The 144,179-nt window shown below is 38.6% G+C and overlaps 3 protein-coding genes across 7 annotated transcripts in view; 2 read left to right on the forward strand and 1 right to left on the reverse strand.

Annotated features, from left to right (window-relative positions):
* The first annotated feature begins 11,891 nt into the window (after positions 1–11,891).
* On the forward strand, positions 11,892–68,525 carry fam83hb (family with sequence similarity 83 member Hb). Its single transcript, XM_041248181.1, has 5 exons — positions 11,892–12,172; positions 36,028–36,531; positions 45,780–45,944; positions 60,332–60,456; positions 63,957–68,525. The coding sequence occupies exons 2-5, from the start codon at positions 36,079–36,081 to the stop codon at positions 66,808–66,810; spliced, it is 3,597 nt and encodes a 1,198-aa protein (XP_041104115.1). The 5' UTR covers positions 11,892–12,172; positions 36,028–36,078; the 3' UTR covers positions 66,811–68,525.
* A 10,248-nt stretch (positions 68,526–78,773) lies between these two features.
* Positions 78,774–117,751, reverse strand: LOC121314681. Of its 2 annotated transcripts, XM_041248182.1 has the most exons (15): positions 117,700–117,751; positions 114,705–114,753; positions 113,681–113,749; positions 105,666–105,684; positions 104,266–104,355; positions 102,671–102,733; positions 93,078–93,217; positions 90,848–90,967; positions 86,436–86,487; positions 84,801–85,077; positions 82,643–82,697; positions 81,770–81,835; positions 81,203–81,322; positions 79,898–79,973; positions 78,775–79,168 (listed from the first exon to the last, which is right to left on the reverse strand). In XM_041248182.1, the coding sequence occupies exons 2-15, from the start codon at positions 114,744–114,746 to the stop codon at positions 79,146–79,148; spliced, it is 1,212 nt and encodes a 403-aa protein (XP_041104116.1). In that variant the 5' UTR covers positions 114,747–114,753; positions 117,700–117,751; the 3' UTR covers positions 78,775–79,145. The 2 variants fall into 2 exon arrangements, with proteins under 2 accessions (XP_041104117.1, XP_041104116.1); XM_041248183.1 differs by lacking the exon at positions 117,700–117,751 and having other exon boundaries at positions 78,774–79,168.
* Positions 117,752–126,756: 9,005 nt separating this feature from the next.
* The window catches only part of LOC121314682, a 20,661-nt gene continuing 3,238 nt past the window's right edge, over positions 126,757–144,179 (forward strand). For 2 of the 4 annotated variants that reach the window (XM_041248184.1, XM_041248187.1), the window contains exons 1-12: positions 126,758–126,881; positions 128,693–128,731; positions 129,272–129,340; positions 130,914–130,938; positions 132,624–132,686; positions 134,128–134,267; positions 139,533–139,655; positions 140,053–140,110; positions 140,681–140,737; positions 141,125–141,518; positions 143,876–143,933; positions 144,144–144,179. The exon at positions 144,144–144,179 is cut by the window's right edge and continues 30 nt beyond it. In XM_041248184.1, coding sequence (XP_041104118.1) covers positions 128,717–128,731; positions 129,272–129,340; positions 130,914–130,938; positions 132,624–132,686; positions 134,128–134,267; positions 139,533–139,655; positions 140,053–140,110; positions 140,681–140,737; positions 141,125–141,518; positions 143,876–143,933; positions 144,144–144,179 — 1,038 coding nt within the window. In that variant the 5' untranslated portion in view covers positions 126,758–126,881; positions 128,693–128,716. Of the gene's footprint in view, positions 126,882–128,692; positions 128,732–129,271; positions 129,341–130,913; positions 130,939–132,623; positions 132,687–134,127; positions 134,268–139,532; positions 139,656–140,052; positions 140,111–140,680; positions 140,738–141,124; positions 141,519–143,875; positions 143,934–144,143 lie in introns of all 4 variants that reach the window. The other 2 variants (XM_041248188.1, XM_041248186.1) reach the window with 2 other exon arrangements.

Below are 144,179 nucleotides of genomic sequence, written 5' to 3' on the forward strand. Positions count from 1 at the left end.
CTTACTAGTGCATTGTACAGTTGTAACATTACTTCCCTTGATTTAAATTCAACACTTTTCACAATGAGTCCTAGCATCTTGTTGGCCTTTTTTATAGCTTCCCCACATTATCTAGATGAAGACATTTCTGAGTCAACAAAAACTCCTAGGTCTTTTTGATAGAGACCTTCTTTAATTTCAGTATCTCCCATGTGATATTTTACTTTCTATTACTTTCCATTCAAATCATGTGATAATACGACCTTACAACTCTGCACCCTCATCTACTCTATTTTATATAGACAGAGTGGGTGGGGCTGGCAGAGTTGAAAGATAAGATTGCCACACCATTTAAATGTGGCTGTTAGACCTAGCTCTTACAATTGTCCAGACAAGCAGCTCAAAACAGTCGTCATGGCTGCTGAAATTTGCGAAATAAATTTTGTTATAAGAGACACCCTACACTCAACATATTAACTTATTAAATCACACCTTCACAATGGTTTTTCAGATGGAATCGAGTCTGGAATTTTTTTCAAGACTCATAAAACCTTCAATATCTGGACACTCCCTGTGATCACAGTCCAGAAACACGTTCTGTTCACAGGGTCAGGCCACCTTTTGTAAATGTGATCATGAACACAATGGGATTATCCTAGTAAAACAGGTTCAACTTGATTTGAGAAGTTTGTGATTTGTGCACGAGTCGTAAAAGAAAGAAAGAAAACAGTTACACTGCAAACGCAAATAAACTTGAACTGAGCTGTAACGTACGGTACAGTAGTGATCCCCTTTCACAAAGCTATGGTAAAGACTTGTTTTTCACCCATATCTTAACACTGAGGGTGTTATTGTCAAAACACAGGAAGTAATTTATGAGTAAATATACTCACTTCTGGTATTGTAAACAAATGTTTTTTTTTTTTTACCTGTTTAGTTCTGTACGAAACATGTTTCTTTATTAACAGAGATTTACAAACTTTGGAAATAACCCCTGTGAACAGGTTAGTGTCACTGCCCAGATGTTACCATTTTAACCCATTTATATAATATGTTTACATCATATGCCTAATAATTCTAGGAGGGTTGTTACATTTTGAGACCTGTAGTCTTTATTATTATTATTATTATTAGTTTTTATGGCTTCTCAGCCCTGGTGTAATAATAATATAGAACACAGTGCAATAAAATATATTTCAGTAAGGAAATATATATATATATATATATATATATACACACACACACACACACACACACACATACATATATACATACACACACGCAGTACTGTGAAAAATATTTGACCCGTCAGATTTGCTGCATTTTTGCATATTTTTGACACTGAATGTTATCAGATCTTCAACCAAAATCTAATATTAAATAAAAGGGACCCTGAGTGAACCAATAACACAAAATTTTGATACTTATTTCATTTATTTATTAAAGAAAGTTATGGCTCCAAGGCTCTGGAGGCAGAGCATGGCCAGTCCTACTATGTGGCATTGTATGGGGATTATGTAGAGAATTGGACGAGGCTGTTGGCCCTTGAAAAAGTTTGCTGGTTTATTTAAATCAGACCTGTACACATAACTGAACAAGAACAGTCACCATTTTATTTACTCCTGCTCTCTCCCCAGTCTTGGCTAAACAATCCCTGCGTCAATCACACAGGCATGGCAAGTCAAACATTGCTAAACCAATATCCCCAAAATTTCGCATAACAATTCTTACATGTACTACCCCCCCCCCCCCCCCCCCCCCCCCGTTTTTATAAATGTCCTTGTTTCTTGTATACAAATAACTGAAACCCTGCAGGGTACCTTTACATACTAATTGTAGTACAATGCAACCTTCAAAACATTAGTGTAGCTTACACTTAGGGTATACTTTGCAGGTTTGAGCATCTGCTTCTATAGTACAACTGGCGATGCTTTATCTGGATGCCTGGGAGAAGTATTAATATCCCGAATAAGCAGCTGGCCCAATTAAACGAGAGGCAGTTGAGACGACATTAGTCACACTTTTTTGTTTCAAAATGAAAAAGAAAAAGAATAAAATCACATTATGATTTAAATATTAAATATATAATACATTTTTTTATTTTTATTCCTAAACAAAAATCATCGCTGTTTTATTTTTATTCCTACATGAAATGAAAAAATAATGTAATCACTTCTTATCACAAGACGAGGCACCTGTGATGTTGACACACCAATTTTCTTTGCAACAGCAGCCTGAGAAACCACAGGAGACTCCAGCTCAACGTGGTTTATGCAATTTACGGAAGTCACAGTGTAATCATGTACTCACGTACTCGCTGCTAATCGAAACTGTCTTGCTCTGATGCATCGGTGAAAAGTAAAAATTCATGGTTGAGTCTGGAAAGGTGCGAATTGGAGTCTGTGTCAGAGCTTACACAGGGTGTCAAAAGCAATTTGGCAGGGTGATGTCCAGTCAAAAGGCTTCCCCTTCTGAGTGAGGTGGTGGAGAGGCTCAGAGATTTTGGCAAATAAACCATCTGTAATATGAGCACAGGCCCACGAAAGCCCGTACTCGGTGGCATTTCATGGGATGGGCCAGTCTGTGACCTTTTGTATGTTACGTGAATTAAGTTGTAGTCCTTCTTTTGAGACAATATGTCCAAGAAAGGCGAGATATTGTTTAGCGAACTGACACCTAGATGTCTTGAGTTTGAGATGAGATGACCTTAGACCATCAAAGACTTCCCTGAGATGCTCCAGGTGTTCTGCAAAGTTCTTACAGTAGACAATAATATCATCTATGCAAACCAGGCATACCTTCTATGGCAAATCTTGCAAACCTCAGATGTTGAAATGTGGGAGGGGCAGTCACCATACCCATTGGCATTATTTGGTAAAAGCTGTTTTAGCCTTGTCTTGCTTATCTAGCTGTACTTGCCAATAGCCTGATGATAGGTCCATGGTGCTAAAAATTGATGAGCCCCCCCCCCCCCAGTGCATCTAAAGTGTTGCCTGTTCTCGGAAGAGGGTGTGCATCTTTAACTGTTAGAGTTTAAACCTCTGTAACCGACATAAAAACGCCATGTGCCATCCTTTTTCTTCACCATGACAACCAGGGCCACCCATTCATGTGACTTTCTTCTACATTTCCCTTTGCGAGCATGTTTTCAACTTGTTACTGGATTTGGTGCAGCATCACCAGTTGGTATCTTGTGCTTTACAATGTCCGTCCTGTGTTGGAAATCAAATGCCAATGGTGTTTGTTGTGTAGTAGAGTCAGCAACATTACAAACAGTTGGTGAACCAGGATCTCCTGTGCTGCTACTGGGTAAAACTGACCAATCTGTAGTTCAGTTGTGTAGCTTGTAGGATTCATTAAATATATAGTTGTGAGCCCAATTTCAGGTGCCATGAGAGTTTGTGCAACAGCTATTCCTTCTTCTTCTAGTTGATATGGTTCCATGAACCCCATGCAGGAATCTGGAACAACAGTACTATCAGTAGGTGGTACTAAGGTGGCAATACAATTCATTTCACTTTGAGGAGCAACTGTGGTCTTTACAAATACATGGGCAGCACAACATACTGGGATGAGCTGGCTTGAATGCAATAGCAGCAAGTCCTGGTTGTATAGTTGACAAAGTCCATTTGCTTTGTCTATTACAGCATGATGCTGACAAAGGAAATCCCAGCCAAATAAACCAGCATGGCTAATGTTACCCCCCCCCTGTACCCCCCCTGCTGCAGCAAGCCCCCCCCCCCCCCCCCCCCCCCCCCCCCCCCCCGTGAATGGTAAGATTGATTTTACCAAGCGTGTCCAGTAACCTGTAGCCGATTTAGCCAGTATAAAATTCTTCTTAAGAGGTTGCCTGTATAATGCAAGAATTGACATGTGCAGCGATTCACTGATAATAGAAATACTGGAGCCAATGTCTAATAATCTAATAATTTCATGTCCCTCAACAATAGTAGTAATATAAGGAGTGACAGTCTCTTTATTCACTAGACTGGAAGGCGAACTGTCAGAGCATGATGGAGAACATGTAACCATATCTATGCTGGTTGCCACTGGAAGGTTTTCTGTTCCAGCTGAGGCAGTCACTACCCTGTCCAATCCTGAAGAGTTGTTACGTAGGGCTGGTTGACTAATATCTGTTTGCCCTGCTTGTAGTAATCTCCTGGTGCTTGCTGGCATTTGTTGAAAGGCAGGTGTTAGGACAGGGACTAGGGCTCTTACCCCATGGCCATAGAGAATTATGTCATGGATACTTGATGTAAGGTGTCACCCCACTATAGCAGGCTGGTGGCTGGAACGCTGGTCTGGAGATCTGCTGAATCGATCACGATGTGATGAAGGCGGCTCATAATAATTGGGGCAGTCCTTAAATGAATGATGTCTGTGTAGTTGCAGCACTGGTCACAGTGGCGATATGGAGATCCTCATTCACAGCTTCGGCTTTGGGAAAACCAGTCATACTGGCCTGGTGAGTAATCGTGTAAATATCCACGTCTGTCAGGGGAGTGTGGACAGTTTTAGCAGCAGAAGCTGTGTGCGTAATACACCACACGTAATTCATCACGTGATTAAAGGTGCATTCAGTTGATTAGGCAGTAGAGTTGATCAAAGATCAAACGGTCAAAATATTAACAAACAATAGCTTGTGAATTCAGCTATATTGAATTGTATTAATGGATTGGATTTACATTAGCTGCAACAACTGATTAGGGTTTAACATAAATCCATGATTATATTCATCTACAATTATAATTAATCAACAAAATGTGTTTATAAACTAGCAAAGCTTAACTTCGGTAAAATGAAGAGCCTTGTGAACACGAAATATTATTCTTTTACAATGCATTGGTACCCGTTTAGTCTACTAATTGTCCACGTACCTTTTTTATTTGCTGAACAAACATTTCATTGATAACTGTAAAAAACTGCACTGCGGCATGTTTGCTATCACTTTCCCACACGACACAAACCTCCTCTCCTGTGTATGTGGATGAGTGTAGGTGGGTCATGTGAGTAGTCCAGACCCAGAAACTATTGTCATCTGTGGTTGCTAAACAATAAAAATAAACGATTAAACATGTCAACTGGGGCCAGAATTTAATGTTGCTGATGCTATATAAGGAACCCTATCTCTAGAATCTAGCACTGTAGCGCCAAATTTGCACACTTGAGCATTTTGCGTGCATGTAAACAACACATTCAATCTCATGGAAGCCTGGTTGAGTGCGGGGGCCCTAGGCGGCCGCCTCGTTCACCTTGCCTTAAGGCTGGCCCTGGCTGCTACTACTGAACTGTTGAACCCTGGGTTACAATATGTACATCTAGTAATAGGGATGAATTGCCGAGTGGACGAATTGTCAGAGGAGCACTGTAATTCAGTCAGAGTTAAAAGCACTTTATATCATCAATTTTTTTTAATACTTAATTTCTTATCATACATTTACTATCCTATTATGTGAGTGTTGCATTATTAATTGCCATTGTTCACCCCACTTACTAACTATCCCAGCTGTCTCTGTTGAACCACTTGGCATGCTTTTGAAAAGACTCCTTAAAGATAAATGTCTGAAGTGAAGTGGTTTGAGACAGGACTACCAGGCAGTGCTGGTGCTAGGATGTACTGGGCCCTGGTGAAAACTGTAAAGTCAAGTAAAATAGTATGAAAACGTATTTATAAAAAAAAACACAAAAAAAACACATGCATCTCAAAACCTAGCGCTCAGTACAAATGCACTGGCTACAATTCATAAGCAGAAACATCATTCTCTGAACACAAACACTTAAATTAATACCCCCAAAACATGTATTTATTAATTTTTTTTAAATACTGAATTTTGACCATCCATTAGTTAAGGCAGAATTTCTTGAGCTTGACAGACTCTGACAAGTACAGCTTGTTCGATGTGGAAAAGGAACAGGTTTTAGCCTTTTTGCAAAATCATTTAGTTGCATTTCTGTTCTAGCATCACGGCTGACAAGTGATTTGGGGATGCTGTTCGTGCACTGTAATGATTTTTTTTAGACAGAAAGCGGTAGTTACATCATATGTAATAAACTATAACATTAACATTACATGTCAAATATATATTTCAGAAATGTCGTTATATTACAGTACAGATTCTTGTAAATCGAGGTTATTGTATTTTGCCAGTATTGCATGTGAGAAAATGCATCCCTTGGTGATATGAGTCTGTGCAATAGCACTGTCGGTCATATGGGCAATACCTGTTTCAGTAATCCCAGCCTCACTCTTTTATCCCACCTATTTATTTTTTGCATCCCAGCCTCTATCAAATCATTTAAACCAGCAAGATTCAGTTGAAATAGTTGTATTACCACAAATAACTACTGGATTTTTCATTTTTTTAAATTGCCCAAATAATTGTACAGGATTTCTCTTTTTTTAATTGCCAAAATAATTGTCATGAATTACATTCTGCCTTCCTGCTGTGCTAAGAAAGCCAGGTTTATAGATGTTGGGAAATAAAACAACATTTCAAATGGATAAAACAAAATAATTCTTACCCAAATAAAACGTTAAATTAGAAGAAAAAATAATAAAAAAGGTTTTCACAGGGCTCCTTCATCGCTCCAAAAACATTTTTCGATTGAGATTTTTCCTTTTTTTTTTGTAAATAAACTGTTACATTTTCTGCCTGTCTTGTGATCTCAAATTATTGTATGTATTTGTTGTGGTCGCACCGCTGCTTTAGTGTTAGGAGAGCTCCAGCACAAAACAATCACAGGTCGAATGTATCCATAGTTCTATGAAAAAAAAAAATCACTGTCTGTACCACTTTTCCCACAATAAATATGTGAAGTATCTGTCTTACTCATATCTGTTGTTTCTACGGCCTTACCACTGGCAATAGATATCACAGAAATTAGCATAGATTCTTCTGGGAACATGTTTAACATTCCTCATTTAAGATATATTAATACTTACACATGCATGTTATTTTTACATTTTAGTGTTAGTGTAAAGACATCTACAAAACTGTAATGTTATTTTTAATATAACTTTGGCATTAAGTCATGTAATAGAAAACTGCCTGTATATATGTGTGTGTGTCCTGTGTGTGTGAGAAAGGCTGGTACTCCCAGTTGTTCGTTTGCCCCTTTAAAAATAGACCAGGACACAGATAATTGATTTTTAAGTGCTTACGTGCTATTTTTATTTTAATAGACGATAACAAAAATGTAACAAATGAAAATAAACACCTTCAGAGCTCTTACTAACATTTTATGCAGTTCCCTGACTAGCTCGCAGGACGGCTAAGCCGTTTACATGGCATAAAGACAAAACACTTACTGTTGTATTGACTGCTTGGAAGCAGAGCACACTTTCTGCCTCTGTCTACTCAGGAGAAATAAATATATATATCTTTTTTTTTTTACTGGGTTAATTAGTGGAGTTGTAGGGGCATTCAGAGTGACACTTCTTTGCAAACTGAAGCTAAGGTATTGATGGTGCCAAGCTACTGAATCCTGGAGGTGAGCCTGACAGCTCTCTCCATGGCCTTGATTAGACCCTGACCATGAGGTGAACCAGCTTCAACCAATCTTCAGTGAAAAAACAATCACGTTTGCTTACAATGCATTTTAACCAACATGTAAATCAACTGAAGCGCCAACAATGTTTGGACAAGATGAACAGAGTACACACACTTTGAACATATGAACACATACACACACATACATACATACATACACACACACACACACAGAGCTCTGGAGAAAATTAAGAGACCACTGCAAAATTATCAGTTTCTCTGGTTTTACTATTTATAGGTATGTGTTTGGGTAAAATGAACATTTTTGTTTTATTCTATAAACTACTGACATTTCTCCCAAATTCCAAATAAAAATATTGTCATTTAGAGCATTTATTTGCAGAAAATGACAACTGGTCAAAATAAAAAAAAAAGATGCAGTTTTGTCAGACCTCGAATAATGCAAAGAAAATAAGTTCAGATTCATTTTTAAACAACACAATACTAATGTTTTAACTTAGGAAGAGTTCAGAAATCAATATTTGGTGGAATAACCCTGGTTTTCAAGTACAGCTTTCATGCATCTTGGCATGCTCTCCACCAGTCTTTCACATTGATGTTGGGTGACTATGCCACTCCTGGAGCAAAAATTCAAGCAGCTCGGCTTTGTTTGATGGATTGTGACCACCCATCTTCCTCTTGATCACATTCCAGAGGTTTTCAATGGGGTTCAGGTCTGGAGATTGGGCTGGCCATGACAGGGTCTTGATCTGGTGGTCCTCCATCCACACCTTGATTGACCTGGCTGTGTGGCATGGAGCATTGTCCTGCTGGAAAAACCAATCCTCAGAGTTGGGGAACATTGTCAGAGCAGAAGGAAGCAAGTTTTCTTCCAGGACAACCTTGTACTTGGCTTGATTCATGGGTCCTTCACAAAGACAAATCTGCCCGATTCCAGCCTTGCTGAAGCATCCCCAGATGAGTCCAGTTTTCAGGATGCATTTTTAAATGTAAATCCCGCACAATAGTATGGGATGCGTTTTCTGACAGGGGTGCAAAACTTGATATACAGCAGTGTCAGAAAACGCTACCGCCCTGCTACTGGGGGACTGCAGCTATAATTCCGGATTAGAGTGCACAAAGGAGGGCTTGGCAAGGTCAACATCGCTCCCAGGTTGGAGGATTTTGCAGTTCTAGGCTGGATTTCACCAACTATGCGTGAATTCATTGAATTAGAATGTAAAGTCTCTACTAAGTCTTTAGTTGTCACTAGTTAGTTTATAACTAAGCGCTCTCCTATTTCAGTTGCACCACATGTACTTATGACAATACCGTACTTTGTTAGTTTATCACTACAGCAGTTCATACTAAACCGGTGATATCGAAGCTGCTCGGTAGCCAATTACAAGTGAGGATATTTCAGAGGGCTTGATCAGCGACACAGATCGAAACTCCCACTGAAGAAACACTCCGAAAATAAACATATCACTTCAATGTTAAGTGTTTAATTTTAGAGATTAATTGTTTGTTACAATTAAATTGGCACCTTTTTGTGAATCGGGATGTTGAGAGGGCAAACCTTTTTTTTCGTACTTCATATCTTAAACCTCAACACTTCTCTGTGCTATTTATTAATATAAAGATTAGTTTTATATATGTGTGTGTGTGTCTCTGTGTAAACAGTAAACACAGGCAGGCGCATCACATAGGGCAAGGCAATCCACACACCGGCAGAGGGCGAGCGCGAACCTGGGTCCTCTCACACTAAAGCATAGCGCCGATACCGCTGTACAAAAGAGCCGTGTGTTAACATCACCTACCAGCCCTGCTGCTGCCTTCCCCCGTGCACGCTACAATATATAATGTTACAATTAAGGTTATGGTTTTAAAAAAAATAGTGTTGTCTGTCAGAACTTTTTTTTTTTTTTTTTTACCTTAATCGTAACACACACACACACACACATATATATATATATTATATATATATATATATGAAATAACCCACGACAGGGTGTGCAGTAAGACAATTCTTATCGCACCCTGAATGCGTTGCCTTCAACCACCCAGGCAGTGCGGTAAGAATTGTCTTACTGCACACCCTGGAGTGGATTATTTCGCTTAGAATATGGTGAGACAGGCTGGCGTTGGGGTGACGTCAGGCCACAATGCAGGAAGCAACACAAATATGCAGTACTGCAGTTCAAAGACGCGCTGTGCACAGTTTATTTAAAGACAAAAAAAAATATTTAAACACAAAAAACACTGCTCACAGAGCACAAAAATAAAAGGTTTAAACAAAACAAATCACGAACACAATACACCAAAGGTCCAGGTGGGCAGTAGTCTTCACGGTGACCATCTCCTGACTTATTAGGTAATTAATTTGTTGCTAATAGGGAGATGGTCACCTGCATAAAAGCCTCTCTGCCCTCAGGGTGGGTGTGTTCAGAGGAGGAACGAGAGCAAGCGAGAAATTTTAAAGTTATTGGAGCCGTGAAGACTACTGCCCACCTTCTGCATGAGGTTTTTAATTATTCCTGGCAGAGGTAAAGTCTGCAACTCGTCGACTTTACCTCTGCCAGAACACACACAAAACAATAACAAAACAACGTGGCTGCGCCATCATAAATACAATGAATAAAACAAACTGCACAGGGGCGGAGAGGGAAACCCTGTTCTAAAAATAAATACTGTACAGGGTTGCTTGCCCTGTTACATATGACTACACTTTTTTCTTGAAAATAATTACACAAACTAACTTTATTCAGGAAAAAAGAAATTTATTATGTATCCTTCCACTGAGAAAAAATAGCCCCGAGGGCTGTTTCGTTGTAACATATCTTTTTTCCTTTTTTTATTTGCCATAAACATTAATTTGAACATTGCCATTCATACAAAAATTTCCGAGATTAAATGGCATTTGGGAATTGAAAGACTGATTTCCCACATCTGAGGGAGGATTCTCGGAACAGCCAGAAGCCACTGCCTTCGCCTCGGGACGCATAACTCCAGTCGCGGTCATCTACCACAGGGTAGAGCCTGCATCGAGAGGGCTCTATGGCAATTCAAAAACTATTTATTTCTTTATTTTCTCTTAACAAAAGAACCTTTAAAACCTATATTTACCTTGAATTTCACCAGATAACATTCTGCTGATGAAAACAGTCCCTAACATAATTAGAATAGAAAAAAGACACACACATGTAGATAAATTATTATTATTATTATTATTATTTATTATTATTATTATTATTGCTAACATTTATTTATTGGGGTCTTGCTCTTTCTTACTATAATTTATCTGGACAAGTTCAATTGTTTACTAGTCTGTGGAGTATTGAGTATGACTCGAAACTTGTTGTTGGAGGCGGGGCTTCATTCAAGCAGGCAGGGAGTGGATTGGCTGGTGCGGAAAGAATTGAAAAAGCGTTGGGAGTTTGACTGGCTGTTTTTGATGCTGGGTGTTGTTTGGACAATTACATTTTACACTACAATGTGAATACATTTTTTTCCCCACTGGACGTGCCGCATTGGATCTCATCAGATGAGAAACATCAGTGATTGCACTCAAATTGTGAGAAATGGTTTTGAAAAACAAAAATACAAAAAAGATGCGAACCTACTGAAGCGTATCATACAAACCAGATAAATAAATAAATAAATAAATAAATAAACGAATGTTTAACATTACTTACACATGTTTACAGCTGTAAGAAAATCATGATTTTGTTATCAAGAAGTTGCGGTCATTGTGCAGTTGCGTCAGAAATATAAACAGCTTGCATATACCAGAACATAAGTTCTTAAGACTCCCTCTTAACATCACCATTTGAAATAAAACGTCGTACGCTGTGTTTCATTACAAGTGAAGAGTTGGAGCTAACAATAATAACGCATAACATACAGTACTTGCATACACTCAAAAAATTGCACAGCCACGACAGCATTTGCAAAACGGCAATAAACTTCCATGCATAAAATTTTACAGTAAGTTAATACTTGCATCACAACCCACAGTCTTCTTTCCCATTGCTAACCGTAACCTCGGGAAAGAAGACCACTGATTGGCTAGAGAGGATGACAAAACACACAATCCCCCACTAACAAAAGACAATGTTAAAGTGACGTTTCCTTTTATTCTTCAGCATTATTCTGCAACGAAATTACATATAAATAATATAAACATTTTAGTCACGTTAAAAGTTCACTTCCCGCGGTTCTCTTACAGCCTTGCGTATGCTATTTTTTATTTTAAATACCGCATTCCTATATGCATTTAAGTACAGTTTTTTTTTTCTGGTTTAAAAACACATTTTGGCTGGTTACTTCCAAAATGTGTGTGGGCTTTGCAAAAACAATCTGGCAGCACTGGAGGTCAGTACTTAGACTGTCAGTTCAGGAAGCTGAGAGAATAAAATTGTGAGGCGAGTAGGCTCGTTCGTTTTCGGTGCGTTTCTTTCATTATCACCGCTCGGGGCGGGCAGAGACACACACACACAAACAAACAGGTTTCTCCGGAGTTTATTTCCAACCACAGCCCAAACCCTGGGTGGAGTCTCCTCTGCGAGTCTCAATCAGGAATGCAACTCCAACTTGACACCGGAGATAGATAGATAGATAGATAGAAAGAAAGAAAGAAAGGCGGCGGAAAAACTACTTATAAATGATATAAGAGAGACCAGGTACGCTCACATTCCCAAAAGGTAAGACACATGCTTATTCGTTACATTCTTTAATTGCATATACAGTTTTAGTACAAGTTTGAATTGTTGTTTTAACAACGCTGAATTACCGAGTGCGCAAGGGCTGATTCGAGTCTAACCTTGTTTTTGGGATAAAAGTCAAACTGACAGAACCTAGCTTTGGGAGGACGGAGCTTAGTTTGAAGTTTCACAGTGCGTCTGCAAAATGGAATGCATACTGGCTGGCCGGCTGAAAACGCAATTTTTCCTTCCTAAAATTGGAAATTCCACAACTGAACATTTAAAATGTTCTGCACTTACCAACTGTAGTTTGTCAGTGGGCTAAAGCTGAGCTGGACCCGCAGTATGTTTAATTTATTCTGTACCAGAAGCGGTTCTGTCGACTGCTTGTGTCACGGGAAGTAAATTTATATCAGTCTTTTATAGATTCATTTTATTCTGGTATTTTACGAACATTATATTTGCTTTAATTTAAATTGGACAGGTTATGTTTGTATGAGTCAGACGTCTACCGCCTCACCTGCACTGTTGTCCTAGTCTGTAATTGAACTTCTGTGCCGTACCAGTTTCCTATATCTCACAGCGGGACGTGCGCGGCCTGCCAGGAATTTGGACCTTGCAGTGTGCACTGTACTTATAACTAGCAATGTGAATCTGCTAGGATTTGTTCTTTTTTTTTAACTTGATTAGAAACAAGGCAGTAGTTGTAATAGTAACAACGAAATGTGATTTTTTTTTTTTTACACTATTGCTTATTTCTGCATACATACTGCATTACATAATAATGGAGATTAATCACCTAGTGTTTCATATACAACAAACTGGCTGCTGAGTATTTGAAAATACCCTTAACTGCTGTCAGCCTCAACCACACCAGCCACCACGAGATATTTAACAACAAATATTTTACAGTACACTTAAATTAGTGAATAACCTTGCTTAATGTACAGGATGTCAATACTTATGCCTGCTACTGTCCATACATGTGATTATATATATATATATATATATATATATATATATATATATATATATATATATATATATATATATATCCACACAATACGCCACCTGTGGGTGGATTATCTCACCCGGTGTGATGTCCCTGCCTGCAGGAACTAAGGTTCGCTATCTTCATGAAAACTTGACCCTGAAAGACTGGTAAGATACGTATCATTCTAAGTGTAAAAGACCAGACTGTGCTAGTGTAATACATAGTTAAGTGTGAAAGGGGATTTTCACTCTTATGCACATTAAAATGTAGTTAACATGACAATGCGTAAGCAAATATGATGTAATAAAAATGGCTGTGATTAAACTCCAGAAAGCCTTTGTAGAAGGCCAAGTATTATAGTCCACATTTAGAGGATGCCACAATGATAAATAATTTGCTTTATTTATGTATTCATTTAACATTTGGAGTAATTTGTTTTGGTATATAACTATTCACACACCACCATTTGGAACATCCTAAGTATTTGGAGGTAGAACTACAACTATGGTACTAAATTAGAAAAAAAAAAAAAAACACACCAGGTGTCAGGCGGGTCTCTCATACAAAGACTGCAACAGAATACACTCTTACCTTGATTAGAGGTAGCCACTGAAAGCTTAAAAACTTAAGTCATTAAATCTAAATATAAAACAGACGAAAAGCTAATGTCAGCGTATTTAATCGGTTTATGTAGAACCTGTTGTGGTTTAAACATGTTGTCATGGACATTCTGAGTGTAAAGATATTTTGTTAGTTTTGTATAGTTTTAACTGTATGATTAAAATACTAATATATTTTTATATATTATATATCTCTGTCACATCTCACTTCATGTGTAGTAGGTTTTGAATATGTCTACTGACAGTTCTGGAGCATTATAGGAGAAAGATACAAGACTGTCAGACTTCTATTTATGGGAAATGACAACACAGACCGTTTATCAACCTTAAGGTTCAAACTGGGAAAACAGAGGGTGGTAACTTTAGAAGAGTTTTAGAAGAAGTCAGTAATACCATCTATATCAGTCCTTTTTATATCGGTTTGAAGAACCATTGGATGCTTGCAGTTTCATGACAGCTGATTTTCTAGGGCTGTGTTTGAAGGTTTGTCCGGTTCATTCACATTCTTTTTTCTTCCTCGTTTGACAAGGTGTGAATGCTATAAATCACACATGTCAGTCACATGCAAAAATTGCATCTTTGGATTTGTATAATGCATATTCCGTAAACAAAAGTCCACTACAAATCATTATACGGAGCAACTCTATATGCTGCAGCTGCCGTGTATGGAGCAGGGTATAGTATCCAAAGCAGTGGGCTCATACCTTTTGTGGTTGTATTGCTTCAGTAAAATATGTACTGAATATCTAGTGTACAAGACAGTGTACGAGAAGTGCTATGGTAGAATATGTTTGAAATATACAAAATATGCCAACACTAATAATTAGAATTTTGAAAACCGAGCACAAGTGGCAATACTGTACATACATGCATGCAGTTTTGAAAGAAACCCGTTTTGCAAACGTATCTTCATTATACAAACAGTATGTGGTACCATATTATATATTAGAAATGTCTGCTCACATTTCTTTTCGCACTTCCTAGTTGTCATTGTCCCCATCCCTTCAGGGCCGCCTTTCCTGTCATTAACCAGTGAGCCACTTCACCTCTGTGACACTGACATGACACTGCTAAGGTGCAATGATCTTGGAAGTACAAGAGCAAAAAACCTTACAAAAGAATGTATGCATGCAGAGGACTTTCTTTTAGCCTAGTCTGGTACTTGGTAATCTTTTAAAAAAAAAAAACACAACTTTCTATAATATGTATGTCTTTCAAAACTACACGAGACCTACCCAGTGAAAAGAAGTGCATGACAAACACATATGCAATGTAGTGACTTTGGTATACAATTTATTTATATATAAATTTTTCTCTAGGCGCATTGTTTAAGAACGTCCAAATGTTGATAACTGATGCATACCATAATAGTTCGGTGATATCATGTAGAACTCTGATTCCCTTGACAACAATTGACATCCACACAACGTGTCAGAAATATAAAACAATCGTTTATTTAAGGGAAAAAGGGGTGCACAACTAATCTAATATTACAGATGGGAAAGGCTATTGGTTAGAGATATTCGTGAATAGTAATATGCAGTTCATTGATTCCATAGTCAAACAATTACAACAACCATAACATCATTAGCATACATGGTTAATATACTAATACTGAATATGTCTCATCACGCAAAGTGTCTACTTTGCGTTAGTATTTTCAATACCCGTTTCTCGTTGTAATCGATCATGTCAATATGCACAAGAGTTAATTCAACTTCCCATTCAAAACAGAATCCAACATTCCAGTACCTAATTTAGCAAATTAGTTTTACCGTGTTAATTTAGTTTAGCCGTGATGTACTAAACTAATAATATGTTATCAACCTCAGTTGATTATATATTCAAATTAACTCAAATGGGGCAATGATGTAATTCTCTGCATTTACGAGGCAACTCCTTTTGAGTTGCACATTTCAAACAAACATAATACACTTCTTACACACTCTAAAACAGGAAGTTATATTCTGTTTCTAGAAGAGTTTCCGCTTAACTTGGTAGCATTTGCTTCAGTATCTTTCAAGTCATAAAGTATTTAATATTAGACATGTTGAATACTTATCGATTTCCATATACAGACGTCAATCTGTGTCGATGAATACTGCAGCTTTCCAGATCCGCAGTTCAAATGTAGACTGTATTTTGCTGTACGCATTATATTGCATAGGCTCACAATAACAAATAGTTCCTTTTCAAATGAACATCAGCTTGTTGATCTCCAAAACTTGCAACATTATCTTTGTTGTTGGCAGTTTTCCCACTGGGAATAGTTCCGTTGATCAGACGTAACTCAGTTCAGTTAATGCATTGCAATTGAAAAGTTCTGTAGTTTGTAAAATTGTTCTTGTGGCAATTCTTCTTATGGCATTGCTTCAGTTCGTTTCATGCAGATACGTGGAAACAAAGACCAGCTTTCCGATTAATGCAGTATCCCGTCACTGATCCAGTCTCTTGTAGGACAGACGGCAGGGCCCTTCCTCAGAAGATGATTCTAGCCATTATTCAGAACATTGGTTCTTCCTTGCCTTCTCTGAATTCGAGCATGTATGCAACTTTGTTCAGAGCAGTGTAGCATCCATTTTGTCCCTCCGAACTTCAAGACAGCTCTAGCAGGAGGACACTACTTGTGCACACTGCCTTTGCGGTCAGCACACAGGTCTGGGCGCAGCAGCTCGACTGGAAGCAGCAGCACGCAGTAGAAGCTCGCTCCACTTCGAAAGTCAGCGGGTTTTGCGATTCTCTCTTCAACACCGTGATTGGCTAGTTTGGTTGTTTTGGGCAGTGCCTGAGTCCACGTGAAGTGTCTCATTGGTTGTTCTTGTACCGACGTGGCCTTGTTCTCCATTGGTCCGCTATTTTGCCCCCTGTCGGCTGGATTTACGACAAGGACTGTTTCTCGTCTTAGTGTCAAGGCACTCAGAATTGTCTGGAAGTTGCCCTCAGCAAAATACTACTGGCGCCGAAATGACTCATTCAGTGATAGGTAGAGATAAAACTCTTGTCCAGCAGTTAGACTCTTTCTAAAAACATTCTTCATCAGTGGGGGAGTTGAAGACCAGAAACCAAGAAGACACAGAGAATGGTTTAAGACTCCCCCCTGTATATTCCAATTCTGTAATTTTCATGCACAGAATGATATGATAACCCCCCTTCTGACACTACAGCAGTTTCATTTTCACATTTTTTATTTATATTCCCCACAATTCACTAGCTGTAACTTTCCATTCTTGTTTGTAATTTTCTGCTGATAATGTTTGAAGGACCAGCAATGAATTCAGAGACTGAAAGACATTTGTTTATGATTTTAATGTTTGATTTTATGTAAAGCACGCCCTCATGCTACTTCTCACTTGAGTGTGCCAAGTTAACCACTGCCTGTATTGAGAAAGCATATTTAAAGGATTCTAAATCTGGCCAATAATATAGATTGATGTTCAAAGTACTGTATCCAGCCTCTGGTTGTATAGGAGTACATTTTGCAGGTTTCTTGAATGTGTATTTACAAAACCAAAAGCATGCTATTTGTAGCTGCATAAAATCATATTGGATTTGTTACTGAATTGCAAATAACTATTTAGACTCTGCTGGCACAGGATAGTTAGCTTTGAAACAGGGGAGAGCACAGAATGTGTACCAATAATAAATCCTTTGTTATTGAAAAATGGATTTAAACAGTATACGGTATGATGTTTGTTCATGGTCTTGAGTGAAGTATGAATTCTGTTTATTTCTGTTTGGTTGATCAATAAAAGTATTATATGAAAACAGCGGTATGGATTAATATTATTTTCTTTAGTGCATGGAAACTATTTGAATATTCAAACTAACATTGCTGCACATGAAGGCAAAAAAGTCAACGTCTGTGTCTCCGCCATAAATTACATAGTTAATAGATATTAGCAATACGTATCACAATGTGTTTTGCACCTATTTGCCACCTTGCCACAATTTGGGCGACAGTTTCAAAGATGGCCAGTTATGTGTGGATTTAACATAAAAAGACAGGATCATCAATGTTCAGCTTCAGATTTGGCAAGCGGGTCAGAATCGGGATAGAGATGCAGGTACGTCACTTAAATGCTTCACGCTTTCCAAACACTTTTCTGTTATGAGGAGAGTAATATGAAAATCAAAACTGATTTTTTTTTCTTTGTACACTCCCCCTTTCCACATTCCTTTCTTTGAATTTTATTAAGTGAAATCTGACAGTTTTCACTTGCATGTACAGCAACAACAAAAAAAAAGCATAAGTAAACCTCTGTAATGCTATTACTTTTTGTAATTTGTCATAATACACTTTGTTCATGGTGAAGAAAGTACAATGACAGGGATTACAAGAAAAAAAAACCTCATTGTTATACATTTGTTAGATTTAGCTGGGAGTTGTGCAGCATGCGATTGGAATAGGAAAGCTGTTTTTCTGTATGTATTCAACTTCAATATGTTAGTAATGTACTTTAGATTAGGATCCATTTATATGACTGATTAGTCTATTAAGTTTGACCTGTTGTCAGAGCAATAATTAGTTTAAAAAAAAAAAAAATAAGAAAATATGGGAATTGAGAACGGTTGTTGTATTTTTTAAAATGAGAAGCATTTTGGCTTTATTATAGACATAACTGAAACAAATTAGAAGTCCATATGCCTACATTTTCTTGATTTTTCATATGATGTATGTAGTATTTTTAGAATAAATTAGTAGTGCGGCCACCAGTAAGTTGAGAACCACTGGTTTAAGGTACCCTCTTTGCTTGTATTTGAAGATCTTTTTGTTATTTGCTTGTTTTTTATAATTCTATCTGGCGTGAAATTTATACGTTGAACTTAGCGTTTATTTATACAGTGCCAGAATATGCACTTATTATTCAGCATTTCTTTTGCACATTTAATATTGCAGTCATTTATTTTTAAACTATATTAGAGCTTTTCTTGTTACGAGTATTAAACTTTTAGGCAATGAAACGGAATGGAACACCCCTACTCAGACCTGTTAGTGGATAGATATAATGCAGTATAACAGATGTTAGTTTATGGAATGGCCCAGACATTGCTCATAGATTTCAGAAAATCTGGACTTTTGCTGTCCTCAGCATTAGTTAATATTTTTTCAATTACATCTTAAAATTGACATTTAATAAAATGTTTAGATTTTAAAGTAGGATGAAATTTACTACAAATTATCAATATTATTTTGAAAAAAAAAATAAAATAGAAACTTATGGAAATTTGCATTGAAATCGGTAACAAGAATGCCCCAAGCTAAAGTTCCAAAATTTCTAAATCTCATAAAAATGTATTTCTGCAAGTTCTTAGGCAATTCAGCCTCCCTGATAATAAACATTTGTGTGTCTCTATAGATATATTTTCACATAACAAGTAATCAAAACATTACAAATTTAAATTAGAAATACATGTATTTGAATTTTGAAAATATCATGTCACGCAAAATTGTCAGCTGGGTCACGGTTTGTGATTTTCACCAGTTTAAGTAAGGAATTTAAAAAGATGGCTATAATCGTGTTGAAGAGAGTTCACAATCTGATGATCAAGTACTAATGCACACTGACTTTTCAGAAAGTTGGAACTGCAAGTGCCACAACGAAGTACAAACAATGAAGTACGACAGCTTTGGACAAAATTGACCAGACATGAACTTGCACACAGGTGTGCATTATCTTATGGAATAACACCAGCACGTTTTGCACAGTAAGAGAGTCACTGCGTCTATATGCTGCAGCAGTATGGGTATACATGCTACCTATACTCAAACATCAGTGATGAATATCCTGAGAAGAAGATTCATTTTTGGTCTGATGGCGCAAGCAGGCAATAGAAAAACAAAACCAACATTCACCTTCTTTCAAAACTGGCATTTGAACTTGGACTTACTGAAGTGTCGTGGAACTTTTTATTCAGGGCATGGGAAAGGAGTCCCAGATGGCACAGGTGGAATTGTTAAAATATTGCAGACAGTCCTTTGGGCCTAACATAACACACTAAATCTTGTCTTTTGCCAGGGAACACAGTGCAAGTGTTTCAGTCCCCAGGTGTGTTGTGTCACAAAGATCAGAATTGAAGGCTCACAGTTCAAGGGAAGTCCATGAAATCTACACAAAAGAGTTCAGGTGGTTGAAGCAAGAGAAGACAGAAGAAAAGAAAAAAAAAGCAAGAAAATGGTGCAGCAGCAGGAGTGATTTCTTCCAGTAGTACACAGTTAGCTTTCGCTTTTGGGGACTGGGTTGCACGGTATTGTCATAAGATTAAATTGCAAAATAAAATTAAAACTGCTCTTTGTTATGTTTATCCACTATACTAAATATCATGAGTAGCACAATACTTGTACTCATCTCAATATAAATTGTGTACATTTTTAGGCAGAAAATAGAAAAGACATTAGAATGTTTTGCATCATTAACAAGATCAGATGGTGAAGTCTTCACAATCACTATAAAATTGGTTTGAATAATATTTAGTAATTTTTAAAAAAAATTTGTGTGTTTTTGCATGACCAAGTTGACATTTCTTGAGGGACCACAATCATGGGGTTTCCATGCAAGCTTTTTTTTTTTTTTAAACTTGAAACGTTGACACAAGAAAAATTTCTCCTAAAATTTTTTTGGGCTTCCGTTCGCTCAACTTATTTTACTTGAGTAAACCGGGCTTTTCACCCAAAGTCATGCAAATGAATGGAAAAGGTTGGGGTTGATATGTAAATTAGCTAGGTATAAAGTAGTCATGCTGTTTTTATAGATTACTAGTGAACTTTTGTGAAAATGTTGTTTCCATGCGTAGAGAACTGGTACAGTTCTCTACGCATAATAAAGCTGGTTAAGAAAAAGTGTTTTACTACTCTTGCCCAAATTGTTTTTCAGATGTCATTGGTAGTGAATACTGTTTCAACAAATGTATCTTACAACTCATTAATTAATAAATTCGGTGGTGTAAGATGCAACTGATCAACAGCTATTGCAGATCACCATGGCTGAAAACCAGCGGTGACACACACTTTTTTATATACATACATACATAGTGTGAACAGGCTTGGCCGTAGTTTGGGTTCGTGCCCCTTTAAAAATGTGACTCAAAAAAACTTTTCAGCGCTTATGCACACTTTTATAAACAATCAAAAATAAACACAAAACAAACAAACCCCCTAGCCCTTCTCGGCGCACTAAACATATGCAGGTCCCTGACTAACACACATGACAGACATGACTAACCTCCCTGCCTATAAACATGTGCGTATGGAAGTTTTGTTAAATTTCATTTATTGTTTAATTATCACCCGCACCTGGGAATTATTGTGTGTGTGTCTGTGTCCGTGTGTCCTGTTTTTGAGGAGTCACAACTGTGAGTAAGGTATGTTAAACTGTGTTTGTTTACTGGTAAACAGCTTAGCTGTCTGGTGTGTTAGTTAGGGTGATCCTGACTGTTTAGTTCATGCTCTGGGGGAGTTAGGTGTTTGTTTTTGTTTATTTTGTATTATTAAAAGTGTGTTAAATCTGCAATTCTTGTGTCTGGGTCTACATTCTTAAAGGGGAAAATGAACCTGAGTGAGTGCAGCTCCGAGTATATATATATATATATATATATATATATATATATATATATATATATATATATACACACACACACACACACACACTCTATCTCTCTCCCTTTCATTCAGGCAATGCAGCATATAGGGGAATCAGGTGATGCTGCGTATACTACCCTGGCTTAGAAACCCTACCTGTCCAGATGGCTGATAGTTGCTGAGGAAGCATTCAACACCACACTTGGGCAAATTATTTGGTCACTCCAGAGAGAGCATCAACAACTTGTTGGATGTTGCACTGTTTTGGGCGATCGAGCTGTCTCCTGACATCCAGTTAACCATCTATATTTATTAATGTGGAGGGCAAACATGTGTTGTGTTTGGACATAGCTGGGATCAAAAAAAGGATAGGAATTAATTCAGTTAGGCGTTTAAACAGCAAGGGCATTCTGAAACGGCTGCATTAATGCTATAACACGGGATAACGCAGTTCAAGTGGTTTTATACAGAACTGTAAACCCCCAAGAGATGTACAACATGACAGACCAGACACAGCAAAACACAATAATAAAAAAAAAAAAAGCCGCCCGCATTAAGGTGTTGGTAAGGTAAGGTAAGGTAATGGTGCTGGTGCAATAATCCAAAGAAACCAACAGACAACAAAGTACGGTTGAAATGGTTTGTTTATTATTTGTTTATAATCCAAGGGTCTGATGACCAGACAGTAAATAATAATGAGCTTGCAACACACCACCATGTGTACTGAACAGTACTGGAAAAGGGTTGCAGTCCTGTAAATAATACGCACAGTAGTTAAACACACACAATTAGACACGCACACGATCACCAGTCCAAAGTGAGTGCTCTCAGTGCTTGTGGTGCAGTAATGACTTCCATTACATGAGCAATGGCGTTAACAACTTCATGCTGATTTGAACTCAGTTCTCGCCAAGATAAGCAACCGGCTAAGATGTAGCTTTACAATAAACCAATGTGATCCATCTGCATCTCCATCCATTTGTGTTTCTTTGCATCTGATGATGTAGATATCCTTCTGCCATGTGTTGATGGCTGAAGTGTAATGCTGGCTCCAGGGATCAGCTTATTTTGCCTCCCCAGCGCATCAGCACACACAACGGCTATGATATTGGCTCCAGGGATCGACCACAGTGCAGTCACCCCAGTGCATCAGCATGACAACCATCTGGATTGAGCTAAGTAGGGTGCACTAGCCCACGACACCTCAAGTGGACGCAACAGTGACTTTGGTGTCGCAGCATCACCCCACTCTGTCCCTCACTCAACTCAACCCAGCTTACTTACCCGTACATCAGTGTTGCTTTCTTTCTATTTTGCTTGAGATCCCCATCCAGAATCTTTCCGTCTCAACCACAGCCAGTTGCTGCGCCTTTCTGCTGCTTCAGATCTTCACTGAGCGACACAACTCTTGGCCACTGAACCCGACACATTTCTGAGAAACCGGGTTGTAGAGTGTGCCACAAATCCTCAACAACCCACCTCCACTGGGTAAACTCGGACTCTCCATCCTCTCTGTTCTGCTTCAGCAGCTAGTTGAGTATACCAAAGTTTCTTCCTCTCGCACGCCTTGTGAACAGCATCCTCCCACGGCACTGTTAACTCTACCAGATGAACAAGGTGTGCTGATCCAGACTACAAGACAATGTCTGGTCGAAGGTTAGCAGCTTCCAGTTGTCCTGGGCGAGGCTTGGTTTTAACACCTTTTCTTGATATTTGCTCTAATGGACGGAGGAATATAGTCTTTTTGTGTGTAATGCTTGATGGAGCTGGTGGCAACTTATTGGTCAGGTTACACTGTCTTCCAATGCTACGGCCAAATATCGCAGCACCTGGTCATGGCGCCAAGTAAACCGTCTTTGGCTAAGACCCAGTTTACATCCTGTCAAAGTGTGCTTTAATGTTGTAGGTGATAAACAGAAAAGACATGAGGGATCCACCCAAAGGTTTAGGTTCTGTGGTGATGGGAGAACATCATATGTTGATCTGATGAGGAAACTGATACTGCTCTGTTCCGTTGTCTATAGGTCTTGCCAGCCGATCTTGCGTTGTTCCGCACTCTCCCATCTCATCCATTCTCCCTGCTTGGCCTTTACACACCTGATCCTCTCCTCCTGCTTTTGTTCCTCATTGACTGCCAGCTTCCTCTGTTGAGCTGGGGTTGCCTTGTGCCATGTAGGTGGAGCTGAACTGAGACAAGAGCCCCTTTTCCATGCTGAACTTGCCCCGTAATATCACTGAGTTGAAGGGCAGCCTTAGCATCTTCACAGCTTTCTTTGCCACCCATTTTCTTCCAGGTTTCAACACAGGTGCTGCCTCCCTTACGCATTTGTCGCATGAATCTACTAATGTAATTTCCAGTCGGACTTTGGCGCACTTAAACTCCTCGGTTAGAGCAAAGACTGGTAGCTGCAGTATTCCTTTACCATAAAGTCCCACTCTGCTGAGACAGCATGGAACTCCATATCATTTCCTGACGTATGAACTGATTAAAGCTTCCAGCTTGTCAACTGTTGTCAAGGAAACCTCGTACACAGTCAATGGCCACAGCAGTCATGGCAATAGACCAAACTGAAAGCATTAGAGTTTGTTTGCCCGGTAAAGCGCTGCTGTCTATGATCTTCAATCCTTCCACTGCTTGTCTAATTTCTCCCACACAAAGTTTGTCCTTTAGATCCCCATTGTAACATCTCCCTAGACTTTTCACTGGCATCTCAGACACTGTTGGTATTGCCTCACCATTAATGTAGGACCTTTTATCTACTACTTTACCTTTAATTATAGAGATGCTCCTTGATTTAGTGGGCTTGAATTGCATTCGTGCCCATTCAGTGTTATTGGTTAATTTGCCCAATAACCGATTAGTGTAGGCTACTATTGTAGTCATTGTTGTCATGTCATCCATGTATGCTCAAATTGGTGGTAGTCGCATTCCAGAAGCTAAGCGCTCTCCTCCCACTACCCATTTAGATGCCCTAATAATTACTTCCATTGCCATGGTAAAAGCCAGTGGAAAAATGGTGCATCCTGCCATTATTCCAACTTCTAGGCATTGCCATGTAGTGTTGAATTCTGAAGTTGAAAAACTAAATTGCAAATCTCCAAAGTAGTCTTTCACTAAATTTGTTATTGTCATCGGTACGCTGAAAAAATCATATGCTGCCAGAAGAAGTTCATGTGGCACTGAACCATGTGCATTAGCCAAATCCAGGAATGTCACATGAAGCTCCTTCTTCTCCTTGTTAGCTAATTGAATTTGTTGCCAGATTACACTGATGTGTTCTAAGCATCCTGGGAAACCTGGAATACCTGCTTTTTGTACTGAAGTGTCAATGAAGCAGTTCTTTTAATAGGTAGATTAACAATCTCTGAGCAATAATGCTGAAGAAAATCTTGCCTTTACGTTTAATAGGGAAGTAGGAAGAAACTGACTGATGCTTGTAGAATATTTTTATTTTGGTATAAAGACTCCACCTGCTCAGCGCCATGCTCTTGGTACAACCTGTTTTTCCCATGCCACTTTCATCAATTTCCACAGGATTCGTAGAACTCCTGAAGCACTCTTGTACACTCTGTACGGAACTCCATTAGGCCCTGGAGATGATGATGCCCTTGCTTTTTTCACAGCTTGCTCTACTTCTTTCCACTTAGGTGCACTGTCCTCAATTTGGTATTTTGGTGGATTGATAGGTGGGATGTCTGAAGGAACTGACATAGGCTCCTTCCTTTTTGAATCTGTATGTGTTTCCTCCAAATATCTCTGCAGCTAAAACAGATGATTTTGAGTGTGCTATTTTTCTCACTGGTGAATATCTTCTTTACAAATTTGAATGGATCTTTATAAAAGTTAGTTCTCGCACGCTCCTTCTTTTTGCAGCGTTTCCGTAGGCGCTCAGCTCTGCGCAATGTTGCAAGCTTATCTTTTGAGTCCCTCCTTCTGACTTTGTTCTGCCCTTCTGCATTGCTTCATCAGCTGCCTCCTTTCTCTAACTAAGCGTACAATCTCCTGCTACCATCTAGACTTTCCAGGAATAGTTTGTACTTTTTCCTTCCTTTTTTTTAACTCCAAACCTCTCGCTTCCATATGCGTAAATGATGTCCCCAAATTTATCCAGCTTCTTTTCAACTGTTCCACTTAACCTTTCCAAAGTAAAACAGATATCCGTGTTTACTGTGTCCCATGCAGTTTTCTCACAAGCTCTTGGCCATTTAACTCACTTTCTGTCTGACCGGGTTCGCAATGATCATTAGGTTCATCACTTGTTGTATCCATGCAATTCCTCCTCACATCTATGACAGGGGTGCTGATATCCTGCGAACTGTGGTTTGCTTCCTGTTGGTGGATTTCATTCTAACTGACTTCGTAAGAAGTACTGATCAATGCAAGGCTCTTGTCCCTTCTCCCTCAAACATTTCATTCTCACTTGATGAATCTTGAAACCCCTGACCGTTGTCACCTTGCTCCAGCTGCAGACATAAACCTGGAGTTCCATGTCTTATAATACGTGCTTTATTTGTGAACGACAGTGATAACCATGTTAACCATGACTGAAGTGCAGTGTTGATCCGGTTTGTGCTGACCCTTGGCGACAGCTCCGGATTTGTGTTTAGCTGTTGTAAACGATCCTCGCACTCACAGAGTTCGTTGCCCCTTTAAAATAGACCCAGGACACAGAAAAGGAATTGCTTTAGCGCTGACGCGCACTTTTAATAAACATAAAACAAAACAGAAATAAACACCTAACTCCGTTTTGGAGCTCTCACTATACACCAGCCGATCCCTGACTCACACACAGGATGGCTAAGCCGTTTACCTGACAAACACCAAAACACAAACGGGCTTCTCTCAACACTCTCTTCAATACGACTGGACACACACGCAGTCGGGCTCTTCACTCAGCAGCCCCGATCAGTCTGGCTGCCTCTCAAAACCCTGCACCTGCCTCTAATTTATAATTACGACCAGGTGCAGAGGATTAACTAAATCATTAAAACAATTACACAATTAAACCCCATAACACCCAAATGTGCATTCTCACAAGGTTTTTAGTAGGGAAGGATTTTAACCCTCTCCCTGGTACCTTACACTGTCTAGTGCTATAATCAGAAAACACAGACAGTTACTAAACAAACACGGACAAACAAACAAAAACACTCATGAATATTTACCCAAAACCAATCGAAGGAAAAGATTAGTGTTTCTGTAGCCCCTTTTATGCTACACCTCGTTTACCTGCCAGATCAATACGTTCCTGCAACAGTCTCACTTCCTTCCAGGCTGACCGACTTCCCAACCTCGGAAACGAACTGTCAGGCCAGCCCCTCCAGAGACTTCTCCTTTCACTATTTAGCACCTTCACAGGTCAAGAGGGAGATTTACAACCAGAACTCACTGTATTTTTGTCACATATGTACATACCAGTTATATACTCTATACTATGTGGCACCTTGGTGTAATATGGTTTAAATATTAAATATAATACCAGTAGTAAGCACAGATCAGTCCAAGCAGTGCAAGCTTTTGTTGCAAATGTACGAGTGTGGCAGAGCACAGCTCTGCCCTTTAGAAATTGGCAGGGATGGGATTAAATTCCCCTACCTGCCTGGGTTCATTGTGTTCAGGTGGCTGGGGTTGATTAGATGATTAGTTTAATTAACAATCAATCAGCGCCCAGCCACCTGACATAAAAGGAGGCCTCTGCTTCTCATTTAAAGAGAGGGAGCTGAGGAAGTAGGTTGGTGCTTTGTTTGTATATTTGAAAGTTTGAATCCAATGAAGGCATTGCCCAGCCTGGAAATTGTTATTTTTGCTTTTTTGTCTTGCTTTATTTGTCTTTAAATCCCTTTATTTTGGCCCTTGTGCCCTTTCATTTTTGTGTTTATTTATAATAAAATAGTTATTTTTTTGAACTACAGACTGTCTCTGGGCCTCTATCCACTCGCCAGCCTGCCATAACGAGACTAATGAAATTGAACCCTGTTGGAGAGGTTATTTGATTCTGAAGGTAGCTTGACCTGCATTTTGTGGGGAAAAAACAAAATCAATATTGTAAAACTCTTCCTAAAGCATCAAGACAGATTCTCAAAGCTGTTTACTCCAAAATTGTCTTTGGCACAATTTGTCAGAAATAAAAAACATACTATTTGCATTTCTAAAATTAATAAAGCAATTTTAGACATATCACAAGCCCCTCAATTAAATGTCTTAGTTTAGTTTTTGGTTGGTAACTTTATTGTGTCTTTTTACTATCTGGGAGTAAATGGCTTTGAGAATCTGACCCTTTGTGCTCTTTTGAAAAGTAGTCATTACACTTGGTGAGTGTAGTGTCTACTTTTCACTCTTAAGTTATATTCAGAATAATTTGATGCTCTTTCTGACCTGACAGAGGTTTACTACACTTTGCAATGCAGCTATATATAGTAGTATTTACAGTATAACACAAACCTTTTTATCTTGGTCTTTTCCTTGGGAAACTTGCCTTACCTTAAGTAATACGACAAAGAATCAGAATAATGTGTTGTCTTTCGTTGTTACATATTTAAAAAAAAAAATAATAATTATGGTAAATTACCGTGCTTATTTAGGCACTCTATGATTTGACTGGGGGGAAAGATAATGTAGGTTTACTGGAGTTTTTTTTTTTAAAGCCTTTTCATTTGTTAATGCATTTCTTTTTTTTGTTTTTCGCTGTTCCAAAATTTTTTGAATGCAACTGTTAATTTTAACCATTTTTTTTTTAACACAACAGTACTCACACCTATAATTTGTAATAGTATATCAGCTGACAAGTGTTCCACTGATGTCCCATCACACCTTTCTTCTTAAAGGTGTACAGCCGCTCTATACATGAACCCCCAATATCTCACAAAAGTACCCGTGTACATATTTTTACGATATCACAACAAAAGGAATACTTTTATTTTTAAGAGTTTTTTGTGGCGCATATATATAGTTATGTACTGTATCACCTTGCAGTACAATCATATGACAAAAAAATGGACTGAATGATAATACCCGAAAATCTTAATATTTTTCATAAAGTAGCTGGCGCAAATATAGTATTAGGTGGTGGACTGTGCCGATCAACTGCTTTTTTTGAAAACCCTGCATTTATTGTCACTGTTTTTGCTTTGAAAATAATATGTTATTTTTTTAGCAGTCTAATGTTTTAGCCCAGAAAACCCGGTCCATCAATCTCTGATTGGGTCAGTGTTGTGTCATGGTGTAACACAGCTGTCATGTGGTTCCAAGATTTTTTATTTATTATTGTTTACCCAGCAACGTGCAAGTGATCTAGTCTGCTAGAAGCGCAATGAATCCTTTTTGTTAAAGGCACAGTAGCACCTGCAAGACCAGCGGATAGGGTTTTTTCAGCCGGGCAGCGACAGCCACTTCGCCGGGCAGCCCGTCCGCCTGAAAAGGCCTGGAGAGAACCCTGGTAATGGTATTACATTTGGACTGAAGCTCACTGTCTATCACATTTGAATGTTTATCTGAAACACTGCATTTGATTTGTCACGCAGAATTAATCAAGGCAGATATCATAGAAATGCATAGCATTCGTTTGATAGGTGTGTTGTTCACCGGGTGAATCAATGCACATTAAGATGCATGTCTTTTCTTTTTCTAACAGGAAGATCTTAATTCCTTGAGCGTTTCTCACACACTGACTCAAGGCTGTCTATAAATATCTAGCCTGATCATTAATGCACTTGGGCCTGGTTGTGTAACATGCTGTTGAAAGCAGCAGTGTCCAAGCCTAGATCATTTTGCAATTGTATTACATATTATAAAAAGCTGTATCAATAGATGAGCAATAAATTGAATTAAATTTAAGGAATTAAGCCAATGCATTATTTGAACAGGAGAAGTAAAATAAGTGGCAAAATTGTTTTAAAAACCGGAGTCTGCAAAATACTTTTAAAATAGCTGAAAGAGTAAGCCAACAACAATTTGATATGTCCCTTTTTGAAGATTCCACTGCCAGTGAACTAGCTGTTACTTTGCCCCTGTTGGAAGCTGAGACACAAATATTTAATTGACTGTTATTGAAAACAAGACTGTTCGCTAGTGATCCAGGTCTGGGGTGCTGCCTTTCCTCAGGATTTGGACTTTGTCCTCTTTAAAGATCATATTAGGATTTATATTGCTTTTCTCCATTACTCACTCTAACTGGCTACAATGATGCAGGTTCACAAGAAAAAATCTAAACGACACAGACCTGAAAACAAGATGACAGCCATGTCAGGGTTTCCCAGTCCTGGTCCTGGGGACCCACTCTTCTGGTTTTCATTCCAATTGAGTTATTCATTACTTAATAAACCCTTAATTGAACTAAAAATGTGCTTAATTAGACCTTTTTAATTGTGTGGTTAACTTGAAATCTCCAACTGTTTAAAAGCTGAAAACAGTTAAAAAGGTATAACTAAGCTAGTGAATAGTTCATTTAATGGTAAATTAAGAACTCCGTTTGAATGAAAACCAGAAGACACAGTGGAGCCCCAGGACCAGGATTGGGAAACCCAGAGTCAGATTACTTTATATTAGAGCAAAAATATTAGAGCAAAAATATTAGAGCAAAAATCTCACTCAGAATGATTATAAACCTGATAATCATATCGACTAAAATTTACATTATGCTAGAATTTAAAAACAGGTAATAGTTTCTTCCAAACTGGAGGATAAATATGTATGTGACAAAAAAGTAATGAATATGGGTTAGTTTGGAAAATAGTAGTCAGACCTGAAAAAAAAAAACCTTTCTCCCTCTCAAAGTACATTCGGTGGCTCAAATTGTTTGTTTTTTTGCACCAAAAATATATATATTTTTTCTCTATTGTATAATCTTAGGAAATACTATCATTTGTGTATAAAGTATTGCTTGGACAAATATCCAGATATTTTTTGACATGTTGTCACAAAGACGGCCGGAGTGGGTGGCGTCAGACCAGAGCCAGGAAATCAAACAAGAGAGGTGGAGTTTGGTGGAGCTGAGCGAATGCTTTTGTTCAGCATTTAATAAATAAACAGAACAGAAAATAAACGGTTATAACAAACAGAAACAGGACACGGCACATTCGCCAAATAAATAGACAAACAAAAACAGACTAACACTACACAAAACCAGGTGAGCAGATATTTTAACTATTATTCTTAGTTATTCACTATTACCTCCGTCTCCTATCCCATTCTCCACTCACCGAACACACAACCCCGAGTATGTGAAAACATGCTGCTTTTATGCAGCTGTACCGAGACTCGATTGCTAATCAATCATTCAGTTGGAGTCACGGTACAACTGCACGAGAATTGATGAAGTGCAATTCCCCGTGCTCACATTAAATTTTACTTGCACATGAAGTGCTGTGCAATCCTCATGCCTAATACAAATATACATTTTAAACACTTGTGTTATACAGGCCCTTTTATATCCTGTGTACCAATGACTATACACCAGCATTTAACACACCACACGCAACATATAACAGAAAATACACACAGGGGAGGGCACTTCGTCACACATGTATTCGGATACAAAAATTAGATGTTAATATTCGCTAGAAATGACAAATACCCTGCGCTTATTTGCCACCTCACCAGAAGTTAGCGACAGTTGGCAAATGAAAAACAGCTCCATGTGATATGTGAGATTAGTGCATCTTAAAAAAAAAAAACACAGGATCAACACAGGAACTGAAGCCTTTATTTAAAAGTTTTAGGCAGCAAAAAGTAAACAAACCAGATTACACATATAGTGATATAGATTGTGTGTGTGTGTCTGTATATGTATGTGTGTGTGTGTGTATATATATATATATATATATATATATATATATATATATATATATATATACTGCGTGTTATGTGGAATGTAATAAACGAGAACCAAAATGATGAGTTTTTCCCCCCCTTCATTTTACAACGTCATTTTCACCTTTGTTTTATTTGAAGTGTTTAAAGTTAAATTTCAGTTTTCTTTTGCTTGTTCAGCTACAAAAAGGCACAAGTAAACCTCATGTTATTACTTTATGAAAACATGTCTATGGTCACTGTTTACTGTGAAGAAACAGCAATGGCAAGGAATGAAAAAAAAGTTAAATAAATAAAATTAAATGTGGTGACAACTTTATGTAGGCTACTGTTTATTTCGGGAATAAACAAAACAACGTTTAACTTGAACTGCTATTTGTTTTGTAGTTAATTCACTGGGGTAAATTTAAGTCCTTCACAGCTTATTCTTTACTCCTGGGATATTTTTTTACTTTAGCGTAAAATAAAGGCACTCACACAGGGGCCGCTCCCCTGCTGCTGTGCTGTCTCTGCCTGCATTCTGAGCAATGTTATGGCTTTTAGTACTTTTTGAAAACAAAAGAATATTTAAATTATGAGCCTATATCCAAACATGCAAACCCTGTGTTCATAGCTTTTAAGGGAGTTTCACTAGAAGAATGCCCTGTGGTTTTCTGTACGTTTGAGGCTGTGTTACAACATTCTTTTCTGTGTGGTGCTTCTGATAATGTAGCTTATGTCAGTAAAGAGGCAAGCCTTGGTTTATTGCATTTAACCATTAACAGAAATATGCTAGACTTGGTGTATGATTAATACAAAAAAAATCTGCCTCATTCTTGCATACTGTGACCTCCTTTATTTAAAGCTTGACACTGAATTGCAAGCTCTGTCTATTCTTCTTTCTATAGGGAAATATTCCTGCAAGTTCAATGAGAGTGTGGTCATTTGATTATCATCCGCGTGTGCAGTTTTGTTTGGTCCAGGCCTGCTAACGAATGTTGACCAAGTGCTTTCTCAGTTCAGCTGGTTGTGACTGGGATATCCTGGGTGCCAGCCCATTTTATACAGCGCTGCATGTACTTTGAGACTGATCTACCTTTTTTACTTTATTTGAGAGTTGCCTCCACATACAAATGAAGACTTCCCTGAAATGTGAAAGTTGTTTTAGTGGGTAATATATTCCTGTAGCTATTGGTCCAGTAAACTCTCCTAGCAGTCCTGCTACAGGTCTTGTTATTCCCTGCTGGCTATGCATATCCCTGTTGGGAGTAGGCAGACGGAAGTCCTTGTGTACCTACAGCATGTTACACTTCAGCATATATCAAGATAACTGTTTGTCCAATTGTGACAAATTTGAGTGTATCATAACCTGGGGTATTAGACTGTCTTTCCGCCTGAATATATATATGTGTGTGTGTGTGTGTGACTGTCTAGTAGATGGGTGAATATATCTGATCCAATTTGGATGAAAATTGTTGAGTACATTCATTAGCTCAGGTTATTGATAGCAGTATCAGAATATGGGATGGAGGACATCTGTCTGTCAGACCTAACATTTTTACACATACGGTATCTAGAGAATTATGATCAGGCTTTCTCAAAACCTCTGTTGAGACTAGCACAGTCTGGTTTTCTCTACTGATGGTGCCAGACATTCTTGAAGAACTTTAACATAGCTGGGCGTTGGTTTAAAGGCTAGGTTCTTCATTATCAGATCTGGAGAGACAAAAGTCTGTTCCTGGGTGCCAGTATGATGTGAGGGCATTATACAGAGAGTGAAATGAGACGAAATGCTACAGGCTCATCTTTTGAATGAATAAACAACTCTAACATTAGCCAATAACCTTTAGACTGACTTGATGTAATTTTCATCTGCTGTTTATATGATCCATGTCCAAATGAGTCTCTTGATACTGAGCGTGCACAGCTTGTCAAGACTGCAATAAGGTTGTTCTACTGTGTTAAAACATGTAATGAAAGGTGGGGAATCTGTTGTAGTTGTGCAAGTACTGCTAGGGTGGGCAAATGTTTTTTTTTAGATTTCAGCAAATAGGTTATTATTAATAGTTTTCACTTAACACATCTGAAATTAAAATAATACAAAAAGTTTTAAAACGTTTAAAAATGTTTTTTTTACGCACCAAATTCAACTACAGTTCCAATCCAGTGCCTGTCTTGGATTTAAGTTTTGCACTACACTGACTAGCTTTTAGAATTAAAATAGAATAATTTGTCTCTAAAATATTAAAACTTTTCGTAGGAAAAATTAATTCCCAGCTAGATTGTGATTTTAAACGGAAAGATCTTTTTTATTATTGTGCTAGACCCTACCCCTAAAAACACATCTGTCACTCTGCCAAGACTGTAAGGAGGGCGTGGCACGGAGACAGACACTGCACTGCAAAAAATGTGTATGCGTAATTTTTAAATGTATGGGTTTTGGTTATGATAAACAGAAACGTGTTATAGCACGTTTTAAAGGGTATTTATTTGTTTGAAAATTATAATTATACCCATTATGCAGTATTTTTAGTAGTATTTCTTAGGGGTCAAAAAGTCATAATAGCAACATTTTACACATAGTAATTTGTAAAGAATGTTATTATACAACATTGGATTAATGCATTTGCCACTGGAAAAGCAGGTAATGTAAATATACAAAATTAATATGTAGTTTTTTTTTTTTTAAATGTATAAATGTAATCTAATTTAAGCTAAATCTGTGCATTGCAAAGTCATGTCTTCCATGTGTTTTAACTTACTTTCTGTTTTATAAATCCATCTATTTAAACGGTTTAGCATATTTGCAGACTCAGATCCACCGTGAATTGTATCAGTGTTACTAGCCCTGTGAGTGTCTGCACTATCTGAGCTGCCCTGGGACGTTTGACCAGTCATACCATCTACGTCACTGCTGTCAACCACGCATCTGTTTGCATGTAGACACGTGCCTTTTAGATGTATCCCACATATTCTTAATGGAATTTCTACATACATTAATCATGTTATTTATATATGTGCATAAAAGTATTGCATTATAAAATATCACATTACAAGTTATCACATTATAAAATATCACCTTACAGAATATCACAATACAGATAATCGCAGTTATAAAAGTACGATAAGATCACATTCAAGTAAGAGCAAAAAAAAGAATACAGTAAAAAGGTGTTATAAACGGCAAGAGTTACATATCTTTCTGTCTCGTTACTACTGGCAAATGTATAGATCTCATGGATTACCCCATGCATAACAAACTTTGCACAAAGGAATGCTGCTTCTCCTTATCACTGTTTGGCGCCTTCTAACACTCACAGGAGCAGGACTTGTTGTTGTCATTTTCTCGGAGGGAACTTCGACTGGACGCCGATGAAAACCTGATGCGTGTCACTTAATCCAACCCAAATATCTTACAAAACCACATTTGATATGGTATTAATTCAAAGAGGTGTATCTTCCGGACACATTGCACTAACCAATTACATTGTTTTTGAGAGAATTTGGTTTCGTTTTCAAAGTACCAGGCCCAAAATATTTAAACTTTTTGTTTTTTAGTGTTCTGACTGTCAGAATAATGTACAAACTGAGATTCATAAAGATTAAAATCTGTTAAGTTTATTTGTATGTGTGGTATAATTAGGGTTTCTGGTTTTCAGGTTTTATTTTTGATCACGTGATGTCCCTTTAAACAGATTTTGAACTGATTCACTTTCTTAATCAAACAGTAATTACCAAAGGAAGTTGTTTCTTTTTACCCTCATGTCTTGATTCAGTTAACAAACGACGTGCATTGATCTCGCCTGATTCTGTTTGAACCTGCATTTCGTTCACCGTATTCCGCTTATTTATTTCCACTGCGTTAGTTTTTAAACTGTTAATTAATCTTTAAAGGGAGTGAGAGAGATGGAAAATAAAAACTGAAAACTAGAAGTCCTAAATATAATTAAGTCGGTGTAGTTTTTTCGAAAATAAGCAACCTGAAAACAGAACCAGAGTCTAATACCACAGACATGGCGCCGCGGCTAAGCCTGGAAATGCCATTGCTGCTTGCCTTAAAAACAAACTGTTCTACAAAAAAATCCGCTTTTTTTTTGTGCCGAATATAATCTAGGTGAATTGTACAATCCAAAGAATGGTATTTTGTGAGTTTTATATAATATTTTCAGAAATTTTTACGATTAATACGACCGGTTTCATTGTCTCTTGCGATATGTAGTCATTTTAGAGTTCTGTAAATGTAAAATTACTCAAACATAAATATTTTAAGACAGACATGTACTAGACAAAAAGTTATATTAATATATGTATGTATGTATGTTTTTTGTTTGATAATTACCGAGATAATTTTACATCGATTTCAAAACTGCTGCAGCACACACAATCCTTCCCACATTGGTAATAATGGCCATCAGTGAACTACAAGAAATTGTTTCTGTTTGTCACTATATATATATATATATATATATATATATATATATATATATAGATAGATAGATAGATAGATAGATAGATAGATAGATAGATAGATAGATAGATTTGTGCTTCAGAATATAGGCAATCTCAAAATAGTGCTGGGTTAAATGAATATTCAAATATTATTGTGAATTCTGTAGAATTAGCTTGAAAACACAAGTATAATTCAACCAAATGACATGTATTACTGTAGAAGAAAAAACCTGGAGAATATGTATTTTTCAGACTTCATTGATGCATTGGTTTCCTTTGTGCCTGAATGACTACGAACATGCCAGTTCTTGCCACCGCATACTTGTCCCAGAACTGCAATACACAACAGACCATGAATCATTTCACTTATAGCTTTGACCTAAAGAATAAAAACCCGTTTTAACCCACTTTCTCTCTCCTGTTGGCCAGGTTTTGTTCCTCTCCCTCCCTCCCCCCCCTCCTCCTCCTCTCTCTCACACCATGGCCCGCCCCTCCCAGTGCTCCTCGCAAGGGGACAACCCCTTGGACCCAAACTACCTCGAGCCTCACTATCGCGAGGAGTACCGCCTGGCCATAGATGCGCTGACAGAGGACGACCTGGAGGGCTACTACCACTTCCTGCAGAATCGGGGCGTGCCGGACTTCCTGGCCGAGCCGGAGATCAAACACATCCAACAGACTCTGCAGGTGCCCCGCATGAGTGTGCAACCAGACTGCCTGTACTTGGAGGGAGGCTTCGAGGACCCGGACAACTCCTCGGGAACCTACTGGCCCATGCACTCAGACCTGGACGCCCCCGGGCTGGATATGGGTTGGCCCAACTTTTGCAGCTTCATCGGCCCCACTGAGGTCACCACCCTGGTCAACCCCTCCAGCCCCAACATGCCCAGCATCAAGGAGGAGGCGCGCCGGCTCATCAAGTCTGCACAGCAGGTGAGGCGCACACACACAGACAGACAGACGCACAGTCTTCTGTGGCTGTCAGTATGCACAGCTGGCATTGAATTTATAATTTACAAACTGCACAGGGGCATGTATCGCCACAATCATGACCATACTGGATGAAGCAAATACTTCAGCTTTAGAATTTGTACTTTTAACACTAGAACGACCGTGTTTTCTCGGCTTACCTAGAGCAAACTTGACTGGTCAATTTGACGGCCGTATTAAAAACAACAAATATTATAATGAAAGGACAAACGATTGAATATAAGTCGTAGTTTTATTCAGGAACGTCATACTCAACCGAAATATTGTAAGCAGACAGACATTTGAACAGAAATGTGTTTATACACAGACATAGTACATAATGCGCAACCTCAGAAAACGGTAAAAAAAATGAAATAAATATTTGAAAATATATTTGTGTATTTACAGGTATATCATATACATACAAAACTGTACAACTGAAACTATGTAAATAACTATCTTTTTTTTTTTTTAAATGAATGGGTTTATATTGCCTACATAACAAAGCGCTTATATGCAAGTGAAGCTATGCCTTTATACACAGACATACTGTAATCGAAATGATCTGAATAAATAAACATTTGAACAGAATGGGCTTCAGTCAGGTGTGTGTGTATATTTATGTAATGTACATGCAAAACTGTACAACTGAAAGGATGTAAATAAGTATAATTTTTTTTTTAAATGGGTTTATATTTCCTGCATAACAACCCGTATATACGCAAGCTATGTATTGATACAGACATAATGCAATCTAAATGACCTGAATAAATAAACATTTGAACAGAATGGGCTTCATTTACAATCGTTTACAAAGTCTAAGTGCTGCACAAATCACACTGATACTGCTTTTGAAAATATGCAGTGCACTTACCGCATTGTCCGTCTTTTGCTTTATCAGAATCTCGTTTGTTAAAATTTGCAGTAATTCCAAACACTGTTTTCTGTCGTGCTTCTTCAGCGATTTGCAATGTGTATTGGTGTAATAAAAACGAGTAACTTATAGTACCAGTGCAGACAGACAGCCTGGCGACTTGAGCTGGCAGGGCTCATTGAAACAATAGTAATGTCAACAGACAGCTTACTTGAGGAATGCAGACTGATATAATCAAACTTTAATATGGCTGCAAGTCCCGATCTGAGAAACACAAATAATACTGCAATATTTAATTGTTATGTGTATCTGTCAATTTGACCGTGCCTGGTCGGAATAGGTATGACAGTATTTTATCTTGCTAATTTTTGCAGCTACGCTATTATTTGTTTGTCAGGGTAATTAGTACATATATTTAGGAAAAGTCAGGAAAGCACAGCTCTGTATCTTAAACACACGCACCACAATTTAAATTTAAATTCCAAAGAGAGTCAAAATGACCGCCTTGGTCACTCTACTGTTAAACTAACAAAAGTATTTTAATGGAGCCCCAGTATCATAACGTCAGTTTATAATTAGTTACCATCTTTGTCAAGTTTGCATATTGGTAGTCATACATGTCCAATGCGCACACATGCTAAACTAATACAGATAATAAATATATACATGGTATTTCCAGGATTCGCATAGGTCCTAGTGAAATTCAGGTACTGGAATACTGAAACGGGGGGAGCGATCATTCACAAAATTATTACTGGCTACTTCTATTCTAAATTTATGTTAATTTATAAATTAGATTATTAATCTCACGTCTCTGTAGAATTGCTGTTGACGTCGGTAACTGCAGAATACGTTATTGCATTTCCTGTGGTGGGTGTGTTCACTGTGAAGAACAGATTGTCCCAGCAGCTGGTAATTTTCTATCACTATAATCACAGATTTCCCCAGTAATCTACACATGCAGTGTATTCATGTAGAATATAATAAAACGTCTGCATGAGAAGACATTCAGTGTGGTTATAAATACTGTACTTCTAAAATCAAAAACTCAGTTATAAACACCCCCCTTTTCCATATAATAGACCAGTCTGTAAAAGAGTGCTAAAATGTTTATACCAACTTGATAATGGACAGTGATAAGACTTTTTTTTTTTTTTTTTTTTTTTTTTTTAACCCAATGACTGTTGGCTTTTTTCTTTGTTGTTTTTACTGTGAAAACACAAAAGTAAATGCCAGGAAAATGTAAATACAATTCTGCGTGGCAGGACACAAATTTGGTTGCCAGACTCAAAGAATATTAACCGTGCCCACTGCAAAAATGCGTGACAGATTTTTATATCGGAAATATGGAGAGTCGACACTCAAGAACCATGTGAAGTCTGCGAAAGATCAAGCTATAATGATAAACGATGGAAAAAGTTCGATATTACAATATTTTTCAACGACTTCCAAAGCAAGTAGCAGCAACTCACATGGACTTGAGGCTGGCAGTCGGGGGGACAGGGGAAGACACTGGGGTGGATATGAAACTTTGCTTATTGGACTTTCTTTTAGATATTATAACTACAGGTAGGGAGAGGAAGGTGAAATACAAACACTATTTTTTCCCCATTTACATTTTTTCACTATAGCGACTCGTGTTGACAAAAATAAATAAACTAAATAAATATTGACCTCCAAAATATAAACAATAAATGCGTTTTGGTACAGTTCCTGCAGGACACCTTCACAATTCCTTGAAATTCAACAGGATTTCCTGTAGGAATCCAGCAGGACTTTTTCGTAAGTGGTTGGAAAAATTAAGTCATAACATTTCTGTTAAGGGGGCAGCACAGTGGCATGGTAGTTAGCACTGCTGCCTCACAGCACCAGGGTCCTGGGTTCAATTCCAGCCTATGGGTCTGTCTGTGTGGAGTTTACATGTTCTTCCTGTGTCTGCGTGGGTTTTCTAAGGGTACTCAGGTTTCCTCTCACAGTCCAAAGACATGCTGTTCAGGTTGACTGGTCACCCTAAAATGCCCTCAGTGTGTGTGTGTGTGGTGCCCTATGATGGACTGGTGTAGTCTTGCTTGAGCCCTGTTCCAGCTCACTGCAACCCTGTAAAGGATTAAGTAGTTAATGATAATGGATGGATGAAAGAAAAAAAAGACAATAAATGTTAATATAAACATATTGGTACATGAAACATTAATCACATAATTAGTGGCATAGACAAAATGATGCATTTATTCATTTTATCTTTTATATTTGTTATGATGACCTTTGAATGTTTTAGATGCAATATAAATCAGTGAAGGTATTTAAAATAAATATTACAGTGCTGGTTGGATCAAAAACCTGGACCATTACTTGAGAAGCACCAGCATTTAGAAATAATAGAAATCTTTTTTTATGATTTGTATTTCCTGTGTTTTAAAATTTATTCTACACTGTTTAAGGATGATGTGAGTTCACCACATCTTTGTAAACAGAGTAGTACTACGTGATTATATGGTAATGATAGATAATAACATAAACATTTATTTTTTTTCATTATTATTTAATTTCATGGTCATATTAGGGTTAAAAGGCATGCGATTGATTGATTGATTGATTGATTTATTTAATTATTATTATATATTCATCTGGCTGACCCGCCTTTTAATTTTCTGCTTGGGTTATACAGACGGTCAAGTTATTTATTTTTTTACTTGCATTCTTATATAGTTAAAAGTAAACATGATGTAAATGTTTTTAAAAGTACAATAAAGGAAGTTTTCTTAACTTCTTGCAAGCATAAATATAACAAAAAAATAATAGCACTTTACTTTTAAAAACTAAACATATTGCCTATTTCTAATGGAACAATGTTGTTCTCTCAACTACCTGAAGAACTAAATGTGAAACTGATATCTACTATGATATTGGCAGAGTTCTTTATTATTTTTTTTTTGCATCTTTTTACATAAGCCCTAGCTAAAGTACATCAATTTTAGTACAAGAGACTAAAAGGAATGCTGTCATACTTTGTTGGGTTAAAGCATGTAAAGAAATTGTAAAAAAAAAAAAAAAAAAAAAAAAAAAAAAAAAAAAGTCATTAAGGGGCAGACAGTTGCTAATATCCGAAATCCATTAACTTTAAAGTCTGTGGGATGGGATTGATTCTCGTGAAAATGTTGTTAATAATCGAAAATTGTCTTTATCAGGGTTGCTAATAACTGGCATCTACTGTATATAGAACTCTGTTACATTATCAAACTGGTGCTGGTACTTTGCCATGGGCAGGGCAACGGGCGAAAGAGGTTTTTCAGTTAATTCAAATCTTACCGTCATTAACAAGAAGGAGGTCACGTACATCTCTCAGAGGCTAATCCAGGATGCAGTCACACAAACTGGAGGGGTAGAAAAGATTAAGATTACCCCAAACATGATTTCTTATTGCAAATCTGCTATGCAGAAATACGAGCAATACCTAGTGGCCCAACAAGAGAGCAAAACACAAGCAGAGAAAAGGCCACATGAGCAAGAAATTATGGAGCTGAATGAAGAGAGGAGGAGGCTGTAGACATTGAGCAACTGCAGGAGGAAACTGAAAAGGCTGCAGAAGAAGCAGAAAAATAACAAGAATGGATCCTCAAATTTAACTGTTTCGGAAAATCTCTGAAAGAAAAGAAAGAGTTAGGTGACGTGATGAGCAAAATACAAAAAAACAAAAGTCATAGACTGAGTGCTTGGTTTGCAACCATTAAAAAACACTCTTGTTTCGATGTCAGATGTTTGGACTTTCTACAGGATTCTGCCCCTAGCAGTTGTCCCATCCCAACTTTCTTTGTGTTGTTTTTTACACCCAAGACGAATCATTTTCTTATCGTCAGAGATTCTTTTTCCAGTCTGTTTTTCCGGTTGAACGTTATTGCTGTTGTTGTTTCGATGTTTTTCCATACTGTTTTTTGGCACTAGATTCTGCATCTTTAAAGTTAAACTTTTCTTTTGTGAAAACGTTTGAAATGACAATAAAATAGGCAGCTACTTTGAACGGCATTTTACCCTTTTGACATTTTTAAATCAATGTGGTAAGTTGTATTTTAGCAAGCATTATATTAACTGCTTTTGAATCCTTAGTGTTTGAATTTTAAACATGCCAACTGTAAACATAATCTAACTACCTACTGTCAGACATACTACAGTAATCTTACCCATCTAAGTAAACAGATCATCCCTAGTCTTTGTTTAAGGCAAATTCTACACCCCCTGAGTGTTGAATTGGCCGAATCTGAAGGTTTAAACTTTTTTTTTTTAAAAGCATTTACCACATGGTATGATCTTTGATCCTTTCTTATCTAATGTATAAGTCATTACAAAAGAAAAGATCAAAGAAAATAAATTAGGTAATTTAAAAGGTATTACATTTTACATATTACATAATAATACTTAGTTTTCAATGCATCTGGTACATGGATGGAATATTTGTTTAATTTAAAATCAGCCAATGATGTCCTTGAGAACAAAATGTTGGTCCTTGAAAAAGTTTGAATTGTATTTACCATGTCCTGTGTGAACCATGTATTTCATAAAAACTTTCTTACGAAACATGCCCCAGTTGAGCTTCACCATTGGCCTGACACGTGGTAATTTGCACAAAACACAGCAACCTCACCTTAGCCTGCCTGGAGCATTTTTCTAGACTGCTACGCAACTAGCGCTTGGCCCACGACTTACATGCAACATACAAGTCCACAAACTATTTTATCTTGGTCGCTCAGAATTGATTAGTTTCACTAAAACATTTTAATGAGAATGATTTTATTACCTCCTGTGTGAATTCCTGTTTGAGCATAGTGATGTTTTGCACATGGATTTCTACACTGTTCTGTAAAACAAAATGCTGTTTCCTTACAAAATCTGTTCGCAAACCCCTATTTAAATACCTGTTGTTTTTTTTTTTCATACTGGCCTAAAAGATGTTATAAATAACCTCCTGCTGTTGCGAGTAGTAGTAGCATAGTAATACCTTACAGTGCAAGGTTTCAGAAAGGGAGGGTTCTTGTGTCCCTACAGCTAAAATTACTTTTAATGAAACAAACTGGATAGTCAAGTTTGCTGAGCTGTGGAATAATGTAGTAAACCGTCTGTGGTGTATTTTAATTGTAGAAACTAACACAATTGTGGGACTCTGCAGCTTTAAATCATTATCTCACGGTTGGACTCATTGTCAACATGCCTCAAAGGCAATACAGTTTAATTAGAAGGGTGTGAGATTGATGAAATTATTGCCAGTCATTAGAGTGAAGACTAATCTGTCAAAATGCATACAATCAGCTTTACCCACACTGGACCGCAGTGCCTCACAGCCCCTCCGCTCTAGTTACTACCTGCACTGCCTGCATTATATCCCAGTGCCTAAGCTCAAACTGCTTGGCAACACTGCATGCCAGCCAGTCTCTCAAATCTGACTGTAAATCTTTCCTGAATGCATGTCTTTCTGTTTTGATCATGTTTATATCCAACGCGTCTCACATATTTTTTCATTGTTACTTCTAAGTGTGTGATTGTGTGTGTGCAGTGGCTGTGAATTATGATCCTAGAGCTGATACTCCCGCAAGGACCAGGAAAAGCTGACAGACAGAACAGGTGTTCTCTATGAAATTGAAAAGATGGGATGAAAGAATACAGCCATTGTCATTTCCATTGATCTACTGTACACACACCCACCCACACACCTCTGCTACACACACACATACACACACACGCACCTCTGCTTACACAATAATATAGAAAGAAAGACACATCCTGAAAAGTTCTGTTGCTCTTACATGGCTTAAGACACATGCTAAGGTTTCACAAATACATTCAATTAGGTATATTAAAATTTCCATTGCTTTCCTTCGCTTTTCAGTTTCCAGTGCAACCCTAAAGACACGTACAACAACATACTGTCACTAGTAGAATAGGTGCTGTACTTCTCTGCCTTTTACAGGTTCACAGGGCTAAAACAACAATTGTAGTACAGGAATTGTAATAGCATTTCTCTCTATAGTATGACTTGTTCATATTTAAACATATGAAAACCTATTCATATTTTTATTTCAGGAAGACAAAATATGTATTTTATTTTAAACATGTAACTTAGCTAGATATTTTAATGACAGACCCCACTCTACCAACACATTTGCAGTAGGTTAGCTGAATGCTATTATTACTTTGATTTCTTTAATAAATGCAAAATTTACTACTGTGTTAAAAAAATAAAAAAACAACTGTTGAATAGTCATTTAGATTACATTATTTGTTTATGTAGAACTAGCATGCAGCATGTGCTATCAGAAAAGTTTTTTTTTTAATTCATTGCGTCATATAAAGAATAAAAACAGGGCTCGTTATAATATTATTAATACATTTAGCTAATGCCTTTATCCAAGGCGACTTCATGCTACAGCTTACTCCAGCAGCTTATTGTTTGCGTTGATTGTCCTTTCGCTTGGATCCCAAGTTAGCTACCGAGGGTGTACTGACTGTGCACCGGTAGTTTATATGATTAAATAAATATTCACTGACCAACCTTATTAATCCTCCATTCACCCCCCCGCCTGTGATTAAACAACAAAGATAGGCACCGCCTTTATCTAACAGAAAACAATAAGCTGTGTGTTTCATGAAGTTGTGTGCTTTATTTTCTGTTTTAAGAACATTTCTGTTATTTTCACTGTTTCGACGCCATGATAAACTTATTTACACACATCCCGTACAGCATTGCTATGGTTATGTTACGCGAGAAAGCTAGAGTGGTTTCATTGGGTCAAGTTAAATTTATAGTAATCATGCTGGCTAGTCTTATTTACACACAGTTTTAATGGTTTCTCCACTGTGGCGAACAAGGTGAAAATTAGTTTAGCCACACAGAAAAAACTTTCGCTTGTGGCAACATGTTAAATAAATGAAGTGCCATGAATAACTGTGTAATCGGATCACAGCAGATTTAGGAGGGGCCTGGCTGTTCAAACTCTTGGCACTTGTTAATTTCAATAACAAGTTCTGAAGCCCAGGGCTGGCCCTCTCCACGTCTCTCCAAATGTCAGCACACGTACTAGGCCAGGACATGATAGCACAGTTGTATGTTCTACTCTCAAACAATCCTCTTTAGAAAAACAAATGTTAATCAAATTCTAAACATAAAATAAATAAACTAACTCATTTCAAAAGATTTTTCTGTTGGAATCAGGGACTGAACTTCACCCTTTTTACTGTAGTTTTGTTTGTAATCCAACATTTAAAGTTTATAAAGAGTTTGGCAGGTGTCTTGCCTGCACTACGATTTAGGAATGTGTACTGCCCCACTCAGTTCAACAAAACCGGATTCCTGACAGTATCACTTGTTTCTCGGTATTCTAAACCAAGGAATATGTCACAGTCAGACTAGAGACTGTTGTCAATTGGCATAGTTTTATTTGGGATCCTCAAAAAATGGGACCTCCTTATGCGCTGATCATGTCTGTCCATCTGAATCACTGAATGGTGACCATGATAACTGCCTGGATTTGGAAGCAAACATTTTTCATTGCATTTGGCACGCTTCAATTTTATAAAAATTGTTTTAACCTGTACAGCACCTTCACGTTTTTAACTTTGCAGTTATGAGTAAGTGCGCCTGCACTGTTTTTTTTTATTGTTCATTTGTACAGAAACATAAGAATTACCAGTGTTACCACACTGAAAAAGCTAGAGATTGTTCTGCGCTAGCTAGCTTTGGGTGAAAGTGTGGTTCTGACGTTCATTCACAGTGATCCACAGCTATATTCCCCCCCTGGAGACAGTGGTTTGAGTCTGGCTTTGATCCCTCCTACTGTAACCTAGCAGGACCGGTGTGATGTAGTTTACATCTGTTTGGAGGGGGCTTCATTGTACAGGGCTGGAGTCCCCTCTCCTACATGAGCGTCGAACCCAGCACTGAACCTGCCTGCAGTCAGACAGGAAGGATTTGGATATGAAAAGGGTTTTGTTACCCACAAACCTGTCAGGCCTGCAGTTAGACTGGATTCCTTTCCAAGAAGCTTCTGAGAAGTAGAATTCTGAGAATGTTGTGACAATTAAAATATTGTAAAAAACAAACACACGAGACACAAACACACATACTGTAAGTCTTACTCTAAATATTACAACAAAGATGTAACACATATTTGGAATGACTTTACAGAACACAGTTATATAAAAAAGGGGAGGGGGGTCTACTGGGTGCCACGAAGTTTAACACGACAGAGGTAGGGCATAAACCACTGAATGTGTGTGTCTTTAACATACTGGGGACAGTGGTGACTGTCCTGTGAACTCAGTTCTGACCCGCTTGTCTGTCTGTGTTCTCCAGGTGATCGCCCTGGTGATGGATGTGTTCACCGATGTCGACCTGTTTGCTGATATCCTGGATGCTGCGTCGCGCCGTGTGCCAGTTTACATCCTGCTGGACGAGCTCAACGCACACCACTTCGTAGCCATGGTCACCCACTGCAAAGTCAATCTGGAGCAAGTCAATGTAAGCAATGTTCTCCTTCCTTTGACCGTTCAATCTCTTGATTTTCTGTTACAATCACCTACAGCTATGGTCAAAATATTTTCATCACCTAGAATTTTAGGATTGAGACATCATTTAAAAACAAAAAAAACTATATGAACATAATTCAGATCTTTTATTTAACTACAAAATGATATTTCAAAAGTCTACTGGAAGCCATAATAGTAGTACAGTATTTCATGTTAAATTTCGTCACATTGTTTCAATTTGTCAGTTTTTTGTTAAAAGCGGTATGTAATTCAGTATGTTAACATAAAATAATTATTCAGCAGGTTTCATTCAACTTTTAGAAGCAAGATTTGTTAATTATATAGGGTGATGCAAAACTTTTGGCCGTAGCTGTATATCTATTAAGAAAGTACAAAGTATTAGTCAATTGGGGGCCAAACAACCTACTAATTTGACAGAGTCGAATAGTAAAAGGTAAAAATAGTTGAATGGGTCAACACTTTAAACAAAAAAATCACTTTGTTCTTAGTGCACTGTATTTTAAACAGCATATTTATTAATGTTCTAAAATGAAATTTATATGTCAGTGGATTGTAACTGTAGTTCTGTCCATCTGAAACTGTGCGCTTCACAATGACTTCACTTTCTAACTTGTTTATTTCCTGTTATGTTCTTTGCCACTTTCTTTTATTTCTGACTAAATCGTTATTTATCTGCCAAGCTTACTAACTATTTTTCCAATCAGGGTCAGCTTCTGAAAAGACATTCTAAAGTGAGGCAAAAATTGAAAAATTACCACCAGGCCTGTGCATCTGAAATGTCTCTTCCTCTGAAACTCTGATATAGTAAAGAGATTCTTCCATTTACTATCTCACTGCTGACATAGCTGCAAACCCCTAGTTACCATTTCTAAAATTGACAAATCTTATTAGAAGCTAATCCCCATGGTTGAAGGATGACATTGTGGAAAAATTATGATCAAAGCAGAAATGGTAAAAGAGAATTCTGCTAAACACCACATATGATATTAAACTGGTAATAAATACAAAAAAATATCAAAATGTAGATGGTATAAAGTTGAATCCATTTATTTCCTGATTGACAGTTTAATAGGCACTGGTGTTAGCTGAGTAGAGGAGCTGATGATGACAGGTTTGGTCTGCCTGAGCGGCTGTTCAACCAGAAATCTGCTGTTTGTAATGTTGTAATTTAAAATTAAGAAGTTGCAAATTTCTTCATTCATTTGTGAGTAAAAATAAAGTCAGTCAAAGTCTTGGTTGCAAAGTTACAACTGAGATTCTTTTAATATGGTGAAGAAAGTTAGGAACTATGTCCCTCCAAGCACAGAAAGACACAAGTAAACAAACAGACATTAGGCTTGTTAAGTCACTTGTCAATGTCACAGGTTATACAATTTTATACTAACATCTCTGTCACATTACATTAATCATTTTAAACAGTACTATATACGCACAAATGTACGTGATCTGGTCTGGTCCAATCCGCGTAATCTGTTTCAGGTCTTTGTTCCAGTCGGGTGTGTCTGTGTTGAGTTGAAAGCAGTCTCCCGTTTCTTCAGCTGAGATCCCAACATATAACACGCCGATTTTAAACACACACAAGATAAAAAAGGTGACCTTGTTTCCCTGGCGCGCCTAATGTTGTGATTAAAAAATTAGGAAGTTGTGAATTTCTTCATTCATTTGTGAGTAAAAATAAAGTCAGCCAAGTCTTGGTTGCAAAGTTACAACTGAGATTCTTTTAATATGGTAGAGAAAGTTAGGAACTATGTCCCTCCAAGCACGGAAAGACACAAGTGAACAAACAGACATTATTTTCCCATGACATAATTTTTATTTTTTTAAACCCAATAAGTTTCTTTTAGTTAGTTATAAAAATCTCTTATCAGCCCTTGAAGTATCTGGCTCTGTCCAGATCCCACTAAAGGGGCTAGCTTTCATGACCTCCTCATAAACCAACCGTATTATTTAAGCAAAACCTGTTTATATCTAGTTTACTATTTGGGAAGATGTGTATCAATAGGTTTGTAACTCTAATACAAAACAGTGGTCTCCCTAAAAGGCAAACATCTTTTCATGTTAGGGCTGCACATGAAAAGACTTGTTTTTACAACATCGTCCTGTTTATCAGCCTTTTGCTGTAAAGACAAAAGCCAGGATACAATCAGCTTCCCAGGTTCTGACCAGAATTCAAGAGACTAAAAGATGTTAATCATATCCCTAATTTCAATAGACATTTAATCAGAACATATGCTCAATTTGTGAGTTGTATTCTAAGACCTAACTGTTGGAAAACATGGATTGAGAATTGATTAGCAGTTTGCTACGCATGTGGACTGGCAGAGCTATACTGGTGTTTTTTTTTCTGAAAAGAGACTAATTTTGCAGATAGCAGACTGTTTGGTTCAAATTGCATGTACTGCTTACAATTGATAGAGACATTGTGTCTACAAGTTTCTTGCCCAGCATTGACTGCAAGCTAAAAAGATATCAATGCTGTGGACCAGAAGGGGCCAGGCTGTAAGACTTTGGAATGCAAAGCATAAAGGTGCTAAAAGGCTCCCAGGGACTGGCATTGGACCCAGAGGTTCTCAGAGAGATCGAAAGAGATAATGCCACTGGGATCAAAGGGGCAGATTTATGGACCTTTTTTCTCCAGGAGTGTGAAGAATGCACTGAGTTCAGAGGTTGTCACACTAGACTACACACACACACACACACATACAGACACACACACACACACACTAAATTAACAGAATAATGTGTTGTACCTTGACCATTGGTTAAGTGTCAGAGAAAGGGGAGGTGGACCGTCTATACAAAAAGGTATTTAATGTCATGCAAACATTGTAATGTTGAGTATTCTGTTTGTCCTGTACCTGGGACCAGACTCCCTGCATATTTCAATAAACCTGGCAACTGATTGAAGAAAAGAACTCTGTGCATTTTCTTGAATCTACTTAATCACCATCATTTTTTGTAAGTTACTTCACTAACAATTAATTTATTTCTAAGTAAATGTGGCAGGCTGGCGAGTGGATAGAGGCCCAGAGACAGACTGCAGTTCAAAAAAATAACTATTTTATTATAAATAAACAAAAATAAAGTGCACAAGGGCAAAATAACAGATACTCAAACACAAATAAAGCAAAAACAAAACTCACAAAAATAAAGTTTCCAGGCTGGGCAATGCCTTCACTGGATTTAGAAAATTCAAAAAACCACAAAACAAACACCAACCTGCTTCCTCAGCTCCCTCCTCCCAAATGAGAAGCAGAGGCCTCCTTTTATATCAGGTGGCTGGGCGCTGATTGATCGTTAATCAACCTAATCAACTAATCAACCCCAGCCACCTGAACATAATAAACCCAGGCAGGTAGGGGAAGTTAACCCCATCCCTGCCAATTTAAAAGGGCAGAGCTTTGCTCTGCCACAGTAAAATTTTCCAACATTCCCTACTTTTTGAAATATTTAAAAATAAGTCGTCTTTGCTCAATACTTTTTAAACTAAAACTATAAAAAAGAAAACAAAGAAAACTAATTTAAAGGTTATTTCTGAGCAGTCGCAGAATTTCATATTTATCAATTATTTTTCCCAACTGTCTTTGTTTAAACGACCAACAACATTGCACTAGGTTCCCCGAGAACAATCCTCACCAATGTCACTAGAATTGCCAGGAATATCCAATCCCAAAATGTGTCACTCGCCATTTCACCAGGCCATCCAAATCGTTCCAGGACTTTGGCATGGGTACAAGCCAGGCTCGCCTCCATTTTAGCTTTAAGAAGTTTTAATTCGCTTTCTGACAAGGCTTTCTTCACCTGAGAGTGGATGCTGGTGAACACATTGGATTCAAGAGCCAAATCGAGATTTCAAATCTACTGTCTTCAGGTGCGGGCAAATAAATGTTTCTCATCTGAACCGTGTGAGTTGGTGCAAAACAGAAGCTAGGGAGTGACTTGCACTTAATCTTAACATATATAAATTCTGTGTGATTACTCAGAATGTACCATTGATAAAGACATACTGTCCTTTCTACTCCTCCTAAAGGATACACTTCCATTTCAGTGGTCAAATTACTATCAATAAGAACCACTGCTTCACATCTACATACTACATGAGTATTTGTTTCATAGCAGCAAGTCTTAGGTACCATACCACTCCAATCCCCTTTCTGAGTTGCTTTCTCCCATACAGTCGCAGTATTATTGTTATACTCTATGCAATTGGCCTAGCCTTGATAGCTAATCTGTACTGATTTTCAGGTGTAGCATGTGGAACTGACATGTAAAAACCAATATGTCCTGGGAGCTTGTTACCATTTTCTCTAGGTTATACCTTTACAGCTCCTAATATATCGGTCTCATCAGTTTTATGAAGTTGCACCCTCCATCTCAACTGTTTCTGTGCTTTCCTAGGGACAGTTCTTAATCGTATGTCCATTATTTCCTCTGTCATTAGCATGATATCTGCACCTCTGTTCTTTACTCTGGTTGTGTAATACTTGCCCTATCTCCTCAGTTAATTCTGATATAGCCATGCCTTGCAACCATGCTTTGGCTGGCATACCCCTGTCTGTTTCCTAACCCTTCTATTCCTTCCCCTGCTTCATTTGCCATTGTTACCTGTGACCTTGATGTGTGACTGGGATGTGTAATTGATACACATCCCAGCTGTTTACAACTGAGTTACCTGCACCAATCTATCAGTGGTCAAACATAGCAATAAAATGATACATGACATGTGTTAGTATCATATTGACATCCATTTAAAACTATTTTCTGTTCTGGTCCAAAAATGATACTTTCTCTGGTCATGGGATACAGTTGAAGACATTCCTGTGGCGGTTGTAATTCACATGAAGTCAAAGTTATATTTTATGTAGATTTATATGTGCAGTTGTGACGTTACTCACCTGTGTCTTTCCCTGTTTGAATTTTCCTATGCTCTTGGAGGCTGGCACTGTATATTGTCATATATACCTGCATGTTGCTCTGACCATACAAATGTAGGTGCATCATTGTTAGACCAGATCTCTGCCCGGTGCCATCCACAATTCTTTCAACCACTTATCTTCTGGCACACCTTTGTTATTTTTAACTTGTATATGTCCTGCCCATATCCCCTATTTTTTTTAAACATTACTTTTTCTTATGATTCCATCTTTCTAGAATCCAATATTCTAGACCATCTTAACCTTATGATGCATCTAAGATTGATTAAAAACTAGAAATATAACATAAAAAATCATCACTATGCATTGAACAAATACTAAAGTAGTGTGTGAATGTTAACTATCTATCTGTAACACATTAGTAGGCAACTGTTCTATTTCTTGTTCTTATATAGTAATACAAACCTCCATCACATCTTGTGATGTTCTCTATATAATCCCCCACAGATGTAATCATTTTACATAACACTTTCTATTGCTAACCCATTGTTACAAATAATATTAACATTAATTTCCCTTCATTCATTTTAGACATATTCAGCACTACAGTGAATCATTCAAATGTCACATTGTTTTCAAAAAATGTCCATGGTAGGTGATCTTGTAGTCCGTCATTTGTTTTTCAACATAACAGCGGTTTTGTGGTTCCCGTTGTTTAAGAGTAAAAGTTCTGTATGGTCAGCTGTTTCATTGTTGTCTCCACCCATGCCCCATTACTTGAATCTCCCATCAGAATCAGGAATCACTTAATTTAAGAACCTAGAAGAAAATCAAATGCAGTATTAATTCTTTTGATAACATCTGATTTCAATTGGACTTTAATGGAGCCCTTCACTCATTTTTTTTTATTTTTTTACATAAAGTAATTTTTGTCATCAGGGAATGCATACACTTGATGCAGCCTGTAACATCACCCAGAATTCAAAAAGAATCTTCGAGTTTCACAAGTTACACAAAAAACTAGCAAAATGGGAACCTCTTCCCCTTTTTGTAATACTTCAAATTTAGTATAAAACAAATTAAAAATTTGTTACAGTCGTTTCCGTCCTACAATATCTATAATAATAATATTTCTGTGAGTTCAGTTTTGAAATCCCAGTTTGTTTTTGCAATTCTCTCATTGTCCGTATTAGTTATTATCTAGTTTACTATCTAGTAGTTTATTATTACTAGTAGTTTATATGTAGTTTACTATTTGGGAAGATGTGTATCAATAGGTTTGTAGCTCTGATACAAAAAAGTGGTCTCCCTAAAAAGCAAACCTCTTTCATGTTAGGGCTGGACATGAAAGGACTTGTTTTTACAACGTTGTCCTGTTGGTCAGTATTTTGTTCTAAAAAAAGTCAGGATACAATCACTTCCCAGGTTCTAACCAGAATTCAAGAGACTAAACAATATTACTCAGATCCCTAGTTTCATTAGAAATGTAATCAGAACCTATGCTCAATTTGTGAGTTGTATTCTAAGATGTAACAATTCATTTAACTCTAAATAAAATGTTCCAACATCTGCAAACTAATATCACTCATGCTTCAATATTCTGGATTAGCGGACCTGGCAACCTTGTCTCATCCAGTCTATTCCATTGCAGGACTTTGTCCCAACCATTTCCTGGCCCTGCTCCAAAGATCAATTAAAGATCCTGGTTGGGACGAAGTCCTACAATGGATTAGCCAAGGTTGACAGCCTCTGTTCTAGAGGAAACTAAAGTAGAACAAAATTCAACATAAATCATCTTCACAAAAGTCGTATTCATAGGATCGCTGATGCCAAGTGGATATGTTTAGGTAATTCAATTGCCCATCAACAATTTGAAAGCTGTAGCAGGCAAAATTATTAGCACCCTACACTAAATATAAGATAAAAAAAAAAAAAAAAAAGTTAAATACATGCATTTAGTGAACACTGGCCAGTAATTTAATATGACAAAGACCAAAATACAAAATTTCTGGCAGTTTAATAAGCACTCTGTATAAAAAAATAAAAATAAAACAAATCAAAATATCTGTTCATGGCAAAAGTATTGTCACTTTTGCATTAAGGCTGCATTCACACTGGGTCAGTTTCAAATGGACTCGGTCTGGTTAGTTTAGTTTGAAACAGTGTATCAATGTGCTTGCTGTTTACACTTATCTACAAGCACAGTGACCAAGTTTGTTTGAATGCAAAATATTTTTTCTTGGTCCTTTTCAATTTTTTTTCGGACTGAGTTAGTTTGTGTTCACAATGCATTTGCAAGTGCACTCAGTTCATTTATATGGTCTGAACCGGATGTTAACAATAATCTACAAGGTATCTTGAAATATTGTAGCTATTTAAGCATTGCTACAGTTTTAATAGCATATTTTAGATTCTTACATATTGCTATAAGGAAGCATGGGAATGGGGGGAGCACTTCGCTAATTTAATTAAAGGTGGGGTGTAATAATTTTGTAATGTATAGGTTTTAACGCAAAGTGGATAAAACACAACTCTGAAGTTGACACCTCCAGCTCACTCAAAGCTACGGCTAATTTATATGTGACGTCACACCTGGACAAGCTCACCATCCCGCCCGCTGCTTTTTTGCATTGCCACTCGCCAAAACAGCTCAACAAAACACAACACACCCAGGGGAGAGATACCATGATAAATAGGTATCTCTCCATGAGTTTCCATAAGAGTCGGTACAATGCCGGCAATGGGTGAAGTTCATGAGGAGGACCAGGGATTGGGATGCTAAGCCCAACAGCAGCTGCATCTGCAGCACCCACTTTACCGAAGCCAGCTTTATTAATTTAATGATGTTCAAGATGGGTGTTTTTAAAAAAGTTAAATTTAAATAAGTATGCAGTACCAACCATTTATCTGGATGGTACCTGCAGGACAGCAGCATCTTCTAGTAAAAGGGCGTGATCCTATTATTTCATTAGAATTATCTCTTTCTTTCTGATGAAAATATGTATAAAATGATGTGATTATATAGCCATCAACCTCCCTTGTACATTATTAATAAACAGTGTGATAAAATGATCACTTATGTCACATTCTCCTGTGCATTCCCGTGAAGTCTCTCAATTTCTGCATAAGATCTTCTGCCTCTAGATTATTTAGATTGCCAATCTTAACAAACTTCAACTATATTTATTATTATTTTCCCCATCCGACCTGCAAAAATGTCTTCGGCTACTTTATGGTGTTGATGTAGGCTATGTCCTATTCTAATGGGCTACAAGTTAGGAATAAAGTATTATTTACTGTATATGTAGGAATTATTATACTGATTTGTTCGGAGAAACTTGTGCAGTGAGTCCAAAAAAGGAGACCTCTGGTTCTCGTGTTTTCATAAGTTGACAGGTATTCCTGTACTTGTTTTGCATGTTAAATTGCTGCTGAACTGTTGCCACGGAGACCCGACGCACTTTGTCTATTGGTCAGCTTTTAAAAACCCTGCACTGAAGAAACGAGAGACAGACTATTTTGTATACTTCCTATCAGTCACTGATGTTCTGCCCATTTAAATACCTGTGCGGGAGTGTGCCAGAAATATGAGTTTACTGGTTGTAAATCTCCTTCCCAACCTGTGAGGGTGCTAAGTAGCAAAAGGGGAAGTCTTTGGACGGGCTGTCCTGACAGTTCATTTCCGGCACTACACCATTGTCACTCTATAAACTGTATCACCCACCACGAGCACTACAGCGCGCACCCAGGACTGGTGATTGTGCGATACCCGTGCTTATTGTTTAGGGCTGCAGACCCCTGTTACTGTCCTCCATGTTTTACGCATCGCTGTGTATAACCAGAGTTTATTATTTGGTCGCCAGACTAGGATTACAAAAATAAAATACACTTTTCCATACCGGATTACATATCTCTGTCTGTTTCATTTCTGCACTGCATCACCTCTGCACCTGTTAATAATCATCACCCACTTTGCCACAGGGAGATTATTAGAGGTCCCTCCCTTTTATTGAGGGTGGGTAGTCGAAACATGCATGCTTGATTTGATAACTAAATTCCAGTAACACGCTACAGCAGGGATGCATAGATGCAACAATCAAGTGATAGTCTTCAAAATAAATTCACCAAAAGCAGGCGTGAAAATACTGCCAAGAAACAAATTCAAATAACCTGAAACTGCCACAAAAACAAACTGATATGTGCTGCTCTACCATCAACAAACTACAATAATCCAGAGAGAGAAGTAAGTGCACATTTTACATTGCGAAGCCAATATAAATGAAGCACAAGACCAACATTTCTGATCTGCTTGATTTAAGATGCTAAAACATCCGAACCGGTAACATCGCTTTCACTTCGGTCCTCCATCTACTGCATTTGTTCACAACAGTGAATGTCCTGGTGTGACGTCACACGCTCTCCCGGGTTGAGGTCTCGAAGGTTTTTGAAAATGGTCTAACCGCAAATTTGCCTTTTTTTTCCCCACTTTATGAGTAACGAATGTGAATGAAGCTTTCAGGACACGTATAAACAGTTTAGCTGCACTCAATAATTACTTTTTGATGTCATTGCACCCCACCATGTGTTGAATGCATGCAATACGAGAATAATGCAGTATTCAGCTACGCAATACTGCCCTGTTCTCTTACTGTAGGCATTAAACAAAGTCATTTTGAGAGTTACTATTTTTGTGAGTTCAGTTCAGCTTTGCTTTTGATGTCTGACCAAATTTATATGAGAGCTTTAGTTTCTCGCACTGTCCATGTACATTTCGCCATAGTTCTGTTTTAAATCCTCAGTATCTTAACTGTAATACAGCTTTAAATCCCACTAACAAGCCTCCATCCTGATTGTAATCTCCTTTTAAGTCTTGCAGGCAGAGTCTCTAGTAGAAATGTGTGTAGGAGTGTGCTGTCACTCAATAGTTGGGGCGGGTTTAAAGTATTCAGAACGAATCAACGATAGATGCAAGTCAGGAAGACGGGACATTGCCCAGCAGCACTATATTTATTATTATTTTTGTAGTAGTTTTATTTTTTAATGGGAAAAGGGTAAGGTCAACGTGAATTGATTAACCATTTCCACAGTTTTATTGGCTATCCACCGATTTCATTATTTTTGTATCAGGGTGTTTTATCGGGTTTTATCAGTTAAAACCAAAAATCTGAAGCCCTGATCATAACTAATTATTTTCTTTATATTGTCATCTCAACACATGTTAAATATACAAAAAGACACATTAAAAAATAGATCCGCTATTAGTACTACTATTTAAACATGTGATAAACACATAATCAGAATGATTAAACAAATAATCCATATGAATGTTTCAGGGGTGTGCAATTTTTGAAACAAACTTCTTGTCCAAGGGACAAAATGCTAGAAAAATCTCCTCGCCCTCTTCCCACCCCACAAAACACACACATACAAATAGAATACAACTTTTCAGATTTTACTTTTATAAAATGATGAACAAATTCAATTAGTGATTAATAATAATTTTTGCTTCATGAAATCAAATAAAGAAAACGTAATTCAGTCCAAACGTACTTGCCAAAACTGAGCCCATCTAATTTTGTGCATGGCACATGGCAAAATAAAAATAATAATGAAACTAAAAAGATTCAAACTGCATCTGACTTCATGCACCAGGACAATAAAGATACCTTTTATTATGAGGTTCAGCATTTCAGTATCTTAGGTTTTGGTTTTGATTACCATATATATCATGAATTTAAAGAGCAGAATTACCGGAGAGCATACTACATTGCTTTACATAACCAAGAATGCTTACTGACCCGAAAGAAAATGTGTGTTTTTTTTTTTACAGAAGATGTTGATGAGTTGACAGATCTATCTGATGGCAAACTACTTCACATTACACACCCATCAAACAATTTGGTGTAAAATGAAAACCAAACACGGTATTTATAAAATTCATTCTGATCTTACTTACTTGAGAGTTGTGGCTGCAACCAATCCAGTGATACCACGGAGTTAAAATTTTTAGGTAGGAGATCGCTAAATTACACTTGTGGAGACATTTCTAAATAAAAATTGAGTACGTTCAGTAGATATTTGTCCTGATACACAAGCTGAAAGTCACGTTATGTCAGTCAGACCTCAAACAGGTAGAATGTTCACCCGAGCGGAAGGGTTAAAGGATTGGTTTCTAAACTACATTACCCAGAACAATGGCAATGACACTTGTTTAGTACGTTTTGGTTTCCTATATGGCCATTGGATAAATGGAAATAATGTTGTTTTGTGGGCGTCTCGATCTGTCGGTCTCGCAGCACAAAGTTGTACTAAATAAGTCAATGTATAGCTTTACAAATCTAAAGCCAATGCCTTTGCCAAGCAGACCGAGACCCCCTCTTTAGGTGGTACGGTTCGTTTCCCAAGCGGACTTTGTTGTTAACACGTCACACCAAAAGTACTGAATCGCAGACCAAACCCTTTAAATAGGCCCAATGTGAATTTAATTTTGAACAAATTGAATAGAACTAATTTAAAATATATATTTATTGATTGAAAACCATTACATAGTAATTATGCTGCATTATACGGTCAATAGCCAGAGAAAGTGGTAATTATTTTCAACATCTGTTGAAGAAGACCGTTTTGGCAACACAGCAGATGGTGGTCAAGAAAAAGGAGTTGGATTCATGTTCAAGAAAAGAACTCGTAGCAAAGAAAATAACTATAGAAAATCCACAACAAATAATAGCAAAAGAAAATTACGGGTACAGCAGGTAGGAGAGTAGTCCGAGCAGCTAAAGTATCCAAGATTAAAAGCTAAGGACTTAAAGAAAGATTTAGAAGCATCAGACATAATAGTGCATGAAAGAATTGTACAAAGGACACAAAGTTATATACATGTGGACCTCACTGCAAACCACTTTTAAAGAAAATTCATAAAGCAAACCGTCTTAAATTAGCCAATAAATATGGACAGGAATCTGAAGCATTCTTCAACAAAATTCTCTTGCCTGATGAGTCTAAATAGAACTGTTCCCCAAAAATGGACCATAGTATCTTTGCAGAAAAAAAGAGAAACATCTTCAGTAAAGAATACCTTGTACCTAGAGTTAAACATGGAAGTGGTTCATGATATAGGGGTATTTTAGCAGTTCAGCGACTAGAGACATTCACATGATTGAAGATCACATGAATGTGGCCATGTCTGCAGTCAAGTCAGGAATTCTTGAAGAAAACGAAGATAAGTTTGGAACAGCCTTTTTTTGACCAGCTCCCAGTCTAATTGAAATCTTTGGACTGATCTGCAAAAAGCTGTCTGAGCTGAAGGAATCTGTCTGAGGGACATGAAATACTAAAGCAGGGGTGCCAGTACTTTTGCTATGAATAAATATTTGAAATTGCTTATATCCTTTTTTATTTTTATAAAGAATGTTTGTTAAACTACCAGAAATTGTGTATTTTGGTCTTTTTGTCGTGTTCATTGGTGGCTAGTGTTCAATAATAACTTTTTCACACTTGCACACCCGAGTCGAGCCAAGCCAAGCCAACCCAGCGTGGCTTGAGTGTGTCCACACTACTTTTCAAAGGAAAAGCTGCACTGTGGAACACAGGACACAGGCGCACAGAGGAGTGGTGTGGATTTCTTTTTAGAATGGATCTCGAGGTTGTACGGTCTGAAGCGATAAAGTCTACCAAAAGATTTCACAGGAATATGGGACTAAACACCAGTGCCAATGCTTAATTTGTAAAGAAAGTGGTGCCGGGGCGCAAACAATGACAGTAATACCGCCCTAAGAACCATACATTCAAAATCATAACACATAGTAGTGTTTGATGTTTACATTCATGTATTCTACATCATGTACAAAGTAGTAGTACATGCAGAAAAATTAATTAAAGGCAACCACAGGACAAATAATAAATAAGTAAAAAATGCCTTTATACATGTTTTGCATTTAAATATTAAAATAATAATAATTTAAAAGGCATTCAGAGGACGTCCAGACCAGACGGACAACGTTAATTAAAACAATAATACACACCCCAACACGAACATTTTATTCTCTATTAATGAAATGATATTGATTGAAAAAGGCAAAAGAGAACCAGATCATTATTATTTTTTATTGTTTTGGTTTAATATAAAATAGCCAGCTAATGATCCTATTAAAGTAGGCTACAGTATTTTTTTTCATTAAAAAGTTATCGTTGTTCTTTGTTGAAATTAATGTTCAGCTTTCATATTTTGTTGTGTACTACTCATTTAATCAAACCAAGTAGTGTAAGAGGTTGCATGTATCATTCATGACGTTTTTTAAATCAAGTAAGCTTATTTGTATATAAAAAACGACAATACAGTGTCACTTTACTGAAAGGCACTCAAGTTGAAATCGTAAAGTAATTTAAAATAGGCTACAAACGTGACAGCGGACTGTCTCTCTTTAGAGCACACAAGAACTAGCAGACTTGATACAACTGTGTTGAGAATTTAAAAAGAAAACATTTTATGAGATTTTTAATTAGAGGTACCGGGAATATGACTCTGCACGCCCAGAGGTTCTGGGGTTGTGCCCTGGCAAGCCCCATCACAAATTAAGCACTGCGCAGCGCAAAACAGTGTTGTGAAATTTTTTTTTTTAAACTTCTTGTTTGTATTTGTTTTTCACATGTTTCTGAATGCAAATACAAACCAAATTATGTTATTTCATATTATTAAAGTTAGATTAACTGCTACTAATAATAATAACTTTAAAAGATTACAGATAGTATTTGAAAAATGTCAGTAAACACTTCAGAAAAATAGATTTAAAATATTAAAAACAAAATCTAAACGTAACATATTTAAAGATATTTTTCTTTACAACTTGTTTTTATACATGCAATGTTAATATACTGTATTTAAAAAAAAAAAATCATAATTACTTTTTTTGGTGTCTAAACCGGCTTTAGTCCTATGATCTTTAGTTTTTTTGTTATCCTCTTTGTTTATTTATTTATTTATTTCACACTGTGGTTTAATTCCATATTTCTAAATTCCTGTGAAATCTTTTGGTTTATTATTGTTTTGAACAGTACGAGTTGACCCCGAGCCAGTACCAGATATCTTGTAAGGCCAAAGTTTCACGGTTCCGGCTCGGTTCTGCTCAACAAAATGACAAGTGTGAAACTAGCCGTACCGTGAGGAAAAGTGTGACAAGGCTAGAAATGTTTGTATTTAACATATTTTCTTGAATTATCTTTTGTTAAGCCCATACTTTTGTCTGCAACTATAAATAGAGCAGAACATATCTTGCTCATATATCTCAGTTCAAAACTGTTGAAGCATATGTAAAGTAATAAACTACCTAGTAACTTCAGCCACTTAACAGTGATGCAACAATGCTGCTGTCTATTCTTACAGTGTTGCATAGTGTTTGGTGAAGGGGAGCGTGTCTCGCTGCTGTTTAAGATTGGCCCTGTGCCTGTATTTCAGTTGACTTGATGTCGTCTCTCTGTGTTTCAGTTCATGCGGGTGCGGACGGTGGCTGGCATCACTTATTTCTGCCGCACTGGGAAGTCATTCAAGGGCCAGGTGATGGAGCGTTTCCTGCTGGTGGACTGCAGAGCTGTGCTGAGCGGAAACTACAGGTAGGGGATTAACCTATCAGGATTGGTTCAATGATTTTTTTAAAGAGATTTTCCATTTACCAGCTCACAGATGATATTTTCACACCCCTAGCCATCATTTCTAAACCAGCTGTCTTTTACACGGGCTCCCGAGTGGTGCATCCGGTAACTCCGCGTGGAGTGCAGGATATAGCCTGGAGATCGCCAGTTTGAGTCCAGGCTATTCCACTGCCGACCGTGGACGGGAGTTCTCAGGAGGTAGCGCAGAACTGGGTGGGGAGGGCATAGGTTGGCCAGGGTGTCCTCTGCTCACCCGCGCACCAGCGACCCCTGTAGACTGGCCCAGCGCCTGCCTGTAAGTTGCCCAGAGCTTTGTGGTCCTCCGACACTTTAGGTCTCAGGTAGCTGCATGGCGCACCTGCAGAGTGAAAAGAAACAGACGGCTGATGGCACACATTTCGGAGGATGCATGTGTCTGACTTTCTTGAAGTGTATCATTAAAAATACACAGAGGGAAACATGTTTTTTTTTTTTTGTTTCTAGGGCCTAGGTTTACTCAACAGCAAGCTTCAGAAAGACTGGTTTGATTACCACATGGCTTATTATTGCTGTGAGACATCACAGAACGCAGGGCGCGTCATCCGTCAGAAATGCACGAAATTAAAACGGTCCAACGGCAAAGGGTTAACCAGTGCCAGTTTCTACTTCTCTCTACCTGCTAGGATAGAGCCTTCAGTATCCGTCGCAATTCTTGTCCACTGAATCCAATATCTCTGAGAAGCAGGGTCATGGAGTGCGCGACAAATCCCTGACGCCAAGTGAAGCATGACGCCAAGTGAAGCGACCCTGGCTTAGAGCCATCTTGCATCCTGCAAAAATGTGCTACAGGGTAGCCGGTGAAGAAAACAAAGGACATGCAGAGTGCTCTCCTGCCCACACATTCAGATTCTGCGGTGAGTGAAGAACAGCATATGTGGACCTGATTAGGAAGCTGATCCTCCATTTTTCATAGGTCTCGCCAGTAATCTTACACTGTTCCTCATTCTCCCATCACACACATATTCCCTGCTTACCCTGGGACACCGCCTTGACACATATCATCCTCTCCTGCTTTTGCACTTCAGTGACTACCAACTTTCTCCTTTCAGCTAGAGCTGCTTTGTGCCATCTCAGTGGAGCCGAACTGAGACCAAGACCACCTTCCCTGTTGTACTTGACATGCCTATTGATATCACTGATATCAAAGGCCGCCTTCAACTTATTCAACACTTATTTGTACATTTCGATTTCTATATCTTTTTGTATTGTCCTTGTATTTATTTTGTATGTATGTGTTTGCTTTGCATTTTTTGCCTGTAACTTTTATATTTTGTTTAATTTCTTTGTCGCTTTGGATAAAGGTGTCTGCTAAATAATAATAATAATAATAATAATAATAATAATAATAATAATAATAATAATAATTATCTTCCACCGCATCCTATGCTGCATACTTTCTCCCAGTTCTCACAACCGATGCTTTCTCCCTTATACACTCGTCATATGATTCCATCAATGTCATTTCCAGCCAAACCTTAGCACACTTGAATTCCTCAGTTAGTGCTGAGACTGGCAGCCTCTGTTTACCTTTACCATAGAATGCTACACTGCTTAGGCATTGTGGTATTCAAATTTTCTAATGTATGAACTAATCAAGGCTTTCAGTCTCTCTACTGTTGACAGGGAAACCTCATACACAGTAAACGGCCACAGACTGAACTGAAAGCACCAAGCTAAGCTTTCCCGGTAGTGTTCTAGTGTCGATACTCTTCAGCCATTGCAATGCTGTCTGTCTCATCTCTCCAACTCGGACTTTGTCCTTTAAATATCCATTGTACCGCCTCCCAAGATTATTTTTACAGGCTTTCTGACACTGTTGGAATGGCCTTGCCATCAATTTATAACACTGTGTCCACTGCTTTGCTTTTGATGGTGAAAATACTTCTCGCCTTGGCAGGCTTGAACTGTATGTAAGCCCATCTGATGTTATCTGCTAGTTTGCCTAGTAATCAGTTGGTGCAGGCTACCGTTGTAGTCATGGTGGTCAGGTCATCCAAGTATGCTCTAAGTGGTGGCAGCCACCAGCCATTCTCCCACTACCCATTTCGAGGCCCTGTATAACTTCTGTTGCCATGGTAAAGTCCAGTGGTGAAATTGTGCAACCTGCCATGATTCCAACTTCAAGAAACTGCCAACTGTTACCAGATTACACTGACATGCTCCAAGCATCCTGGAAAGCCTGGGATCATGCGGTTCTTCAATAGGTAAGTTTGCAACCGTAGTGCCACAATGCTGAAAATATCTTACCCTCCACATTTAACAGGGAAATTGGATGGAATTGGCTGATGCTGCTAGATTTATTTTTCTTTGGCGATAAAGACAACTCATGCTCTGTGCTATGTCCTTGGGACTACCTGTTTTACCCGCACTACCTTCATCAGCCTCCTTGAAATTTTTAGGCTCCCCTCTGATATTCTTGGATCAGCGTCTCTTCAAGGTATCTCTCCAACTCTGGCTTAGTTGCTGTAAATATACAATTTTTTATGCTGATGAATAAGTTCTTCAGAAATTTGAAAGATCTATATAAAGCTGGTTCTTGCACACTCCTTCTTTTTACAGCTCTTTCAGAGGCGGTCTGCTCTCTGCAACTTCCCTCCAAGTGAATGAGGGCTTCCTTCTGACTTTTATTTTCAGCTGTCCTCCACTGCTTCCTCAGTGTCCTCCTTTCTCTAACCAGATGTTCAATCTCCAGCTGCTGTCTAGACTTTCCTGGAATATTAGTTTTTCATTGCTTTCTATCTTCTACTCCAAACCTCTCACTCCCATTTGCATCAATGGCATCCCCAAATGTTTCCCGCTTCTTTTCTACTGTTCCACTGAAACCTCTGTTTTTTATTGTCAACTCTGTGCCAAGCCATTTTCTCAGAGGCTCTTAGCCTCTTAACCCTTGGTTTGTGCATATTAAGTTTCCTTTTTCTAATAGGCTGGCTCATATTGCTAGGCTCACCAGGATTATTGGTTTCATCGATAGCTGTACTCCTATTGGAATTACCCTTGTCAATAACAGGGGTGCTGATATCTTACGAACTGTGGTGTGCTTACTGTCACTGGATTTCACTCGTTTGATTTTACCAGCTTCGTAAGAAGTACTGATCAATGGAGGCCTCTACCCCCTCTCTCGGGCATCTCTTTCTCCCTTGATGATAATTCAGACCCCTGACTGTTGTCTCCTTGGTCCAGTCACAGTTACAAACCTGGAGTGGCACATCTTGTCCCAGAGCTCTAACTACAGATCATAAATGGATTACAGGTATAAAAAATCAATACCTTCCAGCAGATGGACAGAGAGCTAGTTTCCACTTTGTCACTCAATTATTTGCCTGAGCTTAACAGATTATAAAACCTATTAAAAAAAATAAAATAAATGCGCTTGATTTTTTACTTATTCAAAATGTTCAATTCCTCTCTCTCTCCCTCTGCAGCTTCATGTGGTCATTTGAGAAGATCCACCGCTGCATCGCCCACATGTTCCTGGGGGAGCTAGTGGCCACGTTCGACGAGGAGTTCCGCATCCTGTTTGCCCAGTCCCAACCGCTGGTTCTGGAGAACGCACTGGTGCCGATGCCTGGGGAGAGCCTCTATGACTCTAACCAGTACAGAAGCCATATGAGGGCTCCACCTGTCATGAAGCCCATGCATTACCTCCAGACGGAGGGATCCCAGCACTCCTCTTACTCCTTTGACAACAGGATGGACCGGGACTTGCCACTGCACTTCAGACGGGAAGACCCATTCCACAACACCATGGAAGGGTCCTCCATGCAGATGTTCAACAGTAGGTTTGCGCAGCAGTTCAATATGGAGCGCTCCTTTCTGGATTCCGGCAAATCAATAATGGCGACCAAGAATATGGAGCTGGAGGCGTACAAGAGGCACAGCTTTGCTGAGGGGACACGTGAGAGCTACTCCTCCTCCAAGCAGTTCATGAGGCAGAGGGTAATGAACAACATGGAAGAAATGGAGGCCAAGAGCAGCCACTTCCACAGACAACAAGTCTATCAGATCGACAGGCCTTTCGATCACAACATGCAAGAGGGGCCGGGCTCGGGACAGGGTATTTTTGAGAAAATCAGGAGCAACCGCATGGGATACCAGCAAATGGAGGAATTTCCTGATTACTCCAGGTTCCCCCAGGAGACGCCCAGGATGGGACCGCAGGACATGGGTGGCTACCAAGCCCGGCTGGATTACGTTCCTTCCAATGCTTCCAAAGAGGTGAAGCATGGCTCTGAGAATCTACTTGTTTCAGGGGAAGGGTGGCAAGGGCAAGCCGCTCAGAGGAGCCAAAACATCGGTCACCCCTACGTCTGCCAGATGTCACCGACGCAAAAGCAACCCTCTGATCAGAACCAGCTGTTCCACGAGTCCAGCTTGAACAGGCAGCTGCAAGATTCCAGTGGGAATCAGGGGCTGAGAAATTGGAGGATATCCTCTTACCTCAGTGCTTACGAAGACTCCAGAGATGAGGGCGCACAGCAGCCTATAACAGAGCCGGAAGCCTTCACTGACAGCCCCCAACCTTCAGAAGAGCTGTTTACTGGTCCAGAGCCGTCTGTCCCTAGATTCCTCACAAGAGAGGCTCCAAAGGTGCCCACTTTTAAGCCTAGCGAGCCCCCACGTTTCAGGAGGACGGTTGTTCAAGAGACTGTGAAAGATTCTCCAGCTTCGGGGTCAACATCAGAAACTGGCGAGGAGACGGAGAGTAAGAAGCTAGGGGAGATGACCCTTTCAAAGCATGAATCCATAAGGTATAGATTGAACCCTCTGCTTCAGAGGAGCTCCAGGTTAAGATCTTCACTGATCTTCAGTTCATCCAAGCAGGAGCAGCACAGTTCATCATTGCTTACCCAGAAAGAGCAGTCAAAAGGCGAGTCAAAGGAGGAGAAAGACCCGCTTAAGCCCTCTTTGACTATTGCTGAGATTCTTGAGAAGAGACGATCCATTGCACGGGAGACTTTTGAATTCCAATTGACTGACCAGAATAAGGCTAGTACTAAGGCTTCTCTAGTCGAACCACAAAAGGTTCCTCTGCCAGAGAAACCACAAAAAGTTTCTCCACCAGAAGACCTGAGCGAAGACCCTAGTGAAGCACCAGCAGCGACCATGGACATAGTCAACATGAATGACCCCAGTGTCAGACTTTCCTTTTTCAAAGAGTTAGCCGCCAAACGTAAAGCAGCTAAGACAACTGTTGACACAAACAGCAAAGTGCCTGAGCCTGCCAACAAAAAGCCTGCAGTTGTAAGCAATGTATCTAAACCAGCTATAACACCAGAGCCACAGTCTTCCACACACAAGGAGGTCAAACAGCATTCCACACAAAACGAGGTCAAACCTGCTGTTGAAGAATTTAATACAGAACCCCCAGCCCCACCTGCAAAGCCAACCAAGCCTTTTCCTCTCAAAGTGTCCTCGCAGACTATAGTCGTTACTGATGCTACAGACTCCCAGAAGAGGGAGCTGAAAAAGTCCCGCAGCCAGAGCATTTCATCCTTGGCTCGGGGGGAGTCTGTGGAGAAACTGAACAAGGTCCACGGCTCCAACACCTCACTGAATCTCCTGGACGAGAAGGGCAAGCAGGATCCAAAGGCCTTAGAATTCCTAAAGAAGGGATCCCAAAAGCTCAAAGAATTCCTCGGACAGAAAGTAGATAAGAAGGTCAGTGAGGATCATTCTTCCCCCCCGCCCATGGCCACAGTTGCAGAAGTGTCCGAGGAGCAGAGTTCAACCAAGATGACTAAGGTGGAGAGTCCAGAAACTATGGAGAACAAAGAGGAAAATACCCAAAAGTCCTCTCTGTCATCCCCACCCAAGAACAGCCAGAACAGGCTCACATCCTCCACCTCCAACGTGCTTTACAGCAGCAACCTCCGAGACGACACCAAGGTCATCCTGGAGCAGATCTCCGCCAACAGCCAGAAGAACAGGATAGAAATAGCCAAGCAGGCTTCCAACAACAATACAGAAGAGTCCAGTGATGGTTCTAACTCTGAGAACAATCCTCGATCTGTCCGCGGGGCTGAAAGCTACCTGACCAAGAGCCGGTTTCAGAAGCCTCAGACCAACCCGGAGGAGCGGGACAAGCTTATCAAGAAGATGGACAGCATGCGCAAGGAGAAGAGGGTCTACAGCCGGTTCGAGGTCTTCTACAAGAACAAGGAGGAAGCACCCAAATCTGGGACTGACTGTGGCTCTGAGGAGGATGGGAAAACAGACGGCAACAAGGAGTCAAAGATTGGCAAACTCAAGCTGGGACTTTTCAAAAGCAAAAAATAATGCTGCTGTTCTGTGTACACAATACTGACAAACTCCACTTCATGCTACTGAAATGTTGACCATAATAATAATAATAATAATAATAGCAATAATGATTTACAAAGAAACTTGCAGAATTATCTGTGTATTTTTTTAAATGCATATATTCTTCCCAATTGTACGTTCTCAAAGCAATACTTTGCCACAGCTTTGAGATTACAATGAACTCTGTAGCAGTTTATCTGCTATTTTTTTTTTTTAAATCTAATATCCTGGATTGATAGCAAACCAGTGGCAGGTGACCTACAGACAAGTACCCTATTAACTTTTTTAATATACTTGATTTATATTTTAGCAATAGAATGTGTAAATTGTGAGTTTGAGGGTACACAGTTTGCAGCATGGGTATGGGTTTGTCTAGTATATGCACCGATCTATCTTCCCTTCTTGTAGTGTTCTCTGCAATGCCTTTTCTACATTACATCTGTACTACAATGCTGTCTGCTTGTACATCACCCCCCTGGCCGATTTCCATATCAATACATTAAAAGCTGAAGCTGATTTTGTATTTGGGGGAGAGGGATCATGGTCACTTACCTAACTGATCTCCCCTCTTATTTAAAACTTGGGTAAATTCACCTGCTTGTTGCTGACTCGGTCCTAGTTGCTACCTTATACTGACCTGCTCTTCTTATTACCATGTACAGCAGGTACTTTGAAATGGATAAACATATGTATATGACTTTATAATACAGGCAGAAGGTTATCCACACTACCAGCAAACTGATGGATACCTTCCTCTGCACCTCTGGAGTCTGAATGTGCTGCTCACAGCTGAAGGAAGCTGCAGAACCAAATAACCAACTCCTTTTTATTTTTGACTATTTTACCCGAATGACAACACTTTGTACATGATAGCGGGAGAGTTGTCCTTCAATACCTGAAAATCCAACTGACCTAATACCCGTGGGCAGGTATGATTCATGACGGTTTCAGCCTAGATGGTAAAGTACTCCTGTAGTAATGTAGTGAGGTTAAGGATAATGGATTTCTCATTTAATTTGGGAATTTCGTCAATATGTCTTCAGCAATTTGTACAGTACAATACAGAACAGCGGAAGTGATTACACTGAATACTAATTTCTTGTACTAAACTAGGGCTTGAATCATATACCTCTGCAGGGTCCGAAAAACAGATGAGCAAGGAACAAGGGACCAGAATTCAAACGCTTTTACTCCAATGTTCCAGAGGTTGCACCACCTAGCAGGCAATGTCCTGTCATTAATTTGCTAATCATAATGATGGGTGATATTTACAAATAAATCTCACAGGGATGGGCAGGACCTTCCTAATTTGATATAATAATTTCACTTGAGACAGCCCAAAATTTAGTGCAATTCAGATTCTGTGAAATCAACCATAGTTTTTCACTCATCGTTTTTTAGTTCTGCCTTTTTAGGAGTAATGAGAAGTGCAAATCCTTTCACTGGAGCAAAAGCTTAGTAAACCTGGTGCAACAATACATGGTCTAACATGTTTTATATAATTTATTATTATTATTTAAATTTTATTGATTTTATGGCTCGGAACCTTTGCCAAATAGGATAGGATTATTGCATCCATGTATCATTTTCATAGAAGCACTGGTGTTCAACAAGGCATTGAAAGTAAGTTATAGCAAGAAGAGCACATCAGTCTATTATAAGTGCCATTAAAAAAAAAAAAAAAAAAAAAACCTATTCATTTTAAAACACAAAATATGGGCTTTATTAAAGGCAATAAATCTTTGTCAGAGTACTGGAGGGGAGTCCCACGATTGGTTCAATGTTTGATTGCTTGTCTATTGGCTGTGTTTGTGATGTAAAACATAGGTTAGTGTATTTTTCACAGTGGGAAAATTGCCCATATTGCACATTTACTATGAAGTGGGCAGTTTGTTTGCAATTTCACACAGTGGAACACACAGTCCTGTAAAACAGTCATGACTGTGTGACGTTGTCACACGAATACATCGTGAAACAGCAAACGGACGTCCTTTTGGCAGCACGACTTTAAGGGCAGGGTCAATCGCTTTCTCATGATAAAAATAGCCGTAAAAACCCATGTAAACCAGAGCAGGAATCGTGCTTGTGGCTCATGAGATTTCAGCAGTCAAGATCCCGTTCTTCTGACTTTATCTCACGTAATCTTCAGCAGAAAGGCCGTACAAAACATTGACACCCCCCCAACACACACACACTCTACATTTATGGACTACTTCAACACTAGAACTACCACAGTTATACTTGTACCTGCCAACGATACATTTTAAACATCAATATTAAAATGAAAGACAAACTATCGCAAACATCTGCAGAGCCAAAATAACGTATTTAAATGAACAATTAAACATAGAAAGGTTTATTTTCTAACTTACCACATATAAAGTACTACTTCAAAAAATGAAAAACTAATAAATATTTCAAAATAAATTAGTGTGTAAACAGGTATATGCACATACACAACTGTAAAAGCAAAAGCACTTTTCAATCTAAAAATAAAGTAACATGATTTATCCTGCGTCTGCGTCGCTCACAGCACAGAATCCAGCTTGAGCTGCTTCAGCCTTCAGCTTTGCAGTTTTCTGATCGAAGTGTTTCTGCTGAAGCGATGTGGCTTCAAGATGCAATCTCTCCTACCTTGTACAAAACGAAGGAATTGATGGCTGCCAGGTCCAGTAGAGATAACAGCAGGCGTGTGTGTGTGTGTGTATATATATATATATATATATGTGTGTGTGTGTATATATATATATATATATATATATATATATATATATATATATATATATATATATATATATATATATATATATATTTATATTGTAGGTTATATTCAAAATAAAAACATGTATTGTAAAAGGCGGTTCTAGTGTTAATGAAATGTAATTTATAGATGTTCCACAAACACACACACAAGTAAAAATTCTAAGTAGAAAATGTTTTAATAAGTATGTTTTATATAATTGTGTGTGTGTGCTGGAAAGGTAACCAGACAAACAAATAGCTAATGTGCAGTGTAATTCAGAATGTGCACGACAACACGTGGATTCATTTCTCTTGTTAAATGTTTTTATCTTCATGGCAGCGCACAAAGCTCTCCTCACGATACTCAGAGTCGTTCTATTCCTACTTAGTAAGCAGACACGGACATTTAAATATCCCCTCCCCTAAATGACTGGATTGAGTAATCTGCATTGGTACGGAAAAAACCCATTTCCTGAAAAGTACGGCAAACAGGTCATGAGGAAAACTGTCATGACTTGTGCATGTAAACACTGTTAATGTTCGTGGAACCCATTCCAGATGTAAAATCTGTTTGCAACATGCTTGAATTGTTAAATCGATTTAAAACCACAACAGAACCCTTAGCAGGAGATTCTGTATCTAACACCTAATTGTTGAGTGTTTACAGCATGGAGTACTGCGCACTAATGTGCTTGTTAGTTTACTACTGTAGGTTTTCCCTTCAGAATGAGAAATTATCCATAAGTATGTCTTATACTGTGTTCTGTATGTCTGCTACAAAAATTGTAATGCTAATGAGAAATGCCAATTGTGATTTTTTAATTTTTTTTAATTGTATTTCATTTTTGTATGTATTGTATGAAACGTATACAGTAGTATTTTGGATAAACAGGTTTGTAAAATTATATGTTAGAACATGCTAAAGAACACTGAGAGATTGTTCTGAAGAACTGTACCATGCATCAAAGTACATCAGATCTAATCCTAGATTTACAGAAAGTAACCCAATGCAGCCAAAGGGTGATTCACCAGGAAATCTAATCAATTGCAATCCCCTATGAAAGGTATGATCAATCACATTTGATAGTCATGAAATGTTTGCAAAATATAATTGGCTTATTTAACATCATTTATTTTATAAAAGTAGAATTTAACTCAATATTTCTGTAAATATATATGGCCTTATTGTTCAGTGAAGACACAGAATCTGCCTTTTTTTCATAGTTTTTTACAGTATTAGATTCACTGCAATATAAAACTTCAGGCGGGATTAGACTGAAATAAGAGTCAAGACTCACAAAGCTATACAGCTGTGGCCAAAAATTTTCACCCCTCCTATAGAATTTTAACTAATTTTGCTTCATAAAGTTGAATGAAACCTTATGAAAAATGTTACGTTATTGGTCCTAAAATTCGAGGCGATGCAAAACTTTTGGCCATAGCTGTAGTATTATCACTGTGAATGGCTTACAGTAAGGGACAATCTTTGTTTTGTTTTTAACTGAATTTAGCAGTGTTTAAAACATTTTGAAACAATGCCGTTTTTTAGGCCACAGACTCTCTTTGTGATTTCTAGTGGTGCTGTACTCCAGATTAATCTGTTTACAAATAATTTTGCTGATCTGGGAATAAATGCCCCAAAATCTGTTAATCATAGTCACTTAGCCTGTAGTCTTTGTTTTTCATCATATCAGTAATATTTTCATTATATGTGTGTGTGTGTATGTGTATAGTTGGTCAGGGGGGGGGGGGGGGATCTATTTGCTATGTGTGTTTTTTTTGGATCAGGTTAGTTAGGTTGAGTGCCTTTTTCACAGTTGCCCCAGATGTATAGCTATGGCCAAAAGTTATGCATCACCCCGTAGAATTAACTAATTTTACTTCATAAAGTCGCATGAAACCTGCTGAATATTGTTACGTTAACATATTTGAATTACATACTGCTTTGTAGTTGTCCCATATACGTAACGAAAAACTGACAATTGAAAAATTTGAAATGTAACATGTATTACTATGGCTTCCAGTAGACTTTTGAGATATCATTTTGTAGTTTCTTTGATTACATGATGTTAAATATAAGATCTAAATTATGTTCACATAGTCTTTTTTAAAATGATATATCAGTCCTAAAATTCTAGGTGATGCAAAACATTATTAGTTCAACTGCACAATGATGCTGGGAAAAGTGAAACTGATCCTACAGTTAATTAAAGGGACTACAATTTATAAAACAAACAAACGAATAAAACACCTGAGGAATCAGGCCCAACGTATTAGTATCTTATCAGGAGATTCTGAGTAATGTGTATTTTTGATTTCTCTTTTGCCATTTATATGTATAATAAAACTATATATAAAATCATAGCTTCTAAGCAGCAGCTGGGGGTGTCAATGTTAATTCATGTTTTTAAATGTATATGTTATACAGGATTAATTAGAATTATTTTGCAGGGTTTCATATTATTCTTACTTGTATTTGTGTATCAAAAACAAATCAAGAAAAATGTACCAGGATCTGGTATTGGGGAGTGGAGCAATTGAAGGACCAGCCAGTTTGTATTGGGCCTGTGGATATATTCTGGTACAGTAGCTGCTGGATACAGTACAGCTGAGAAAGTTCCACCCCTGCTTCTTTCAGAACTGCACATTATAGAACTACCATGGGAAGCAATTGGTTGTACAGAGTAAAGGACCTCAGCTATTTTTGGCTTGTTTATTATTGTCAAATAAAAAACTTGCTTTACAAGAAGTATCTTGTGGGGTATGCTTGCTGTTTGTTATTGCTTTCCCTTCAGTCAGGTTTCCATTTTCTGTATCCATTCTAGGTTCTACTGTAAGCTTTAGTGTCCTGCTCCACCTGTGATATTGAGTCACACAGTAAGACTGGGAACAGATCAAACACTTACAAAATTAGAGTCTCAGCTGGGTCACATTCAATTAATTTAAAATCAATTTTATATACTACTTTATACTGATTTTTTAAAATATGTTTTCCACCATCGCAAGTTGTTTCCCATTTCCCTGTACACTGTACAGCAGTGTGATAAACACTTCTACTAGTTTACTGAAGTACAGATGCTGGACATACTACTTTATTTTAAAAAGTAGTTTATTATTTAGAATTTTCTATCTTTTACATTCCTGTAGTTTTTACAGTTTGCTACAATCCCTTCCTGTCACAAGATGGCATTGCCTTGTGCTTTTGGGAAAACCGGAACCAGGTAAGCAAAACAAAGCCCCCTTCTCAGGAAAGAGATAAATTAAGAATGAATACAGACTGAACTTGCAACATGCACCACTTTTGAGGCAAATTGTTACGCTCTGCCCCCTAATAAGCAGAGACACAGGAACCGCATTCATTCTGTACGAAAGAGAAAAGAAGGACAACTGCAGCATTTACTTTGGGTAAATAAACACTTCTCTGTTGGTGCTTGTCATTTGTGCTGCTGCTGTACATTGGTGTCTACCACTATTGCCTTTCATCTGCAATTGGGACTGAGCTGAAAGCTTTTTAAAAAATCTGCCTTATTCATTACCTCCATCCATTGAGTACTGAATGGAAAGAATGCCCAGATCTGGTGTTAAACCTTGGACTTTGTGTTGTGTGTCTGGGGGTGTTAAATCAGTCAGGGAAATAGTAGGAGGAGGTGAAGTTATTAAATGGGGTGTGGCAGAGCAGAAGCCCCACTGCTGTAAATAGTGGGTGTGTGAGAATTAAAGTTTGGCAGGGATGGGGTTAAATCTGTCCCTGCCAGCAATCACAAGTGTGGCCATTCCCCAATTAGGCAATGGGTGCCAATTGGGGAGTGGCGACATGTATAAAGAAGGAGAAATGCTTTGGCTGGTGGAGGGAGTTTGGTGACTTGTGTGTTAGTATCTGTAGTGGAGGCGAATCTCCAGCCTAACTAATATAGTGTTGTTTTGTTTTGTTTGACACTTTATTTTGGCCCTTGTGTCTGTTTGTGTTCCAGTGTTTTGTTTGTTGTTTGTGTGATTTAAATGTGTGCAACAGCGCTTCACTGCAGCTTTTCTTGTCTCTGAGTCTCTTTCACATTGTAAGAGTCACTCCTAGTGACCTGTTTGGCACACGACCGGGAGGTTCTCCCTGCTTGTCGACGGACGAGCTCAGAGGAACAGCTGCCTGCCCGAGCCCCCCTCCCCCTAGCACGCCCCCCTCCCCTCACGGGGGGAGGGTTCATCCTGCTCGGTAGAGGCTCCCAAGTTCGGATAGAGCCATCTTCCAGCACTCAAGCATATCTATTTTATGAAGTTAATTACACCACGTCTGTCAGTAATTTACTGCAATAAATATGGTGCAGACAGTCCATTAAATCTCAAGTTTTGATATAACCTTTAACTCCAAAGAAACAACTATAATACTGTATCTGGCTTAACAGGTTTCTTTACTGAATTAAATTTTAGATTCATTGTACATCGCTATGACATAATATTTTGGAGATAAGTAACAGTAGCAATACTGTAGATAAAACCTCCATTGCAGAAGGTGCCATATAAATATACTAAAAAATATGGTCTCACCTCATATGGATATGATTTTTACAAAACACTGAGACGTTTTTACCCATAAGCTAATTGACACTGCAAATCGGTATAGGATGACATGGTTCCAGGATTTCTACTGTAATCAAGGTGGCAGAGCTCGAAGTGCAGAGTCAGCTTTTGTGCAGGTTGGTAGAAAGTCTGGACACGCATGGCCAGACCTGCGTGGCTGGGTCGACGCTTCAACCGCTAAGACAAGCATGTGAGATCTCTGTCCAAATACACTCTAGAGCAGACGAACGTGGTGTGAATCTGTCTGATTTTGTACACTTAACAGTTCTACTTGATAATCTTTGTAATAATATCTATGTTAAAGTGCATAATCTTTCCAACACGCTTGCTTTGTGCGAACAAACTCAGTGGCTATGTTTAGTTAGACTGTTCCAAATCAATCTGGCGAAAATAACGAAAATGCAGTATTCAATAAAAGTCGATTTTTATTTTCAGCTTGAAAGAAAATCTGTGCTTGTACACAGCTTCATAACTGCCCTATATTAAATTTATCTATTTAAATTTAGCAATCGTAAAACAAACAAAAAAAATGGAATTTGTTTTTGTCAGTGGTAATAGTAAGCACAAAACGACAGTCACATTATCTCAGTTCAAGTTGTCGAAATCAAATCAACTCAAGTTCAACTCTTTAGTTTTTCAGCAACTTTGTTTGACTTCAGCAGTCGTTGAAACGAAGTCGGGTAACATTGGTCCAGCACTAACCTAGTTAGTTTTTAATTCAGCATTAATTGTCATTAACAAAAGATCAAGTTTGGGCAGCACAGGTGTCCATCAGATCAGTGTTTTGTTTGTTGTTTGTTGCTGTTGCTCAGGTATAGTGTTGTAAGGCAAGCCGATTGTCTTTGACTGTTTAGAGATGGGTTCTCCCTTTTAAATGTTTTTTTTATAGTGTTAATTTTTTGGGTATGTTGCAGGGTGGGTTCAGGTGTGTTTGTGATGGCCGTGTTTATCCTGGACTACCTGAGGTAATGTGTCTTTGAATTGGTTTTATGTTTTCTTTTAATGTGTGATGGCTTTCTTTTTCATTTAACTTTGGCTGTGCTGGCAATATTGTTTGTGATTTCAGGACGTGGACGTCAGCCAGCCACATTTGTTTTTATTTGGTTTTATTTAGAGCTTTAAAAAAGAACAAGGCTGTGCTCTTTATTTGAGTTGCAGTGCACATGCTTTTAGATTAAGGTTTTACTGTTGGAGTTAACCAAGCAATTTTGTCTCTGCATATTTGTGAGTGCTCATTACATAAAAAAAAAAAAAAAAACAGGGTTGGGGTTCAGTTCAGTTCATCCTCCAGGATCCTTCTGATCCCCTGGGTTCACTCGGGGCTTAGTCAAACAGATGGGGTTTGTTTTCAAGTTTAATCTCTAATTTCTCACTGAACACTGTTGTGGAGGTATTATTCAGCATTTTTATTATTATAATGTATGATGTGGTGGCACTATTGGCTTGGTCTGGACTGAGCTGGTGAGCAGAGCGTGCAGGTGTAAGATTCTTGGTTGATCGAGTCCTTTAGTTATAGATGCTTTCTCCCTTGGGTACATTTCCTTTAGGGGTTCCAAACAATAATCATTTTTATTTCTTTGTCCTCATGCTGCAGCCATCGTGTCTTTATCAGTATGCTCAAATTAGCAGTAATTGTGATCGGTTTGTCTCTGGTTTTCATTTAATTGTGTAATTCTAAAGGTCCTATTCCTTTTAACTGTTGGGTGACGCAGTCAAAGTTTATTGGTTTGCCATTTGCCCCTTAGGGGCACAGGCCCCACTTGCCACAATATCATAACACAGGCAATGTGCTTTCTCTTCTCTAAAAGCCAGGAGGCTTTGAATAAACGTTCTGAACATGCTGTGAACAAGTTACTGAATAAACCGCCCGACCAGCATGGCTACAAGATATTTTGAATGACAAACTTTTATTTTTCTTTTCTCCATACTTTTGCAAATAAAGTACAAAGTTATTATTTAAACTATTGGAAATACCCACAAGTTCACCTTGTCCACCACTGGGATATGAAAGACTACTGACCACATATGGAATTCTGAGCAAATTGCATTACTCATGGAATATTGAGGGAATATTTGTATTCATAGCAACAAAAACTAGCGCTGCGCAAAATCACAAACAGAAAAAACTTGAAATGCTTTTTTTTTTTTTTTTAAAGCAGCCATTTTCTAATATCAATAGAACCCTCATAGAGGGCTGTATGGCCTGGAAAGACCCTTCTGGATGAGTCAGATGAGGGTTCTTGTCATAGGTGTAATTTACACAGGGGACCTGGCCCCCTCACACTTTCAATAATGGAGAAATGTCCCTCTCTCCTTTAGGAGTACTGAATTTTTTTTCATGAAAATGTATTGGTATAAACACTAGTTAGTATAGAAGTCACCTCCCTCTCGACACCCAAGCACCAAGCACAGAGCGTATGCTTATCCTCATGTGGGATATTTGCATTGCAGGCCATGCAGGGATATATATATTATCAGTAATTTGTATTATCAGTAGTCCAAGCCAAATGCATACTTTCAGTTTTATTGAAGTTACAGTAACACAAATCAAATCACAATTACAGAACAATGAAAAGTACTATACATTTAAAAGCAAATTTGATTTCACTGAAAATAGTGATTTTTTTTTTTTTTTTTTTAAGTATATATTGCAAATGAACTGAGGCATTTTAAAACCACTACAGTGTCCTCAACACATATACACACACAGTCAATTCTGGCCAATACAAATTTCAAAGGACCAGTAAAAAATAAAAATAAAAAAATCACGCTGAACTTCCTTCCTCTCCACACACCAAAACAAAATAGCAGACAACAGAAAATTAATTACAAACCATACTACCAACAAAAGATGCTGCAAACAGTTACAATACAAAGTTTGCTTTCAGTGTTTTCTGACTTCCTAAAATTCAAACAAACTTTGTAATTTTTGACTATGTAAATAAATACAACGTTCACAAACTCAACAAACTCCTCAGAGAATTCCATGCAGCAGTGGGAATGTCAGACGGACACTTCTATGCCAAACAAACTTTAATAACTATTAGCAATGGACTTCTAAAACATTGCTTTCTTGACGGATTCATAAAACAAGTATGTACTGCAGACCCTGGCTCAGTGGGAAACTAAAGGCCTCTTGGGAAGAACTAGTTACCTCCAGTGGACAATGCCCACAGCCTGTGGCTTCGGGCATTAGAGCACCCTGTCGGCAACTACAGTTCTTCCCTCGGGGGCCATAGTTTCTCACTATATGCCTCCTCTCCAGTCCATATTTATTGAGATAAGGGTATCTATTAGAGAGGCCATTGTGAAATCAATGCAGCAGCACTTGGGTTTATATATATATATATATACACACACACACAGTGGACAAAAATATGGAAACACCAATGTAAAGTCACTTCATAGGGAGTTGGGAAGTATGGCCTGTATGCGCCATGGCATAGAGTCTACCAGCCTCTGGAATTCTCCAGGAGGGATGCGGCACCATTCTTCCACGAGAAAGTCAATCAAATCACGCCTGGTTGATGGAGGTAAAAAACACTGTCTCAGGCGTCATTCCAGAATATCCCATAAATGCTCGATTGGGTTCTGATCTGGTGACTGAGAAGACCATGACATACCGATACCATCAGTGTCACGCGCATCAAACCATTGGGCGACCATTGTGGATGGGGGCATTGTCATCCTAGAAGACACCCCCCCCTTTTCCCCGGCAGGAAAGAAGTGCTGCAACATGGGGTGAAGATGATCACTCAGTACCATTAAGTAGCAATTAGCATTGACCTTCTAAGGGAATGACTGTACACAAACCATGCCAGGAAAATGTGCCTCACAACATTACGGAACCACCAGAACCCTTAACTGTATGATTCAAGCACTCAGGGCTGTAGAGTTCTTTAGGTTGGCGCTACACGTGCCCTCATCCATTTGTTAAGAACATGGTGAAGGAAGATTAATCTCACCATATCACATTTCTCCACAGCTCAGTAGTCCATTGCCTGTGCTCTTTTGCACCATTGGACATGCAAACATGCATTGCCAGGTGTGATGAGCGGTTTGTGCACTGCAACCCGACTGTGGTATCCCACTCTGTGGAGTTCTCGGCAGACCGTTTTTGATAAAACTGGCTGCTCGCACCCCAGGTAGAAATTTGCAGTCAATTGATCTGCAGTTGCTCGCCTGTTATGCCTTCCACTTCAAATTAATGCACGGATATCACGACCCTGGAGTATCCGCCCACTGTTGCCCTTTGCTGATGATGTCTTTCCCTCGGAGTTCCATGCCGACATCACCTTAGACACGTTGCTCGTGAAACATCAACAAATTGAGTCTTGATCGCTGAAGCTCCTGCCAAACGCGCCCCAACAATTGCCCCTCTTTCAAAGTCACTGAGATCTCCTCTTGCAGCCATGCTAGCCATAATTATAGGCAACCAGGCCTGTCCAGCATTTTTATACATGACCCTAAGCATGCTGGGATGTTATCTGCTTAATTAACGCATGAGCCACACCTGAGTGGAAGCCCTTGCTTTCAATATACTTGGTGTCCCTCATTCACCCAGGTGTTTCCATTTTTTTGTCCACCACCTATATATATATATATATATATATATATATATATATATATATATATATATATATATATATATATATATATATATATATATATATATATATATAAACACACCCAAGTGGTTCTGCATTGATTTCACAGTGGCCAATAAGCACCTACCATTATGCCAATAACTACCGCAGGTATCGAGAACACTGAGAAAATAAATTTTAAACAAATAAATTAAACGTTGAAAAGTGTCAGGCTTAATTCCTTGGTATTCACTTCTTCGTTGCCTTTACTTGGAATAACTCAAATCCATGTGAATTCTTAGGGGAAAAAGCTTTCACTGCAGTAGATCAGGGCATTGCTGATTCTGTCCGTTCAGAACAGGGATTCAGTTTCAGCTCCTCCCTGATGTGTTCCTAGAAGCAGGTGAGCATTCAATCAGGATATCTGGATGGACCTTTACAAAAGAAAACCACCAGGAAGAGAGGAAAAGATGAAGTTAATGGATATGGCAATCCATCTGTACACTCCCAATCCCATTATAACTGATAACTAGCCAGAATCCAGAACAACTTCAATACAAATACCAGACTATTTTAACAAACACTGCTTGAAATATGTTCAGTTGCAAAAATGACTATGTTTGTATTTGTTCATATAATCAGAATACATATCTGACTATCAAAAAAATGGAAAGGAAACCAGTGCATAAGAGGTCAGAAATGTTTACTGTAATAATGGTATGAATCATGCTTTATTAAAATTAAAAGAATGTTCAAATATTCATTATGTTACCATCACTTCTAACAAACTGAAAAACAAACAGTGGTCCGCCATAAAGCAGGGTTACAAGTTACAGGGTAGTGGAATTAAGATTTAGATTTAGATCATACACATTTACCCCAAGTAACTACAGATGAGACACAAGCATATTTAAGCATATTCAAGTCCTTTAACTTCAATTCAACATCTATTTCTTCCTTTTTCACGAAATGTTATAATTACCATGGAGTGTCACGTATTGTTGAGCATCAGGATGTATTTAAAATAACCCACTCTCCTTGGCATTTGTTGGTTATTCTGCTACATTTATTCATGACACAGCACTAGTGTACTATTTCTGATGCTATCCCAAGCTGTGAGAGAGGCTTCAACTGTTGACAGAGTTCCACAAAGCCATAATTACCTTGGTAGCCCTCTCTCCCAGACAGTCTCATCGGAGGATATTCCTGAGGACGAGAGGGCTGTTCATGGCTTTTAGGCTAAAAAACAAAAATAATTTAAAACAGTGGTCCAGTGGTTAAAGTTCAGGGGCCCGTTTCATAAAAGCGATTTGCAAGCAATCGCTGTTGCAGACCCCTCGCAGGTTGTAATTTGTTTTTCATAAAACTTTTGCAGGGCTGCGACGTTGCAGATTTTCACTAGAAACCAACACAGATCCTGTTTTACGACATACCATAACGCTCGTAACTACTAGCTCGCTGTGGAACTGTACACTTTATTGAACGGTTTTCTCAGGTAAAACATTCTGATGACAATATGAACTTGTCTCTGTATTTTATAACCCCCCCACCACATACCACACAAAATATACTTCACACAAAGTATAAGTCCCAATTTATTTAGTATGATAACAGCATTAGAGGGAAGATTGCATTACTTTAAACTGGCTGAAGGGCTTTCCTTATGCATGTATAGAACTTCAAAGTACAGCCTGTCACTTTTCACAGCTCCAAATCTCTTGACAACAGTGAGTATTTTGGTTTTCCTCAATCAACTTTAAAGCTTTTCCATCTCCCTTTTTTCCTTCTTTTAATTTCGTTCTGCTTGCAAGATCTATTCATTTCTTTCTTATTTCACCTACTGTTCTTTACTCCTCCCCAACATTGTTTACTGCATCAGTGATCATTTTCAACGTTGTTTTCTTGTCACTAAAATTTCCAGAAAACTTGCCAAATAGAACTTTGTGTCGACCAGCCATTTCAATAAGTGTATCATTTTTTTGTTCTTTAAAAAAATAGCTTTCCTTTGCAACACTGCTATTGTGTATTTACCCAATTGGCCACTGTGCCTTAAAATGGATTACCGAGTTGGTGATTTCACTCATCGAAGATTGCAAGAGCGAGCGCAAGCGATGTTAAATCAATGTCCTATTGTAAGTGACTCTGCATATAATGCACAGTTCACTACCTGCCTCTGTAAAGCACTTGTGATGGTGGTCCACTATGAAAGACGCTATATAAAAAATAAAGACTATATTATTATTATTGTTATTATTATATAATTACTGACCACACTACAAAATGACAAGGCAAGAACCACTCAACTAAATAGGTTTGAATCTAGGTCTCAAGATATTTCAGGTTGATCTGTCACATTTACAGAGATTTGTCTCCTTAGAGTTAATCACAGACTGGTGTGAGCAGCAATGAGATCAGACCCTGTGGTCTTCTATCCTACAGTAACTAGCGGTCTTTAACACAGGTTCTACCTGCAATGAATTTACTGATGCAAAACTTCTTAGCCGATACTCCATCAATATGTCAGTCAGCTTCTGTGTGATCTTCAGAACCATTTGTGCATCGCCCTCAGTTTCTATACGGAAGCTTTCCTGAAAAATAAATTACACTATATAAAAAAAAAAAAAAAAAGAACATCCAAAATATTTAAAAAACATATGCTGTACTACACAAAAACACGCATTTGGGTTATAATTGTGCATTGAGTTTAGTTATAAAAATAATATTTATAAAAAGCAGCAGTGTTTAAGGGACAATAACCAGAAGAATCTTGGCATCTTGTTAATGTAGAGATAAATTATGTACCAATCCACACTGTCCCCACTTACTCACCTGGTAAAATCACGATAGGAGTATGTCAAAGACAATTCTGGTGCATAACAAGGTCATTTTATACTGCTCTCATTACACAAAAAGCACCTTGCTCAGGCTTGCCTCAGATGTAAAATTATACAGGTGTCTGAATATATCAGTAAATACATTGCCAATTCAGGAGGATAAGCAAGTATGACTTTCAAACTACAGAGTAAAAAACATACCAGAATTTCAAAGACTGGAGAACTTATGGAGCTCCCTTCAGGAGTTCTCTTGTAGACTTGGTTACCCTGGAAAAATATAACAAAAGAAATCACCATAACAAAAACACTCAATTTTTTAAAATTTAGAAATCACTAATTATTTTATTATTTTCTCCCAATTTTTGGCATATCCAATTATTTTTAGGCTCAGTTGACTGATACCACCCCTGCGCTGAATCGGCAAAGACAAACACAAGCTGTCCTCTGAAGCATGTGCTGTCAGCCGACTGCTTCCTTTCACACTGCAGACTCACTGTGACGCCACCTCAGAGTTACAGCTTTGGAGGACAACACAGCTCTGGGCAGCTTACAGGCAAGCTTACAGGCAAGCCCGCAGGCACCCGGCCAGACCACAGGGGTCACTGGTGCGCAGTGAGCCAAGGACACCCTGGCTGACCTAGCCCTCCCCCCCCAGGAAGGTGCTCGGCCAATTGTGCGCTACCCCCTGGGAGCTCACGTCCATGGTCGGCAGTGGAATAGCCTGGATTCAAACTGGTGACCAGGCTACAGAATGCATCATGCACTCCACGGGGAGTGCCTTTACCAGATGCTCCACTCGGGGGGCCCCCCCTTAGATTTCGGGGGGCCCCCCCTTAGATTTCTTAACAAAACAAACAAACACAAAAACAATGTAAACAAACATTCTTATTTGCAAATGTTAATAGGCAATGCAGGTTCAATTTTTAGAATACAGGCGTTTTATTTGAAGGCATTTTAAAGTACTCAGTTACCCAATTCTTATTCCAAGTTGTCAGAACATGTATTTTAAGAAGAGGTCACAACAATACCTGACTTTCTGTAAAAGTGTTAGCAGTAGAAACACCAGTGACTTACGCCCATTGGAACCATTTGATCAATTTCTTGTCTTCTGTTGACTGTTTCAAATTCACTGTTGAAAAGAAGAAACTCATTGAATCTAAACTGACCCAAAACTCAGGACAACAGACAGCTTGATCATTTTTGATTACTAATATTTTTCATGAAGGTCATGAAGGTAAATGTACATTTGTGACTACTGTATTGTAGACAAGAGGAGATGTGATAACCTCCTATTGGACTAACTAATCAATATAATCAAGCTTTCAAGACCTCAAAGTTCAATGTCTCTTTTCTACTTTCACCTCAAGAGACCTTGAAAACATGTGATAAATTAGGTCTTGAATGCATGTGATAAATTATTGTTTAGTTAGTCCAATAAAAGGTATCACAATGACTACTGTATTACAAATCTGTTTTTCTTAAAGCTGAAACAAAAGGGACTACACAGTAATCTTCTCATGTTGGAGTTTTCTGTTTTGCTGGAACCAGGTTAGGCATAAAGCCCCCTAGATCCCCTAGGAGATTCCATGTAAGATATATAGTGTGTTTGGCTGACTGGGATTGGAAGGGGGAGGAGCCGTTGTTCCTGACCCCTATGAACCACACCATGTTCACAATAGTATGTGGGAGGCACACAAAGGAAATAATGGAAAAGTTATTGCATTCTACAATTCCATTTACAATTAGAAAAACAATTCAGTATCATAAGCCAATCAGCTTCCAGCTATAGCAGGCATTAATACGCAGTAGATCCCCACTGGAATGTCACTGCATCACCTGTGAACCAAATTTAAAATCAATTCGAGCAAGTACCATTTTTTTTCATTTGGACTTGCTATATTTTATATACAAATATACAAATACTAAACAAAGACAATTGGTCCAGCCAATCAATACTTTGCACCGACAAAAACAACTAATTCTGTACCCACAACTGCAGAGTCAGCCAATCACAGTCAGCTAGACTGGAGCTCACATATCTGATATTGTCCAGACAAACTATAAGCAGCTCTGACAAGTAAAAGTGCCTGTTTTTTTTTAAGAAAATGCATAAACTAGTCGTAAGTCATTTTATCTAACCACCATAAAACTGTATATCACTTAAAAGCTTAGAAGTTGAATATTACTGTCAAACTGCTTACAGAATTCAGAATGTGTAACATTTAAAAAAAAGGTACAAAATTGGCAGAAAAAGTTAAAAAAAAGTTTCTTATAAAAAAGTTTCCCCATAACACTTTCCCCTCCTGCTATCCCATTTCAGTGTTTCAGGTCCCAAATTATGGTGCTACAGATAAAGCAATGTCTCCACGAGAGATAGAGTTAGTAATCTGTCGCCTAGTTTTTTACATAATTCAGAGCATTCTGAAATATAAACAGGCACAGAAACGACACAAATTACTAACTAAAATTACAAACATTTTTCAATAACTATTTATGCATTCACTTCACCATGAAGTGTATACCTATGTCTAACTACTGACCTCTGGCAACCAAAATGTAATGACACCAAGGTGTGGCATTAATAAAAACGTCAAAATTTGAGGATAAATAAGTTTTCCAATAATAAAACCAGGAATGACATTGACCTCTTGAGGACAAATAAGCAAATAAATAAATACATAAATACATAAAATGTAAATAAAACAAATAAAAAAGTGAATAAATAAAATAGTAAAAAGACCAATAAATAGAACCACAAATTAACAAACATACATAAATACATAAACACATAAATAAAATATATCACTGTTGGGTCACATTTTAGTTTTATTTTATCTGTGCCAGAATTAAAAACATCGTGCTGTACAAAGTGGAACGTTCCCACAAGGTATGCAAAACATCTCCACTGTCCGCCTTGACTGCCGATGTCAGTGACACAACCAGGCAGTGCTGTGAAACAACGGGGCCCAGAGCTATTCAGGCTCAACCCTGGTAAATATTCCAGGGGCCTTGAAAGGCTAATTATATGTGTGATCCTTTATGAAAATGTTTGGGACTATTTTCTTAAAAACCTTTCCTCAGTGGAAGGGTACTTGATAAATTATTACAAGGTCAAGGTAAATTCATGTTTTAAAGAAAATTGTGAAATAATTTTCTTCTAGAGATAGTGCCCGCTCAATGAAGGCTCTACAGCGTGGTAGATGGGCACTATCGCTTAAATAACATCAATTACCTTCTTACTCCAGCTTCCGGTCTCATCCTCTCCCCTCTAAGAGGGCTGCTTTCACGGACACTTCCACTAGGAAATTCACCAGGGTATCTTCTTCCAGGGCAATCTGGGTATCTTCTCCTTGGAAAAGCATCAGGGTGCATTCCAGGAATATCATCTCGGGGCATACCAGCAGAAAAATCTCCATGGGGAATTCCAGGAGGAAAATCATTGGGGTGCATTCCAGGGGGAAAATCATTGGGGTGCAATCTACCTGGGCCACCATGAGGAAATCTCTCACCTTGAATAAATAGATATTAGAGTATGTGAAACAGCATACAACGTTAAAACTTTAACTGGAACAGAACAAAACCCAGTAGTCATAAACACTCTCAAGGTCCATTTTCCCACAATAGAAGACAGAGAATCATTCCTCTGAGACCAAGAAAACAAAAACACAGCAAACAAATCTGCTTCCGATGCACTGTAAACATTACCTACAGCAAGTATGATATACGAGAGGCTTGCATGACACTGGAATTGGGAAGCTTAATGTTAATTTGTATTCTGTATTTAAAAATAAAATAAAATTAAGAAAATAAGAAAAGGGGACCTGAGTGTTTTCTTGGAGTGTAGATCACCCTGTAACCCTTTAAGGGCCGTTGACTGTGTAAACACGATCACACTGAAGTGTCTTTCTCGGCCCATGAACGGGCCAACATGATAAAAATGTCAATTTGTTGACTTACTGGGCTATCACACTTAACTATACAGGTTGGAATGCATAGCATAGCAGAAAAAAAAGAGGAACTTGTTTAGAAATAAGAAAGAAAACGGAAACACCGTAAATCCAATGTATTTGACTTACTATATTAGAACATGTATTCTTTCATGTGTTTTATATATGTTTTAACAACTTTTATAAATATCAAGAAATGAGTGGATATAAGCAAATACTGTTTCACGAGCTAAATTTATATTAAAAAAAAATATTGTTTTAATTATTACTGACAATAACGGATTGAAGAACTATTGTATTTATAAATATTTATTTTGAGACGCTCGAGTGGTGTCCATTATTTCTTATAAAGGTCCTGAGAATAAACGTTTATTAGGGCACTGCAATTGTACAGTGTTTGCTTTTAATAGTTGGCGTTAGCACTATTTTTTCTGTCGTTCTAGCTGTTTGAAAAATATTGCTTTTTTAATAGGATATCAAGTGTATATATTTACATTTATGTATGGTAGGTAAAATCTTGCGGTCTAAACCATTGTGTTTGTTTTTTAAAAAAAACTTTTTTTTTAAACATTCATAAAATAATAAGACATTCATAAAACAACAGTGGTTATATATAAAAATGCTTAAGGGTTGCTTTGCTTGACCTATACCCCTCTCACATAAGTACAGCACCAGTAATCCACCTCCATTGCATCAACCAAGATAACCACATAGGTGGTTGTAATGCAATCTAAGGCAAGTCACCAGTGTGCTGTAAAATGGCTTTATAGTAGAGTTTCAAATATTTTTGGGGGCCAAAACAAAAAAAAAAAACCTGCCTTGGCAGAATTAGCCAGCATGTCTTACCAGCAATATTTCTCTTCTACATATCATTTCATCTTTTACAGAAATATTTTGCCCTATACCCCATAAAAACCTACCTGATTCAGTGTTTGAATTGTTAAAAGGTGGACCTCGATTTGACATTACCACCTACAACAACAACAAAAAAAAAACACTTCAGTTTTGAGTCGTATTTTTGTATTTTCTGCACCAAGTAACTGCAAAAAGATGATGCTTCTGTAATGAATTAGTAACTAGTAATTGCAGTCTTACATGAAAATAAGTCCAACACAAAGTTCATTCTTACCGGATGTGCACATCCTTTCATTAGAGGTCTCAAATGTACAGTTTTAAAAGAAACACATGCTAGAGTGAAGACGTCCTTTTTTATTATAAACAGGATATCTGACACTACAATTGGTTAAACAATTCTCTGAAAGCCAAGCATCAGACTGTGTTACAATTTCTTGGTCTTTTCACCAGGTGGATGAAATTGGACCCTCCCCTTCCATGGCTTCGATCTTGTCATTAACCAACCAGCTGCTTCCCTTAAGTAATTTGTTTTGGGACACAGACTTCCTGAGAATAAGGCATGGAAACACTGAACTTTTATTAACCACGGCTGTACCAGATATCATGTTTTAAAATGAAAATACAGTAGAAGTATGATTTCAGATTTCAAAACTGCACCTCTGTGACCTAATATACCTAATGAAAGGGCAAAACAGGTAAGACTAATGAAATCATTTTGTTAGCTACCATTACTTGGTTGTTAAAATATTCAGTTATTTTCCAGTCATGAGACTACAAAAACACACCAAGTTACAAATAGGATAAGCAGTGTAGCTGTATAAACAAGACTCTCTTGGCCCCAATATTTTTGTATATACTGGTTATAAAAAGGGAAAACCTTGAATGTTTTTTCATAGAAATAAATAAAAACAATAAAGCCATTCATCACTTTAAATCTGGATAGAACTTCTTCATTTAGTTTAGAACTGTAAAGTCGTTGTTTTTTAAATCTGACAGTTTTATAACGGGTGTCTAATTTCATATTTACGCGACGCTCATTGCAAAACCAGTTTATGATGTAATTAGAAAGTATTTTGGTGATGTCATAACCACACATGGCAGCAGAAATTGGTTTCAAAGAAAATATTTTAACACAAACGTCACTGTCGAAAACACCCACAAAAATGTACACACAGCTATGGGAAAAACATACATACTTCTCTGTCAACGCTAATAAAATCCAGGGCTGTGTTCAAAGGTTTGAAGGTTTGTTCTCTAGCCAGGAATTCAAAGGTAGTTCTAAACCTTCAAATGTCTGTGAGGTGGCATTCATGTACTGTAATGTTTTTTTCTTTTTTTAACTGTTAACAGAAACTGTTTGACAATGTGTGAACACTATAAATCACACATTAAATGTCACTCCCTTGAAAATTCGATCTTTTGATTTGCAGGGTATTAGCAGGGTATATTATGCCAAAGCACTAGGGGTACCTATAGCGGTTGTAGTGCTTCAGTAAAATATGTACTGAATACCTAGTGTACAAAACAGTGTAAGAGAAGTGCTGTGGTAGAATAAATATGAAACACTAACACTAATAATTTTGAAAACTGAGCACCATCCACCCCTCTAGCTTGTGTTATCCAGGAGACAGAATTTTAATTTTTTAATTCGCCATCTCGACAGCAAAGCACTGTATAGCGTAGGCTGTATTGAAAGAAATGTCTCAAACCTTCTGTTGCTTGGGATTTTTTATTTTTTTTGTTAAATGTCCAGACGACCAAAAAAAAGGTTGAATGCAAACTGTGCAAGCGACTGCTGATGTATCATGGAGGCACAACCAATCTCCGGGGTCACTTGACAAGCGTAAGTTCATATTATTATTTTTAGTTTTGTTAGTACAAGTATTAAAGTAGTAAAATGTGCTTGTGACTGATAACCTGCTTGGAACAGTGACTGTTAAATAAAGCTTTTTTTCTTTTTTTTTTTACCAAAGTCAGCTGCAGTTCTTTTAACTGGCAGCAGTAGGGTGCAGCTGCAATGCAAGCTTACTGTACATATCGCAAGCAGCATCAATTACGTGTACATAAACAACATGCATTTTTTTTTTTAATTATAAAAACATCATTATTTTATATATATATTTTTAAACTACATGTGAAGATTTTATTCAATTTATATTGACTACCTGTAAGATAACAGGATTTTCAATCAAATTTAAAACTAGTAGTTACGGTGACTTTACCATTAAATTATAGAAATTATTACCATCAAAGGTTCGAGCCTTCATTCAGTAATGTGTTCCGAACCTTCTAAGGTCAAAATCAGGGTTTGTACACTTAAACAAAGGTATATTTCCAGACCACATTGACACACAGGTCCATCATACAAATAAAAAAACATATTAAAAAAAAAATAGTGTAGAAGTATGCCACTCCGGTTAAGCCAACTAAAAATCCCATCCAAATCAATGCAATCCAAATGATAAAAACTTAGTAACTATCTCAAAAAGTTTAATTAAACTACATTGTGTCAACAGTAAAACTGAACTGATATACATTTCTTCGGTTTCTCGTCTTCAGTGCATTTGTAGTCCTTTTTTTAGCAGGGCTGAACTGTGCTATTTATATGGTCTCCAATATTGTTTATGATTTCCTTTCGCATTAATAATTTTAATATTTACTGCCACTTTTTCCCGCCATAGGCTACCAACTCCCCAAAACACAACAAAGCAGTTGCTTCCCGGCCTTTGATGAGAAAGCAATACCTTAAGTACGGTGGCTAAGAAACACCAAAAGGAAAAACATTATACTGCAGTACAAAATGTACATTAATTTGAGATGTTGTAGTACTTAACAATAAGCTTCCGTACATGTACTTTACACACATGTTCAACTGGACATTGGCACTTTTTGTTTTTAACACTTAAATATGGCTGGTAGTACAGGGGGGGGGGGGGGGGGGGGTCATGTCACTGGCTGTTTGCGTGCGTCGACTGAAGGGGTCCCAGTCGCGGACCAGCTGCCCCGGGAGGTTGGTTGGCCCCTCCGGATAGGCTAAGGTCAGGGCCAGGCCCCCTTGTAAGTCCCTTTATGAAGGTCCAGCTGACTGCCTGACTGCCTCCAAAACAATAAACCTCACTGGTTGATGATGTTCCTCTTTTTTAAGTGTGCTACTGGATTTAAAACTGTTTTTGGCTCCTCTCTCTCTCTCTCTCTCAAGACTAAACCCATCTACCATTTTTACCATTGCCAGCTCGAGCGCTCCTCTTTGAATCTTTAAGACTGGAGTGTTTGCCTGTCCTGTGCTGCTCAATACTCTCTGCGTCCTTTTAGTTAGCGCAGACTGCCGGGTCATTACAATACTAATACTAAAACAAAATATTATACTGGTTCGTAATGTTATATTCTGCATAAAAGAGTTGAACAGTAAACTCGTGCTGATGGAGAGACATTGTAAATACTTTCTGAGGCTTTCTTATTTACAGTATTTCTGTATTAAAATAACCCAAAATCAAACTTTAAATAACTAATGTATATGCTCATGTCAGTGCATTTACTATGAGCTAACTCAGTCAAACTTAGCTAGCTGTAGTATTACTTACGGGCAGTACAAAAGCATAAAGGTTCACATAGAAAAACAACCCAACAAACAAACCAATCTGAATCCATAGAGACACTGCATGCACGTCTCAGTCTAGATTACAGATGCAACGAGAATACTTTTAATAGCAAGACACTGTTCCACAGTTTTCAAGGCTTTTCCAGGTCAATCCAAAAAATAATCAAATTTAAGGCTTTTCAAGTCCTTGAATATTACCAAGTGAAAATCAAGGCTTTAAGGTTTTCCAAGCCCTGTACGAACCCTGTCAAAATTAACCCTTTATTACAACCCTAATAAAATCAAAACATGAGGACAAAGTACAATAATAAACTTTTTCAGTTACAAAGTTAAAACACTGCATTTAAAAAAGAATCACGACAGACACGTACCTTAGGGTGTTCTCAAAGCAGTAACAAGATTACTTTGATCTAACACAAGGCTGTAATAACATGTTATGTTGCATGAACTGACAGTTCAATACTGGTTTATACACAGCTAGTTGTACTTGCCTTTTCTATTTACAAAGTTTGTACAATGGGGCATTGCTAGTAATAAATAAGTATGCTTCAAAGAAACTGCCGCTCCAATAGCCATGCTGGATTTTTTCATTCAAGAAGCCGGCCGATGTAAGAAGTGTGGCATGCCTCTCTTTTCAAAGGGGCCCTCCAAGGGTTTTAGAGGCAAATACCATTCTCTTTCTTTTCAATATAATAAAGGGAGATTCATATAAAGTGAAATTATGAAAACACATATTTCATGTTATTCATTGAAGGTCACTGAAATTGGTGCATATGTTTAAATCCAATACACAAGTACCAACCTTAAACTAGGTGTCCAAATAGTAAATGTCTGAGGACTTATGCTTTCATTCAGAATGTGGGGCTGAACTGTCCTTACCTTCATTACTCCCCTTCCTTCCAACTGCTCAAGAAGCTTTGCCTTTACTACTACTACTTTCTTGTTCAGTTGTCCATCTCCCAAATCATCCTCAGGGATCATACCATCAGGTTTACTTTTCTAAAATAAAGATATAGCACAGTTTTAGAAAGTTAAATAACATTGTATGTATCATGAATAAGCAATTGCAAATGCTACAATAAATCCACCAGAAGTTTCCCTTTTTACCCTATAATAAAGTCCTCCCATGCACAAAAGAGTGGATTGTATATCTAGGGCTTTTGTTTTTATGCATTTCATTTTTCGGTGCTTATTTTCAGCCATTTGAGTTATGTTTTTTTTTTTTTTGCTTTCATTTTTTACATACTGTATGAAATTATTGTTTTCGGTTACTTTCCAAAATGCCTGGGCATTTTTTTCTGTCAAAATATGTATAGCAGTAACTCGACAGTACTTGCACACTTAAGTTGGACCTACTTTCCTTTGCTGTCTTCCACAACAAAATCCTTATGGTCACGGGCATATTCTTCTGGAGTTTTTGTGTGTAGGCATTTTTTATTTTTTTTTTTACATTCCACCACAATTTACAATCCTTGTTTTAAATCCTCAGTATCTTAACTGTAAAAGCCTGGTTACTCTGGCAACTTTTGTCGACGGCAACAAGAACACATCTGTTGCCTGCATGTTGCGTTACAGTTTACGGTGGTCACATGAGAGAGAAGCCTGCAGTTGACAAGCTGGTAACACACAGGCAACAACGTAATGCAACCCAATCATAATGCACATTTTGCCATGAAGGAAGACTACAATATAAAAATGTAACAATTAAGTTACATTAACAAACCCGTAGTTCCTTCTTAAATAAAAAAAGTATACATTAGTAGAATTATTTAGCTAGTAGGTCTACATATTTAACATGCCAAACATAATAAATATATAGTTATTCATAAACAGAGTTTTCAATACTGTACTTTCAATTCTAGGCTTTTGAGAGCAAGAAGGCAGACCTGGGATGTTTTATAACAAATTTCACTTTGTTTACTGTTAAAATGAAAGATGTTATGATTGGGGGTTAATGTAGGAATGACAGGCATACTGCATACATGACAAATTAATGTAAATGGGGTTGTGGAACTAGCCGTATCATCATGTGACACTACTATCAAATTTGACTGGCTGGTACTGAAAATACCCTGTGTTGCCAGAGTGGTCACATGAGGCGACAAGCCGGCAACATCTGTCGCCTGTGTGACCAGGCCTTACTTAATACAGCTTTAAATCCCACGAACAAGCCTCCATTGCTAATTGTAATCTTATTTATTTATTTATTTTATTTTATTTAGTCATCGCCAATTTTTACCCTGGTTGTCTCCCCAATTTAGTATGCCCAATTATTATCTGTATCCTCGGCTCACCGCTCGCAACCCACCTGCTGACTCAGGAAGTGGCGGCTGGAGCACGCGTCCTCCGAAACGTACTCTTGCCAATGCGTAATTTTTTGTATTGCAGATCTACAGCGATGCCACCAGACCTATAGCACTGGAGGACAACACAGATCTGCTGAACCACGGGCGCCCTATCGGCCACAGGGGATGCTGATGCGCGGTGAGCCGTGGATTCCTCCGCCGAGCTAAGCCCTCCCTACCCGTGCAGCGTTCGGGCAATTGTGCGCCACCCCCTAGGAACTCCTGGTCACGGTCGGCTGTGACATAGCCTGGATTCAAACTTGCAAATTCCAGGCTATAGGGCACATCCTGCACTCCACGCGGAGCACCTTCACTGGATGCACCACTCGGGAGCCCCTGTAATCTCGTTTTAAATCTCGCGAGCGAAGTCTCCAATAGAAATGTAGGAATTTGCTGACACTCAGTAGTTCGGGTGGATTTGAAGTATTCAGAACGAATCAATGATAGATACAAGTCAGGTAGTTTGTTATGTTTTTATTTTTAAATGGGAAAGGGGTGAAGTCAACGTGAATTGAGTAACCACTTCCACTGTTTTTCTGTGTTTATTGGCTATACACCGATTTTATTTTTTTTGTGCTTGACTTTCAAAGAGGAAAGCAAGCAATTGACACATTTTCTTTGACAAATCCAGTTCTTACAATCCCACAGTTCTCTATTGAAATGGAAAATGTATCAATTAGAAGATCAGAGTGCATCAGGGTTGCTTTGCTTTCCCTACATCAATCTACTCTTCCAGTAAATCTTTTTGCTTCATTATTACTAACCAGATATTTGCTGCAATGTTTCACTCCAACGATGTGGTCAACAAAGATGTTCATGCTTCCTTTGACTTTACACAGCCTGCAGAAGTAATGTGGGGGGAACTCATTATTGGGGTTACGGAACTCAAGCACATGCTGCAGACCTGCAGAGAGAGAGAGAGGAGAGAGAGAGAGAGAGAGAGAGACTCAAACACAAACACAACAAACTTTTTAAAAACCCAACAAGGAAAATAGAACAGAATACAACAAAATCATCAATGCATCAAATGAAAGAGAGTCACGCTTTTCAATGACAGTAGATTGTAAAACTATGGGATTGGAGAACATGAACACACAGAAGAAGAGGTTGCTATGTCTAAAATAACTTTTCCCTGGATCCCCTTAGGGTGTATTTGATTTTATTTCCCAATTTCAGTAAATATAAAAGATCCCTAACCAAATGTACGTGAGAGGGCGGGGCAGCTTGTTTCCAGACCATCAAAATCAACAAGGTAGAAAAGGCCATGGTGTCAGATTGTAACTTTGTTAAAAAATATCACTGGGCACAACACCAAAGAGAGATGTGTGGTCATTGATTGATAGGTACTTTAAGAACTTTAGAGAGAACAGAACAGAGCCAGCCTGGGACAGGTCCAGTACATATGTATGAGTGAGGCAGGTTCTTGTTTGCACCTGTCACAAAAGTGGCGGTCTTATTTTGTGCAAAGTCACAAATTTGAAGGTACATAAGAAATGAGTTTGCGGTAGATCAAATGTTTAAGAGACTTGTTCAAATGAAGCAAAGGTACCTTCAATATATAGGTCTTTGAGACAACAAATAACATTTCGATATCAAAAGTTGAAAGGTCTTATCTTCAAGATAGGGTGGCAATATGCGATTGGCGCCTAGCGATAGCACCGAAGTGCCTACGGAATCCAGGTTTGAAGACTAGTGGGATGGTGCTGTACGGAGACGGAGAAAGAGAAAGGGAGGAACACAGTAAAGCAGATATAGAGGATGCTTTGCAAGAGGCTTCTTCTACACTGAACAAAAATATAAACGCAACATGTAAAGTGTTGGTCCCTTGTTTCATGAGCTGAAATAAAAAAGATCCCAGAAATTTTCCATATGCACAAAAAGCTTATTTCTCTCAAATTTTGTGCACAAATTTGTTTACATCCCTGTTACTGAGCATTTCTCCTTCGCCAAGATAATCCATCCACTTGACAGGTGTGGCATATCAAGAAGCTAATTAAAAAGCATGATCATTGCACAGGTGTATCTTGTGCTGGGGACAATAAAAGGCCACTCTAAAATGTGCAGTTTTGTCACACAACACAATGCCACAGATGTCTCAAGTTTTGAGGGAGCGTGCAATTGGCATGCTGACTGCAGGAATGTCCACCAGAGCTGTTGCCAGAGAATTGAATGTTCATTTCTCTACCATAAGCCGCCTCAAACATCGTTTTAGAGAATTTGGCAGTACGTCCAACTGGCCTCACAACCGCAAACCATGTGTAACCACGCCAGCCCAGGACCTCCACATCCAGCTTCTTCACCTGCGGGATCGTCTGAGACCAGCCACTCTGACAGCTGATGAAACTGTGGGTTTGAACAACCGAAGAATTTCTGCAAAAACGGTCAGAAACAGCCTCAGGGAAGCTCATCTGCGTGCTCATCGTCCTCACCAGGGTCATGACCTGACTGCAGTTTGGCGTTGTAACTGTCGGCTGTCGGCAACGACTTCAGTGGGCAAATGCTCACCTTCAATGACCACTGGCACGCTGGAGAAGTGTGTTCTTCGCAGATGAATCCCGGTTTCAATTGTAATGGGCACATGGCAGACAGAGTGTATGGTGTCGTGTGGGCGAGCGGTTTGCTGATGTCAACGTTGTGACCAGAGTGCCCCATGGAGGCGGTGGGGTTATGGTATGGGCAGGCATAAGCTACAAGATCCTGAGACCCATCACCCCATGTTTCAGCATGATAATGCACAGCCCCATGTCGCAAGGATCTGTTCACAATTCCTGGAAGCTGAAAATTTCCCAGTTCTTCCATGGCCTGCATAATCACCAGACATGTCACCCATTGAACATGTTCGGGATTCTCTGGATCGACGAGTATGACAGGGTGTTCCAGTTCCTGCCAATATCCAGCAACTTCGCGCAGCCATTGAAGAGGAGTGGGTCAACATTCCACAGGCCACAATCAGCAGCCTGATCAACTCTATGCAAAGGAGATGTGTCGCGCTGCATGAGGCAAATGGTGGTCACACCAGATACTGACTGGTTTTCTGATCCACGCCCCTACTTTTTTTTTTTTTTTTTTTTTTGACCAACAAAGGTATCTGTATTCCCAATCATGTGAAATCTACACATTAGGGCCTAATGAATTTATTTCAATTGACTGATTTCCTTATATGAACTATAACTCAGTAAAATCTTTGAAATTGTTGCATGTTGCGTTTATATTTTTGTTCAGTGTAAATATAACCACTCTGGGTGTTCATGCATGATTTTATTTTTAAAGCACATATTGTACACTAACTGGCCAAAGAATTACAGAATGTGTCCAATACGGGGTTGGACCACCTCTGGCCTTGATGATGGCAACAATCTGACACGGTATAATTTCCAAAAGATGATGTTGCAAAGTGGTATGCAGTGTGCATGGTTTTAGTGCTGGCTTATAGTGACAGCTCTGGATCGTGTTAGTTGTCTAATACTAACAAACAAGTAGATTGTTACACGACAAAACACAGTAATTCTACACTCGCCTTTCAGTGTTCGCTCTTAACCATTACAAAGGATGAAATTACCTAGCCACGTCCCCTTTTGTACCTTCAGTCACGTTTCTCCTCCAATCTGTGGTTGCCACAAGTCTTTCCCTCTGAAGCAATGACTAAATATACTGTAGCTGTGCCCTTTCTAGATGGACAACTTCCACCTAACCCTGGGAATTAATTGTCAGAGCACTCTGTTACCTTTACACTGCGTCATCCCGATATTTGTCACTATCAATCCAGGAGAATGGATCTTAGTTGTGTCAAGGAGAATAGAAGATACGAATAGCCCATGATGCAACATTTAAATACAGATTAGACCCTCCATTGGGTTGGTATCCAGAGACTCTTCAAAACAGGATTCATCACACCACATAACCTTTATCAACTGGTCATGGCATCAAGGCAGGTGGCGGTAGATTACGTAGAGTCAAATGACCTGTAATGTCCATAAGATAATACTTCTTCCAACAGGTACTAGAATCTAATTGATAGTATAGACAACCAACGCCATAGCATCACGAAGTACGACTCTACAGGACTAGGTAAAACGTGCTTCCTGGTGCATAATACAGTGATCGTGGTCCTGTCCAGTGCTAAATGTTTCCATCATTTGAGCGACTGCTTGAGAACAATTTGTAGATTTTATTTTTCACTTTGACATTATGGACTTTTTTTGTGTTGATCAGTGGCAAAAACTCCTAATTAAATCCATTTTGATTCCATGTTGTAATACAATAAAATGTGGAAAAGTCCAAGGGAGGTGAATACTTTTGAGAGCCACTGTAGGTAATCTTATTTTTACTATTTATCCTGCCTCCATTGAGATGCGACAATCGTACCTGACAGTGTGTTCCGGGCTTTACTGAAGGCAGAGCTCCATCACGAAACAAGCACATTGCGAATGTATTCCCATAGTTATAAAAAAATGATCCTGTCCATAACACTTTTTTCTGCTATAAATATGTGAAATATCTGTCTTGCTAGCCATTGTTCCTATGGCCTTTACACAGACATCACGGAGTGGGTTGCGGATTCCGGTCAGGTCCTTTAGTAACGAGTCCGGGTCGGAAGCGGGGTCGTAAAAATCGGACCCGCGCAGGACTAATTCACGCTACAGCGTTTATTCGCTGCGCTTTTTCGGCCAACGTTTCACTGCTATTTTTGGATTCAGATTTGCACGTCAAATATCACAGGCAAGATGGGGGAATGTCTGATTATAGCAGGGCAGAATATCTTATTCTTTATGATAAGCAGCACAAGAAGTATCTTGGTAAAGAATACAAACAGAAATGATGGGAAAATATGAGGAAATTGGAAAGTAAGCACTATTGGTATGTTCGAATAAACACACTAGTTTAATGTCTGGGTATAGCTTTTAGAAAGGGCATGCAATGAGATACCGCAACCCATTATGGGTAAAACACTGTGCTGTCTGACGTCACATCTGTACTGACAGTACCATTTACCTGCGTTTAATGTATTGGTTATTGTTTCTTCAGAGCAATAACCATGCAGCAGCTCGCACCCAATCCATATTGCCTTCAGATTATATCCAAATTTAGCAGGACAGGGGGTGATCACTGCGTTTCTCGTCCAAAAATCGCGATTATGCTAAAGTATGAAAGGTAGTATTCAATTCCGTAGGTTCGATTTTTTGTCTTCGGCACTAAAATGTTTTCATTCTATTTGACACGTTTAATAGGTCTACTCACACATTATAAATTGTTCTGGTCTCTAACGTAACACAGATGAGACTTGAAAACATGTTACAGACACCCATGCTAAATCGGGAAAGTTCTGCCTTTCCTACATTTGTTATGTAGACACATTGGGAAACAAAGTTACAATTTTCAAGGCAGTGCACTGCTGCTTGGCATCTGGTAGCAACTGTTACTTATTAATATAGGGCTGGGAGATTTTTACATTTATTTATGTTCTCTCTGCCTGTCTTTAAAGCTGTAATTAGCATCGTTTAGCCATGGGCTGGATTAAAACTAGCTCAAATGTTTTGTAGCTCTACATTCCTTAATGAAAACTGGTGGCTTTCCTCTCACTGTGAGGAGGATGTAGTCACTACATTACACACCGCTGATTTCGTAAAAAACAGATATATATATGGAAAAAACACACGGCTTGTTAAATTTAACAAATATGTAAAATTAACAAAGAAATGACTTGCAGTATTAATTATCTTATGTGTTTGCTTTAAAAGGGGCGCTATTTAAATTGCAATCCAGGGATACAGAACAATAAACCTGTTGGCAATTGATACACAGTGGCTCTCAAAAGTATTCACCCCCCTTGGACTTTTCCACATTTTATTGTGTTACAACATGGAATCAAAATGGATTTAATTAGGAGTTTTTGCCACTGATCAAGTCCATAATGTCAAAGTGAAAAATAAACTATACAAATTGTTCTAAATTAATTACAAAAACAAAACAGAAAATAATTGATTGCATAAGTATTCAACCCCTTGAGCCAATATTTGGTAGAGGCACCTTTGGTAGCATCCATTTCGCCCTCTGTCTTCATGAGCTTTCCAGGCCCTGATGCAGAGACGCATCCCCATAGAATGATGCTGCCACCACCATGCTTCACAGTAGGGATGGTGTTCTCAGGATGATGTGCGGTGTTAGGCTTGCGCCAAACATAGCGGTTAGCGTTGAGGCCAAAAAGCTCTATTTTGGTCTCATCAGACCATAGAATCTTCTTCCACTTGGTCTCAGAGTCTCCCACATGCCTTCTGGCAAACTCTAGCTGAGATCTGATGTGAGTTTTTTTCAACGATGGCTTTCTTTTTACCACTCTCCCATAAAGGCCAGTTTTGTGAACCACCCGGGCTATTGTTGCCATATGCACAATGTCTCCCAGCTCGGAAGACTGTAACTCCTTTAGAGTTGCCATAGGCCTCTTGGTGGCCTCCCTGACAAGTGCCCTTCTTGCCCGGATAATCAGTTTTTGAGGACGGCCTGTTCTAGCCAGATTCACAGTTGTGCCATATTCTCTCCATTTCTTAATAATGGTCTTTACTGTGCTCCGGGGGATATTCAATGCCTTGGAAATGTTCTTATATCCTACCCCTGATTGGTCCTTTTGAAGAACTTTATTCCGGGTTTGCTTTGAATGTTCCTTTGTCTTCATGACGTAGTTTTTGTTAGGAAATGTACTAACCAACTGTGGGACCTCTAAGAGACAGGTGTATTTAACCTGAAATCATGTGAAACACCTTAATTGCACACAGGTGGACTCCATTCAACTAATTATGTGACTTCTAAAGACAATTGGTTGCACCAGAGCTTATTTAGGTGTGTCATATCAAAGGGGGTGAATACTAATGCAATCAATTATTTTCTGTTTTACATTTGTTATTAATTTAGAACAATTGTGTAGATTTTATTTTTCACTTTGACATTATGGACTTCTAATTAAATCCATTTTGATTCCATGTTGTAACACTATAAAATGTGGAAAAGTTATCTGTTGCTGTTATCTGTGTAATTCTTTAGTGAAAGAAAAATTGAAGTGAATATCATTGTAAACTGATTTGTTTAGATTTTGTTTTTATTTGAATTGTTTTATCTTCATAGTTTCAGCCACTCCTTCCTTTATAAACATCTTGCATCCCTCGCTGCCTTCCTTTTACAGTACTGTGCAAAAGTTTTAGGCAGGTGTGAAAAAATGCTGTAAAGTAAGAACGCTTTCAAAAATAGACATGTTAATAGTTTATATTTATCAATTAACTAAATGCAAAGTGAGTGAACAGAAGAAAAATGTACATCAAATCAATATTTGGTGTGACCACCCTTTGCCTTCAAAACAGCATCAATTCTTCTAGGTACACTTGCACACAGTTTTTGAAGGAACTCGGCAGGTAGGTTGGCCCAAACATCTTGGAGAACTAACTACAGTTCTTCTGTGGATTTAGGCAGCCTCAGTTGCTTCTCTCTCTTCATGTAATCCCAGACAGACTCGATGATGTTGAGATCAGGGCTCTGTGGGGGCCATATCATCACTTCCAGGACTCCTTGTTCTTCTTTACGTTGACGATAGTTCTTAATGACTTTCGCTGTATGTTTGGGGTCGTTGTCATGCTGCAGAATAAATCTGGGGCCAATCAGATGCCTCCCTGATGGTACTGCATGATGGATAAGTATCTGCCTGTACTTCTCAGCATTGAGGAGACCATTAATTCTGACCAAATCCCCAACTCCATTTGCAGAAATGCAGCCCCAAACTTGCAAGGAACCTCCACCATGTTTCACTGTTGCTTGCAGACACTCATTCATGTACCACTCTCCAGCCCTTCGGCGAGTCAAATTTTGACTCATCAGTCCAGAGCACCTGCTGCCATTTATCTGCACCCCAATTCGTGTGTTTTCGTGCATAGTTGAGTCGCTTGGCCTTGTTTCCACGTCGGAGGTATGGCTTTTTGGCCGCAAGTCTTCCATGAAGGCCACTTCTGACCAGACTTCTCCGGACAGTAGATGGGTGTACCATCGTCCCACTGTTTTCTGCCAATTCTGAGCTTATGGCATTGCTGGATATCTTCCGATTGCGAAGGGAAGTAAGCATGATGTGTCTTTCACCTGCTGCAGTAAGTTTCCTTGGCTGACCACTGCGTCTACGGTCCTCAACGTTGCCCGTTTCTTTGTGCTTCTTCAAAAGAACTTGGACAGCACATCTGGAAACCGCTGTCTGCCTTGAAATTTCTGCCTGGGAGAGACCTTGCTGATGCAGTATAACTACCTTGTGTCTTGTTGCTGTGCTCAGTCTTGCCATGGTGTGTGACTTTTGACAGTAAACTGTCTTCAGCAACCTCACCTTGTTAGCTGAGTTTGGCTGTCCCTCACCCAGTTTTATTCCTCCTACACAGCTGTTTCTGTTTCAGTTAATGATTGTGTTTCAACCTACATATTGAATTGATGATCATTAGCACCTGTCTGGTAAATTGTTTAATCATACACCTGACTATATGCCTACAAAATCCCTGACTTTGTGCAAAGGTACCAAGAAAAATTGATGCTGTTTTGAAGTCAAGGGGTGGTCACACCAAATATGGATTTGATGTAGATTTTTCTTCTGTTCACTCACTTTGCATTTAGTTAATTGATAAATATAATCTATTAACATGTCTATTTTTGAAAGCATTCTTACTTTACAGCATTTTTTCACACCTGCCTAAAACTTTTGCACTGTATATACGTCTTGCATTTCTGCTTTGGCATAATATACCCTGCTCCAATGCACGGTAGCTGCGCCATATAGTTTCTACATAGAACAATTTGTAGTGGATTTTAATACAACTTTTGTTTAAGTAATATACATTAAACAAATCTAAACATTGAATTGTGCATGTGAGTGACATTTAATATGTGATTTATAGTATTCACACATTGTCAAACTGTTTCTGTTAAGAGAAAAAATTAAATAAAAACATACAGTGCGTGAATGCCGCCTGATGAACCTTCAAAGGTTTAGATTACCTTTGAATTCCAGGCTAGTGAACAAACCTTTGAATAGAGCCCTAGCATACGGCCTTTTTACCAATCTAGGTAACCTCTCGACGTGGATGTGCGGATGCTGGACCCTCCGGACATGCAGCTGGCTTTCACCATGCTGCTCAGGCAGTTGTCCTTCTGAGTCTGGAGCTGGTGGAAGCTCTTCCCCCTCTGGCACGGGAGATGGCAGTGACTTCTCTCCCTCTGGCTCTCGGGAAGACAGTAGCTCCCCCCCCCCTTTTGGCTCTGGAGATGGTGGCCGCTCTCCAACCCCACCTTGGCACTGGAGACGGTAATGGCTCCTCCCCTTTGGCACTGGTGCTGGCAGCGGCCCCTCCCCTTCTGGCTTTGGAGATGGCACCGGCTCCTTTACTCGCCTCCAGAAACGGCTGCTCCTCCCCTTCCGTTTTTGGGCAGCTCCTTCATGTCGGAGGAGGCAACATACCACTGTGTGCCCAAACTCCCTGAACACAAGGCACCAACCTTGGTCCTCCAGTCAGTCGAGGAGGCCGTCTAATCCGCCATCCCACAGAGCTTGGGATGCAGAGCGGCCCATCTCCTTGGCAGGCAGCAGCTGTTGGGCCATCAGGTAAAGCCATTCATCCGCAGACTACACCGCGTCTTTCGTAAGGGCACTCTTCTCTCAGGTGCCGAAACCCTACGAGTTTTGCACCACGGAGCCCCTTCAGCTCAGAGTCCCTAGGGGGCACTTTCCCACTCTGACACCAGTGTGAAAGGATATCGTCAGAAATTAGTCAGGAAGCTGCAGTGAAAGCACTGTTGCGCATGTTTATTAACAAAACACACCAAACGACAGGAATAAATAGACAATGTACAATGACCAAAATCAAGAGTTAAACAAAACACAAGTCATACAACAAAAACAATAGTCACCTTTAGGCTGGTAAGTGGCCTTCACTAAAGGTGGTTCTTCTCTCCAAACTCATCCAGCAAACAAAGCTTCTCGCTCCTTTTACATAGGTTGTGGCTGGGGCCTGATTGACAAATTATTCAAATCAAGGCTCCAGCCACTTTTTCCACGTGGATTATGCCATGGATGGAATTAACCCCATCCATGCAAAACTTAAATAAAAAATGCACAATATTTCCACCTGTTGGGCTTCCTCCCTTCCACACCATGTTATTCACCACTGCCGCTGCTGTTAAAATACACCCAATTGGCCACATGGAGCACCATAAGACCCGGCTTAGACTGAATATCATTTCCACAGAGCAGCTGCAAGTAAGAGGCAATTCTGTATTTTTTTGCATGTCGTGCTGTACAGAACTCCCCCCTTTCTTTAATCTTCAAGTTAACAGTGCCACTTACCAATAACAGGGGCGTGCGGATGACAATTTTGAAGATACTGCTCCAGGGTTTTTGAATTTTGCACTGAAAATACACATACAAAAAACTCAGTGATGTCATCTACTTTCACACAGACAGCAGCTACCTCTAAGTATATACAGTACCAGCAATGACAGGAGTCATAAGACCCAAAGATTATTGCCAAACCTGGTCTGACCCGAATGCATTGTGCCACATTTCCATCTGCACCATGAAACTAAAGCCAATTCCATCTGTAGTCTACAATATAACATCAGACATTACACAACAGTTAAAGATAATTGCTATTTTTTTTATAATTCATTAACTTCCAATATGTCCCTGATAGCATCAATATTTTCAACAGCCCTGCCACTGGCATTTCTTTACATGGGACGCTCACTTACGTGAATTCCATCATTAGCTGAAGAGATGGTGTCATGCCAGCCTCGCAATCCTAAGTAGGGCTGAAAAGAATTCCAACTACAATAGGTTCTGTCTCAGTTGCAGATGGAAATATGGCATTAATTTCACCTTTGTGTTGGGTATTCTAACCTGATTATTTACATCCTACCACTTAAAAACAAATTTCTCTAGTAGTAAGCCCTGTTCACACTTGTATAGGAACAATAACACTTTCTACCCAAACTCACTTTTCAACTCCAGATAATATTGCGATATACCTGTCCACATTTCAGCTGGTTTATACGGATACACTTAAAGATATTCTGTATTACACACTCCACTGATTCTCTATTGGACCTCTGGCACACTGCGCGCAAAGGGTTGTAGGATATAGAGTTCTGGAGAAGAGCTGCTTTGAGCTTATTTTAAATCAATGTTTAAAAATATAAAAAAAACAGGTGACATCTATTTTAGTATTGCCCAGGGTGTCTTGACAAAAAATATAACCCGTGGTAATGTTGACATACTGTAATCTATATGAAAAATACTTCTCTGAACGCAGTACTAGAGATGGCGCATGCACAGAAAACAGAGACGAGCGTTTCACACAGTACTAATAGACAGAAGCAATTACAAAACTTAGATTTATTGGTATTAGCCGTCAGTTTGTATATGTTTTTACTACTGTAACTTATCTGTCAATATAAAAAACAAATTAATTAAACCCGCATGACTGAAATAAAGGCGGAGTTGAGAATCTTGGCAAATACAGAATATTCTTGGTGTAAGTGTGCATATGCTCATATATTCCGTTGTCTTATCTATCCATCTGTCCACACTGATCTGTTCAGTCATATCACAACTGTATCGGTATGAAACAGACACCGGTCTGGGTTTCGTATTGATAGTTATATCGGTATGACGCCAGTAACAACTCCAGTATGAACAGGCGTTGTGATACTGTTCTGCAATGATACCGGTATAAAAATGCAAGTGTGAACAGGGCATTAGTTAGCTTCTGTTTCAAGACGACACATGGCCAGACAATCAAGATATGCCACTAACACACAGGGCTCATTAGGGCAAACAATCTGTTCACAGTCGCCATGTGTCTTAGAACAGAAGTCAAAATACTATTGAAGCTGGCAGACAAATGATGGCTACAGCTTCATTAACAAGACTTATGTACTTACAAGGGGGGTGGGGGGATTCACCAGCCTTCTGCCTCAGGAAGCCTAGGCTAGAATCTGGAGGATAGGAGTTTGCTGGATACAACCTAGTCTCTTGTGGATACAAAACAAAAAACACCACAAAATGTGACACAATTGTCAGTCTCTGTGCGAGACAGGTGGTGTTCAAGTAAGTATTGAGGTACTCTTGCTTGCAGAGCTGTGAAGGGAAGCTTATACAGCATCTGACCAACTATCCTGCAAAATTTACAGAAAACGCAAAGTCTAAGACTTAAAATGATTGTGGCTAACAAAATAATTCCATACATTTTCCATGCCATGCAGGTCTCAAACATATAATTAAGAGATCTCTGTCTGCAGGCCTTGCTTTCAGATAGTATTGCAAATTTAGTCATTGCAGCTAGGGAGAGAAATAGTTCCCACCGCTTCAGCCCTTCTCTCCAGTCAAAAACAACCAGCTGCTTCTCCTAATGACTAACATACATTGCAGCTATCAAGATTTTTTTATTTTTATTTTTATTTTTTAATTTAGAGGGACCAATTATTATTTTTATTTATCCCCCCCCCCCCCCCCATCCCTCCAATTTGGAATGTCCCAAATATTTTTTTCTCCTCACAGACGTTCTGAGGGAATGTGAGCGTCCTCCGATCTCACAAGCCTAAAGCCAGAATCGCTTTTACGGCGAGCAATTCAGAGCAGAGGTGGGTGGGCTACCAATCCCAGAAAACAGAGATCAGCCCTGCTTTTTACCTACTCTGAAAATGTGCTCTGTGTCTGGTCAGTAGGGTTCGCTGTTGCGTGATGAAGCAATCCCTACTGGTTTCCTATCCCCCAACTTGGGAGTGTCGGAGCCAATGTGATGCCCCCTTTGGGTTCCCCAACAATGTTCGGCCTCTTTGCACAGCCCAGATGCAAAATGACGCCTTCCAAGCTGTGTGACTCATCCTGCCTCCCAGCGGCAGTGCTTTAACTGGATGAGCCACTCGGGGACCTCAAGATTTCTTGCCCCCAAAGACACTACTGCAATAGCAGACTTTTTGGGAGGCAAGGTAAGAAAACTGAAAAATGAAATACAAGACTGCACATCTGAAACCTATATAGTGAATGAAAGTGCAGGACAGGTAAGATTTAGGATATTATTTTCTTACAATAATTTTATGGCAACATGCACTGAACCATCTATACATTCTGTGTGCTCCACAGACATGGTTCAGTATGTGTGCCACACAGGAAAGCATCCCTTTACCTCCAAACAACTTACTAAAGTAGGACTGCTCTCCATGCTTTGTACCACAACAGGATTATTTGATTCAGCAACAACCTACTGTCCTTATAGGCTATAACCTGGACTCAATATTGTGTTATTAAGTATGTTTTTCACTATTACACGTTATGTACTTACCCTTCCCGGTTTTCAATCTCTGCAAATGGATGTTGTCCGGAAAAATAAGCAAAATAACTAAAATTAGTGAGTCACAAAAACCATATTCAGTATCACCTTGTGTGAAAGACTGCCTACCAGAGTACAACCTGCACTAGGAGCCCCAGTGACAGCACAACGCCAAGCCCTGTTAACACACAGGACAGATGTAGTTGCCACGCACCTTTTTTAATTTTATTTACAATGCCCAATTATTTTACCCCCTGATTTTCACCCAATTGAATATGTCCAATTAAGATTCCTCACCGCAACAATTCCCCTATACACCCAAGAGCTTGATAGAAGAGGTCAGCATGCTACAGGCCCCTGGAGGGACAAAGGCCAGACCTACAAGTGTCCAGTTGAGCTCACCAGGCACACCTGGCCAGTAGGGTCCCCTGTAGCATGAAGAGGAGAAACCGTTCCCATTTGGTTTGCCTCTCTAACCCACAACAGCCAATGCAACGCTCCATGTAGAATCCTCAGCAAAGACTGGAAACTGCACACAGCCAGGATGCAAACCTGTGCTCTCCTGACTAAGATTCACCATGGAGCTGTGCCGACCCGACCCAATCTAGCTCCAGGGTACCGCATATGGCATGAGTGACATTAAATTCTGGCGCCAGTAGACAGGTTTCATTTATTGTTATTATTTATTTACTTTATTCGTTAGCAACCATAGATGATGACAGTTTATCATTGGGTCTGGACTAATCACATGAACCTCTACACTCATCCACATACACAGGAGAAAAGGTTTGTATAGTGTTAGAAGGTGTAAGGGGGGCTTTATTAGGGTGGAATTTAATAATTGAGCACCAGTAGGCTCTTAGTTTTTTCGTGTGACGCCACAATCAGGCAGTGAAGTTCAATCTCTCCTTTATCCAATGATATGTGTAAACAAGCTGTACTGCAAAGTATGGTGGCCCAGGAAGTCAAAGAAACTAAGTGTGTTTTTTATAGTGTTTACATGATAACGGTCCTTAAAAGGTTAATGGCATCATCAGAGACAACAACAATAGTTTATGAATGTTTAAGTAGGGGTCCAGGTTATTAACTTTTTAACCAATCATCGCACAGTCTCTGTTTATTTGAATTTTTTTAATTTGAAAGGTTTTTTTTTTGTCTTTTTTTTGGTTGACTCGTAGTAAGGAGATTTAAATGACCACATTTATTTCGTTTTCTCTATATCTAGCTACAGTAATTTTGTGGAAAAAAACCCACCGGTACCCAACAAGAGTTTACAAGCAGCCAGTAGACCCTTAAACTACAGTACTGCCAATAAAGACAGCAGAAAACGAAGCTACCCTGGCTACTACACGGCTTGACTTTACTGTCTTTTGAACTTTAACCATACTTTAAAAAGACGCAACCAGGAAAAAATACATTCTTGTCCGGGGCAAAAAAAAAAAAAATCTATTAAGCTTCTCTGTGCCATTTCTTTGTCAGCAAACAGTAATGTAAAGCAGTCAGTAAGAAAGCCTGAAATGGATTTTAGCAAAACACGCAACCATGCACAGATCACGAGAAAGGGGTGATCCGTCCTCTCCGATCGAAGCAGCTCCCAGGTCCATGTTTTTTTCAGTTGTTCACAGCAGGAATTACAACGCTAAGCAAGAGCGCAGCAACATTCTGAAGCTTGCACCTCACATGCAGCTGTATTACCTGCATGATAAAAACACACACACACACATATATATATATATATATATATATATATATATATATATATATATATATATATATACACACACACACACACACACATTTTTGGGGGCGGGGGGCATCAGACGGAAAGACGCACCTCCCCAGGACACAAACAACTGCAAACCTGAGAGTCCTAACAAACCATGCTTGCCTAAAGGACGCAGGTACCCGTGTCCCCGAGAGCCTTGTACAAGCAAGCTTGCAAATTGAGAATATTCAGTTTGTTTAAACAATAATGATTTACTCGTACAACATGACAAAACAAACAACGATAGCATTCGGGTAATTCATTAAAGCAACTGCCACAGTATAAAACATAAGAGATTCTCTTAAAAACCATTAGCAATAAAACAAAGTTACCTGTAAGTGGTCCTAGGCAAGGGCCTTCCCTAGTTCTCCATAAACTAAACAAACATTAAGTTGTGCTTCTTAAGCAATTCTTCATTCCTGAAATAACTGATTCCATATCTAAATATATTTTCCACTAGTGTGTGAAAAAGCAACTTCTGTAGTACTATTTATTACCTGCAAGACATTCTCCTAAAATGACTTGGCAAGGAATACTTACAACAAATTAAAATGGCAACTCTTTCATAGTTCCCAAGGATAAACCAAATTGTACTGGATACAGTCAGCTTAATAAAAGAAGTATCTTAATTATTTCTAGAACTGCTTTTTAAGCTGACATTTATACAGCAAGATATTTGTTCCCACATAGTTGTTATCACATCAATTTCAACTCTATCATGGCTCATCTCTCCTTTTAGTAGTGCTGGGACAATGCATCAATTTGTTAGAATAACCATCAATGGATAAAATAACCATCGATGGTTGAAAAAAAAAAAAAAATTAATCGGTTAATTAATAGGACTGTTTATCAGGACCAGCAAAATGTAAATCTACACTCTTATTCCTTACCTTTCCTTTGGTTCCTTTAAATAATAATAATTTAAAAAAAATTACAGCACGTATGTTTTCAGAGTAAGCATGCCAAAAGAAAACCCTAGAGATGAGACTAGAGGTAGGCTGCATTTCAGGATCAGATTTTGCTAGCTAAACTGTCGATTTAATGTAATTTTAAATCATGCTGTCAGATGTTTGGAAGTTTTTTTTAAAAAAGAACAAAATATAAAAGGTAAAATGCTCTGTTTGTGGAGTTCTAATGAGCTTCTGTGGCAATACCACCAACCTGCGGGATCATTTAGTAAGACAACACCCAACAAAACACGATAGCAGCAACTGTGACAGCTTATTTTGGAAAAAAAGCTGATCCAAAAAACATCAGAGCAAAAGAAATCACAGACCTGACAGTGGATGTTGTCACACAAGATATCAGACCAGTTAGTACAGTAGAGGGAGCTGCGTTTAAAAATATGATTGCGAATCTTGCTCCGGGCTATGAAATGCCCTGTCGAAAGACAATCTCCAAATTCATTACTCTGGATCAAGAACGTGCAAAGGAAAAGCTTAGACAGGATTTAAGTCACTAGTGTAATTCAATGTCCATCACTACCGATGTATGGATGTATGCCACGAGAAGTATTTTTAACAGTCACCTGCCATTACATTAAGCAAAACTGGGAACTCCAGTCAAAAGTATTGTGACATGAAAATTACAGGGTCACACAGCTGTGATTTTAGCAGAAGCAATCAATCAGATAAACACAGAGTTTGAAGTGGCTACAAAAGTAATAGTTTGTGTTCATGACAACGCAGCCAACGTGTGCAGAGCAATGTCTTTGCTTCCTGCAAGCGAGCTTGCTGTGTTACTTTTTGGTAGCGTGGCAAGAGTGAGCTGTGCAGAGCACAATATAAATCTCTGCATTTAGAAAAGCTTGGAGGAGGTATGACAAGTCCATACATTAGTGGCAGCAGGAAGGAGAATGGATGCACATTAATACAGGATGTACAAACAAGGTGGAACACAGCTTATTATATGTTTGAAAGCTTTCTTGAATTAAAATGGCCAGTAATTGCTGTTTTGTCAAACCCAGACTTGACCAAAAAGTCTGATGCAGCTATTTTAGATCTCATGACTGAGCAGTGGAAGCTAATGGCTGAGATATACCTCTACTAGAGCCATTTGAACTGGTTACAGTACTTTTGAGTGCAGAGAAAAACATTACAGCTAGTTCTTTGTACCCACTTGCAACAGGGATAAAGCACAGACTGACTGAAGTTCCCGATGAAGGGGAGACACTGTCTTCTTCAAATTCAACTGATTTGCTAATTCCAGGTTACACAGAGTTTGAGACAAGCTAGTGTGTAATTTGTCTCAGCGATTTTGTTTACATCAGATGAATGACCCAAACAATGAGGTGATGCCACTGCTTTGTGTCATTTCTTGATCCCACAATTTCCCCATCTGGATTTCCTATCCAAACAGGCCAAAGCCTGCGTGTCTTAAACATTGTCTTCCAAACTACAAAGTTTGGTGGAGGACAATCTGGAAAATGATGGAAACCGTGCCTGTATAAGTGAGTGCAGCACAGAGGACTTCCTTGTTAAAAAGAAAACGAAGACCGAACAAGCAATGGAATTGTTACTTCATGGACAGCAACAAACACGCACTACTTCCAAGGAAACCTTAACACAACAAGAGATGACGATTTATGCTTCTGAAACTCTATTAAACATCAGCAAAGATCCCCTGATTTGGTATGGGAAAATAACCAGACACGCTTTCCCAACCTATCAGCCTTGGTAAAGAGCATGCTAAGTATCCCAGCAACATCAGTCCAGAGCAAGCATGTGTTCAGCAAAGCAGGGATGCTTGTGAACAAACTCTGTTCTTTGAAACAGGAGAATGCGGATGCCATAATATTTCTGAATAAAAACAGAAAATAAGCTCTGGAGAGCACGGACTTTGTTACGTCGTAGTTGTACATAGTTATTCTTGTGTTCCCTGTTGGGAGGTTTTTTTTTTTTTTTCTAATCCGGTTGCTGTCAAGACACCTTACGGTAAGACAGTAATATTTGTAATGTTGTATTAACTTTGTGGGGAACCTCGCCGACAATGTGACTAAACATAAATACTTAGAAATGTGTAGTTTTAAGTTCGACTGGAGAAACGTTTACTTTTTGTGATTAGAGTTGATGAAAATATATGTACTTATTATTTACATGTTTCTTTTGCGTTATGAAAAAACGATTCATTGGGTCTTTATGAAAACGATGCATCGATACTAAAAAAAAAAAAAAAAAAAAAAAAAAAAAAAAACACCATCGTCCCAGCCCTACCTTTTAGGTAACCCTAATAAGCATTAACCTTATTTAATACTTGTGCAGTTTCCATTGTGTAGTTAGCATCCTCTTTGGTACAGCAGTACAGACTTCTTAAAGCAAAAAGACATAGTTCCTCTTGGGTTGCTGTGTTACAACTAAACAGCTTGGAAGCCATTTTGAAGACTAATTGTATGGCTGAAGCAGGGTTGGGTTCTAGGACTGTGACCATGTAAACACGATAAAACAACGGACTTCGTTTTGATGACAGGGCCACCGTACTTTGCAGTACTGGCTTGAAATGCATATCATTGGCAACTGTGTTTTGTACATTATTTTCATCCCACAGAGTTTTGCAACTGCTAATTCAGAGGAACTTATTGCTTACTTGGTAGATACACCGCATCTTGTCTCTAACCACATAACAACAGTATGTCAGGATATCATTAAAACGATTGTGAAGAATGGCATTGATTTCAACTGTCTGCCTTTGCAGTAATATACAATGTAACATAGGTCTATGCTTAGTCGTAGAAGATGTTTATTTTTTTGGCTGATAGGCTCCAGTGCCATACAGTATGTTATATCATTTAATAATAACCTGATGGTATCTGTGATTTTAAAACTTCATAAAAAATTATGTATACATACTACCAGAAATGTATAGTGTGTATAAGAAAAACACAAAAGCTTTGGTTTTGTCATTTCAGGTTTGTAGTTAAGGTTTCTCCAGTGTAATATTTTGGGATTAAAGGCAGCAAAATAGGCTATGGGAATTACACAGTCATTGTAATTAACGTGTCAACGTATGTTTTAAAGGTTTACAAAACTCGAAAATGTTGCTGAATAGGTCATTCAAGGTTGTTTTTAAAAAATCAATTTTGTCTGCTTTTTTCTGCAGCCAACACTGACCATTTTAAACAACTCCTGTTTTCTGCAATATAAGCAGATACTATTTCATGAACTAAATTTATCAGGTAAGCTTTTTTTTCCTTTATTATCAATAGTAAGGGAATGAATAACTTATTTATAAATATTTATTTTGAGAATATGAAATCAAGAGTAGTGCCCATTATTGCTTAGAAAGACCCTGAGAATAAACATGTATTATGTCATTGCAATCACTCAATGTCTTGTAATTTGCCCAAACATGAATATTTTTCAACAAAACTTTAAGAGGTATTGGAAGGTCCCTTTGGTCATAGAATAACACATGTTTATACATGTACCTCCAAGTAGAATACACAATAATAAAAAATAGATAACATTTAAAAAAACATATTTGAAAAAAAAAGTTTGTATGGTTCCTGAAGTTCTTTATAATGTTCCCCCGAGTGTTCTGAAAAAAGGGACACCATTTCCAAGATGCTACTGTAAAAAACAGAATTTTAGTTGATTTTTATATGAAGAGAGTTAAATGCTGCCCTGTAACACCTGCAAGTCGTCTTGGATAAAGGCGTCTGCTAAATAAATAAATAGGGGCATAAAGTTGTCGTGACTCAGGCAGGGGCGAAATTATAGGTATTATTGCAAAGGGAGTATTTTTAACATTAGGAAACAAAATCACGTTTACAATTAGGCATGCAATTCAAAGGTAGAGCACAGCACAGTCACGATATAGAATCAAGAAGTGATGTTAACATATTTACTGACTGGTAAAATACAAGTCAAAGCTGCTGCAGTATGTCCACTGTTTTGTCATTTCAAATGTTTTCACAAAACAAACATTTCAACTTTAAAGCTCCAGTGTCCAATGCAAAAGCATGAAAACCCACACTTGCAGGTAAAAAAGTCGCTACATTTAAAACTAAAATAAAGGGCTTTACATAATCTCTGCAAGTAAGACATTGCAGTGTCCACTGTGAAAACCCAACATAAAATAAATTAACATCCAAAGTAGCACCATAGCATTAAAATGTTCAATACAAAAAATGGTGCACGAGTTACAAGCTATTGCAGTGTCTTAAAAAATAAATAAATAAATAAATAAATAAATCTGGATTGTAGTGTCACAACAGGAAAGCGTAACCAAATCAGAATGCGGATTCTGTATCGTCTGATCCAAAACCAAACTCCACGTCTTCGTTATCTAAGCCGAAGATAACCCTAACCCTAATCGTGAATTATTCAGTGCACAGAGCAACTACTTCCAGGCATTTTCTTCTATTCACGTGAGCTGCGGTATTCCCCCTCAGGCATTATTTGCGTATGGTTATTAAAAAACGGAAATGTGACTTACAGCTAAAAGTAGGGGTGGGGAGATTGTTCAAACCGGGGGGTTGACCTGGCAGAATTCGGTAATATATTTTGACTAAGGCCATAAATGTTCGGGACAGTCCCAATGTCCTAGTAAATGTCCCGCGTCCCGATGTACAGGAAGAATGTCCTGATATTTACCCATTAAAAAAAAAAAAAAAAAAATTATTCTGCACAGGAGAGTTAGTGAAAACCACACACTGTGCTCTTCATGCAGCTGACACATCTACTGATCACTAACTTATACAAAAGGTAGAAAGCTTCATTATGTTTCTTTTTACTGTCATGATGGTTGTGTGGTGTTGAGTTGGGTCTATAATTCGTGTTTTTTGCGTGACCCCTCCCACATGTATGCTGCATATTAGGCATAAAGGAATGTATGTCCCAGTTTTCTATATGGCTCACTGTACAGGGCTGTTGCAGTCAAAAAGAGGGGTATATAAAATTTCCAATTCAAAATAGCAGATGTTTCACAGTAACAGTTGCAAATAGAGATATAGGTCTGAAAAGTCAATTTTTGTTAAACTTTCAATATTAAACATTATATATCTCCCTGTTTCAACAAATCTTCAGTTCACCACAATAAGTTGGAGGACCCTGAAATGCTCAACTTTGATTCTTGTTGTTAACTGTGTTTTGGAAAAATTCAAGTTTGAAATATTGCTCCTTTCATTTTTTGGAGTATTGTATATAAAATTATCACGTCTGCAAGCAAATTAAGAAGGAATAAATCTCCAGTAGTTGCAGTGTTAACATTCCCCTCAATACAATTGCACGGACAATAGTATTTTCATATTTTCATACACACTTACCAATTTGTGTTTCCGTCCTGCCTTATGATGCTTTAAATCAGCACTGCTTGTACATGTCACCTTGCAAGTCTAAAACAAAAAGGATACCACTGAAAAATGTACAACATTAACACCATCTTGAACCTTTTTTCTAGTTGTTAAAAAGCACACTCACACAAGAGAAAACAAAAATGGGTGCCAAGCAGACCTTGTACAGTACAAGTGTTTAATTGCAGCTACCAAAAGGTACCTGCTTTGCACTTCTATTTGCTACACTAGTCTTCCGTGTACAGTTTTCAAAGAAACACACGTTATAGCAAACATGTATTTCCATTTAAAACATGACACTCTGTACTTTAACATAAAAAAGTTATCAGTTCCTATGCCTTTTTCTCCGGGTATATGTTACACTTGCACTTCCTGGGTAATTTCACCTCACCAGTATCTTCTCAGTCAAAGCAAGTTACTGGCTGAAAACATGTCAGTCAATAAATGAAGCAACTGGTTGGCTAATGGCAGTAAATAAGCCAGTGAAGGGTTGGGGACAATTCACCCTCCAGATGAAATGACCAAGAAAGTGCAACACCAGCCAAAAGCATGGCTTGCAAACTAGATCTCTTTACCCAAATCTACTACCAGATATCACGATGCACAATAAAAACACACGTTCACTATAACACGTGTTTGTCTTTCAAAGTTGGAGATTTAAGACTAATACAATGAATGTAAACACACAACCAGTACGAGTTATGGAATTAGTTTGTTAGCCACAATCACTTTAATTACTGTACACCAAAGCAACCAATGCTGAAAGTGAGTTTTTCCCAGCAGGCAAACAAAGTCCATGGCATGTATTTAATCTCATTATCTAAAATAATGGTGTGATTTTGGAACACATTTTTATGCTGAGTCAGACAGTTCAATCTGAAAACTGAATATTGCAGTTTACATGTTTCTTTCTATATATGCTTTTTTCTGTTGCTGAAATAAACTGATGCAGGCACGGCTGCTCAAAAAGACAATTTTAATAAAAAATTAAACTCACTTCACAAAAATGTATCTGTGGGGGTTCACTGCCATTATCCATTTTGGATCTGCAAAATAACAGAAGAAAAGAAGCAACATAAATCAAACTTTACTTTTATGTAAAAAAGACAAGTGGACTAAATTTGACCATTTAGTTTTTGCATCATTTTAATCTCAAAATCCATAGCATGTTTGTAAACTGAATCTTAATAAACATGCTGCTTAAAAAAACCGTTAATACAACTCACATTAACTTCTTATCTTGGCTTAATTCAAAATATACCTGTTTTTAAATGGACCCACAAAATCTCTCCTTATCCCAGTGACAACAGGTAGTTAATTACATTTTTATTATATCTACTCACTTCGAATAAAATAATAATACATGTTTAATTTTCCTGCAGTGTAGTTAATGTGCAACAATAATCACCAAACTTCCGTTTTCAACTTAGGGTGACCACTGAAAATAAATGTACTACCGGTGTAACATCAGAAAAACGCATCCCGGTAGCATTTTCTAACATTGTTCTACATCAAATGTTGCATCACAGTCAGAAAATGGTTCTGCTATGGAGGGTTCATTCATAGACATTACAACGTTTACATGGACTTACGCTCCCCCTACGAACAGCAAAGCACTTACATGTAACGTTCAAAACATTATAACTGTATGCAGTTATTTTCTGAAAATGTTAGCGATTTTTGTTTTTAAGAGCTGAAGCAGCAAAACAAGGTAGTTGCTACACAACTCAAACGTTAATGATCAACAGAAAAAAACTTTTGACTTCTCAGACAAATCAACTAATTAACCCAGTTTAAAAATATCTATACATTATTTTGCTAAATAGTATAAAAAAAAAAAAAAAAGAAAAAAAAAAAAGTCAGTCACTTAGCAGTCAAGTGTCATGAGCTCCAGAGGATGCCCGAGACAGACAGGCGTGGCATGGCACCTCTGGATATTTTCACGGTGCAGTACCGCTAGTCTGCACCCAGACACACAGGAACGGTATGCACTACGCCACTGACTTTTCTTACAATATAGAAAAATGGAATGGCAGTTGTCAGTACCACACCATAGGCTATGCACTCGAATATAATTTACATTTTGGCTAAAAGTTTTACATCACCTATAAGAATATTAGGATATATATATATATATATATATATATATATATATATATATATATATATATATATATATATATATATATATATATATTATATATATATGAACATAATTTCGATATTTTATCTAACATCATGCAATCTAAGAAACTACTAAATGCTACCTCAAAAGTCTACTGGAAACTACAATAGTAGTAGAGTATTTCATGCTTGATTTCAAATGTCAAATTTTTTAATTTTTGGAAAACTACAAGCGACATTTAATTTCAATATGTCAACGTAACATTGTTTGCCTATAGGGTGTGATGCAAGACTTTTGGCCATAGCTGTAATGCCCCCCCCCCATATAATCTACTAAATAAAAACACTGGTTTGTTTTTCAAAGTTTTTTTTCTGTCCTCTATATGCAGGTGTATGAAATGCTTAGCAGTGCAAAGCTAAACCACGCCCCATTAAATACCCAAATACACACCTAATTACTAAATTTGTATAATCACACACTTCCATTGATTACAATATTTCAATTGAAGTGTTCAAATCTGTGACATCTTTTCAAAGTACCAATAGCACTTGCCGGCATCTGTGTGAATGCATGCATATTATTAACATTACTTACAGAAATGTTTTATGAAATTCCTAACATGACTTACAAATATTGTAATATACTATATATATATATATATATATATATATATATATATATATATAAGAACATAAGAAAGTTTACAAACGAGAGGAGGCCATTCGGCCCATCTTGCTCGTTTGGTTGTTAGTAGCTTATTGATCCCAAAATCTCATCAAGCAGCTTCTTGAAGGATCCCAGGGTGTCAGCTTCAACAAACATTATATATATATATATATATATATATATATATATATATATATATATATATATATATATATATATATACATACATATATATTACATATATATATACACATACATTATATATATATATATATATATATATATATATATATATATATATATATATATACACACACACTCTGCATGTTTTGTGTCGTAATGATTTTACAACGTATGACTGTTTCCCAAAGTATAGTTATCTAAAGCAATGTAGAAGCAATCTACATAGACTGATGTCTAGCACTGTGATGGAGAATGCTATGCTATTGTAATTAATACCAGTAAATACACTTGGAGGATCTGTTTCTCCATTATTGAGCTTTATTAATGTTTTGATATAGTCTATTAATGTATTTTGAGCAGAGTTCATGGGCTGGATTCCAGCTGTACAGTAACTGCAAAAATTAGTCAGACAGTGCTAATTTTTTTTTAATCTTTCATATTGAATGTGAATGTTGCAAAGAAAAAGCTACTTATTTGTTTTCTATTGGATAGTTCCAAGTCACCTTGAATAAAAGCATCAGCTCACTGAATAAATAATAATCATAATTCTAATTTAGTATATATTCAGGCAACTTGTAAAGGACATACAAACACTTTCTCCTATAACAAAATATAAGTTTGTATTAAATTTTAAATCAAGTTCCCTTTTTTTTCTACAAATACCGTTTGTTTTTGCAGGCAGTCTCCCTCAGTCCTTACCCACACATAAACTGCTTGAGAACGCTATGCAATACAATCGCATATTTTCTTTACTTCTTGTCAAATGTAACAACTAACATCAAAAACGAATTAAACACACTTGTATGTTATATAAATCAATTTGGTTATATTAACAATATTACTAGGATGCCCCTGATATGAACAGATTAATTATAATACCCCCTCCCGTTCTCATAGATATACTGTATGTTTACATCCCAGCAGGCCCCGTTCCCCGTATACAAATCATCCAACTAATCAAAATTGTTAAACTAACTACATTTTCCTGATATTGGGACCTTCCAGATAAATCTCTTACCAGAAACGGAAAACAGCGTTTTTTTTTTTGTTTTTTTTTTGTTTGTTTTTTGCAGGCAGTCTCCCTCACAGCACCACTGCACAATCAGGTCTAATGTATGAGCGCAACATCTAGCGCACCTGCTGTTGCCCCCAAGTGGCTGGAGGCCGTCATATTCTCTCATGTCATTACAGTTTCAGGTTACTTTTCTCCCTGGGACCAGTACTCACTATAATAACCACAGCATATACCTGTACTCTATTGCTGCGTGTCTATTCTAAGGTCCCTACACAAAGCAGCGGCGCGACCACAACATAAAATGCATAAACTTACTTGAAATTACAATCATTTATTTATTTATTTATTTGCCATGGACAACATACAATTTTTAACATTTATGACATGTCATAGGATGTATTGCACCCAGATTTAGCTATGAGCTAATTTCAGCTGACAGCATTGCAGACTCTGCCCAGACTTGATTGAATAATTAACAAGCAATTGAGTCCCGGCACAGCTGCATAAAAGAGGCATCTCACTCGGGGTTTGGTGGAACGTAAGTGAAAGAGATCTATAAATTACACAAATAACAATTGCTACTCATACTGGTTTTATACCAGCACAATACTTGTTCGTTGGGTTCACTTAGTGTATGCTTGTAGTACTTGCCTGTGTTGAGCCATTCATTTCGTGGTCTGACGTCACCCACAAGCCACAGGACGATAACACCAGCGAACTACAGTGGCATGTTCTTTTTCTCCAGCCTGTCAGATTCCATGTACTTCTTTTATCTAGTTATGCTCTGAGCACACTTTTAAACTCAGTGGGAGACATTTAAGGAGGACACAGAGATGTTTTGGACTCCTCTAAGTGGATTGTTCGCACATTGGCTTACAAAACATCCAGACGACTTTTAAGTAATCAAGAAAATCACACAGATTCATTCAGATTTGACGTTTTAACGAATCAGAGCAGTATTAGAACTTTATTATATGCATAAAAATGGATTGAGCGGTTACAGACCATGTTGAATCCCAGCTAAATAGGCAATCTGGGCGATCCAGTGCCTTACAGATTCAACAGCATTAACACTTCAATGCAGTTATGTTTCTCAGATGTTTTGACCTTAGGCCAGCCATGCAAAACACTAAAGCACCCACCGCTAAATCCTAAAGCACCCAATATATCACTCTCTAAAGCTAAACTATAATTCCTATACCTTATAGCAATGCTTTAATGTACAGTACACCCTCGCTATAACACCCTTCATTATAACGAACCTTCGGCTATAACAAACCTGGCCCTTGGACCCCAAATAACAAATAATTTAAAAAGATCATATGAACACACACTGTCAACATGAGCAGGCAGGTGAGCTGGTGAGTCGGTTGGCTGTTGAGCAGGCATGCAAGCTAGTGAGCAGTAGTGGCTGATGAGCAGGCAGCGATCTCACCAGGTCACCTGCCTGCTCAACAGCCCCGGATCATCAGCTCACTGCCAGCTCACCAGCTCACCGCCTGCTCACCAGCTCACCGCCTGCTTATCAGCCGCTCTGGCTCGCCAGATCGCCGCCTGCCCATCAACACAATGGCTTGACCGCTCACCAGCCAGTCCAACAACTCGCCAGTACCACCACCCAGCTGCCCTCCTGCGTGCCGGTCCAACAGCCCCCTTGACTTAGGGCCGAAGCTATGGAGGATCTTAAACTGTGCAGCACGGAGGGGCTCGACAGTAAGCAGTGCCACTCTAGGAAGGCTCCTCGTGGAGTATGAGACCTGTTTTGCCTGAAGTCCAAAGGACTGCACACGGACTGGGCTGGTCCAGCACCACATCACCATGGGAGATGCACCGCCTAGCAACAAGCGTGCTTGTGGCTTCCGCTGGCCAAGAGAGAAGCCGCGGAGGGCATCATCCAGGAGATGGCAGCCATTCGAGAGCCCCTGGGCAGCTCCCATAGTGCTCTCGCCAAAGGAGGACTACCCCGCTCTGGCGGGCCCTGACTACGTGCACGACCTCAAAGACCATCTGGACCAGGCCAACCAATTTGCTCGGGAGTGGCTAGCATGCAGAAGTGAGCCTATGATGTGTGGAGCAGGGGACGGGACTTTCAGCCAGGTGAACATGTCTGGATGCTCTGCCTCCAGTGTAAGAAGAGACTGTGCCCTAAACTGACCAGCCAGTGAGAGGGGCCCTGTGAGGTTCTTTTCCGAGGTGGTGTATCAGGTCCAGCTTCGGACTTGGGTGCAGAAGGTGGTCCTCCACCAGGACCAGCTTGCCCCCTATCAGCTGGGGGTTGACCAAGGAGGGGCCACCCCACAGGGCCGCTGTCGTCGGAGTGGGAAACCCTGTCAGGCCCCAAGGAGGCTAAAGGGCAGTTTCCTGGGTTAGGACAGTGGTGTGTGTGTGCGTGCAGGGGGTTGCATGGTGTGTGTGTGTGTGTGTGTGCGTACAGGGGGTTGAATGGTGTGTGTGTGCGTGCAGGGTAAGGGGGAGGGGGCGTTAGGAGATATAAGGGGGTGCGTGGAAAAGACCAGGAGATTGGGGGAGACAAGAGTGAGATAGATAGAGCAGAAAAGGGGTAGGGTAAAGAAAGACTGTAGAAAGTATGACTAATCAATATATTTTCATTTTCAGCTCCCAGTTCCCTTCCCTTACTTTATCATTGTATTTTATTGAGTATATGTGTGTAAAAATAAACAGCTTGAGCCTTCAACTCCACCATGGCCTCAGTCTCATCTCTGTCCCAAGAACCCAAAAAACATTACAATATATATGACACCAAAGTCTATGTTTTACTTCAGATTATGCCATTGCAGATTTTAATCAACACAGTTGTTTTTATTGGGCATTTTGTTTTAGTTGTGAGTAATATCATGTAGGCTAATAAAAAATAAATATAAATAAATAAAATAAAATAGTTTTTAACTAAGACAAAGCTCAACTGGTGGCTCAAGTATGATCTATGTAATAAATTGTGTATAAAATAACATGTCAAATACGTTTTTAATGAAAACATCACAAAAAAATCATGTCGCCCTGTCAAAAACGTTAGTAAACGATTGCAAAATGCAGCCAACAACCACCGCGCTTCCACATCGCTTGTATTTTACCTCAGACAGGAGCATATCAGCCTTGCCCATGGACCAACCTTTTATGCATGCGCATTGCGCCAAGGGCTACAGATTTCTGAGGGCATACTGACAAGACATGACACCTGCCCTACTTATGGAAACAACTAAATGTTGTCAATTAATAGAGTATAACATAAAACACATTTCAAATACAAAATTATTCATTTAATCATAAATACTAGGTTTTGGTGCTACAAGACACATACCATAACTTATTTGCGCCACCTACTGTTCGAGATAAATTAGCTGTTGTAATGCAATGAACCAATAGGGTAAAGCTATAAGAGGTACCCGTGTCCCATCTGATACATCCAGTCTGGTACTTGCAATCTGGTACAGTTGCGCGCTCACCACCCCTACAATGACACAATCGCAAGGTCCCCTACTTATTCCACCCATAGCAAGTTAATGATCAGGGGAGAAAACGGTAATCATTAGCTGTCTTCAATAGCTTTATTTTCTCCTCAAACATTTGGTAGACCATTAATTGTTGAAAGTCACATAAATGGCTCATATTTTTCATTGGTCTTGATTTAAACGTACAGTACTTTAAAAAATTGCTATCCTATAGATCGTCCTGTTTCACTGGAAAGCATTCAATTAATATACGTGTTTGTGCACATTGCAACAACGCCTTTAACTGATAGCTTCACACAACCTAGATCTGCCAAATCATATTCAAATAAAAGGAAGTACTACGTGTCCCATTCCTCATTTCACTTACAACCGGACACGTCTCTGCGGGTTAGCATGTATAGGTATACAGTATACAAAATTAAACTGATAGGAAGCTGAATTGAAGAGAACCCAACCCTAACCCTAAACCTAACCTTAACCTCTAATCCCAACCCTTACTCTAGCCTAAACACTAACCTTCAATCAGGAACTTCTGCCTCTAGAACAAAATTCATCTAAAAAAATGAATAGAATTTGGACTGAGAAGGAATAAGAGCTACCTAGCTAAACAGGCAGATTTTTTTTTGGTTTTGTTTTCAGATGAAAAAACTGTCGTATGAAACAATGGGCTCTGGAATATGAAGGACATAGCTAACCTGTGTGTAACATACCGGGAATATTTAGCTATGGTTTATATTTTTAATAAACTATGCCCATCATATTTAAAGACTTCCCCATGTTCTCTGATTGATAAATAAACAGGCAGGGAGATCAAAATTGTGAAGATAAAAACTGTATTAAATATTTACATAGATTTACCAGCTCACACGTTTTTGAAAGCAGTAAGGACACTGTGAATACAGATCCACGGTTTAATACCTGGCTGGATCTGTACTCACATATTTATGTACTCCATTCCACAGTCCTGTGAGCAGTAGCTACTAAAGGAGTCCTCACAGTAAAAACCTCTGATGACTCCTTGTCTCCAGTCACCAACATATCTTGGCGGTCAGTCTTTAAATTTGCTCTCACAATCCAGGCACTCAGAAATGGTGAACTCTTTGTAATATTCCTTTTTTGTTTCTTTGTTGTTCCAAGTTGAAATGCCTATGAAAGATATGCGGGTTGGCGAGTACCCCTTTCACTTTAGCCGAGTATGTTACTCATGCTTTCACAGCATGGTTGAACCTACCAGGTTGCAAACAAAGTACACACTTAACTCTGTTTCCCAAAAACAGTCCTCATTTCCTCCCATCAACCACAACAAAGGACCCGATTACGACGTCATGTCCCCCTAAAATACCCATACCCCGCCCCCTCCGAAAGCTAGTTCAATCACGTTTCCTCCAATTCATGAATTCTAATTCTAGTACTCACCGTACTAGGGCGATGACTCCTGGTACCATGACGCTGACCCTTTCCTGAATGGCTAGCTTCCGACTTTCCCCTGGAACGAACTGCCAAACCATTCAGTTGGGCACATAATTCCTGCTGTGCAGTGCTCTCAAAGGTCGAGAGGGAGATTGTCGAATCAGATTCATTCGCTCTTTGTCACATGTACCATGCTCAGAGTGGAGCTGAAGGTACACTCAGCTGAATCTACCTTGCCCATTACACCCCCCTCCTGGGAAAAATAATCCGCATTTTGATGAGCTCTCCCTGCACAGTGTGTCATGAAATACACGAAGGGTTGCAGCACCAAATACCACCGAGTTATCCAGGCATTGCTATTCTTCATTGTGCTTAACCATCTGAGTGGGGCATGATCAGCGACAAGACTGAATGAATGTCCCAAGAGGTAATAGCATAAGGTCTGAGTGACCCATTTAATGGCCAGACATTCCTTTTCTATGAGGGAGCATTTTTTTGCTTATATATAGGATGGGGTGTACCCGCTGGGACAAGACCATCCCCAGACCAACATCCGAAGCGTCGGTGTGGAGGAAGAATTCTTTATCAAAATCTGGTGTGATTAGGGCAGGGGCTTGGCAGAGTCATTGCTTAATGGTATCAAAACCCCCCTGACACTCTCCTGTCAATTTAATTAAATTTGGTGCGCTTTTTTTTGTGAGATTCACTAGGGGGTTGACCACGGTGGCGTACTCGGGGATGAATCAGCGGTAATAACCGGCCAACCCCAAGAGAGATCTCACCTGGAACTTGGTTTTTGGGATCGCCGCGTCCATCAAAGCCTGGACTTTGGTGGCGACGGGTTTCACCTGCCCATGTCCCATAATAAATCCTAAATATTAGGTTTCTTCTTTGGCAAATGCACATTTAGCCAAGTTGGCTGTCAGCCGGGCTACCCACAGAGACTGCATGACGGCTGTGACCCTAGCCAGATGCTCTCGCCAGGTGGAGCTGTAAATCACCACATCATCAATATATGTGGGCGTAAAACCTGGTCCATTAGTCTCCGAAAGGCAACGGGTGCCAACCTTTTTGGCCACTATCACAATCGGACTGCACCACTCGGACTGCACCAATTTCCTGTTTGGGCTGCCGAATTTCATAATTCACTTTCCATATTGCCCGAATCACCTCATATGCCCCCTGCCATTTAGCATATAGCTTGGACTCCGACGTGGGAAGAAGCAGCATTACCTTGTCTCCTAGTCGAAAGGTCTGAATCCGTGCATTTTGGTTGTAATGCTGCTGTTGCTGGTGCTGAGCTGATTTTAGATTGTCCTAGGCCAAACGACTGGCCAAATCCAGGCAATCACGGAGTAGAAGCACATGCTGCACTACGTTTTTGGACGAGCATTTGTGCTTCTCCCATCCCTCTCTCAACAGAGGATGCCGCAAGGCTGTCGGCTATACAAGAGCTCAAAGGGGGAGAACCCTGTTGAACTCTGCGGCACCTCTCTCACTGCAAAAAGGAGGTAGGGAAGGAGTGCTCCCCAGTGTTTCTGCTCTTGGTTCCCAAATCATCTCAGCATCTGCTTTAATGTTTGGTTAAAACCTTCCACCAAACCACCCGACTGTGGATGATAAACAGATGTCCGGATGGAACTTATTTTTAACATTTTATACACCGTAGCGTTCGAGACAGAAAGTTAGTCCCATGATCAGTCAGTATCTCTTTGGGATCCCTACTCTCGACATAATCTGCACTAGTTCTTTGGCTATTGCAGCAGCACTAGTGGATCTCAATGGAACTGCCTTCGGGTATCGCAATGCATAATCCACCACCACTAATATATGCGTATACACAGAGTCAAAAGGTAGCAAAGGGTCCACTATGTCCACTGCAATGCGCTCAAAGGGGGTGGAAATGATTGGCAGTGGGACCAAAGGAGTGGGGCGCACTCGACCAGGTGTTACTCACTGTCAGTCTAGGCATGTGGCTACATATTTTGACACTTCATTATGAAGTCCTACCCAATAAAATCGGGCTAATATGCGTTCCCTCGTCTTGTCAACTCCCAAGTGTCCTGCAAAGGGCAAGCCATGCGCCAGCCTCATGACCTGGGGCAGACAGGACGGAGGAACCATCAATTGTGTTACAGGTTGTCCTGTGCCCGGGGCAGGGTTTACTCTATACAGTAATTACCCCTTGATAACGAAGTGCGGACATACTAGCGCCCCAGTGCCTTCAACATCCTTACCTTCAACAGACCAGACCTGTCCCCAAGCGTGCACCAGTGTGGGGTCGTTTTTCTGGTCCCACACTAGGCCCACGCTTGAACCCCACATGTCCGGTATATTGAGAGGGGCCGGAGTAACATCTGCCTGGAAGGTCCAGTAACCTCGCCCTCTTGGACATTCTTGTACCGACTCCCTTCGAGTGCCGTTTGATACCATCCATGCTCTCCCCCACTAGCCCTCAGCCTCGTTTCAGAGATGCACCTTCCCATTTTTTGATCCGTCTCTCTTTCTTTGTTTTCTTGGGATGAAAAAGGGAAGAAAACAGTCAGCTTGCAGGGAGAAAATCTCACCAATTGTTTCCCTTACTTTGCCTGCCACAGTTACGTTACCGGGTGCGGTAGCCTTTCCACCACCCCCACTGTGAGGTGGCGCTGTGTCTGACCTATCGACACGTATGCTTTTAGGGTGGGGTATCTCGCCATATCCCCATGGATACAGGAGATTGCCACCGCCTAAGAGAGGTGATCAAATTAAGGTTTGTGCACACACTGAGTCCACTAAAGCCTGGGTACTCACATTACCAACCATCACATCAATAATACAAGGTGCCTCCCGACAGTGCACGTCACCACGTTGCACTCCATTGCTGAGGGGCACAGGTGGGCGATGATCAGGGCAGAAGGCACTGGGGTTAGCGGTCTATCCCGCTGCTGATAAGGTAGCGGGTCGGGTAGTAAATCTACCCCAGTTGGGGGCCAACCGCTGCCTCCATGGTGAGGAGGTGGGTTGGTCCATTGGGATCGGTGGTTTGGCTGATCGGGGTCCCAGCGGAGAAGGACGTGTTGGTGGTACTGCGGGCGCTGCTCCTCGGCTGGTGAGAGGAGGAAGAGGGGTCAGTAGTCCGGTTCTGATGGAAACCCGGGAGTCCTCAAAATCCTCTGCCAGTTTGACGGCGGCCTCCACGGTGTCTGGGTTGTGACCCCGTATCCAGTCCTGTGTTTCCGTGCCGACCACATGGCAGAACTGCTCCAAGACCATTGCCTCGCCCATCTGCACCGGTCTTTTGTGCAGGGTTAAGCCAGTGCACCATGAAGTCCCACAGTTTCTGGGCGACCACCCTGGGGCGGGTCTCCCGTGGCCTTCGGTATTCCCAGAAACGCAGCCAATGCATTTCCCCCCATGATGTTGAGGCGTTGGAGGATGGCCTGCTTGACCAGGTCATACTGGCTGGCCTCCCCATCAGCCATGGCTTGGTATGCTGCCTGAGCCTCCTTGCTCAGGCAGGGGCCCAACTGACTGAGCCAGTACACCCTTGGCCATTGCGCAGTGGTGGTCAACCGCTCAAAGGCAATCAAGTACGCTTCGGGATCATCCTCCGCTGTCATCTTCTGCACCCGTGCCTTGTCACACTGACTCTAAAAGTGACTACAGTGACACATTGGTAAAGGAAGGAGTACCCTATAAGGGAAAAGGGCAAATAATTGTACACATTATGTAGAAACGATTTTAAAATTGGACACTGAGGTGAAAACATTGTTAAGAAGCATTCAAAGTTCATAAATTCATATTTAACTTTGAAATACTGTTATTTTATATTTTCAGTTGTGCAGATATTCTATACGCCACACATGAATAAAAATAACATTTATATACGATTGCTTGTCATTACATTAAAGGTTTCTCAAATTAGGCATTTTAGGTCGTTCAAAACTACTGTATTAATACTCATGTATTATTCAACATGGGACTGAACTAAACTTCTCTCTTCTCCTCTTCTCTAGTTAGTGTGAAATAAAACGGTGCTGTTTGTTTATTTTATTTCCTCCTCTCAATGTCACCCCTACCCCATTGTGTCATTCTAGCAGTGTGCGCTCGCAAATGCAGTAGATTGTAATTGATTGAATGTACATACATGTACTACATGGGACGCGTACCTCTTGCAGCTTTACATGAACCCGCCCTACTTCCGCACGTGCGCAGATTGTGCTTCCGGAATGCTGAACGGAGTTCAGTAAATGAAAAAATAAAACGGGCCTGCGATAACTGAAAATAAGAACATTTACTCAACCAAGCGGGAGACATTGAAAGGTGAGTGCTAATAAAGCAATGATAATGATAATAAGAGTCAAAGTAATAAAAAAAAAAAAAAAAGATCGTCTGTAGTTATTTGTGCGCGGGAGTGGAAAGGCAGACCAAGACAGAACTGCGTGGACAAAATACACACACACACAAACATTGGGAAACGTCTTTAAACCTAATCGGCACAATTACTCGTTTTCTATAGCCTCCTAATTTAAAAGAATAGTGATCACATATGACTTTTTAAATATTTTTAAATTAATTGAAATTGTCAGTGGGAAACACTGCACCAAGACAAAAGTGCCCGGATGGGACAGGTCGGTCTGATTTTAACCTAGAGACCGAATTATCACTCTTTCCTGCAGTCGACTTGAAAAAGAGTGGTTATCATAGCGCATCCTTTTTTTTTTTTTTTTTTTTTTTTTTTTTGGCAAAAATGTTTCCAGACTTTACAGAGCTATTTCCAAAAAAAATATTTGGAGGACAGTTTAAAGAGTAAATAGCTCTTAAGTAAAAACATTAAATACAAAAATATGTTCTGCCTCCATAAAGGAGCGCGTTGCTAAAAGTATTATTGGACTGCCATTCTGGACACCTGCTTTTTTATGATATGGGGAGTTGTTGTATATTTACATATTGTATACTGTATATTTAATAACAGTATTTCAAAATGAAATACCCATTTATGGACTTTAAATGGACTTAACAACGTGTTCACGTCAGTATGCAATTCTAAAATCTTTTCTACATAATAAATAAAATGATTTGCCATTTTCCCTTGCAGGGTACTCCTTCCTTTACCAAGGTATCAGTGTCACTTCAACTTTTAAAATCAGCCATTTCGCAAAAAAACAAAGAAAACACTGAAATTAAAATATTCTACTAATTGTATTTTTCTGCTGTCGCCAAAGCAGACCAGCGTCAGGCTGTTAGGGCACATGTGATGTGAGTGTGAAAAGTCACATGATAATGGGATAATATAGTTTTATGTCTTGGATTGGCTATCCAATGTCAATCATTCTGGGGCTGTGTAGGCATTGCAAAATGATGGAGAGGGGTATTGCTGCAGAACGAAGGCTCCCACAGCGTAGCTCCCACAGGGTAGTGCAGCGTGCGCAACTCGTAATAGACGGCATCATTATATGCTAAGTCTGATCACATGGAAGTGTTAAGTAATACCAATGTTGTATATATTAGGGTAAGCTAGAAATTCACAGGCATCGAAGCCAGGATTGTTTGAGCTACAAAAACACAAGTCAAACTAAAATAATAGTTAACTGTTATTACTGTACACAAACTCATTTGGTAAACATGATACTTACCGTTGTGATACCAATTATCAGGGCTCATGTTAACGCAATTTTTTGTGTCCTAGACGCAAAATAAATCAATTGGATGGAAAAATATTTTTCTTGCATTCACGGGGAGCAATAAATGGGAAAGGGTCACAGGCATGCATATTCACTGTAATCTATTACACTGAAGCAAAATGACCGTAAAAAATAACTTCTGCAATATAACAGCAATGATTAAAGTATACGCCAGTCCTATAGGTGGCAGCAATAAGTACAATTGAGAGGGCAAAACCAACATGCTATAACTTACTGCCCCAGAGGATGAATAGCAAAGTAGTAGTAAGTTTAAAATAGCATCTTTCTTTTCACTGTGCTTTAGTGGCAGGATTCTAATAGCTCCTGCACAGGAAGTGAATTCATTGTGTGGTGGCTGGATAAATGCATGACAATCTACAGCAGTAAAACATTTATTTGTCTATTTATTTCAAGGATTGGTTATTGTGATTTTTGTCTGTTGTTCTACAGATCTAGTGAACCCACTAAAACAAGATGTCTTATTGCAAGGTGAGTACAACTCTAATATTCAAATACTTTTAGTTCGTGTATATTAGTATGCGCCATACACAATATCGAGTTGGCCAGGTCTTTACTTCAACTTACAATTAGGTTTTTTGGGTGAAAATAAAATAACATTGTTAGCATAACAAAGCTATGTGTATTTATAATCAATTACCAGAACGTGAATCAGGGCTCTTGGCTAATGTAAGACATGGAGATTGGGTGCTCTTATACAAAACTACATCTTTACACTTTCATTTTTAACGCATTCAGGGCAAAAAGACAGAAGCTGCAGGCTAATGAGAATGGTTTTGCACTGTACTATGTTACAACTTGATGCTGCTTTTAAAATGCACATGTGCAATCTAAGTATAATTTGAAAAAGCTAAATATATTTAATGCAATCATACCATGTAGTAAGTGTAACTTGAAACTTCAGTTGATTGCATTGCTGTACCATACAGTAATTAAGGGGAAAACTACAAGATTCCCTGAAAAAAGTACGCTTTTCAATGGCATCTTATTTATTTTATTTTTTTTCTTCAGATTTGCAAGTTGAAATGTAACAACAATACACAATTAAAGGCCCATTTGAACGGAGCTAAACACAGAGCGGTAAGTGTGTTAGGAATGCCAGAGCGTGAATGTTTACTGAAACAACTACTGAAGAACGATTAGTTATTACCTTTCTTATACAGGTCATTTTATTACACTTTTAACAAAAGTTGTTTAGAAACAAGTCAAAACAGTATATCCTACTGTTTCACACGTCTTTATTCTTATTTTAAAGGGGCATGTACTAAGGATTGTATTATGCACTGTTGTATTATGCACAGTAAAAATGCTTTTACACAGACTAGAATAGTATTTCACTGAAACCTGCTTCTTTTTCACCCAAGATTCTGGTACGGGATAACAGTTGTACCTCCTTGGTACCAAGTTATATAGATTGAGGTTTTTTAGTTGTATCTTATTGTCAAACATCTATTCTTATGAATTGTAAATGTAATGTAGCTACACCCACTTTTTGGCTGTTGCAGCCCTGAACAATGAGTGACAAGCCCAAGCCAAAAGGAATATTGGGGAATATTTTCCATTATACCTGAAAAGATATAGTTACTGCCCATGTTCTGTTAATAAAGTACTTGTTTCTAAACGAGTGCCAGTAAGCCAGTGTGAGAGAGCTTTGCAGGAACATCAAACCACAATACTGCCATTACAATACATCTTTTGGAAGAGGCATTATAAACAGAAGTATGACCAATCTAATGCTTATCAACATCAGCTGTGTATCATTTCAACACTTAACATTTTTCAGAGAGGCGTGGTTCTTCTATTACGTAAGTTTGATAACCTTCTTAATATATCGCCCAATCCTTTTGAGCTTGTCTGTGGCCTGGCAAGTTGCTCCCAAGAAGACGACACGAGACAGCAGCAGCTAGTTGTCTTGTAAATAAATACCGACGTGCCTGGTAGCAGATGCCCTTTGTTAGGTTGCTCATGTGGAAATGCCCTTTCATAGGACACTGGCTGCCTTGCCCTGGCCTGGCTTGAACCAGGCCAGTGAACTGATAGGGGTATTGAGCTCTAGAGTTCCCAGCTCAGCAGTACGATGGTCTGGCTAGTTAGGATAGCAATAGAACTACCACCAGCAGCCATGCCACTCATCAGCATGCTCGGAAGCTGAGCAAGGTTGGGAAGGACTTGGATGGGGGTCCTCTGGTTAAAATAAGGAGCTGCAATAAAGTGGTGTTTGGGGCTCTGTTGAGGCCACTTTCTCTGAGACAAAGCTTACTAGTGCCCCAGAAATGTGCTAGGGGGTCAGTGTTGAAGGAGTGCCTTCCTTTGGATATGACTCTTAACCTGATCTAGTAACTCATGAGAACCTGTTCTCGATTGGGTCTACCAGAATAAACAAAGAATGCTTTGGATTGATCAGCTTGTCTTAACTGGTAAGATGATGGGGTCAATCCATTCTGTTTCTTTGAGAAGTCACAATAGAAGTCGAAGGTGCATGGCAACAGAACTTGTCATGTTTGTTAGACAATGTTGTGCCATCACCAAGGCTTTATGTGCAAGCTGCACCGTGAGTCTTTCAGGAATAGTGATATTCTATACGGTTTCTGATTCGGTGACCATCACTAATTTAGTTATTTTGCTTATTTTTCCGGAAAACATCCTTTTGCAGAGAGTGGAAGAGATTGCTAAGAATGGTAAGTACATCAAAACATTTGTAATAGTAAATATGCTTATTACAACATTTATTCCAGATCATGTCCTATAAGTGCATGGGATTCCCAATACTCCCATTGCTTAACTTAGACATTCTCATCATAATTGTAATTTTTGTGCGGGGCAAGTGTCACATTCTCAGACACTGCCACAGAAGACTGTAAGGATTTTCCAAGATAGCTCTGCAAGCAAACAAACGCACCTCTGTCCTGAACAAAACACCCCCATCTCTCTTTCAGCACTTGGCCTCTCCCATTCAAAGCCTGCCAAATGGGTCAAATTCTGTGCTGGTTGAAACCAGAAAACTCCTTTCAGCCTAAGGCCCCATTCACACGGGAGCTACGGCAAATGACCCAAGATCGGATCATTTAAGAAAACGATCCAAGCGCAGGTCGAGGAGTATTCATACTGGACAGCCTGGGGAAAAGAGCCAAGCTCATTTGCCCTCCATTGCTGGCCCAAGTTCATTTATCATTTCTCACTGGAATTTCAAACGAGCTCAGCTCGCATCGAATACCCAACTGATTATCCACAGTGTATCCTGGGATGTGTTTTACATAATGGCGAATAACAAACACACAAGTTCTGGGAGTTTTTATGATGTTTATGACATTTGTTACATTTTTTGTTTCGACATGTTATTAATTTCAAGGATAGGTGGACAATAAAAGTCATATGGCAGAGACAGTTCACAAGATGGCGAGCTTTCCAATACAAGCAAAAGAGGATGCTCAGTTAATTTATTTACATGACAACAGCAATGTTTCCCATCCAGAGTGAAATGTCAAGGTTTGCAATCGATCCTCCCACAGACAGGTTAGCATTTACACAGGGGGAAAAAAAGATCGGTGCCAAGGTCGATTGCCCAAACAAGCTGAGACCACCAATTTTTCCAATCTTGGCTCGGATCGTTTTAAGTGATCTGAAGTTGAGAAGCATTCACACAGATCCCCAATCGATTCGAACCGCTCCTGGGAGGAGATAGTTTGCTCCAAACGCTCCCATGTGAATGGGGGATAACACACTCCTCCTGAGGTGGAAGGCTTTAGAGGCTATCAAATTAGCTCACTGCACCACCTAGCCCACCTTTTGATTACATAATCATGTAAATGAAGCTGCAGCAGCCATAATTTAACTGGCAGCTTTGATAGTGTTTTGACTGCTGTGCCAAGACACATGGCGACTGTGTGCCCTAATAATCCCTGTGTGTTAGCGGCATGTCTTGCTTGTCTGGCCATGTGTCTTGTTTTTAACTACACTTTTCCCAGACAGAGTTTAAGACTTGGATGGGAAAACCTTTGACCTGCTCTTTTTTTGTTTTTATGACCATTCATACCAATGAGTGTCAATAAAGTCATCACTGTGCCATCTGGTACCATTGACGACATCGCCACAATAACTTGATAAACTTTCACAAAACTACTTAATTGAATGAAGGTCCAGAACACTATTGAAAGGCCATTGGATCATGATGTTTAAGCGAGTCAGACTTGCTGTTGAAATTAATGGTAAGTACTGATTCGGCCTGCCAGTAATTTATTCCAGGTTTGGCGATTGGGTGAGTCATTGCTGGCACTGTGTAGCCCCACAGTTTGCTGTAGGCCTTGTGATAGCAGAAAAGCTTATTTTTCTTGCAAACTTTCTGAGTTTCTCTGTTTATTTTCAGCTCAAAAATGGAGGTCTCTGGAGCAGTACCTTAAAAATACCAAACTTAATGAGCCTGTGATTGGTAAGTGGCACTGTTAAGCTGAAGATTAAAGATAAGAATTAAGGAGGTTGGTGGGAGGATTCGTTTAACAAAAACAGTGCAACATGTTGACATTCCATCAAACTTTTCCAAAGGCATTGTGGCAGTCTACAGTTTTTCAGTTATCTAAGATCAGGGATGGAAATAAGTAGGGCTGCAGCGTTTTGACTTTCGAAGGTTCAGAACACATTACCGAAGGAAGGTTTGAACCTTCAATAGTACTTATTTGCATAATTTACTGGTGACCATAGCTACTTGTTTGTGTTTGATTGAAAATCCTGTTTTACAAAGTTATCCATATGAGTGGAATAAAACATTCACATGTCGTTTAAAAATGTTATATAGAACGGTAATTATGTTTTTATAATTTAAATAAATACACATTTACACGTAATTGATGCTGCTTGCGATCTATACAGTAGCCTGGCATTGCAGCGGCACCAGCTGCAGCACACTTGGGCAAAACAAAGCTTTAATTAACAGCGATGTTGGGTGATTTTAAATCAAGTTGGTTTTAAATCATTTGATTTAAAAACAAAACATTGATTTAAATCATTTTTTCCTTTACTACCTATTATGTAGTTTCTCAAGGAAAAGACATGGAAAGAATGTTTTAAAAACCTTTTATTAACACAAACATCTTACTCTTACTGCCTATAAACTAAAACTTAGGGCTGTATTCTGATCACAGTGCAAATGCGAGTGATGCTTGCCCCAGATTCTGTGGTGCATAAATGGAACGAAGGCGTAAAAAAAAATTAAAAATACTGCACTGTAGCCCTAAGCAAAGTATTCCAAAGTAACAACTGCGTGTGTTTGGACCGACACAGAAAGAGGAAATCAAAGAAAGAAAATGGAGTTCAAAGTACAGTTGCCATATAGAGTTGCTACGTATAACAATTTGGTGATGGATTTTAATACAACTTTTGTTTATGTAACATGCATTATACAAATCAAAAGGTCGAGTTTTGCTTGAGTGACATTTAATGTGTGATTTTGTAGTATTCACACATTGTCTAATGGTTTTTGTTAAGAGAGAAATAAAAAAAAAAAAAAACATACACATGTGTGAATCCCGCCTGACAAACCTTCAAAGGTTTAAAACTACCTTTAAATTCCTGGCTAGCGGGTTAACCTTCGAACAGAGCCCTAGAAATAAGACGCCTGTCGCATAGTAGTTTCACCCATTTCAGGTTCTATTGTCTGTCACACTTACTGTGGTGAAACTTGCTAAGAACATTCTTTATTGCAAGGTATTGAGTGTATCAAAAGAAACAGTAGACCACATTTACATGGATTTAGATTGTAGTGATGCACTTTTTCGTGTTACTGATAGGTCTAATTTAGAATTTACAGTAGTGGCAGGTGATGAATGTCACTGTCATGCTTGTTTTTAACTTTGTTTCTCTGTCTCGGTCTGCAGGTCTGCAGTATGTGGTTGAGTTCCGTAGCCCCAATGACGAGCTGCCTCCACATTACTTGTGCAAGCTGTGTGAAGTCCAGGCAAAGCAGCTAGGCTTTGTTACTCACATCACTGGCTGGAAACATCGTTACAATTACATGGTTGGTAAAAATTGTCTTTTAAAGTAAAATGAATACCATAGTTTTTGGAATATAACATGCTTACGTTTACACGTTAACCACAACAAACATGGGTATTCTGTTCTCCTTACATGTAACTGCAATTCTATAGATAGCTAAACTCCTCCTTCACCACCACACGGGAGACAGGCTGAACTTCTGCACTACAATGTTTATTAAGCCACAAGTTATGCAGCAATGAACAAGGTGTGAAACTACAAAGAAATAAAAAGTACAGCACTTACTAAGACATTCTGATGTACTTTGTAATCTGCAAGTACGGCGTAATAATCATTATAAGAAACATAAAATTTCATCCTAGACATACCTTTTTGCAATATACAGATATACTGTATTAAAGTAGTAAATCACTTAAACAGCATTAACGTAATAATACTTTTAAAACAATATTCATATTGTAATGAGTAGATATGCTGTACACACAATATATCCTTACAACGCTACCGAATTACTCTGTCGTTATTTATGCATAACAAATCAAGTACTGTCTACATATCATTATAAAGTCTAAGCATACATAACTAGCCGTATCGGCATTGTGCACAACAAATGGTTTATATTCTTTAACTAACATGTAACATATTACAGGCTCGACTAACTAAATACAACATGCTGTAATAGCGAAAGATATTTGAACAAGATTAATACATACAGACGTGCTCAAATTTGTTGGTACTCGTACAGCTTGTTGAAATAATGCTTCATTCCTCCTGAAAAGTGATGAAATTAAAAGCTAGTTTATCATGTATAGTTGCATGTCTTTGGTATTTCATAGAATAAAACAAAGAAGCTGTGAAAAGAGATGAATTATTGCTTATTCTACAAAGATATTCTAAAATGGCCTGGACACATTTGTTGGTACCCCTTAGAAAAGATAATAAATAATTGGATTATAGTGATATTTCAAACTAATTAGTTTCTTTAATTAGTATCACACATGTCTCCAATCTTGTAATCAGTCATTCAGCCTATTTAAATGGAGAAAAGTAATCACTGTGCTGTTTGGTATCATTTTGTGCACCACACTGAACATGGACCAGAGAAAGCAAAGGAGAGAGTTGTCTGAGGAGATCAGAAAAAAAATAGACAAGCATGGTAAAGGTAAAGGCTACAAGACCATCTCCAAGCAGCTTGATGTTCCTGTAACAACAGTTGCAAATATTATTAAGAAGTTTAAGGTCCATGGAACTGTAGGCAACCTCCCTGGGCACGGCCGCAAGAGGAAAATCGACCCCAGATTGAACAGAAGGATAGTGCGAATGGTAGAAAAAGTACCAAGGATAACTGCCAAAGAGATACAAGCTGAACTCCAAGGTGAAGGTACGTCAGTTTCTGATCGCACCATCCGTCGCTTTTTGAGCGAAAGAGGGCTGGAAGAAGACCCAGGAGGACTCCACTTTTGAAAGAAAACATAAAAAAGGCAGATTGGAATTTGCTAAAATGCATACTGACAAGCCACAATCCTTCTGGGAGAATGTCCTTTGGACAGATGGGTCAAAACTGGAGCTTTTTGGCAAGTCACATCAGCTCTGTTCACAGACGAAAAAATGAAGCATTCAAAGAAAAGAACACCATACCTACAGTGAAACATAGAGGAGGCTTGGTTATGTTTTGGGGCTGCTTTGCTGCGCCTGGCACAGGGTGCCTTGAATCTGTGCAGGGCACAATGAAATCTCAAGACTATCAAGACATTCTGGAGTGAAACGTACTGCCCAGTGTCAGAAAGCTCTGTCTCAGTCGCAGGTCATGGGTCCTCCAACAGGATAATGACCCAAAACACACAGCTAAAAGCACCCAAGAATGGATAAGAACAAAACATTGGACTATTCTGAAGTGGCTTTCTATGAGTCCTGATCTGAATCCTATCGAACATCTATGGAAAGAGCTGAAACGTGCAGTCTGGAGAAGGCACCCATCAAACCTGAGACAGCTGGAGCAGTTTGCTCAGGAAGAGTGGGCCAATCTACCTGTTAACAGGTGCAGAAGTCTCATTGAGAGCAACAGAAAACATTTGATTACAGTGATTGCCTCTAAAGGTTGTGTAACAAAATATTGGGTTAGCGGTCCCATCATTTTTGTCCATGCCATTTTCATTTGTTTTATTATTTACAATATTATATTGAATAAAAAATCAAAAGCAAAGTCTTGATTTCTATTAAATATGGAATAAACAATGGTGGATGCCAATTACTTTTGTCAGTTTCAAGTTATTTCAGAGAAAATTGTGCATTCTTCGTTTTTTGTGGCGGGGTACCAACAAATTTGAGCACGTCTGTATATTAAACAAATACTTAGACAATGCTTTCCAAGGCAACAACGTTTAGGATGTTAAGTAATACAACCTAGCGCTCACAATGACTCCACTCAGCTACAAAATGGAGGATACACTTTAACCTCTAGTCGTGTGACGCTCCTGAGCCAATAGTAAAAACGAAAACATAACCGAAAACATAACCAAAAACATTTTGGCGACGTTTGGAAAATTACCGCTAGGTGGCAGCCTAAAAACGAATACAATTATCAGGGACACAGAACAACAGCACTGCATGCACGTGTATGTTGCCAGAGCACAGTTGAGATGAAAGTAGAAGGAGAGCCAATAAAACATTAATAATATTGAAACATACAGACTTCCTGAGAAGCGTGTGAGAGCTGCTGGTAGTGGATCACAGTGTTTAATCAATGAAACTATAAGAACTACTGTAACCAATGACAGAATAAACCAATGTGTTTTTTGTTTTGTGGTTTTTTTGCTATTAATAACTAGTGCCGGAACACATATCTGAATAGTCAAACTAAGTAATCAAAGGGATTCTGCTAGAAATTACAGTTCATAGAAATTAGAAAGGGGTATCGCAACATGTTTTGCCTGCCAGAAACTTCCAGAAATTCCGCAACAGTTTCTGAAATGTTGGAAATTTTGCCCCCTTTCTAAGTATATAAAAACATGCAGTAGTTGTGAAAAGGATTTCAAATAAAATCTTCTACCATTGAGGAGCTACAAGACTTTGTCTGCGCTATTTTCAGCACTGTCAGCAATTTTATGGAAGTACTCCAGACTAAGCAAAATTTTACAAAGTACATTGCCAAATTGTATGTAAAAACCATGCAAATATGAGTAAGTACAAGTAAAAAAATGCAGTTTTTATTAAATTCAATATGCATTATGAAGAGAAATCATTTACATACAAAAGTTTCAGAATTCTATAACCATGAATAGCAAATAAAGTTTTTAAAGTAGAAACTATAACAAAGTATATAGAAAACAAACTATAAATGTGGCAAAGCAGTAAACCCAGCTGTGTTGCAGTACTGCAATAAATGTGGCAACTGTTGTAAACAAAGGCATGCATTTTTTTTTTTTTTTTGTTCCTGGGTAGTAAGTGTTATTTCCTAATTGCTTATGCCTCAAAAGTATAGAAAATGGCTGAATACAGTATAATTGTAAATCTCGAAAAACTACTCGCTTCTAAATCTTTTGTAGTCATCTTTGTATTACTTTAGTATAAATACATGTTAATTTGGATTCATATGTTGTTTGTTTCTGACTTTACGTGAATGAAAAGACACACATTTGCCCGTTTTCCCATTGGAAATAGTGATATTTTGAAATATCACTGTCCTGGTCACAAAAGCAAAGTTTGTGGGGAATAGTAGCCATTTTCTATACTTTTGAGGCATAAGCAATTAGGAAATAACACTTAACTACCCAGGAACAAAAATTGTGTTAAGTAGTGTAATTTAGCATCATGAAGAGAATCAAGCTTCTATAAAAATTCAATATAACCATGAATAGCAAATCAACAATAAAGTCTATCGAGAAATGTACTACATGGTGATCATGAAGCAGTAGTTGTAAAAATGTGGCCGCCATTGTAAGCAAATAAGTGCTGTATGTACAGTCAAATACAAGCATCCTCTCGATCTAGTTTTGTACTTCAAAATAGAAAATTGGCATGTAGGTATACCATTTTGTTTCTCCTAGTGCCTAGCCTTATTCAGTGACAGGGCTCAGAAAGACAGATTTATATAGCACCACGGCTTATTGCTGTGAGATCCTAGAAGAGGGATGACGTCATCGGTGCTTGGGGTGTTAAATTGCAGATGCTGCTTCAGGTTAGGGAAGCTAGTCAGAATCCGGGGATACAGATGCAGTAAGTCACTCAGAAATGCCTCATGCTTTTTAACACAGGCTCAGCTTGCAGGGCAGAGGGGTAATGATCGACCGTTTTTATATGGATGCATTTTTTTTATATGAAGTAATGCTCTTTGTGGAATGTCATACATGAGAACCAACATGGTGAGTTTCATTTCATTGTACAATGCCCCCTTTCGAGTTTATTGTATTTGAAGTATTTTTATGGGTTAAATGTGACTCTCTTCACTTGCTTTTTCAGCTAAAAGAAGGAATAAGTAAACCACAGTAATGCCGTTATTTTTTGAAAATGTGTCTGGCTTCTTTATTACAAAGAAGAAAAAAAACTGACTGTACTTTTTGTACTGTTTTGTGTGGAATACACAAGTAATTTTTAAAAATAATTTAAACTACTATAGGGCATCATCTTGTTTTGTAGATATAGGCCTGCACAACCTATTCTAACTTCTGGTGTTTTATTTTTTTTAAACTAATACAGTGTTACATATAATGGATTTTATTACCTCTTGCAAATTTAATGAATATCTAAATCTTGAATGAATACCCCAACATGAAAATTCAATTTTCATTCCAGCACTAATAACATTATTTACAATTGATATCCTGTGCATCACAGTAGTAACACTAGGAAGGTCTGGTTATAGATTTAGTTTACGTAACAAAAATATGTTAAATTTAAGGTGACAGATTCTAAATGACGGAACGGATCCAGTGTGCAAAGGCCTTAAGTCTTTAGCAGTGAATCATACTAACCATTTCTAGAATTAAAAAAAAAAACAAAAAAAGAAACACATACATTTAATTGCTGAGCCCGCAGATGTTTACAGGCAGATCTAGTTTCCTTGTCCAATTAGCTTTTTTTTATGCAGTGGATTATTGGATACTATAAGACTAATAGTGGTTCATTATGTTTTGTGGTGTTTTTAGTTAATAGCTTCTATTTAAAAAATAAATTGTGGACATGCATATGTTTGGATTTATTTTTGTTTAATGCGGTCTTAAAGTCTGAGTGTTAGAAGCTACATAGTGAGTTATTTATAATAGTTGCTTTGACTGTTCTCTGTTTTCAGAAAAAGAAACATGCTGATATGGTACCATTTGATGAAACACAAGTCAAGGACGCAAGAATGCACAAGACAATTCAAGAGAAGGCAGAGCTTGTTGAGCATATGGAAGGAAGGGGTGAAATAGAGGTAAATACAGGTTCAGCTACAGAGCTGAATACTGCTTGAAGGCACTAGGCATTACGTCACCTAACTGATAGATGCAATCGTGTCACCTAACTGCAGTCGTGAGCTCCTAAATTATAGTAGCCATGGCCATCTTGGATCAAGCAAAGGTGAATTGGTAAAATCATGAAACTCTTAGATCTGTATTTTGTGTAGCATATGAAATGATTTGAGAAATTTGAATATGGTATTTTGATATCTAGGGGTGAGGAAATATGTCATGGACGGGGGGAATGGGGGACGGACAGTAGTTTTATTTAGTTAATTACTAACTATGTTAATTCAAAGTGTTACGTTTACATACCCATTAAATTAATGAAAATAACTACTCAAACAGTTTTTACTTTTCTTTTGTTTGTAGGTTGTGATAGAAGAGTTGAAAGAAGATCCAGCTTTAAAGAGACCAAGCAGTGAACCTGGTATGTTTTTGAGGTTTTTCAGGCTGAATATTTTAAAAAAACATGTAGTACTAGAAAAATATTAATGATCTGACACCCAAGCTAATTCTGCCCAGGCAAATTTATTTTTGTTGTTGAACAAAAAGTAATTGAACCCATACTTTAATAAACCATTTTCACTGTTGTCCTCAACGTGAAGTTAACAGAGATTAAATTGGGAGGAGGTATTAATCTAAAAAAGTCCAACATGATTTGGGATGCAGGGAAGTAGTGTGTTTTTTTTTTTTTTTTTTTTTTGTCAGGTTCACTAACTGTTGTGATAGGCCTGCCACTAAGTAGTCATGGTGATCTTTTATTGAACTAGAATTCAGTTGTTAATAACTGTGAAATAATTTGGAAGGTGCCTTCAATGCCACACCCCAAATCGGAGAAAGATAAAAGGGCTAGATCCAGCTTGTTTGTGTGGACCGTAATTCTTGACACCCGTACATTGGAGGGGCTTATGTACCTGCATATTACTGACATCTTTTTTTTTTTTATGTGCTTTAATTTTGAAAAGCCTGAACCTTTTTTTTTTTTCATGTATTGAAGCAAGGGAGACAGGAGCAAAGATCCCAAGGGTGGATATGTCAAGAGGTCAGCTTAACGGTTTGTATACTGTACAGTAACGTCCCAAAAGAATGTTCCCAGAGTTCTCCTTGAATAAGTGACAATCTGCTGCGTTTGGTTTAAATCAATTCATAACTTTAGAACGCTCAATCAGAATTCTAAGGTAAAACTGTAAGAAACCAAGTCAAGTACAGTACTGACTATGGGTTGCACACTTCAGTACACTGAAAACGGAACTAGCCGAAATATTTGTCTGCTTGACTTTGCTTCTTATAGTTTTACCTTAGTTTAAATCAAGGTGTTCCCTCTAAACACGGACCTTGATATCATGAGTATTGGGTCTGGGACTGTAGTATTCAGTTTACGGTATTTGTCACTTAACATAAGTCAGATTTGTATTGTAATCTAATGTCTGTTCAAATAAAGGTGGGAGATTTCCTTATGATGGCCCAGCGGGAATGCACCCTCGCGATTTTCCAGGGGGGAGACGCCAGGATGATTTTCCAGGGGGAAGGCTCAAGGATGACTTTCGAGGTGGATTGCATCCAGATCATTTTCCAAGTCAGATGCATCCCAGAGATTTTCCCAGTGATTTTCACACTAAAATGACCCGTGATGATTTTCCAGTTGGTATGGCCCGTGAAGATATTCCCGCAAGGATGCACTCTGATGCTTTTCCAAATATGGTGTACCCGGATGATCGTGGAAGAAGATATCCTGATGAATTTCCTAGTGGAAGGTACCCTGAAGGCCCTGTTAGAGGGGAGAGGGTGAGGCTGGAAATGAGCGACTTCGAAAGTAGATGCTCTGACATGAGAAGGTAAATGTTCTTTGTTGATGTAATTGTGTGGTAGAACAACCTGTTGCGTGTTTCATTCACTGTTAAATCTCCTTTCATAAAATTGTCACAAAAACTAATATTGCCTACTGTGCAGAGTAAAATATTTTAAGTGCAGCATTCAGTCTATTAATGGATGTGTGTAGGAACAATTAATTTATTATTTGAAATATTCAAGTTCAGAGAGATCAGTGATTTACTGTGCACACTCGCACAAGGAAAATTCCATTAATAGCAGCAGTTTATTGAACACAGAAATATTAAGTCAGAAACAATTCTGTGTTAGTATGTGTTATGCGTCAAAGGTAATTACTAGCGTCAGACTTTCAACATAACTTATTTCAATATACCTGTCTACAAATAGCAAGTTACTTTAAAAGCTTCATGTGAGTACATGAGGTAATCTAACTTAGTTACTTATCAAAGCTCATTAAGTTACTTTTCACAAACTATAACATCTACTAATTATTCAGTTGGCTTTCAAATGTAAATATATTTAATTTGATTTCATGTGGCTAAGGTAACATGATTCATACTCAACAGTCCTAGGCAACATTGTTTTAATAGCCGTCTGGTTGTAGAACTTGAATTGTCCTATGAAGTAGGGATGGGAATTTTAAATGTATAAACTCTAAAGAAGTGGTTAAATGTTGAATAATATGCTAGATGTATAACCGGTCGCGTGCCAAAATTCACCAAACACATTTTTAAATTCATTTTAGTAATTTAGCGTCATGCAGTAGTGCCAGAGTAAGCCTGATATTATAAAAAGGAAGGGGTTTGGCAATTGCCTTGAAGTATTTTTTTTAATTGGGGTGGGTTATATTCTTGGTCGATCTGGCGCTCATTGGTGCACTCTGTTCATGCTGTAGTAGGTGTGGTATGGTATCCAATCCATGTGGTTAGAAAGTCAATCGCAAGTGTTTTTTCTGATGTTTGTTATATATCTTTAATAAAATAGCATCTCTAAACAAAGGAATGAGGCAAAGCCACATTTGGAAGTATTTTGAGGAACTGGACAAGTAAACTGTGGTATGTAAATAATTATGCCAAACAAAATTGCTATACCACAACTTCATTTCACCATTTGAAATGAAAACATTTCAGAAATTAGTGTGGGTGGAGCTACTGATGGCAGTAAAAAGCAAACATCCATAATAAACAGAACGCTGTAGATCAGGGGTTCTTAAACTCGGTCCGGTGGACCCCATGTTTGCTGGTTTTCATTCCAGCCGAGCTCTCAATTACTGAACTATACCCTTAATTGAAATAATAATTTGCTTAATTAGACATTTTTACTTGTTTTCAGCTCTTAAACAGTTGCAGTTCAGGTTACTTATCAAATGTTGTAGCTAACTTGAAATATGCAACTGTTCAAGAGCTGAAAACAAGTAAAAATGTCTAAAAATGTGGAAGCTGATTCACACAGGTACTTCAAGAAATGGCTTGATGAGGTTCTTGCTTGGATCAATAAACAACCAAATGAGCAAGATGGGCCAAATGGACCACCTCCTTGTTTGTAACATTTCTTATGTTCTTAAAGTCACATACAACATTATACCTCCATGAATCTATACTGTTTTAATCTTTTAGAAAGTAAAACAAGTAAACACAGAGTATAAATGCTAAACTAGACTAGCCTGATTGATTTATTCTGTGTTGCACTTTCCATATAAGGTAATAATTCCAGCCATGAGATCCTTCGCTTTTGTAATAGACGGCTTTTCCTAGATATTGTTTGTTCATGTGAAAGTCTTTATCCGTGTTTCCCAAAAATGAGAAAGAACTCTTGTCGTTGGCCGTTAACACAGTTACTGTTACTACTGCTTGGTATTCCTGGTCATTATATGACAGTTCCCGAGGGACTTGCCTGTGTTTGCAGCACACAACCCTTTTGCTATCAACACGCGTTTCAATGTTGCCCTTAATGTCTTGTATGTATTTAATTCAATTTATGACTCTGGTTATAGGTAATATCTTCTACAAGTGTATTGGCACATTATTTGGAGTTAAACTTTTTACTTTCGGCACCATTAATACCATTTTACATTGTTTGAAAGTAGATTGGTGATGCAGTGTTTTTGAACAGAAATATGTAATGCATACTTTGCAATTAAAACATTAATAAATCTGTAGGATACATGTATTCTGCCCTTTGCATTTGCACAGATTTTCAAGTGGTGTAAATAGCCTGTTGTAAATTAATCATGTTGGTAGTCATAGTAGTTTTTGGCCAAAGACTTTTTACCATCATGAACCGCCAACATCCAGCCCTTTAAGCCTCTAGTTTTCTGAGTTTTGATCCTCTTTCCATGAAATGACTGTTTTATTTTCAATAGTGAGTTTGAAATGCACCTCACCAGAAGACAAGGAATGGATCGCATGTCTCCAATTCAGGTAAATTACAGAAGTCAGTTAGATTAACTTTTCTTTTAAATATCCTACCTCAGAATAAGAATTGGAAACTCCCAAGAAAAACTATCAGGGACAGTTATTTTTTTAGAAATACTTATTGTGAAGACATGACAGACTTTTAATGGTTCCTTTTAGTTTTACTACATAGTGTTTTTTTGTTCATATGGACAATTTCTTTATTATGTTTCCTAGGATGAAGGCGTCTACACCAGAGGTTCTGAAAGTGGC

The sequence above is a fragment of the Polyodon spathula genome, chromosome 4 (genome assembly GCF_017654505.1).
Source record: "Polyodon spathula isolate WHYD16114869_AA chromosome 4, ASM1765450v1, whole genome shotgun sequence".
In the NCBI taxonomy this organism is placed as follows: domain Eukaryota; kingdom Metazoa; phylum Chordata; class Actinopteri; order Acipenseriformes; family Polyodontidae; genus Polyodon; species Polyodon spathula.

Coding starts and splice junctions, on each gene's coding strand:
- fam83hb (XM_041248181.1), top strand. CDS start 36,079: ATGGCCCGCCCCTCCCAGTGCTCCTCGCAAGGGGACAACCCCTTGGAC. Junction 36,532..45,779: donor TCATCAAGTCTGCACAGCAG/GTGAGGCGCACA, acceptor TGTGTTCTCCAG/GTGATCGCCCTGGTGATGGA. Junction 60,457..63,956: donor GTGCTGAGCGGAAACTACAG/GTAGGGGATTAA, acceptor CTCCCTCTGCAG/CTTCATGTGGTCATTTGAGA.
- LOC121314681 (XM_041248183.1), bottom strand. CDS start 114,746: ATGGATAATGGCAGTGAACCCCCACAGATACATTTTTGTGAA. Junction 81,836..82,642: donor ATCAAATGGTTCCAATGGGC/GTAAGTCACTGG, acceptor ATATTTTTCCAG/GGTAACCAAGTCTACAAGAG. Junction 81,323..81,769: donor CTCCAGTCTTTGAAATTCTG/GTATGTTTTTTA, acceptor TTTATTTTTCAG/GAAAGCTTCCGTATAGAAAC.